General features: G+C 44.8%; 1 long non-coding RNA gene across 1 annotated transcript; it reads left to right on the forward strand.

Moving 5' to 3' along the window:
- The first annotated feature begins 12,779 nt into the window (after positions 1-12,779).
- Positions 12,780-106,003, forward strand: LOC134911321 (uncharacterized). The gene is made up of 4 exons (XR_010176478.1): positions 12,780-12,905; positions 100,380-100,409; positions 104,690-104,909; positions 105,456-106,003. It is a non-coding gene; the product is annotated as an uncharacterized LOC134911321 (long non-coding RNA).
- The last annotated feature ends 38,176 nt before the right edge of the window (positions 106,004-144,179 follow it).

Here is a 144,179-nt window from a genome sequence, read left to right on the forward strand (position 1 = left end):
AGAGGGATTACTTTAAACAGGGACCTTCTATATTAACCAAACTTTCAGAAACTATCAAAGGGATCATGATCTATAAACTACATTAATTGTGAAAATATGTAACGACTGAGTCGCACGCTACGACTACATAAACTCTACTGTAAATACGCATACCGCGCCTGCGAGTGCACGCTATTGCGGGTATGCGCCTTCACGGGAGAGCGTACGCATGCGCAGCACGGACCAGTGTGCGGTGCAAATATGGCAACGTGTATGGGGATATTTTTCTGACTTTGACAGTCCACCCTTTGGCAGTCAATAATAACTGCCACCTTCTAAAACATTTCAAAAGGAGAAAAATATATGTCAGGGGTTAATTCATTTCCATGGTTGGGTGAGGGAGGAGAGAGGAGTAGGTGTGAAGAGGGTATGACCTAGTGTGATAGCAGAAGCATGTGTGTATGAGTCCATGTTTGGAGGGTCATGTATCATCGTGCCGTACGTGTTGTAAATCAAGCTTCGAGGTATTGCGAAGTATACATTTGAATTCCTTCTTATCCTGTGGTACAGGTCTGTGGATGGGCTGTCAAACTTTACCGAGCTCTTTTCGGATTTTGAACAAAATGGGGAGCACATTTTAGTTGATGATACATGAATGGGGGAGGTATGTGGTTGCTGATATCTGTGCCTGTATTCCCTATCGTCTATGTGTGTCATTACCTGAGGGTTGTAGAGATGAAGATAAAGAACACTTATGGAAAATGCAATGATATTCTATGTCAGGGAAATGTACATCTGTCGTCGAAGTTGTGTTCGGTATCTGTTGAGAGTCGTCTTCTTTGCGCTGTATTGCTCCTTGGGCATGAGCAAATAGCTTTGTCAGAGCCATCGGATTTACAAAAAAATGTTGGGCTAGCGTGAGTTTAAATGTACTAGGGAAACTGGGGATCCATGGCAAAGTTCATCAAGTGTCCATTTCTCAAGTGGTCAAAACTTCATCTTTGGTGCTTGTCTGTTGTCTGTATAGCGTCTCGTCAACTTCCTCGTCCAAGGGGGTCTTTGTATCTTGGAGAAAAGCAGAAAAACAGGTGAAAGAAACGGACCGTATAATCGCATTTTCATCACATTCTGGTTTCTATTATTGGGTCATAAATCAAATCCAGGTTAATTACAGTTTCCTCACTCCTCAAACTCATCACTTTTGTACTTTGTTTGCACCTCATTAAAGCCTGCCCGCATCTAAATATCAATCCAATCGATATAACGACACCCAAGATACATAGTAGAAACTTTCCAACATCCATTATGACTCCTTGAGCCCAGTCTCCTAAACCGGAGAACCAATTTCGCGGGTTCAACCATGACACCCAACCAGTCAGCTCATTACCTACAGCAGCAAGGGTGAGATTGTGTTTTCGACGAAATTCCCACTTTAATTGCAGAATATCGTCCATCTTTTGGTCTATGACCTCTACCGGATCCTCGGTGCTATTCGTGATATAAGTGCAACACTTTATGCCGTACTGTGTTGCCAATGTAACACAATATCCGCCTGTTACTGCTGTAAGATAATTAAGAACCATCCTATGCTGAACTAATTCCGTTTTGTAAGCTTGAAGTTCTCTTCCAGTGTATCTAAACGTGTCATCATACATTTCAGTGATATTATCTAACAAATTGGCGAGTGCGGAAATGTATCTATAATTCATCACTCCTCGAGCGGTGCGAGTGAAATCTAACGCTACCAGGACCTGAATCCCGGTGGATTCATGGATAAGATCAGAGGCCGGATGCTCTAACCTTTCTGACAGTTGTCTTTTAACTCGGTGCTCGTAATGAGTGTGAGTATAAGGAGCTTGGGCACCACGGTGTATGTCTTTCATTTTGTCATGTGTTACAGTCATCACTTCAGGCAATACTTTTCCAATATAACACAATCCTTCAGAGTTTGGGGCAAGCCACTTGTACGCCTTTCTCCCGCATATGAAATATGCGTCATCGGGGAGAACATATGGGACGGAGAAGGACATTACCATGTTACAAACCTTCCAGGTGAAATCTCCTGACCCTAATTCTTCCATCTGCTTAATGCACGTATCAGTTTGTACGATATGTGCACAGTATCCTGGTGATACCTCTCCAACTCTAGTAATCCTATTTCCTAAGGTATATCGATACCGGAAAGATTTTCCTCTACTGGCTATGTGGCGTACAAGCTCTGTATCTGTAGGCATTCTATCTGCCCTGTGTGAAAAGGTCATGGTAAGGTTGCTCCATGACACTTCCCAATTTCCCGGCTTACGGGGGTTGGAGATATTAAAACATAAGAGGGACCTATCCACATGGTATTGGTGGAGCTTCAAACTAGGAGGGCTGGAGATGTTAAATCTCCGGTCCACCGGTCTCCCACCACTTAGCTCAAGTACCTCCCCTAACGTTAAAGGAAATGGTACTAGCCCTGATTTGCTATGACCCTGAGGTACTTGAGAGCATACCCAACAATCTGTTTGGTTTAACACGTTACCCACTAAAGAGTGATAGTCACTCAATGGATGCCGGTCCATATGGATATTAAAACTGGATTGGCATTTCTTTATGCATCCATCTTCAACCAGATTATCACAGAGCCTACAGATACAATTTTCTTCAGCTAACAATCCATCACAATTTCTTCTATCGGATCGTTTTCTGATACTCGCCTTTGCTTGTTGGTTTGGTTGATCTTGGAAAACTACGCCTCCATCATCATAATCGGAACCCATTCCAGATCCTCTCTCGACCTCTATGGTACTCTCGCCGGAACAGACTGCTCTGGTCAACATCACGGTTAACATCAAAATCCGGATCACAGTCTCTTGGGGCAAGTCCATCTTTGAGGAGGAAATAGAGAAGAATGAGAAGGGGGAAAAAAGAAATTTCAAGGAAGAGGGGATGGGGAGTGGAGAAAAACAATAAAAGGGAGAGGGGAGTCGACAACTGCTTTCGGTCTTCAAGGCTCAGGTGCCGCCTCAGTCCTCCTGGAACAGACACTCCAGTGATACAACCTCTACCGTCTGTTCCTTATCACGGGACTTCTCTGGATCAGCAACCTTTTTGCAGTGGGATGAATGGACCCAAGTCTCTCTCTCAGCCACCTTCAATGCTGTGGTGCTAGTCAATAAGACCTGGTATGGTCCTTCCCATCTATCAATAAGACAACCTGAGCGTAGAAAATTTCGTATCATTACATAATCCCCAGGTTCAATGTCATGACAATTACTATCTGGTAAATCAGGAATCACCAACTTCAGATTATCATTTTGATTCCTCAACTGCTTACTCATGTTAATCAAGTACTTCACAGTTACTTCATTGTTACATTTCAAATCATCCTGAGGGTTAATCATGACATGCGGTTGTCGACCAAACAAGATTTCAAAAGGAGACAGATTAAGAGGGGACCTGGGAGTGGTTCTGATGCTATACAAAACAATGGGTAAAGCTTCTGGCCACGTCAATCCTGTCTCTGCCATTACTTTACTCAATTTATTTTTAATAGTGCTGTTCACTCTTTCGACCTTCGCGCTCGCCTGTGGACGGTACGGAGTGTGCAGCTTGCTATCAATTCCCATCAACTTACACATTCCTTGAAAGACATCACCTGTAAAATGGGTACCCCTATCACTTTCAATGATTCTAGGGATACCATATCTACATACAAATTCCTGCACAATTTTCTTAGCTGTAAACATAGCGGTATTTGTAGCTGCTGGGAAAGCTTCGACCCAATTCGAGAAAACATCTATACAAACAAGTACATATTTCAAATTTCGACATGGGGGTAATTGAATGAAGTCGATTTGTATTACCTGGAAAGGGCCGCCGGCAGGTGGGATATGGGATGGTTCTGTAGGTATTGCCTTTCCAATATTCTTTCTCAGACAGGTAAGGCATGACATTGCTCTTTTACTCGCATGAGAGGAGAATCCTGGGGCGCACCAGTATGCTCTTACCAATTTGCACATCCCCTCCTTGCCTAGATGAGTCAGCCCGTGAGCTGCTTCAGCCAGACATGGAAGGTATGCCCTGGGGGCCACTGGTTTACCATGTCCATCCGTCCAGAGCCCTGAGGACTCCTGGCCATATCCCTTTGCCTTCCAGGCTGCTCTTTCCTGTGTGGAACACAAATTCTGCATCTCACACAACTTTTGTGTGTTGATGGTATTAAATACCATCAGTTGTGTGGTGTCTGTCTGTATGGGGGTAGCAGCTGCAAGCTTTGCGGCTTCGTCTGCTCGGCTGTTACCAAGGGATACTGGGTCTTGGCTATATGTATGTGCTTTACATTTGATAACAGCCACTCTGTCGGGTTCCTGTATCGCTGTTAGAAGCCTTTTTATATATGCTGCATGCGCTATCGGTGTACCAGCTGCCGTCATGAAATTTCTGAGGCGCCATAGGGCTCCGAAATCATGTACTACCCCGAAGGCGTATCTAGAGTCGGTGTAGATATTGGCTGACTTACCCTTAGCCAATTCACATGCTCTGGTTAGGGCGACCAGTTCAGCAACCTGGGCTGAGTGAGGTGGGCCTAGCGGTTCCGCTTCTATGGTGTCTTGGTCATCTACGACTGCGTATCCAGTACACAAGTCTCCCGAGTCTGACTGTCTATGACAACTACCGTCCGTGTAGAACGTGAGTTCTGCATCTTCCAGTGGATTGTCACTGATGTCAGGCCTTGCGGTGAAATTTTGGGTCAAATATTCCATACAATCATGTGTATCTTCCTTTGCATTAAATCCTCCTTCCCCATCACTCTCACCTTCCACCCTTTGTGTCTGACCAGGCACACCTGGGAGAAAAGTTGCAGGATTTAATGCGCTGCATCTCCTTATGGTGATGTTTACTGGGGCCATTAATGCCAATTCCCATCTTGTAAACCTTGCAGATGAGACGTGTCTGGTTTGGGCAGAATTCAATAAGGCAGATACCGCATGCGGTGTATGGATTGTGAGGTTGTGGCCTAGCACGACATCTTCGCTTTTTGTCACTAGCAATGCTATCGCCGCAACGCTACGCAAGCATGTGGGGAGGGATCGCGCTACCGTGTCTAGCTGGGCGCTGTAGTATGCTACTGGCCTGCTGGCGTCACCGTGTTTTTGTGTTAGTACACCTGCTGCGCACCCAGCACTTTCTGTTCCGTATAGTTCAAAGGGTTTCCCATAGTCTGGCATACCTAGTGCTGGTGCCTGCGTTAGGCACTGTTTGAGTCTCTCAAATGCTGTTTCGGATTCGTCTGTATGCGAAATCCGATCAGGTTTGTTTGAAGAGACCATTTCCTGCAAAGGTAACGCCAATATGGAAAACCCTGGGATCCAATTACGGCAATACCTACACATTCCTAAAAACGTCCTGATCTGTTGCTGGGTTTGTGGCAGTGTCATGTCTCTAATGGCTTGGATTCTATCAGCGGTCAGGTGTCTCAGTCCTTGTGTTAGACAGTGTCCCAAATATTTTACTTTAGTTTGGCATAATTGTAACTTGTCTTTGGAAACCTTGTGACCTGTGTCTGAAAGATGAAACAGGAGCTGTTTCGTATCCTTCAGAGATGCTTCCAGTGAATCTGAACACAGTAATAAATCGTCCACATACTGTATCAATATTGATCCACTGTCTGGTTGGAAAGACTGTAAACAATCATGCAAAGCCTGAGAAAATATACTTGGACTATCTATGAAACCTTGGGGTAACCGAGTCCACGTGTATTGGACTCCTCTGTATGTGAATGCAAACAAATATTGGCTGTCAGGGTGCAGAGGTACCGAAAAGAAAGCGGAGCAGAGGTCAATAACAGTGAAAAATTTGGCAGTGGGAGGAATTTGCATTAGGATGACAGCTGGATTAGGCACTACGGGGAACTGACTCTCAACTATTTTGTTAATCCCCCTTAGATCCTGCACTAGCCTGTAACCCCTCCCCCCACTCTTTTTAACAGGGAAGATGGGACTATTGGCTGTGCTGGACGTTCTTACCAGAATGCCCTGTTGCAGCAAGCGTTCTATTACTGGGAAAACTCCTAACTCCACCTCTGGCTTCAGAGGATACTGTGGGATTTTTGGAGCTATCCTACCATCTTTTACTTGTACAACTACTGGAGCTACGTTTGCCATTAATCCAGTGTCCTGTCCATCTTTTGTCCAAAGTGACTCTGGTATCTGAGATGTCATCTCTTCTACTTGGGATGGATTCCTATTTGTCATAATGGAATGTGACATTAATTTTGATGGGGAGTCTAACATGTCTCGTACCTCCTGAGCGTGATTCTCAGGTATGTCCAAGAATACACCTTCAGGAGTACAATAAATGACGCAACCCATTTTACATAGTAAGTCTCTACCCAGGAGATTAGTTGGTGCCGATGCAGCCAGCAAAAAGGAATGCTTGGTATGCAAAGGCCCTATTGTAATCTCGGCTGGTTTGCTAACAGGGTAGTGCTGGACTACTCCTGTTACTCCCATGGCTGGAACTGTCCTACCAGTGGTTCTCATGCCCACTGTCGAATTTATCACTGACTTGGCCGCCCCTGTGTCTACAAGAAAGTTTAAAGTTTTACCAGCTACATTGATTGCAATCTCTGGTTCACTTCCAAGACTGGCAATCAACTTAACTGGCTGCAGATTACAGGTATGGCCACACCCCTAGTGGGTATGCTGACCTCCCTGAATCCCGCTGGCAGCGACTACTTGTGAGGGGGTTAGCTGGGAACTACCAGAGGCATGCCAATCTCTGTTCGGGGGATATCTTTTTGTTTCCCCTGTATGTGGCTCGAAACTCCGCCTCTGTGGACCCTGCTCCCAATGTCGTGTGTCGTGTCGTTGTCTAGGGGGTTGAAAAGATCTTTGTACACTCTTTGTTCTACATTCTCGTGCATAGTGTCCCGGTCTGTTACAAGAAAAACATGTTATTACACTTGCCTTACCCACAGGATTCGGTGGTACATACGCAGGCTGCCTTGTGGTCAGCGCCTGTATACTTACGGACATCAACTTATCACTTTGCGACTCCCTGTGCCTAGTGATGTTTCTGTCGTGATCAATAGCAGCCTCTCTCAATGTGGACACTGACAGACCTCGCCAACATGGTTGTGTGGTCTGTACCCTAGCTTTTAATGTTTCTTTCAAACCATCCATCAGTACAGATACTGCTACTTCTCGATGGTTTGGGTTGGTCTTAATGTCTTCTATACCAGTGTACTTTGCCATTTCTAATAGTGCCCGGTGAAAATATTCTGTTGCCGTTTCGGACTCCTTTTGCTTAATGGAAAATATTTTATTCCATTTAACAACGGCTGGGAAATACTCCTTTAGCTGTAAATTTATCCTTTTTACATTATCCTTGTTGTACACGTCTGTAAGCGGTACATCTTTATCCAAGGCGCAGTCAACTAAGAATTGAGTTGCGTCGACATTGGAAGGTAAACAAGCTCTTAGCAGTATCTGCCAATCCTTGTTGTTGGGTTCTACAGTGTTACCTAGATCCCTGATGTATTTTTGGCTAGCAACTAAGTCTTTCCTGGGGTCAGGAAATTCGGACACTATTGTTCTTAATTCCATTCGGGAAAATGGAGTGTACATGGCAATGTTCCTTATGGGAGTGGCTCCAGACACATCTGTTTTTCCATTGGGAACTGCTATTACCCTTACAGGAGCAATTCTAACAGCCTCATTCTGCGTAGATTCTACAACTTGTGGTACAATTGTTTCAGTGTAGTGCATGGTGCCGTACTTACCCGTTGACACGACCTCACCTATCCCTCCGCTAGGGGCTTTCACTAATCTCGTGGGTGTCGCTGTGCCTACTGTGGTCTCTGCTATGGTGGCCGCAAGAGAGAGAGCTGAAATTGTTGCCGAATCTTCTTCTTGATCACACTCCTGAGGAAGGTTCAAAACAGGGTACAACTTGCACGGGTTAATAATAGCATGAGTTACTTGGTTAACATCATTTACATTTACAGGGTTACTAAGTGTTTGTGTTTTACAACCCAGTGCGTTTCTCTCCGCAATCAACCTCTCTCCTGCAATGTATGGTGGAGGAGGGGCTGTGGCTATCAGCTTACTGACTGCCCCAGATCCTGCCGCCAGAGCCAAACCTCTCTGTATCTCACCTTCCTGGTGCCATAACTGTAAATAATCATGATGCTGAATTCGTCTCTTTGTTGATTTTACGAGACATATCCTCCTCCTTAAATTTTGTAACACGTCTGGACTGAAGCTACCTATTCTTGGGAATTTGTCCCTGTCTTGTACAGTCATTCTCTCCCATTCATCACATAAAGATTCTGTGTGACTTCCGTATTTTTCACACATGATGTACCTTGCCGACCCAACGGGTCGGTTCTCTGAATCAACCCGAACCGAGGTTGATCGCCCCCTACCTGAACAAATGGCCCCCATAATTCTGCAGGTGTTGCTTATTCCTCCTTGGATCTTTATCTCAAGGTTTTCAGCGAACCCTTACAAACAAACCAAGATGTCCTGGGCAGGCCGGCGGTGGCGGTTTACCAAGTACCCCACTTACTTCTCGCCCACGTTGGCCAGTACTGCAATAACTGTAACCAGAGCTGCTGTACCCAACCCAGGGCCCCTGTGAACCTTCTGTTTACTGGAACATATGAGGGTTACCCGAAGGACACTTACTCTTTCCAGTAAAGTTGGGGTTGTTAGATAGTTCCTGAGTGACCAGCGAACTTCCCTTTAAAAATAAAAAATTACACAAATCACGTCAGAATGTACAGATAGCGTTTGTGACCACTTTACTCTAATGGTATTAGGTCAGATTACTAACTACTGCACACAATTACGTGCGGTCCAATCGTTCAGTACATAAGCACTACTTGTCATGTACTGAAAGATCAATGGAATCGATGTTTCCGGCCGCGATTCCTTCAGCAAGAGCTTATGGCCTATATGGGTTCTGCACCAACGCCCCCAGGGGTTGTGCCACTGGACTTTTATAGCGGACCTCTTTGTCTATTTTACCTGTTACCTTATGACCTCCTGGTCTGTTACCGTCTGTTAATGACCTCCTGGTCTGTTACCTTATGACCTCCTGGTCTGTTACCTTATGGTCCGCTATACTCTAATGCTCAAATATTATTTAACCAAGGATGCCTCCCTAGCCACCGTATATGTCACTTACACGTGTGTCCCTTGACGAGTACCCGACTTTCCTTTTGGTTCAACCTCTTAAGTTATATAAACTTATGTAATAAAAACACACTCACTCAACACATGTACACTTTGTTTCTATATCTATTTCTGCGCAGAAATTGTCTTCAGTCCAACAGTGTTACCAATTAGGAGCAGGATCTGTTAAACTAAATTTCAGATTTTTCCAAAAATAGATTTGCGTTATTTACCGCGTCGCGTTATTTATCGCCTTTGCGCTAATTATCGCTTTGCGCTAATTCAACTTTTCGTGACTTGAGCTACGTGGGCGTAACCAGACGCTACGTTGCGTAATGTACGCTGCGTGCGTCTGCCGTTTGGATTGCGTACGCAAGTCTTTTGTTAGGGACACGTGTACGCAAAACAAAGATCCACCGTAACACAATTTCTACCTTTATCAATGTAGGTGATCCCTGATCATCTACCGCACACCACACTGACTGTCTTATCTCCCAGACAAGCCGTGTGTTGGTCTATATTTTAACTATTACCTCTACTATGAAATAACAGCAAATCTCTTTTTGCACTTTCTATCAACTATAAAACTTGGCAAACAGGAATAGTGATATACGAAATTTGAAAAAGAAATGCAGATAAATGTATGCGTGCGTGTATACGCAAGACAGAAGAGAAATAAAACAGTTTTAAAAGACACAAGCGTTTTGTTCTTACTTCCGGTTCCCGGATTCCTTCAGCACTCTTTATCTAAGCGAAGCAGACGCTTATCCCGTCAGCACTGCGAGACAACCTCCCACCCTTTGCTGGGGGGATAATGTCTGCTGATCTACCTAGTGCAGATATGAGAAGGATAGGACGAGTCCCCAATTGACAATGCTAAATTCCCTTGTCGTATAAACAACCCTTTATGAAGTCTAAGAACACTGTACGCTGTTTGCTTAAGAAGTACCGTAATGGTACGCTAGTTGCGTAACGATCGCTCAGCCGTAGGCGAGACGCTCAAGCGTCACGTTCGCTCACGGCCCAGTGATCACAGGACACGTTATTGGCTATGACTAGAGTAATGATTCGCTATGGCGTAGCGGACGCTCGAGACCACGAGGAGATCACCAGCGGCGCAGACGCTCACAACGCTATACCTTTATGTCTAAACCTTATACCAATGAAATACACAGAATACCTTAATGTGAATACAGGGTGTAAGTGCAACCTTGTGTAACCTGACTAACTACAAAGCTGCTTGAGCGTCACCGACGCTCAAGAGAACACTTAACACTATAGGAAATACACAGAATACTGGTTTAGGGTCCAAAGCCTATTAACTGTATTATATCTAGTATACTTGTAAAAAAAGGGGATAACAGTACAAATGATACACTACAATATAACAAAGACTTCCTAACCAAAATACAATACTATCTAATACAATACAATACTAGTCTAGGGGAGATACGAGAGAAAGAGAAGGGAAAGAGAGAGAGAGAGACGGAGAGAGATGAGAGAAATTGGCTCACAGAAAGACAATGATTACGGAGAGAAACTTACGCACAAGGGTAAACGATCGCATGCGCCTGGACATCCAGCACCCGATTTTCAGCAATGAGAACCGTTGAAGAGTGAGAGCTGGATGTGGTCGGCCTGCCTATTTATGCCCCACACACAATGCAATCTCATAGTCCCTACAATCCCATTGTCCATTGGATGAAGGAATTCGACCCTGTATCACAACAAAAGGTCATAGGTTGATTCATACAGGTGGGCTGTGACGATTTCAAACAGCTCAGGTGGGTGGGGAACTAGGTTTCCCGCCGCATACCTGAGTATGAGTAAATAGTAGAAATGGACATAAACTTCTTATGTCCATAACTATTCGCACGAGCGATTAATACGCTCCAAACCAACACCGGAATATTGCTAATTAAATACTCTTCCGATGGGTACCAAACACTGCTGTATGATTCCTGTTAGACCCTTCGTACAATACAAAGAGGGATTACTTTAAACAGGGACCTTCTATATTAACCAAACTTTCAGAAACTATCAAAGGGATCATGATCTATAAACTACATTAATTGTGAAAATATGTAACGACTGAGTCGCACGCTACGACTACATAAACTCTACCGTAAATACGCATACCGCGCCTGCGAGTGCACGCTATTGCGGGTATGCGCCTTCACGGGAGAGCGTACGCATGCGCAGCACGGACCAGTGTGCGGTGCAAATATGGCAACGTGTATGGGGATATTTTTCTGACTTTGACAGGCCATACATGCACAACAAATTTATTTTCTTGATGTCCACATCTATATGGAGGAGGGTAAGATCAACACATCCCTGTATACCAAAAAAACGGACCGTAACACTTTGTTGAGGTTCGATAGCTTCCACCCCAGAGCAACCATTAATGGTTTGCCGTATTCGCAAATGCTCAGGGTATGCAGGATTGACAGTGATCTAAAGGTCAGGGATCAACAGCTAGATGAGATGGTTAATAAATTTAAGGAGAGAGGATACCCTGATAGTCTGTTAAGAGGGGCACGTACCAAAGCCATTTCAAAGTCCAGACACGAGCTGCTGGCAGAAACAGATCCCAGGAGTAAAGGGAAAAAGTTCCCCTGGGTGAATCAGTTCAATACATCCAGCAGACATACCAGCAGAAGGGCCAAAGAACTATGGCCCATTATTTGTACTGACCCTGATATGACAACTTTGAGAGACACTAAACTGATGCCCAGCTACACCAGGAGCCGTAATATCAAAAGCCTAGTGGTGAAGACCAATATTGTTAAAAATTCGTTATCTACAGGCAATTTCCTGAAATCACGGAAAGGCTGCTATAGATGTGGATGCACCACGTGTAATTTTTTGGTCCCAGGGGATTCCTTTAAACATCCTTATTCGGGCAAAACCATTAAGTTAAGGGCAGCATATACATGTAACTCCAGATTTGTGGTGTATCTTTTGTCTTGCCCATGTGGGTTACACTACGTGGGCAAGACAGAGTGCACGTTTAAAGTGAGGATGACCCAGCATAGATCTGCCATAAGGGCAGCATTGGTGTCTGGTACAAGTGAACAGCCAGTAGCCCGGCATTTCGCCGGTGCCAGACACTCACTGGCGTCATTGAGATATCGCATAGTCGATCAGGTACCCCCTTCTATTAGGGGGGGTGACAGATCCACACGCCTTTTACAGCTGGAAACTCGGTGGATAATAAAACTAGAAACACTGAGCCCACGGGGTCTCAATGAATCCTTGGGGATGAGTTGCTTTGCATAGTCATGTGAACAAAATGTATGAGGTAGGCAGATAATAGTTAGAAGATATGATGCATATACAGAATGTAGGCTACTATACGAGGGGTGTAATATTTAATCTTTCTTAATAAAGGAGATGGTAATAAATAGATAAATAAGATATTACTGGTTCCGGATTTGCAGAGACACTACTAGTCGTGATGTTGTAATTAAGTATATTGATCACTGCACGAGTCATCTAAAGTTGTTCACGGTATTAGAAATTATGGAGTTTTAACATTTTATGTATGATATCTATGTGTGTCAGTGGGGTTTTTTATGACCTACACTGTCTTATTGATTGCACTATTGTTTATGTTTACAGAGCGCACCTTGGCAACGACCTCCCCCGCCCCCTGCATGACGGCACTGGCAGCTCGCGTCACGGGGCAGGGTCACCTGACCGGAAGCGCTGAGTCCGGAAGCCGGGCAGCGGCGAGGAGGAGACGGCTGGAGGCGTCTGGTAAGTGTATTTAAATGTTTGTATTACACTTGTTAAGTTCACTGTGTGTCCTGAAGACGGGGGCTTGTACCCCGAAACGTCGATAAAGTTTTCCAAACAGAGTTCACCTGTTTATCACAAGACTCCTGAGTGCCGCCTCGTTCTTTGCCATTTATATATATATATATGGCAGTATCACTGGACTGAACTTATACGCCAGTACCACTGTAATTATATGGCAGGATCACTGGACTTATACGGCAGGATCACTGGATTTATAAGGCAGGATCACTGTAATTATACAGCAGGATTAATGGATTTATATGGCAGTACCACTGGACATATATGGCAGCATCAATGGACATATACGGCAGTATCACTGGACATATCTGGCAGTATCACTGTAATTATATGGCAGGATACTGGAATTATACGGCAGGATCATTGGATTTATACGGCAGGATCACTGGAATTATACGGCAGGATCACTGGATTTATACGGCAGTAATGCTGGACATATACGGCAGTATCAATGGACATATATGGCAGGATCACTGGACATATACGGCAGTATCACTGGACTGGATTTATACGCCAGTACCACTGTAATTATATGACAGGATCACTGGAGTTATACAGCAGTACCGCTGGATATATACGGCAGTATCATTGGACATATATGGCAGTATCACTGGACATATATGGCATTATCACTGGACTGGATTTATACGCCAGTATCACTGTAATTATACAGCAGGATCACTGGATTTATACGGCAAGATCACTGGAATTATACGGCAGGATCAATGGATTCATACAGCAGTACCGCTAGACATATATGGCAGTATCAATGGACATATACGGCAGTATCAATGGACATATACGGCAGTATCAATGGACATATACCGCAGGATCACTGGATTTTTACGGTAGGATCACTGTAATTATATGGCAGGATCACAGGAATTATATGGCAGGATTACTGGATTTAAACGGCAGGATCACTGGAATTATACGTCAGGATCACTGGATTTATACGGCAGTACCGCTGTACATATATGGTAGTATCAATGGACATATACGGCAGGATCACTGGACATATACGGCAGTATCACTGGACTGGACATATACTCCAGTACCACTGGAATTATATGACAGGATCACAGTAATTATATGGCAGGATCACTGGAATTATATGGCAGGATCGCTGGATTTATACGGCAATACCGCTGGACATATACGGCAGTATCAATGGACATATACGGCAGTATCACTGGACATATACGGCAGTATCACTGGACTGGACTTATATGCCAGTACCACTGTAATTATATGGCAGGATCACAGTAATTATATGGCAGGATCACTGGAATTATATGGCAGGATCACTGGATTTATACGGTGTCAAAGTCAGAAAAATATCACGCTGCACATTGCCATATATGCACCTCATGCGTGTGCCCGCTGCACGAGCATGAGCTCTCCCGTACGTGCGTATATTCGCGGTCGCGTGCACTCGCAGGCGCGCGGTATGCGCATTTACGGTAGAGTTTGTGTGCGTCTAGCGGGCGACTCAATCGTAACATAATTTAGTCATATAATGTATTTTGTAGATTATGGTCCCTTTGATAGAATCTGAAAGTTTAGTTAATATAGCATGTTCGGGGACAAAGAGATTCCTCTTTGTTTGATACGAAGGGTCAGACAGGGGTTACACAGTGGTGTTTAGTATCCATCGGAAGAGAATATAATTAGCAATATTCCGGTGTTGGTTTGAAGCGGATTACTCGCTCGTGCGTATAGTCATGGACATAAGAAGTTTATGGACATTTACTATATTTGCACTTTATTACCCATGCGGCGGGAAACCCAGTTTCCCTCCCACCTGAGCAGTTTGAAATAGTCACAGCCCACCTGTATGAACCAACCTATGACCTTTTGTTATAATGCGGAGACGGATTCCTGTGTCCAATGAACAATAAGAATGTAGGGACCATTGTACTGTACTGTGTGTAAGTGTATATAAAGACAAGCCGACCTGGGCCAGCTCTCTACTCTTTTCAACGGTTCTCATCACTGATAATCGGGAGCTGGATATCCAGAAAGGCACTTGCGATTGTTCCCCTTGTGCGTAAGTTCTCTGCAACCATATTTATCTCCTATTTTGTTGTAAGCCATTCTCTCTCTCCTTTCCCCCTTTTAAATGTAATTATGTCTTTGTTGTATTTTAACGTGTAGTAACTCGGTTAGGTATTTTATGTTAGTTTGGTAGTGTATAATGTTATGATTCCCGTACTCCAGACCAGAGGAGATCTTTATGGCAGAGGTCTGAGTACTGGAAGGATATGCTGGTACGGGAGCAGGAAAGCCTAGTAACCCCTGGCGCCCTAACTCCGTTGTCTCGCCCGTGTTATCAGAAATCCCCTGCGAGACTATGGTTGCTTGAGCCCATGGCAGCCGCGTTCGAAGGGCGGATTATGTCTGCCCAACCCCGATGCCCCCTCAGGTCTTAATGGGAGACAAAGGGAAATCCGAGACAGGGTGATAACAAGGGGCCCTCTGACTAAGCAACCAGGCCAGGGGTTACAAGCTATCTAACTTAAACCAAAAGTATGTGCGGACAAACCGCCAGGGAAAAGGACAACCAAAGATCCACTGATCCGTTACTCCTATCCAGCACCGCTGGATACCAGAGTGGATTTGTGGGAGCGGAATCCTCCGCAAAAGCTCCAGAACACAATAAACTAAATAATAAATAGTAGCGGTCAAGCCGCAACACACGGCTACGCCGCGACTCACGAACACCACAGGATGTTAAAGGTGCTCGGTCGGACTCCAGGAATAGATGACAAATTCCGAGTACTGGATCACTGAGGACAGGAACAACCGGGTTGAGCAGGACTGGAAACTCTCTGTAACTGACACAGCAAACAGGAAGCTATCACCGGCGTCTGTGAGAAGTCCTGAGAGTGCTTAAATTTGGGAGCCCTCCAATCATGATCCAGACAGGGTAATCACATAATGATGCCGTGCAGCTGCATGCTGCACGGCCAGAATACACAAGCACTGATTAATTAAGACCCAGCAACGGGGAACGCGGTCTGATCGTGGCGTCCGCGTTGCTAGGGTCTGAGCGGCTCCGTGCGCCCGGCGTCTAGCGTTGCTAGGGAGCCGGCGGCTGTCTGCCTGCGGCGTCCCTAGTTGCTAGGCGCCGGGCCGCACTGACGGGCGGACCCTCGGCGCCTAACAGTACCCCCCCCTTGAGGAGGGGTCAAGGAACCCCTAAGGCCAGGTTTCTGAGGAAATTCTCGAAAAAATGCCCTTTTGAGCCTCGGGGCATGGAGATCCTCATCCAGGACCCAAGACCTTTCTTCTGGACCATAACCTCTCCAATGTACCAAAAAATAAAGCCGACCCCGGGACAACTTGGAATCGAGAACCTTCTCCACTAAGAACTCCTGCTGACCCTGTACATCTATTGGTGATTTCCCCTGAGAGATCTTGCGAGGAAATCTACTGGACGAAACATATGGTTTTAACAAGGAGCAATGGAAGGTATTTCCGATCCGTAAAGTTTTTGGTAAACGTAACCGGAAAGCCACTGGATTGACTTTTTTGATAATATGAAATGGTCCAATAAATTTAGGACCCAATCTGGCTGAGGTTTGTCGAAGTTTAATGTTGCGAGTCGACAACCATACCCTATCTCCAACTTTAAAAGTGCATGGCCGCCGGAGCCTGTCAGAAATTTTTTTCTCCCGAAATGCCGCTTTTCTGAGAGCCAGGTGCACTTTTCTCCAAATGAGTTTGAGATGAGAGGTCAAGGTCAGTGAGGAGACAGAGGAATGTTGAAAAAAGGAATTAGCTCTGGGGTGAAAACCAAAAACTGTAAAAAATGGAGATACATTGGTGGAGGAATGACAGGCATTGTTGTAAGCAAACTCTGCAAACGGAAGAAACTCAGACCAGTCATTTTGGAGTTTGGCCGAGTACAAACGCAAATATTGTTTTAATGATTGATTAACTCGCTCAGTCTGCCCGTTGGATTGGGGATGGTAGCCAGACGTTAAAGATAATTTCATCTTTAATGAGGCACAAAAAGACTTCCAAAATTGTGCAATGAATTGTGGACCCCGATCAGAAACAATATCAGTGGGTAACCCATGGAGTCTGAAAACATGGCGGAGGAACAAGACTGCCAATCCCTGGGCAGATGGCAATCGGGGAAGAGCAATGAAATGGGCCATTTTGCTAAAACGGTCCACTACCACCCATATGACTCGGCATCCGGCTGACAGAGGGAGGTCCACCACAAAATCCATGGAAATATGAGACCATGACCTAAGAGGAACATTCAAGGGCATAAGTTGACCGATAGGCAAGGAACGGGGAACCTTATGCTGTGCACAGACATGACAAGAAAAAACAAACTCCTTAATGTCCTTGGAAAGACCAGGCCACCATACCGAGCGGGAAACTAATTCAAAAGTTTTAGCGATCCCCGGATGCCCGGCAACCTTGCTATCATGGAACTCCGTCAAAACCGTTGCTCTCAAAAACTCGGGGACAAAAAGACGACCAGCAGGAGTATTTCCAGGAGCTTGATGTTGAAGCTGCTTTAACTGGGTAAATAAATCTTGTGTGAGACCTGCCCGAATGACTGAAGACGGAAGTATGGGAGTAACAGGACTGTTGTCTTGAACTGGAAGAAAACTGCGTGACAGGGCATCCGCCTTGGTATTCTTGGAACCTGGCCTGAAGGTGATAATGAACTTGAAACGAGTAAAAAATAAAGCCCAACGAGCTTGCCGGGCATTCAGCCGTTTAGCTGATTCAATGTATTGAAGATTTTTGTGATCAGTCAAAACTGAAATGGTATGAGTGGCTCCTTCAAGCCAATGCCTCCACTCCTCAAAAGCCCATTTAATAGCCAGTAATTCCCGGTTACCAACATCGTAGTTGGATTCAGCAGATGAGAATTTCCTGGACATAAAGGCACAAGGATGTAATTCCAGGGAATCCGGATCCTTCTGAGATAGGATAGCCCCTACTCCAACCTCCGAGGCATCAACCTCAACAATGAAAGGCAATTCTGGGTTGGGATGTCTGAGGACCGGGGCTGAGACAAAGGCTTGTTTCAAGGCCTGAAAAGATAACTCCGCTTCACGTGACCAGTTGGTAGGATCTGCTCCCTTTTTAGTCAGTGCCACAATGGGAGCAACTAGGTCAGAGAAAGAGTGAATAAATCTTCTATAGTAATTCGCAAACCCTAAAAAGCGCTGAATTGCTTTTAAATTGGTGGGTTGCGCCCAACTAAGGATGGCTTGGAGCTTCTTTGGTTCCATACAGAATCCCAGAGGGGAAATAATGTACCCTAAAAAGGATACCTCCGTGACATGAAATTCACACTTCTCCAGCTTGGCATATAGGTGATTTTCACGTAATTTTTTTAGAACCTGACGCACCTGGGTAACATGTTGTTCAATAGAGTCAGAATATATCAAAATATCGTCTAAGTAGACTACAACGAATCTTCCAAGAAATTCACGGAGCACATCGTTAATGAGATCCTGGAAAACTGCCGGAGCGTTGGACAGGCCGAATGGCATAACCAGATACTCATAGTGGCCTGATTGAGTACTGAATGCCGTTTTCCACTCATCCCCTGACTTGATTCTGATGAGGTTATATGCTCCTCTCAGGTCAATCTTAGAAAAAATCACAGCCGAACGTAGCTGATCAAAGAGGACAGAAATCAGCGGCAAAGGGTAAGTATTCTTTACTGAGATTTTATTCAAGGCTCTAAAGTCAATGCAAGGTCTGAGTGATCCATCCTTCTTCTCCACGAAGAAGAAGCCTGCACTTAAAGGGGATTTAGATGGCCTGATAAATCCTTTCCCTAGGCTTTCTTTAACATACTCATTCATGGCCACAGTTTCAGGTCCGGACAATGCATATAACCTTCCCTTAGGCAAAGTGGCACCAGGAATTAACTCGATAGCACAATCATAAGGCCTATGGGGAGGCAGAATATCCGCATTGCCCTTGGAAAATACATCAACAAAATCCTGGTATTCCACAGGAATGGGTGCGGGAATGACAGCAGCTATTCTGATGGGAAGCGTAATACATTCCTTATTACAGATGGTACCCCATTGTAAGATCTCCCCCGACTGCCAATCAATGATGGGATTATGAAAGGCCAGCCAAGGGTGACCCAGAACCACAGGAACTGCTGGGCAATGGGTAAGGAAAAACTCAATCTTTTCAGAATGCAGAGCTCCTACCGAAAGTAGAACAGGAGGTGTACAGAGAGAAATAACCCCATTGGACAAGGGACTCCCATCTAAACCATGCATGGTGATACACCTACCCAAGGCTAACTGAGGAATACCTAAGGCCTTAGCCCATGTTAAATCCATAAAGTTCCCTGCAGCTCCACTGTCCACAAAAGCCGAGACCGAGGAACAGAGGCTGCCAAAGGAAACTTTAGCTGGAACCAACAGTGAATTATTTGAGGAGATAAGCTGCAGACCAAAGTGAACCCCCTCACAACTCACTTGGTCGAGGCGTTTCCCGACTTGTTCGGACAACTACGGGCAAAATGTCCCTTACCCCCACAGTATAAACAAAGACCAGAATTTTGCCTTCTGGTTCTTTCTTCAGGAGACAGTTTGGAGAGGCCTATCTGCATGGGCTCCTCTATGTCCACAGGAATGGAAAAAACACAAGGAGAAGACCCGACAGATGCTCCTTTTTCAGCCCTCCGCTCTCTGAGACGACGATCAATCTTAATAGAGAGCTCCATGAGTTTATCGAGAGTCTCAGGAGCGGGATACTGAAGGAGACTGTCTTTTATAGACTCGGATAAGCCGAGGCGAAACTGACTGCGCAGGGCTGGGTCATTCCATCCACAGTCGTTCGACCAACGGCGAAACTCCGTACAATAAATCTCTGCGGGATTCCTACCCTGTCTGAGAGCACGCAACTGACTCTCGGCGGATGCCTCTCTATCAGGGTCGTCATACAATAGCCCTAAAGACCCCAGAAAGGCGTCTACAGACAATAAAGCCGGATCGTCTGTCTTTAAGCCAAAAGCCCAGGTCTGAGGATCCCCCTGTAGCAAAGAAATAATAATTCCTACCCGCTGAGATTCCGTACCTGAGGAGACTGGTCTTAAACGAAAATACAGTTTACAAGACTCTTTAAAATTAAAAAACTGCTTTCTATCCCCAGAAAAAACGGTCAGGCAGATGCATTTTTGGTTCAGGAATGACCCTCGGGGAAGTCCGTAACAGATCTTCCTGTGACCTCACCCGAAGGGACAGATCTTGAACCATCTGAGTAAGCTCTTGAATCTGGCTAACTAAAAGCTGGCCAGGATTTGGCCCAACACCGGAGGGATTCATGAGGCTGACAAATCTCCCAACAGAATAAGGGGAAAAAATTAACTCCAGTTTAATTTTAAATTTTAGTTTGGCCGGTGATAATGTTATGATTCCCGTACTCCAGACCAGAGGAGATCTTTATGGCAGAGGTCTGAGTACTGGAAGGATATGCTGGTACGGGAGCAGGAAAGCCTAGTAACCCCTGGCGCCCTAACTCCGTTGTCTCGCCCGTGTTATCAGAAATCCCCTGCGAGACTATGGTTGCTTGAGCCCATGGCAGCCGCGTTCGAAGGGCGGATTATGTCTGCCCAACCCCGATGCCCCCTCAGGTCTTAATGGGAGACAAAGGGAAATCCGAGACAGGGTGATAACAAGGGGCCCTCTGACTAAGCAACCAGGCCAGGGGTTACAAGCTATCTAACTTAAACCAAAAGTATGTGCGGACAAACCGCCAGGGAAAAGGACAACCAAAGATCCACTGATCCGTTACTCCTATCCAGCACCGCTGGATACCAGAGTGGATTTGTGGGAGCGGAATCCTCCGCAAAAGCTCCAGAACACAATAAACTAAATAATAAATAGTAGCGGTCAAGCCGCAACACACGGCTACGCCGCGACTCACGAACACCACAGGATGTTAAAGGTGCTCGGTCGGACTCCAGGAATAGATGACAAATTCCGAGTACTGGATCACTGAGGACAGGAACAACCGGGTTGAGCAGGACTGGAAACTCTCTGTAACTGACACAGCAAACAGGAAGCTATCACCGGCGTCTGTGAGAAGTCCTGAGAGTGCTTAAATTTGGGAGCCCTCCAATCATGATCCAGACAGGGTAATCACATAATGATGCCGTGCAGCTGCATGCTGCACGGCCAGAATACACAAGCACTGATTAATTAAGACCCAGCAACGGGGAACGCGGTCTGACCGTGGCGTCCCCGTTGCTAGGGTCTGAGCGGCTCCGTGCGCCCGGCGTCTAGCGTTGCTAGGGAGCCGGCGGCTGTCTGCCTGCGGCGTCCCTAGTTGCTAGGCGCCGGGCCGCACTGACGGGCGGACCCTCGGCGCCTAACATATAACTTGTATTGTGTATTCTTTTGCAATTGAACGTTCATTCATTCCCTTAAAAGGTGTTAGACCCTTAGACCGGTATTTGAGTGTTTATTATATTGCAAAAGGGTTCTCAGAGCGTAAGAGTCGCTCATACAGCTTTTTAACTAACAAGGTTACACTGTGTTGCATTTACACCTTATCACTGCACAAAGGTTTACAATTTAAGTACATTGTTTATGGTATTGTTACAAAGGTTTAACTCTGTGAGCGTCAGCGCCGCTCGTGATCTCCTCGTGGTCTCGAGCGTCCGCTACGCTTATAGCGTATCATTACGGTAACCGGCAGCCTATAGCGTGCTTGCCTTTACGTTTTAAGCCGTGAGCGAACGTGCCGCTCGTGCGTCTCGTCCACGGCTAAGCGTTTGTTATGCTACGTGCGTACTCTTATGGTATTCCATACGCCAATTGCGTTCAGTGTTCATTAACCTTTTAGAGTGTTTAATATAGGATATATATTAGGCTTTGTCAATTGGGGACTCGCCCGCTCTTCACATATCTGCACTAGGTAATTTCAGCAGACATTATCGGTCAGCAAAAGGCGGGAGGTAATATTCCTCGTAGTGCTGACCAGATAAGCGTCTGCTTCGCTTAGTAAGGAGTGCTGAAGGAATCCGGAACCGGAAGGTAGGAACAGTACGTTATTGTCTTTTAAAACCTGTTTAGTTTCTGTTTTGCGTACGTACGCATAAGCACACACACACCTGTATTTCTTGCTTAGTAGTATTTGTCCATATCTCATTCTCCTGGTTGCCATTTCATAATTGATAACGTGCTGAGAAAGATTTGTTGCTATTGGTAGTTAAAGAGTAAAAATAATACATTAAGGGGTAATTTGTAAAACACACACACAGCTTTGCCTAAAATACAAGGAGAGACCTGTGTGGTGCTCGGTAGATGATTACAGTTAAAGATCATCTACATTGATAAACGTGCTAATTGTATTTCTGTGAACATATCTGGCCAGCGCACACGTGTCTCTAACAAAAGGGTGAGACTAGCGTACGCGACGCAAGGGTCGACGCACGGAGCGTATATTACGCAACGGAGCGTCTGGGTACGCCCACCGAAACTCAAATCGCACAATAGCATTGTTTTAGTGGGGGCGGTATAGTATAGCCACGCGATAATAGCACAAATTGATTTCAGTTTCCAAAACTTAGTTTAAATACCTTACTTTACTGTAATGTCTCTGGGGAGAGCTATCAGATTACGGGAAATTATTTTTCTGATCAGAAAACTATAGAATGATAGTGGGTTGAAAACGGTATGAGTGTATTGAACTCCTCTTGGTGAAGTCTTGGGGAAATCTTGGTGAAGTAAATCTTGGTGAAGTAAGTCTTGGTGAATCACGGTCTAGGTGAAAACGTGCGACGGAGTGTGATAAAGTTTTCGTTGTATTACGCTCTGGCTGTTTTGGAGCACAGTAGGGAGACTCCAATGATCCTACAATTTATAGGCAACAAGTGTCTATAAGTGGTACGATTGGACCGCACGGTTGTATGTGTGACCAATAACGCAACGTGATATGAGGTCATATATTAAATTGCCCCCTTGCGTGTTGTAGGGAGCACATGCAAGTGTAATTTGTGTAAATTTTCGCTGGTAGGGCCTGCAACGATTACGTGGGTCTGCTAAAAGGGGCGTATTCGTTGTACTCGGAGCAGAAGAACTGGTGGTAGAGCTTGGAGAACTTCCACCGTAGACTTCTGTGTTTGGTGCATTTTAGGAAGTTTTTCTGTGTTAAAAAGGTCCACAATGGCAGCCAAGTGCACAACACAGGGACGTTTAGCAGTCAGGGTTCAGACTGAAGAGGCTTGCAGACCCCGAGGGTCTGCTCGATTAGTAATGTGGGGGAGGTATGGTCCCCACACTGAGACCTTTTGTGACGAATGGACACGAATGACTGTGGGGGATAAAGCACCATTTCCTGGGATAGGTAGTTTTGACTCAGAGGTATTGCATAATTTAAGGCGAAGGATCTGTCTCATAAAATCCGGGAAACAACGAGTTAGACATTATGATTTTTTACAGTTATGGCAACAGGAAAGTGAAATTTAACTTACATATCTGACTCTCATCTTGGGAGGAGAGACATGGCAATGGAGAGGATTATGGCTGCAGAGAATGGCACGATGGTGTACGATAAAAATGCACTTAGTAACTGTATTAAGACTGAAAGTAACAGTTGTAATAAATGTAACAAGAATAATAGTGATGAGCGAGTTCGGTTTCTCGGAAACCGAACCCCCCCGAACTTCACGCTTTTTACACGGGTCTGAGGCAGACTCGGATCTTCCCGCCTTGCTCGGCTAACCCGAGCGCGCCCGAACGTCATCATCCCGCTGTCGGATTCTCGCGAGGCTCGTATTCTATCGCGAGACTCGGATTCTATATAAGGAGCCGCGCGTTGCCGCCATTTTCACACGTGCATTGAGATTGATAGGGAGAGGACGTGGCTGGCGTCCTCTCCGTTTAGAATAGAAATAGATAGTGAGAGTGAGACACTTGATTTACTGGAACTTAGGAGTACTCAGAGAGTGCAGAGTTTACTAGTGACTGACCAGTGACCACCAGTGCAGTTTTATTATTATTTAATATAATCCGTTCTCTGCCTGAAAAAAAACGATACACAGTGACACAGTATACCATATCTGTGCTCAGCCTCAGTGTGCTGCATCATCTATGTATATCTGACTGTGCTGAGTGCTCACTGCTCACACAGCTTAATTGTGTGGGAGACTGGGGAGCAGTTATAGCAGGAGTACATATATTTAACAGTGCACACTTTTGCTGCCAGAGTGCCACTGCCAGTGTGACTGACCAGTGACCAGTGACCACCAGTATATTGTGATTGTCTGCCTGAAAAAGTTAAACACTCGTCGTGTGGTGTTTTTATTCTATAAACGCATTCTGCTGACAGTGTCCAGCAGGTCCGTCATTATATAATATATACCTGTCCTGCAGTAGTGATAAATATATATTTTTTATATCATTATCATCCAGTCTATACTAGCAGCAGACGCAGTACGGTAGTCCACGGCTGTAGCTACCTCTGTGTCGGCAGTCGCTCGTCCATAATTGTATACCTACCTGTGGTGTTTTTTTTTTTTCTATCTTCTTCATACTAGTAGTTAACTTTAGGAATCTGCAGTGCTGACAGTGTCCAGCAGGTCCGTCATTATATAATATATACCTGTCCGGCTGCAGTAGTGATATATATATATTTTTTATATCATTATCATCCAGTCTATATTAGCAGCAGATGCAGTACGGTAGTCCACGGCTGTAGCTACCTCTGTGTCGGCAGTCGCTCGTCCATCCATAATTGTATACCACCTACCTGTGGTGTTTTTTTTTCTCTCTTCTTGATACTAGTAGCTTACTTTAGGAGTCTGCAGTGCTGACAGTGTCCAGCAGGTCCGTCATTATATAATATATACCTGTCCGGCTGCAGTAGTGATATATATATATATATATATTTTATATCATTATCATCCAGTCTATATTAGCAGCAGACGCAGTACGGTAGTCCACGGCTGTAGCTACCTCTGTGTCGGCAGTCGCTCGTCCATCCATAATTGTATACCACCTACCTGTGGTGTTTTTTTTTTCCTATCTTCTTGATACTAGTAGCTTACTTTAGGAGTTTGCAGTGCTGACAGTGTCCAGCAGGTCCGTCATTATATAATATATACCTGTCCGGCTGCAGTAGTGATATATATATATTTTTTATATCATTATCATCCAGTCTATACTAGCAGCAGACACAGTACGGTAGTCCACGGCTGTAGCTACCTCTGTGTCGGCAGTCGCTCGTCCATCCATAATTGTATACCACCTACCTGTGGTGTTTTTTTTTTTCTATCTTCTTGATACTAGTAGCTTACTTTAGGAGTCTGCAGTGCTGACAGTGTCCAGCAGGTCCGTCATTATATAATATATACCTGTCCGGCTGCAGTAGTGATATATATATATTTTTTATATCATTATCATCCAGTCTATATTAGCAGCAGACACAGTACGGTAGTCCACGGCTGTAGCTACCTCTGTGTCGGCAGTCGCTCGTCCATCCATAATTGTATACCACCTACCTGTGGTGGTTTTTTTTTTCTATCTTCTTGATACTAGTAGCTTACTTTAGGAGTCTGCAGTGCTGACAGTGTCCAGCAGGTCCGTCATTATATAATATATACCTGTCCGGCTGCAGTAGTGATATATATATATTTTTTATATAATTATCATCCAGTCTATATTAGCAGCAGACGCAGTACGGTAGTCCACGGCTGTAGCTACCTCTGTGTCGGCAGTCGCTCGTCCATCCATAAGTATACTATTATCCATCCATCTCCATTGTTTACCTGAGGTGCCTTTTAGTTGTGCCTATTAAAATATGGAGAACAAAAATGTTGAGGTTCCAAAAATAGGGAAAGATCAAGATCGACTTCCACCTCGTGCTGAAGCTGCTGCCACTAGTCATGGCCGAGACGATGAAATGCCATCAAAGTCGTCTGCCAAGGCCGATGCCCAATGTCATAGTACAGAGCATGTAAAATCCAAAACACCAAATATCAGTAAAAAAAGGACTCAAAAATCTAAAATAAAATTGTCGGAGGAGAAGCGTAAACTTGCCAATATGCCATTTACCACACGGAGTGGCAAGGAACGGCTGAGGCCCTGGCCTATGTTCATGGCTAGTGGTTCAGCTTCACATGAGGATGGAAGCACTCAGCCTCTCGCTAGAATAATGAAAAGACTCAAGCTGGCAAATGCACAGCAAAGAACTGTGCGTTTTTCGAAATCACAAATCCACAAGGAGAGTCCTATTGTGTCGTTTGCGATGCCTGACCTTCCCAACACTGGACGTGAAGAGCATGCGCCTTCCACCATTTGCACGCCCCCTGCAAGTGCTGGAAGGAGCACCCGCAGTCCAGTTCCTGATAGTCAGATTGAAGATGTCAGTGTTGAAGTACACCAGGATGAGGAGGATATGGGTGTTGCTGGCGCTGGGGAGGAAATTGACCAGGAGGATTCTGATGGTGAGGTGGTTTGTTTAAGTCAGGCACCCGGGGAGACACCTGTTGTCCGTGGGAGGAATAGGGCCATTGACATGCCTGGTGAAAATACCAAAAAAATCAGCTCTTCGGCGTGGAAGTATTTCAACAGAAATGCGGACAACATTTGTCAAGCCGTGTGTTGCCTTTGTCAAGCTGTAATAAGTAGGGGTAAGGACGTTAACCACCTCGGAACATCCTCCCTTATACGTCACCTGCAGAGCATTCATCATAAGTCAGTGACAAGTTCAAAAACTTTGGGCGACAGCGGAAGCAGTCCACTGACCAGTAAATCCCTTCCTCTTGTAACCAAGCTCACGCAAACCACCCCACCAACTCCCTCAGTGTCAATTTCCTCCTTCCCCAGGAATGCCAATAGTCCTGCAGGCCATGTCACTGGCAATTCTGACGAGTCCTCTCCTGCCTGGGATTCCTCCGATGCATCCTTGCGTGTAACGCCTACTGCTGCTGGCGCTGCTGTTGTTGCTGCTGGGAGTCGATGGTCATCCCAGAGGGGAAGTCGTACTCGTAAGACCACTTTTACTACTTCCACCAAGCAATTGACTGTCCAACAGTCCTTTGCGAGGAAGATGAAATATCACAGCAGTCATCCTGCTGCAAAGCGGATAACTGAGGCTTTGGCATCCTGGGCGGTGAGAAACGTGGTTCCGAGATCCATCATTACTGCAGAGCCAACTAGAGACTTGTTGGAGGTACTGTGTCCCCGGTACCAAATACCATCTAGGTTCCATTTCTCTAGGCAGGCAATACCGAAAATGTACACAGACCTCAGAAAAAGACTCACCAGTGTCCTAAAAAATGCAGTTGTACCCAATGTCCACTTAACCACGGACATGTGGACAAGTGGAGCAGGGCAGGCTCAGGACTATATGACTGTGACAGCCCACTGGGTAGATGTATGGACACCCGCCGCAAGAACAGCAGCGGCGGCACCAGTAGCAGCATCTCGCAAACGCCAACTCTTTCCTAGGCAGGCTACGCTTTGTATCACCGGTTTCCAGAATACGCACACAGCTAAAAACCTCTTACGGCAACTGAGGAAGATCATCGCAGAATGGCTTACCCCAATTGGGCTCTCCTGTGGATTTGTGGCATCGGACAACGCCAGCAATATTGTGTGTGCATTAAATATGGGCAAATTCCAGCACGTCCCATGTTTTGCACATACCTTGAATTTGGTGGTGCAGAATTATTTAAAAAACGAGAGGGGCGTGCAAGAGATGCTGTCGGTGGCCAGAAGAATTGCGGGACACTTTCGGCGTACAGGCACCACGTACAGAAGACTGGAGCACCACCAAAAACGCCTGAACCTGCCCTGCCATCATCTGAAGCAAGAAGTGGTAACGAGGTGGAATTCAACCCTCTATATGCTTCAGAGGCTGGAGGAGCAGCAAAAGGCTAGTCAAGCCTATACAACTGAGCACGATATAGGAGGTGGAATGCACCTGTCTCAAGCGCAGTGGAGAATGATTTCAACGTTGTGCAAGGTTCTGCAACCTTTTGAACTTGCCACACGTGAAGTCAGTTCAGACACTGCCAGCCTGAGTCAGGTCATTCCCCTCATCAGGCTTTTGCAGAAGAAGCTGGAGACATTGAAGGAGGAGCTAACACAGAGCGATTCCGCTAGGCATGTGGGACTTGTGGATGGAGCCCTTAATTCGCTTAACAAGGATTCACGGGTGGTCAATCTGTTGAAATCAGAGCACTACATTTTGTCCACCGTGCTCGATCCTAGATTTAAAACCTACCTTGGATCTCTCTTTCCGGCAGACACAAGTCTGCTGGGGTTCAAAGAACTGCTGGTGACAAAATTGTCAAGTCAAGCGGAACGCGACCTGTCAACATCTCCTCCTTCACATTCTCCCGCAACTGGGGGTGCGAGGAAAAGGCTCAGAATTCCGAGCCCACCCGCTGGCGGTGATGCAGGGCAGTCTGGAGCGACTGCTGATGCTGACATCTGGTCCGGACTGAAGGACCTGACAACGATTACGGACATGTCGTCTACTGTCACTGCATATGATTCTCTCCCCATTGAAAGAATGGTGGAGGATTATATGAGTGACCGCATCCAAGTAGGCACGTCAGACAGTCCGTACTTATACTGGTAGGAAAAAGAGGCAATTTGGAGGCCCTTGCACAAACTGGCTTTATTCTACCTAAGTTGCCCTCCCACAAGTGTGTACTCCGAAAGAGTGTTTAGTGCCGCCGCTCACCTTGTCAGCAATCGGCGTACGAGGTTACATCCAGAAAATGTGGAGAAGATGATGTTCATTAAAATGAATTATAATCAATTCCTCCGTGGAGACATTGACCAGCAGCAATTGCCTCCACAAAGTACACAGGGAGCTGAGATGGTGGATTCCAGTGGGGACGAATTGATAATCTGTGAGGAGGGGGATGTACACGGTGATATATCGGAGGATGATGATGAGGTGGACATCTTGCCTCTGTAGAGCCAGTTTGTGCAAGGAGAGATTAATTGCTTCTTTTTTGGTGGGGGTCAAAACCAACCCGTCATTTCAGTCACAGTCGTGTGGCAGACCCTGTCACTGAAATGATGGGTTGGTTAAAGTGTGCATGTCCTGTTTATACAACATAAGGGTGGGTGGGAGGGCCCAAGGACAATTCTATCTTGCACCTCTTTTTTCTTTCATTTTTCTTTGCGTCATGTGCTGTTTGGGGAGTAGTTTTTGGAAGGGCCATCCTGCGTGACACTGCAGTGCCACTCCTAGATGGGCCAGGTGTTTGTGTCGGCCACTTGGGTCACTTATCTTAGTCACACAGCTACCTCATTGCGCCTCTTTTTTTCTTTGCGTCATGTGCTGTTTGGGGGGTGTTTTTTGGAAGGGCCATCCTGCGTGACACTGCAGTGCCACTCCTAGATGGGCCAGGTATTTGTGTCGGCCACTTGGGTCGCTTTTCTTAGTCACACAGCTACCTCAATGCGCCTCTTTTTTTCTTTGCGTCATGTGCTGTTTGGGGGGTGTTTTTTGGAAGGGCCATCCTGCGTGACACTGCAGTGCCACTCCTAGATGGGCCAGGTGTTTGTGTCGGCCACTTGGGTCGCTTATCTTAGTCACACAGCTACCTCATTGCGCCTCTTTTTTTCTTTGCGTCATGTGCTGTTTGGGGGGTGTTTTTTGGAAGGGCCATCCTGCGTGACACTGCAGTGCCACTCCTAGATGGGCCAGGTGTTTGTGTCGGCCACTAGGGTCGCTTATCTTAGTCACACAGCTACCTCATTGCGCCTCTTTTTTTTCTTCTTTGCGTCATGTGCTGTTTGGGGAGTAGTTTTTTGAAGGGCCATCCTGCGTGACACTGCAGTGCCACTCCTAGATGGGCCAGGTGTTTGTGTCGGCCACTTGGGTCGCTGAGCTTAGTCATCCAGCGACCTCGGTGCAAATTTTAGGACTAAAAATAATATTGTGAGGTGTGAGGTGTTCAGAATAGACTGAAAATGAGTGGAAATTATGGTTATTGAGGTTAATAATACTTTGGGATCAAAATGACCCCCAAATTCTATGATTTAAGCTGTTTTTTAGGGTTTTTTGAAAAAAACACCCGAATCCAAAACACACCCGAATCCGACAAAAAAAATTCGGTGAGGTTTTGCCAAAACGCATTCGAACCCAAAACACGGCCGCGGAACCGAACCCAAAACCAAAACACAAAACCCGAAAAATTTCCGGTGCTCATCACTAAAGAATAATCGTAATACTGTTAAATGTACAACTATTAACCCATGCAAGTTGCACCCCATGTTAAACTTCCCTCAGGATCACCAGCAAGAAAGTGGGCCCAGCACGATGTCGGCACCTTTTCCAGCAGCCATCACACAAGACATCCAGGTGGACGCGACCAAATCGGTAAAGGCAGTAATCAAACCCCCTAACGGAGGGTCAGGTGAGGTCGTGTCCACAGGTACGTATGGTGTTATACATCACGCACAAACAAATGTACCTCATATTGTAGAACCAACTCAGAATGACGTTATTGGACTAAATCCTGTCAGGGTAATTGCAGTACCAAATGGGAAAACTGACACTTCAGGAGTCACTCCTGTCAGGAACATCGCCATGCACTGCCCCTTTTCCCGAACAGAATTAAGAACAATTTTGTCTGAATTTCCTGACCCTAGGAAAGACTTAGTTGCATGTCAAAAGTATATTTGAGAGCTAGGAAATTCTACAGAGCCAAATAACAAAGATTGGAGGACAGTTTTGAGGGCATGTTTACCCCCCGATGTCGACTCAGTGAAATTTATCGCTGACTGTAAACTAGATGAAGAAATACCACTAACAGACGAGTATAATCAGGATAATGTAAAGAGAATCAACTTACATGTATATTTCCCTGCAGTGGTAAAGTGGAATAAAATCTTTACAATAAAACAAAAAGAAGGTGAATCCACACCAGAGTATTTTCACCGGGCTCTGCAGGATATGGCTAGGTACACTGGTATAGATGACATTAAAACTAATGTACACCACAGAGAAGTAGCTGTGTCAGTATTAATGGACGGCTTAAAAGACACACTAAGAATCAGGGTACAAACCTCTCTACCTCACTGGAGAGGTATCTCGGTGGCTGCATTAAGAGAGTCCGCTATCGAGCATGACCGTAATATCCAAAGAACCAGGGAAGCACAGGGAGAGCGGTTGATGGTGATGAGCATCCAAGCATTAGAGGAGGCATCAAATCGACCGAAACCCCAGGCCACTGGCACATGGAGGAAGCCAAGGGTTTGTTATCTTTGTAAAAGAGAAGGGCATTATGCCAGCAACTGTAACAGCCCACATAAAGTCAGACCCCCTAGACATGAATATGAGCAAAGATATGACACACCAAATTATAATCAGGGATCACATAGGAAGAATTTCGGGCCACACCCATGATATGTAGTCAGGAAAGGTAATCATTAGGACTGATGATGAGCCTGAGGTAACGGTTAATAAATTGGGAGGTCATTCCCTGAAGACACAGGAATGACCGGGGTAAAATTTGTAAAGTATCTGTAAAATGTTTTTTTTTCTCCCCATCTCTGACGGTCATCGGCAGGACTCAAACATTACATAGCTACTTGGTCTTTGCAGAAGTCTACCAAACCCCAGCATGACCTACCCGCATCAATGTATCCTGGCCAGATACAAAGGGAGGAGTTTGGAAATGCTGGTGGGAGGGACTGCGCAAAGATACCATTGGACATGCAGGTGTGACAGCCTGATGATGAACGGAAGAACTGACAATGTTTTTTTTTTTTCTTCTCTCTTGAAAAAAAAATGTTTGAAAAATGTTTTTTTCTGTTGTTGTTTATTGTTGATTTATGTGATGCATATATATATGAACGGTTCTCTCTCTCTTGTTGTTTTTTTCTCTCTCTCTCTTCTTTCTCATGTTCTCATAACGTTACAGATGGTATGTCACACATTAGTTGGACAAATGGTAATGCAAGATTTATTCTCCTTACAGAAAGAGCGCTGAGCTAGAAGAAATATTGTATCACCAGAATGTTTAGAAGACTGAGAGACAGCACCTTTGAGATGACAGCAGAACAAGAAGAACAACAAGACTAGAGAACTAATTATCGTAACAAGTTTCTCTCCACCTCAAACTGTTTTTCTGTACCCCCATTACAAATTTCTCCCTTCTCCTCTTGTAAGATGGACTTGCCCCAAGAGACTGTGATACGGATTTTCCTGTTGACCATGATGATTGACCAGAGCAGTCTGTTTCGGTGAGAGTACCAGTGAGGTCGAGAAAGGATCCAGAAAGGTTCTGATGACAGAGAAGGAGGCGTAGATTTCCAAGAATAACATAATCACCAAGCAAAGGCGAGTATCAGAAAACGATCTGGTAGCATTGACCATAGAAGGAATTGTGAAGGATTGTTAGCTGAAGAGAACTGTATCTGTAGACTCTGTGACAGTGTAGTTGAGGATGGGTGCATCAAGAAATGTCAGTCCAGTTTTAATATCCACATGGACCGGCATCCATTGAGTGACTATCACTCCTTAGTGGGTAAAGTGTTAAATCAGACAGATTGTTGGGTATGCTCTCAAGTACCTCAAGGCCATAGCAAATCAGGGTTAGTACCATTCCCTCTAACTATAGGGGAGGGACTTGAGCTAAGTGGTGGGAGGCCGGTGGACAGGAGGTTTAATATCTCCAGTCCTCCTAGTTTGAAGCTCCACCAATATCATGTGGATAGATCCCTAGTGTGTTTTAACATTTCCAATCCCCGAAAGCCGGGAAATTGGGAAGTGTCATGGAACAACCAAACCATGACCTTTTCATACAGAGCCGATAGAATGCCTACAGAAACAGAACTTATACGCCACATAGCCGGTAGTGGAAAATATTTCCGATATAGGTATACCCTAGGAAGTATGATCATGAGAGTTGGAGAAGTATCACCAGGATACTGTGCACATATCGTACAAACAGATACGTGTACTAAACAGATGGGAGAATTAGGGTTAGGAGATTTCATATGGAAAATTTGTAATATGGTAATGTCCTATTCCATCCCATATGTTCTCCCCGATGATGCATACTTCATATGCGGGAGGAAGGCGTATAAGTGGCTTGCCCCAAACTCAGAAGGGTTATGTTATATTGGAAAAGTACTGCCTGAGGTAATGACCGTATCCCACACTAAAATGAAGGATATTCACCGCAGTGCCCAAGCTCCTTATACTCACACTCATTATGAGCACATCGTTAAACGGCACCTGATAGAAAGAACAGAGCATCCGGCCTCTGACCTGATCCATGAATCCACCGGGATTCAATTCCTAATCGCGTTAGATATCACTCGTACCGCCAGAGGAGTGATTAATTATAAATATATATCTGCGCTTGCAAATTTATTAGACAATATCACTGAAATGTATGATGACACATTCAGGTATACCGGAAGGGAGCTCCAAGCTTATAAAACAGAACTGGTTCAGCATAGGATGATTCTCAATTATCTTACAGCTGTGACAGGCGGGTATTGTGTTACCCTAGCGACTCAGTATGGAATAAAGTGCTGCACGTATATTACAAACAGCACAGAGGACCCGGCCGAGGTCATAGACCAAAAGATGGATGACATTTTGCAATTAAAATGGGAGTTCCGAAGGAAACACAATCTCACCCTTGCCGCTGTGGGTAATGAGCTGACCGGTTGGGTGTCATGGTTGAACCCGCGAAATTGGTTCTCTGGTTTAGGAGAATGGGCTCAAGGAATTATCATGGATGTAGGGAAATTTCTTTTGGGTATTCTGGGTGTCATCATATTGGTCGGCCTGATATTTAGATGCGTTCGGGTTTTAACAAAGTGTAAACGTAGCGCCCGAGTGATGAGTCTAAGAAGTGAAGATACTGTAATAACAACGACTGATTTGATTTACGACCCAACTATTGAGACAATGTTGTGATGAAAATGTGATTCCACGGTCCGTTTCTTTCACCCGTTTCTCCTTTGTTTTTCTCCAAGGTACAAAGACATCCGCTTGGAAGAAGAATTTGACAACCTTTTACATAGACAACTGATGGACTATGCCATAGACCCCCCATATCCTTAGTAACTTTAACTTTACGCTAGCCCAACATTTTTTGTAAGTCTATGGACATTGAAAAAGCTTTTTGCACACCGTTTATAGCAAAAGCATCGGGAGACTACAGTCAACATGTACATCGAGACAAGACAAGACAAGACACAAGACAAGACCTCAATCGGCAAATGTATATTAAACTCACATAGTTTATGACTGCATTTACCATAATTGCTCTTTATCTTCATTTCTACAACCTTCAGGTAATGACACACATAGTCGATAGGGAATACAGGCACAGATATCAGCACTCACATATCCCCCCATTCATGTATCATCAACTAAAATGTGCTCCCCCATTTTGTTGCAACCAAAAGCCGAAAAGAGCTCGGTAAAGTTTGACAGCCCATCCACAGACCCGTACCACGGGATAAGAAGGAATTCAAATGTATACTTCGCAATACCTTGAAGCTTGATTTAAAACACGTACGGCACGATGATACATGACCCCCCAAACATGGATTCATACACACATGCTTCTACTATCTCACTAGGTCATACCGTTTTCCAACCTTCTTCTCTTCTCCCCTACCCAATCATAGAAATGTATTATACATGACATATATTTTTCTCTTTTTGAACTGTTTTAGGAAGTGGCAGTTATTGGTGACTGCCAAAGGGTGGACTGTCAAAGTCAGAAAAATATCACGCTGCACATTGCCATATATGCACCTCATGCGTGTGCCCGCTGCACGAGCATGAGCTCTCCCGTACGTGCATATATTCGCGGTCGCGTGCACTCGCAGGCACGCGGTATGCGCATTTACGGTAGAGTTTGTGTGCGTCTAGCGGGCGACTCAATTGTAACATAATTTAGTCATATAATGTATTTTGTAGATTATGGTCCCTTTGATAGAATCTGAAAGTTTAGTTAATATAGCATGTTCGGGGACAAAGAGATTCCTCTTTGTTTGATACGAAGGGTCAGACAGGGGTTACACAGTGGTGTTTAGTATCCATCGGAAGAGAATATAATTAGCAATATTCCGGTGTTGGTTTGAAGCGGATTACTCGCTCATGCGTATAGTTATGGACATAAGAAGTTTATGGACATTTACTATATTTGCACTTTATTACCCATGCGGCGGGAAACCCAGTTTCCCTCCCACCTGAGCAGTTTGAAATAGTCACAGCCCACCTGTATGAACCAACCTATGACCTTTTGTTATAATGCGGAGACGGATTCCTGTGTCCAATGAACAATAAGAATGTAGGGACCATTGTACTGTACTGTGTGTAAGTGTATATAAAGACAAGCCGACCTGGGCCAGCTCTCTACTCTTTTCAACGGTTCTCATCACTGATAATCGGGAGCTGGATATCCAGAAAGGCACTTGCGATTGTTCCCCTTGTGCGTAAGTTCTCTGCAACCATATTTATCTCCTATTTTGTTGTAAGCCATTCTCTCTCTCCTTTCCCCCTTTTAAATGTAATTATGTCTTTGTTGTATTTTAACGTGTAGTAACTCGGTTAGGTATTTTATGTTAGTTTGGTAGTGTATAACTTGTATTGTGTATTCTTTTGCAATTGAACGTTCATTCATTCCCTTAAAAGGTGTTAGACCCTTAGACCAGTATTTGAGTATTTATTATATTGCAAAAGGGTTCTCAGAGCGTAAGAGTCGCTCATACAGCTTTTTAACTAACAAGGTTACACTGTGTTGCATTTACACCTTATCACTGCACAAAGGTTTACAATTTAAGTACATTGTTTATGGTATTGTTACAAAGGTTTAACTCTGTGAGCGTCAGCGCCGCTCGTGATCTCCTCGTGGTCTCGAGCGTCCGCTACGCTGATAGCGTATCATTACGGTAACCGGCAGCCTATAGCGTGCTTGCCTTTACGTTTTAAGCCGTGAGCGAACGTGCCGCTCGTGCGTCTCGTCCACGGCTAAGCGTTTGTTACGCTATGTGCGTACTCTTACGGTATTCCATACGCCAATTGCGTACCGTGTTCATTAACCTTTTAGAGTGTTTAATATAGGATATATATTAGGCTTTGTCAACGGCAGTACCGCTGGACATATACGGCAGTATCAATGGACATATACGGCAGTATCACTGGACATATACGGCAGTATCACTGGACTGGATTTATATGCCAGTACCGCTGTAATTATACGGCAGGATCACAGTAATTATATGGCAGGATTACTGGCATTATATGGCAGGATCACTGGATTTATACGGCGGTACTGCTGGACATATACGGCAGTATCAATGGACATATACGGCAAGATCACTGGACATATACGGCAGTATCACTGGACTGGACTTATAAGCCAGTACCACTGTAATTATACGGCAGGATCACTGGATTTATATGGCAGGATCACTGGAATTATACGTCAGGATCACTGGATTTATACGTCAGGATCACTGGATTTATACGGCAGTATCAATGGACATATACGGCAGGATCACTGGACATATACGGCAGTATCACTGTACTGGATATATACGCCAGTACCACTGTAATTATATGGCAGGATCACTGGATTTTTATACGGCAGGATCACTGGAGTTATACGGCAGGATCACTGGAATTATATGGCAGGATCAATGGATTTATACAGCAGTATCAATGGACATATATGGCATAATCACTGTATTTATATGGTAGGACCACTGTAATTATATGGCAGGATCCCAGGGATTATATGGCAGGATCACTGGATTTATACGGCAGGATCACTGGAATTATACGGCAGGATCACTGGATTTATACAGCAGTACCACTGGACATATATGGCAGTATCAATGGAAATATATGTCAGGATCACTGGACATATATGGCAGTATCACTGGACTGGATTTATACGCCAGTACCACTGTAATTATATGGCAGGATCACTGGATTTATAAGGCAGGATCACTGGATTTATACGGCAGTACCGCTGGACATATATGGCAGTATCAATGGAAATATACCGCAGGATCACTGGACATATATGGCAGTATCACTGGACTGGACTTATACACCAGTACCACTGTAATTATATGGCAGGATCACTGGATTTATATGGCAGGATCACTGGAGTTATACGGCAGGATCACTGGAATTATATGGCAGGATCAGTGGATTTATACGACAGTATCAATGGATATACAGGGCAGGATCACTGGATTTATATGGTAGGATCACTGTATTTATATGGCAGGATCACAGGAATTATATGGCAGGATCACTGGATTTATATGGCAGTACAGCTGGACATATACGGCAGTATCAATGGACATATACGGCAGTATCAATCGACATATACGGCAGTATCACTGGACATATACGGCAGTATCACTGAACTGGATTTATACGCCAGTACCACTGTAATTATATGACAGGATCACTGGACTTATACGGCAGGATCACTGGACCTATACGGCAGGATCACTGGAATTATATGGCAGGATCACTGGATTTATACAGCAGTACCGCTGGACATATACGGCAGTATCAATGGACATATACGGCAGCATCACTGGACATATACGGCAGTATCACTGGACTGGACTTATATGCCAGTACCACTATAATTATATGGCAGGATCACTGGACTTATACGGCAGGATCACTGCAGTTATACAGCAGGATTACTGGAATGATACAGCAGGATCACTGGACTTATACGGCAGGATCACTGGAATTATACAGCAGTATCACTGGACTTATACGTCAGGATCACTGGATTTATACGGCATTACCGCTGGGCATATACGGCAGTATCAATGGACATATTCGGCAGGATCACTGGACATATACGGTAGTACCACTGGACATATACAGCAGCACAGGGACACCACCACTGGACTGATGCAGCACAACACAGCACCACTGGACTGGACTTATACAGCAGCACTGGACATATGGCAGCAGAGGACACAACCACTGTGACTGGGCTGATGCAACACAACACACGGACACTGAGGACGGAGACATGTCTTCTCTCTACACTCTCCTATGCCGTAGTCGTGCGGCTGTTTATATGGAATCCAAACCCCGCGAGAATCCGACAGCGGGATGATGACATTTTGCCTTGTTCTGCTTTCCGAGGCAGGCAGAAAAACCCGAGCCTAACTCGGATCCGGGCTCGTGACGTGAAGTCTTGTAGGGTTCGGTTCTCTGAGAACCGAACCCGCTCATCTCTAGTGTGTGTATATATATATACACACACACACACACACACACATATTGAGAGGAGGGACATTGAGGTGGCTGAAAGTACAGTATGTGGTAGCTATGACCATCATGGTGCTTGCTACACCCCCTGTACAGATCATTCCCCAAAGCACCGGTCATGCCCTTTGCATCATAAACCAAACCAACATGAAGCTGGTCACACCCTTATGACGGCATGCAATAGGCCATTCATAAATTTCAGTGCCAGGCCCATGTGGACCTTAATCTGGCACTGACCATGCCCCTTCCCCATGAAGCCACTCCCCTATTTTTTTACGCACACCTACAGCGCGCACTAACCCTGTTTTGCCTGTCGGGGGGGGGGGGGGGCTCTGGGCGCCAAAGGATACTTTCGCCCTGACTGCCACAGGGTCTAGAACCGGCCCTGCTCAATGTAATTCCACAAACAATAGAGGGCCACATTTAATTAGGTGCACAGTAAATAAAGGGTGAAAACTTGACAAATTATGTTACAATATAAGATGCACATATATATATATATATATATATATATACACTGCTCAAAAAAATAAAGGGAACCCCTTGATGAAGTCCTGCTAGGACGAAACGCGTTGGTCTGCCCAGAATCTACCTCCACTGTGCTTTGAGATAAGTCCCTTTATCCTTCAGACGCAGTCATTATTGTTTTTATGCATTGTTTTTATGCATTTTTTACCCCCATTTTTTGTACTACATATACATATTTTTTGTACTACACATATAGATTTTTTTAATTATATTTGTAATGTTGCTCAGCTCTTTTATAGCACGTTATTAAATGTATGTATTTTTTATTGATACTGGCTTTTAGCTTCCTATTTTAAATGGTCATATAGAGCATTAACTTCTTAATTTTTTTAATTTTTATACACTGGGTTGCCGTACCCCTTTCTCTCTATATCCAAATTTGACATTTACAGCTCTTTACCAGTGCTGTTATTTACTTTACGGGCTGGCTGACACCCATATACTAGGGGTGTGTGTATATGTATTGTCATTTAATTAACCTTGTCACTATGGTGACTTTATGTTGGTAATTCTGTATCACAAGTGGCGCCGTATTCCCTCCTTTCTCTCTCTCTCTCTCTCTCTCTCTCTCTCTCTCTCTCTCTCTCTCTCTCTATATATATATATATATATATATATATATATCAAACGTTTGGTCCACACTCACGTTTTCAAATTTTCTGCTGGGGTGCCTTCCAAAACCGGGGATCTTAAACAGAGTCACCAGTAAATTGTATAGACGAAGAGAAATGGGAGCACTCACCAGTCTTCATTATAGTGGTAATTTATTTGAATATCATGTCAGACAGAGCATCGACGTTTCGGTCCTCACTTGGACCTTTGTCAGGATAATTATACAGTGGAACGGACAGACTTATAAACCCAGTATGTGCCCACCCACCACTTCAATAAAAACCAATCAGAGTGAGATACATATTAACCATTAAAAGATACACATGTGTGGGTGATCAAGTTATAACACTTAGCATATCCCCATTACACCTGTATACACACCTTTAGCCACGGATGTCCTCCCTGTGTCCAGCACTTCCTCATGCTGACTGGCGTGCGTTCCACCGCCGCCATCAGCTGTTTCTTTGAGACCTAGAACGCCGGGGACTCAGCTCACGGCCGCGTCTCCCTCCGGCAACATCACTTCCTGTCTGTGGAACGCATATCCGCTGCCGATCCCGGAAGCGTATGCGTTCCACTGCGTACTCACACATCTATGAGTATTGTATGTGTGCTGATTTGGCAGCATCGCGGCAGTTCTCATATCAGCGCTGATAGATGGGTAATAGATATTAAATCCATATCATTGGTGATTCTCAGAGGATTTATTAATATGTGAGGACACAGGGAATATCTCCATAGTGTCCGGGCGTGTATACTCATGAAAAAATAGAAATACACATAGGAAAACCTGTTCCATATATATCAAATGTGCATATAGATAGATTATGCATAGGTCCATATTACAATAACATGGATCCATGCATAAGTCTCATACACATATCTTGACCTAATAGTGGACAACAATCCATAAGGAAAATAGATGAAAAATAAATGAAAAAAAGTAATTAAAAAGGCTATAAACCCTCACGGAGCGAACCTTATTGCACTACCCCAAAAAAAAGAGAAAAAGGGGGAAGGGAGAAAAAAGAAAAAAATTTCAAAAAAACACGTCAAATGTGAGAAAATAAAAATAATGAAAACAATATATATGAATTGAAGTTTAAAAATTCCTTATCAATTCAAGAACACACTGTATTGGATGCCATCATTTAGGCCTTTAGGTCGTATGGTGTCCAGTCGATAAATCCAACCCGCTTCACATTTTAGAAGCATTTTACCACGGTCACCGCCCCTCCTCGGTTGGTCCACTCGATCAATAATCATGCTCCTTAATGATGCCAATGAGTGACGAGCTTCCACAAAGTGTCTAGCAACTGGCTTATCGGAGCTCCCATTTTCCAGTGCAGACCTGATAGATAAACGGTGGTTCGCCATCCTCTCTCGGAATGGGCGTATTGTTTTTCCCACGTATATCAGGGAACAGGGGCATATAAGAATATATATCACAAAATCGGTGGTACATGTCACCCTGTGTCGTATGTGTATCTTCTTTCCAGTATGGGGATGGTGGAAGAATTCACCAGTCATCATGCTCCTGCATGTTGTGCAATTAATGCACCTATAGCAACCCATCTTTCTTGGTTGAAGCCACATCACTGGAGGTTTTGGAGATGCTCTGTCTGGTTGCATAAGGATGTCTTTCAGGTTTAGTGCTCGTCGAAAGCTCATCAATGGCTTATCTGGTAATTTTTTAGTCAGCATCGGATCAGTCTTGACTACGGGCCAGACCTCCCTTAGGGCCTTCCGTATACTAGGACCAGCTGTATCAAATGTGGCGGTGACCACAAAAGGATTTATGACCTTACGCTTCTTGTTATTTCCTGTATGGAAAATTCTTTTTGCTTTCTTTAGACATCTATTGATGATTTGTAGACTGTAGCCACGCACCAAAAACCGATTCTTCATTTCCACGAGTTGAGTTTCAGCCATCTCTTCATTAGAGTTGTTGCGTAAGACTCTCAAAAATTGAGAGATCGGTAAGTTTTGTTTTAAGGGGCCAGGGTGATGGCTCCCAAAGTGCAATAAGGTGTTTCGGTCCGTCGTTTTCCTGAATAGTTTATAGCCATAACCCAGTTCAGTGGCGTAGACACTTACATCTAAAAAATTGATAGTTTCTCTGTGATACTGCATGGTAAAGCGAATAGGGGAGTCTAGGTGATTCAGATGTTCTACCATAGCTAGTAGGGACTCTTCTGAAGAAGTCCAAATCAAAAATATATCGTCGATAAAACGACGATAAAAGGCGATACTATCTCCAAACGGCGGGATGATGTTTTCATTTTCATAGGCATCCATGAACAGATTTGCGTAAGACGGTGCTATATTACTCCCCATCGCGGTCCCGGCCGTTTGGAGATAGTACCGCCCCTGAAAAGAAAAATAATTATTAACCAGAGTCAGTCTGAGTAACTCAATGAGGAAGTCAATGGGAGGCATCCCTCTGTGTTTATCCATCAAGGCCCGTTTGGTTGTCTCTATACCCGCTCCATGTGGGATTACGGTATAGAGTGAGGTGACGTCCATGGTGACCAGGATATCCTGTGACTCATGAGGCATGGGTTTCAATAATCTTAGGAAATCTTCCGTATCTCGTACATAGCTTTTAGTCTGTTTAACACAAGTCTGTAGAAAACTATCCACAAACTGTGCTATTGGTGAAAATAATGAATTGCGTGCCGAGATTATAGGCCGGCCCGGAGGTCTGTCTAACGTTTTATGGATTTTGGGTAGTAGATAAAGAATTGGACAGATTGGAAAATCCGTCTCAAGGAATGCCAAAATGTCCTCATCTATCCAATTGTTATTCAAAGCACTTTGTAGCAGTGAATCCAATTGGTTTTTGAAGGATATAGTGGGATCACATGTAAGAAGTCTATATGTTTCCTGGTCGGCTAATTGTCTATACGCTTCTGCCTCATAGTCACATTCCCTGTGTCCTCACATATTAATAAATCCTCTGAGAATCACCAATGATATGGATTTAATATCTATTACCCATCTATCAGCGCTGATATGAGAACTGCCGCGATGCTGCCAAATCAGCACACATACAATACTCATAGATGTGTGAGTACGCAGTGGAACGCATACGCTTCCGGGATCGGGAGCGGATATGCGTTCCACAGACAGGAAGTGATGTTGCCGGAGGGAGACGCGGCCGTGAGCTGAGTCCCCGGCGTTCTAGGTCTCAAAGAAACAGCTGATGGCGGCGGTGGAACGCACGCCAGTCAGCATGAGGAAGTGCTGGACACAGGGAGGACATCCGTGGCTAAAGGTGTGTATACAGGTGTAATGGGGATATGCTAAGTGTTATAACTTGATCACCCACACATGTGTATCTTTTAATGGTTAATATGTATCTCACTCTGATTGGTTTTTATTGAAGTGGTGGGTGGGCACATACTGGGTTTATAAGTCTGTCCGTTCCACTGTATAATTATCCTGACAAAGGTCCAAGTGAGGACCGAAACGTCGATGCTCTGTCTGACATGATATTCAAATAAATTACCACTATAATGAAGACTGGTGAGTGCTCCCATTTCTCTTCGTCTATACAATTTACTGGTGACTCTGTTTAAGATCCCCAGTTACGGAAGATTTCCTAAGATTATTGAAACCCATGCCTCATGAGTCACAGGATATCCTGGTCACCATGGACGTCACCTCACTCTATACCGTAATCCCACATGGAGCGGGTATAGAGACAACCAAACGGGCCTTGATGGATAAACACAGAGGGATGCCTCCCATTGACTTCCTCATTGAGTTACTCAGACTGACTCTGGTTAATAATTATTTTTCTTTTCAGGGGCGGTACTATCTCCAAACGGCCGGGACCGCGATGGGGAGTAATATAGCGCCGTCTTACGCAAATCTGTTCATGGATGCCTATGAAAATGAAAACATCATCCCGCCGTTTGGAGATAGTATCGCCTTTTATCGTCGTTTTATCGACGATATATTTTTGATTTGGACTTCTTCAGAAGAGTCCCTACTAGCTATGGTAGAACATCTGAATCACCTAGACTCCCCTATTCGCTTTACCATGCAGTATCACAGAGAAACTATCAATTTTTTAGATGTAAGTGTCTACGCCACTGAACTGGGTTATGGCTATAAACTATTCAGGAAAACGACGGACCGAAACACCTTATTGCACTTTGGGAGCCATCACCCTGGCCCCTTAAAACAAAACTTACCGATCTCTCAATTTTTGAGAGTCTTACGCAACAACTCTAATGAAGAGATGGCTGAAACTCAACTCGTGGAAATGAAGAATCGGTTTTTGGTGCGTGGCTACAGTCTACAAATCATCAATAGATGTCTAAAGAAAGCAAAAAGAATTTTCCATACAGGAAATAACAAGAAGCGTAAGGTCATAAATCCTTTTGTGGTCACCGCCACATTTGATACAGCTGGTCCTAGTATACGGAAGGCCCTAAGGGAGGTCTGGCCCGTAGTCAAGACTGATCCGATGCTGACTAAAAAATTACCAGATAAGCCATTGATGAGCTTTCGACGAGCACTAAACCTGAAAGACATCCTTATGCAACCAGACAGAGCATCTCCAAAACCTCCAGTGATGTGGCTTCAACCAAGAAAGATGGGTTGCTATAGGTGCATTAATTGCACAACATGCAGGAGCATGATGACTGGTGAATTCTTCCACCATCCCCATACTGGAAAGAAGATACACATACGACACAGGGTGACATGTACCACCGATTTTGTGATATATATTCTTATATGCCCCTGTTCCCTGATATACGTGGGAAAAACAATACGCCCATTCCGAGAGAGGATGGCGAACCACCGTTTATCTATCAGGTCTGCACTGGAAAATGGGAGCTCCGATAAGCCAGTTGCTAGACACTTTGTGGAAGCTCGTCACTCATTGGCATCATTAAGGAGCATGATTATTGATCGAGTGGACCAACCGAGGAGGGGCGGTGACCGTGGTAAAATGCTTCTAAAATGTGAAGCGGGTTGGATTTATCGACTGGACACCATACGACCTAAAGGCCTAAATGATGGCATCCAATACAGTGTGTTCTTGAATTGATAAGGAATTTTTAAACTTCAATTCATATATATTGTTTTCATTATTTTTATTTTCTCACATTTGACATGTGTTTTTTTGAAATTTTTTTCTTTTTTCTCCCTTCCCCCTTTTTCTCTTTTTTTTGGGGTAGTGCAATAAGGTTCGCTCCGTGAGGGTTTATAGCCTTTTTAATTACTTTTTTTCATTTATTTTTCATCTATTTTCCTTATGGATTGTTGTCCACTATTAGGTCAAGATATGTGTATGAGACTTATGCATGGATCCATGTTATTGTAATATGGACCTATGCATAATCTATCTATATGCACATTTGATATATATGGAACAGGTTTTCCTATGTGTATTTCTATTTTTTCATGAGTATACACGCCCGGACACTATGGAGATATTCCCTGTGTCCTCACATATTAATAAATCCTCTGAGAATCACCAATGATATGGATTTAATATCTATTACCCATCTATCAGCGCTGATATGAGAACTGCCGCGATGCTGCCAAATCAGCACACATACAATACTCATAGATGTGTGAGTACGCAGTGGAACGCATACGCTTCCGGGATCGGGAGCGGATATGCGTTCCACAGACAGGAAGTGATGTTGCCGGAGGGAGACGCGGCCGTGAGCTGAGTCCCCGGCGTTCTAGGTCTCAAAGAAACAGCTGATGGCGGCGGTGGAACGCACGCCAGTCAGCATGAGGAAGTGCTGGACACAGGGAGGACATCCGTGGCTAAAGGTGTGTATACAGGTGTAATGGGGATATGCTAAGTGTTATAACTTGATCACCCACACATGTGTATCTTTTAATGGTTAATATGTATCTCACTCTGATTGGTTTTTATTGAAGTGGTGGGTGGGCACATACTGGGTTTATAAGTCTGTCCGTTCCACTGTATAATTATCCTGACAAAGGTCCAAGTGAGGACCGAAACGTCGATGCTCTGTCTGACATGATATTCAAATAAATTACCACTATAATGAAGACTGGTGAGTGCTCCCATTTCTCTTCGTCTATATATATATATATATATATAATATCCCATATCCGGAATGTTCGGGACAAGGAGCATTCCGGATGTGGGATATTTCCAGATAACAGAATACCTGCTATCCGGATGATTCCCTGGGGTCCGCAGTTGGTCCGGATTGTCGGTAGGCAGGTTCTGGGGGTCCGCGGCAGGTCCGGCATATCAGCTGGAGGATCCGGGATGTCTGCAGTGGGTCCTAGCTGCACCAATGGTAAGGGAATGGCTGCAAAGCCACTTCCCTTCCTGTCTGTAATTGGCACCGGACTTCAGTGACATTATGATGCCGGCCACGTCATGATGTCACTTCAAGGCCGATATATTCAGTTTTTTTGAATATTTCGGTTTTCGGGTATTCGGATAATGGATACCCAACCTGTATATATATCAGGTGACATGCGATACGGTGAGCAGGTTTTAACTGTATAAAGTATATGAAAAATATAAGGAAAATGTTAGAAATATCTTCTTTGTATTATTCTAATAATTTTTATAGTCAAATCTCTGGAGTAAAAAGTATATGGTAGGTGAGGCAGTGCCTATCTTTTCCACATATCTCTGATCAAAATTCATCAGATTTCCAGGAGTTCATACTGCTGCATCGAAGTCCCCGTGCATCGGTGCAATCTTCACTCCGGCTGTGGAGAGTGTACTGGACGGACGTGTCCATTTCAGTACTGTGTTGTCTGATGTGGGCCAGGTGCTCTGTCTGCTGTATCTGAAAGGGGTGCTCTCTCTGTCTGCTGTATCCGAAAGGGGTGCCCTGTCTGCTGTATCCGAAAGGGGTGCCCTGTCTGCTGTATCTGAAAAGGGTGCTCTCTCTGTCAGCTGTATCTTAAAGGGGTGCTCTCTCTGTCTGCTGAATCTGAAAAAGGGGTGCTCTCTCTGTCTGCTGTATGTGAAAGGGGTGCTCTCTCTCTGTCTGCTGTATATGAAAGGGGTGCTCTCTCTGTCTGCTGTATCTGAAAAAGGGGAGCTCTCTCTGTCTGTTGTAACTGAAAGGGGTGCTCTCTCTGCCTGCTGTACCTGAAAGGGGTGATCTGTCCGTCCATCCAGTGTAAAATTAAAATAATAAAAGCTAAATACCAAAATCCTAAAATTCTAATTATAAAATATATATATTTTGTTTGTTTGTGCTTTACCCCAGTGTATTATACATTTTTTTATTTTTTTTAACTGCCGGTCAGACCTCAGTATATTATTTCCTACTCATACACGTATTGTGCGATGCTGTTGGTGAAGCTTAACCGCAGTGTGTAATAATATATATTTCTGACTCTTTTGTGCAATACTGTAACCGCCGGTGTGTGATATAAAAACTAATACATATTTTTGACTCATTTGTGCGACACTGTAACCGCAGTGTGTGATATAAAAAATAATATATATATTTTGATTTAAATTAATATTTTGTGCTATGTCATCTTAGTATACATCCAGGGACTGCAGCTGCTCTGTCCATCCAGGGGAGTTCTGTCAGGCCACCCAATATAAAAAATATCTTTTTAAAAATATTTTGTGCTGTATCCCCCAGTATATATCCAAGCGTGCTCTGTCCATTTCAGGGTGTTGTGTCCGTAGCTCATATTCTTATGTTATTACTTATTGTTCTATTTTCATAATTCTTCTTATCATTACACTGTGATTAATTCAAATTAATATTATTATTAATGATCATTATAAATTAACTAAATTTAAATTAAATTAATACAACTAAACTCTCCACACGTGTATAGCAAACCTTCTGCATATCAAAGATATCTTTGAGGAATAGAAGAACTTGATCCTAAGTAAATGAAAATAATGATTACAGCATCTAAAATATTGTCTTTTTTATTCTTTGCCCAATTTATCTTTTTGTGAACTGAAATCTTGAGCCTTGCCTAATGCGTCATTTTTTTTAAATACACTCTTTTTTAAAATATTTTGTGCTGTGTCATCCCAGTATATATCCAGGGACTGCAGCTGCTCTGTCCATCTAGGGGTGTTCTGTCAGTCCACCCAAAATAAAATACATATTTTTTATATTTTGTGCTGAATCCTCCCAGTATACATCCAGGCGTGCTCCATTTCAGGGTGCTGTGTCCGTAGCTCATATTCTTATGTTGTAATGTATTGTCCTATTTTCATAATTCTTCTTATCACCACATTGTTATTAATTCAAATTAATATTAATAATAATAATAATAATAATAATAAATTAATTAAATTTAAATTAAATTAATATAACTAACCTTCTGCATGTAAAGATATCTTTGAGGAACTAAAGAACTTGATCCTAATTTTAAAATAATTTTAACAGATGATTACTGCATTTAAAAATATATTGATAACTGCTACGTGTTTGTTGCCCACTGCTGTCGCTTAGCTTAGTCATCCAGTTACCTTGGTGCAACATTTTGGCCTAAACTGGATAAAAAACAATATTATGAGCTGTGAGGTGTTCAGAATAGACTGTAAATGAGTGGAAATTAATTTTATTGAGGTTAGTAATAATGTAGGAACAAATACACCCCCAAATTCTGTTATTTTAGCTGATTTTATGATTTGTAAAAAAAAAAATCCAGATCCAAAATCAAAACCCACAAGGGCAGTTTTAGCAACACCAATACAGATCCAAAACACAAAGGAGATCCAGATCCAAAACCAAAACACAAAACCTGAAAACTGGCCCGCCAGTCTGAGTAAATTCAGGCTTGGGCCTGGTCACACAGGTACAAACAGAAAAATAAAAACAAACAGAAAATGTCCTAGCACTTCTTGTGCTCCATCATCAGTCCTCTGTAGTGGCTTGCAGCCACACACATGCTATGCTCTCTGGCACGGCCCTGGCACATCAAACTAATCCCTGCTCACTGGCCCCTAAAAGGCACCAGCTCAATGCTCTGTGGGTGTTTGGGAGTTTTAAACCCCTCCCCTGCACCTGACTACCTGCTGGCTCTGGGTGAGCTGGAAACCTGGACCTTTGTTACTCCAGTTGCATCTGTGCTGAATGGAGGGAGCCAATTCCACCAGAATGTGGACAATTGTGGTGAGACATAAGCCCTCCTACCACTATATATATATATATATATATATATAAAGGGTTAGGTAGGAGTTACCGGTACGGGAGATCCCGACGCGGGATCCAGACAGAAGAATGCCACCAAGGGGGGGGGGGGGGGGGGTGAGCGCAACGAGGTTCTATTCCCACTCTATGGGTGTCATGAACAACCACGAGTGGAATGGTCCCTGCTAGTCGGCATGCCGACTGTCAGGATTTATATATGTATATATATTTTTATTTCTATAAGCTGGAGAAATACCCCCGATTTGTATGTAGACCAGAGATACCTACAGCTTTTTCTTGATCTTGCAATACAGATTTAATTGAGGACATGACCGCGTCCAAACTTCACAATCTGTCTACACATTTTAAATCCTCCTGTAAGCAAGACATAGTTTTAACAAGGTGCAACATTACACCTTCCAGTTAAATTAAGTTAACTCCTAATTGTAAATACAGATGGGTCCATGTTTATCTTGACCTTTAATAGGATTAACTGAGACTGGGCAGTCGGACTTCATCCCCCTGCTGTAATGACTTAATCCCCTGCTGTATTGTTCTCTGTATTGTATTGCAGCTGAGAACAATAGATGAAGGGTTTATGTTAATAAACCATGTTGTGCCTAGGCGCAGAAAACTAGCCAAGATAACTGTGGACCCATCTGTGCCATGTATACTGTAAGTAAAACTCACTTCAACCTACTGTCTGCTGCATGGCTGCCACCAGAAATTGTGGAGCCCTGGACTGACATAATAGGCAGAGTCCCCTACTGCCAAAATGTGTATATATTGTGGCAGGAGAGGTACTTTGCCACCTGTAAGCTACACACAGGGTCCTGGGGGTGGATGGGAAGTGTGGATGGACTGGGTTCCCATCCATTTGGCCCAGACAAGGTCTTATAGGCTTCTTAGCCAAAGAAGCTGCTTCATCAGCCAGCATCTGGCTGCTGTGTTTAAAGCAGAGTCTCTCCCATTAGTCAGGGCTCCTGGTGGCAGTTAGTGCCCAGGTGATAGGTCTGCTAGGGACAGTGGGATCCGGAAGACTGGGGCACTAGTGTCAGGATGCCGGGACCTGAAGGGTTCCTTATTAAGTAAGATGGAGTGAGGCAGGGCCTAACCTCCCCGGTTGTTTATACTAGAGACAGTGATCTTTGTTTTATGTGTATATTTGTTTTTGAGCAACCTGAATAAAAGGTATTTGTTGTTTTTGCACAAGCCTGGAGTTGGTCGCTGGTGGAATTTTTGTAGCAGAGCACATTCTAGCAAGACTCCTGTTACAAATGGCGCCTGAACTGGGACCCTACTGCTAGTCGTGTCACACGTGGCAGAGGACCCAACAGCCGCAAGGTAGCGGCACACATACCAGCGAACTCCAGACCAAGCTGAACTCATGGGCATCAGTACCAGACCAAGGGTGTTGTGAGTAATGGTTAAAACCAACCCCACGGGGTAAAAATAATGATATGTTTTGTTTAAGTTGAATGTGTTTGATTTTGGTGCAAAGGTTTGCATTGGCAGCAAATAGGTTAAACAGTTTGCCTGGACTGTTCTGTTTTTCCTGCGTTGCATCATTCATTGAAAGTAGCTGTGTTGATTTGCTCTAAGGGGTTGCAAGCATCTGATAATTTATGACTGACTTTCTTTTCCAAACTTATTTTTACCTGTGCCTGCAAAATCTTGTAGTGGGAGTCTGGTGTCCCTGTTAATTAGCTCATTAAGACCAATCAAGCAAAGTTGAAACCTTTTATAAATGTGGTTCTATTTAAATAGAGACATTTTGTGGCACTATGGTCCTCATTCCGAGTTGATCGCTCGCTAGCTACTTTTAGCAGCAGTGCAAACGCTAAGCCACCACCCTCTGGGAATGTATCTTAGCTTAGCAGTAGTGCAAACGAAAGGATCGCAGAACTGCTACAAAAAAAGATTGTGCAGTTTCAGAGTAGCTCGAGACTTACTCCTAGCTAGCGATCACTTCAGTCTGTTTAGTTCCTGTTTTGACGTCACAAACATGCCCTGCATTTGGCCAGCCACTCCCCCATTTCCCCAGCCACTCCTGCGTTTTAATTTGGCACGCCTGCGTTTTTACACACACTCCCTGAAAACGGTCAGTTACCACCCAGAAACACCCACTTCCTGTCAATCACTCAACGATCAGCAGTGCAACTGAAAAGCGTTGTTAGACCTTGTGTGAAACTACATAGTTTTTTGTAAAAGTACGTCGCGCATGCGCACTGCGGCCCATACGCATGTGCAGAAATGCCGATTTTTAGCCTGATCGCTGCACTGCGAACAACGGCAGCTAGCGATCAACTCGGAATGACCCCCTATGTGTCCCAGCAATCCCTGAGTTCTAGTTTTAAGAGCCTGAAGGGAGAAGTTGTTTATTTGCACTACCAGTGTAAGGTATTTGGTACATGCTACATTTCAGTGCTTTGCTAAAGGCTTAATCTGTGCTAAAAAAAAAAAAGAAAAGAAAAAGGAATTTTTTCCCCCCCTTTCACTTACAGTTTTCAAAGGTAATAGGGTGAATAGAGATTTTCAGATATACGTACAGCATATTCTCAAGTGTCTCTTCAAATGGGTAACAAAAAAAGAATTAATGCTAAAAAAACCAAAAGGGGTGACAGCTCTAACACCACAGGTCAGGAACTTATGTGACCCTATTAAAGCCCCACAGTTGGAGGGTTAAGTGGAGAGCTTATTGGGGAGTAATCCAGATCTTGGGGAAGATTTTAGCATGGAACCTTTTTTTGGTGTCACATGATAAGTGACCTTGAAAGGAATGTCCAATTAAAGGACCAGGAGCTAGAAGAGCTTAAGGGAAAATGTGATTTTCTTCAAAAGCAGGTGAACACCTTAACGCAAAAGCTGGAGGAGAAGGAATCTCTTTTGTCTGACTCTCTGACCAAATTGGGAAGGAGTAGAGAAGAGATTGCCAAACTCTCAGGCCAGGTGTCAGAGTTGCAGAAAACCTTGGCAAAGGCTAAACCCAGATCTGAAAACTTTGTAGTACATAGCCAAGGACTAGTAGAGGAAATCTCCTGTGACCAGACATGATATGGGAGTCTGGTGCTGGCCAGTAAGGCTTGGTCGCAAGACTTGGCAGAGCTTCAGGAGGAGGTTTCTAAGCCTAAACCGTTGGCTATGCCTAGTTTCAGTTCAGAGACAAATGTAGCTACACCAACTGCTGAAGACGTTATGCCGAATGTTGGGTCAGAGATATTATCAGCCAAAATAGAGATGCCATCTTGGGGGGAAATGGTGCCAACAGTGGTGCATGCTTAGGAAGAATGGTACCATACTGTAGTGGAACCTGGCTATAATGGATTCCCTGTTCCTGCCAGAAGGAACAGGAAAGTTGAGCCAGAACTGCCAGTACCTAAGGCCCGGAAGGCTCCCTGCTATGCCACTAGTAAGGCCATCTGCCTGGAAAGTGGAAATGAGGGCCCTTCCTCAGAGGTAGAACATTTACGGGCATTAATGTCCATTCAGTTGGTATTGCCATTCCAGAGAATGGAGGAAGCTGCAGCCATTATTGAGCAGCGCACAGAAAATCCACAGGAATTTTTCAAGCAGCAAGAGAGAGCCACATCAGATGGCAGTGTTTTGTTGTTAACCCCTAGGACGGCGATGAGAAGTTCCTCCGAAGCAGGACCACCTCATTCTCTGGAAAAAGAATATCGTAGCTTGGGTGAAGAGTGGAACAAAGCCCTGAGTTCAGTGGAACCTGTTCAAGATGGAGCATGGCAGTCACAGGGGCTCACAGAAGATGTGTTTATGGAGACACGAGATGAGGATGTGGGATTCCCGGCTGCTCCTCCATTGTCAGGGAGTGAGGAGGAAGCGGTAATGGAGCTGGGAGAGGCTGACTTGATGTCAAGTGATCATCCACCTCCAAAACAAGAATCCTCTAATCTGCTGGATCTGTGGCAGAATGATGATGCCCTTGAATCTACCTGGATAGATGGCAATTTGATGACTACTCAAGAGCCCATCCTAGAACAGGAAGTCTTATCAGAGCTGGAGATAGCTTCTGTTAAGGTCTTGGAAACCCAGGTTCCTTCTCCTGTTGACGCGATGTACGTTCAGAAGTCAATCCCAGAAGGGACATCACAGGTTCAGAAGCCCCTGGTTCTGGATATCCAGTACACATGTGAGACTTTCTCAGACAAATCACAGACAAAGACCGCCCATGTGAGCTAGTCATGGATGAGCTAGTGGCAATACAGGAGTCTACTTCCGATGTCATCCAGGAACCTGCTTCTGAATGTATGAGGAGGATAAGGTGCAAGATTTGATCTTGGGGTTGTTGCACCCCGGCATGATCCACGAGAGGTTCAAGATCCAATTGCTGAACTGGGAAAGTTCATAAAGGACACACTAAGTAAGGAGCAAGAACCTGTCTCAGGGGAATCGGTGCAAAGTCCCATTTCTGAGGTTGCTCTACCCAGGGAGAGTTCTCTATATGACACACAAGAGCTGGAAAACTTGAGGGGAGAGTTCCAAAAGCTGGCCCTAAGTAACAGCCAGCTAAAAGAAACAGTGAAGGAGATTCCTAAACTATGGAGTCGAATAAAAGACCTGGACAAGAGAATCAAAATGGGGTTTGTGGGGGTCATAGAACAGCAGGAGACAGTGACTAGGGACAAAGATGGGAGGAGATCGGAGGATGAAGTGGTCACATTAATGAAGAAAATTTTATCAAAGCTGGAAAGACTGAAGGAAACCCTAAAAGTTCAACAAATGAAAGGACTTTCTGAGACTCGGGACCAATGCCCCACTCCGAGGGAAAGGGTGGGGGCAAAGTTGGATCATGACCTCAGAACAATTAAAGTCAGGGCAGAGACTAGGTGTTACTGGTGCCAAGAGCTTGGCCATAAAAGGTGGAATTGTCCATATACAGTAGGCCAAGACCAGTGAGGGCCGGGGTGACTACTAGGCCCAGATTGAACTTAAAAACCTTCCCCAGTCCAGAGTTTAAGGACAGATGTCACATACACCCAGACAAGAATGAAGCGACTTCCTCAGTAGCCAGTAAATCCGAGCCCAATAAGGGAAACATCCCTAAAGGTGGAAAGGTGAAGAGGAGGGGAAGTTTAGTGGGCAACGGGTAGTTGTCCATTAAAATGACCACTTTGGCCACTATGCCAAAGTGGAGGGAAAGGGAAGGTGGCACAGTGGAGTCGGTGCCACCAACCTTTAATGGAAATAGATTCCAAGGCCAGTTAAAAGGGCCTCAGATGTGTACTTGAGATAGGAACTTGGGACCCAGGTGTATGGGCCCAAGTTATGTCCCAAAGATTTGTCAGCCCAAAATAATTGGCGAAGGTGAAACCATGCCAATGTCACATGCCACTTTTCTGAGCCACGAAAAGCTGAGTGAAAGGGTATGTGGCAGGTGAGGTACTTTGCCACCTGTAAGCCACACACAGGGTCCTGGGGGTGGATGGGAAGTGTGGATGGACTGGGTTCCTATCCATTTGGCCCAGACCAGGTCGTATAGGCTTCTTAGCCAAAGAAGCTACTTCATCAGCCAGCATCTGGCTGCTGTGTTTAAAGCAGAGTCTCTCCCATTAGTCAGGGCTCCTGGTGGCAGTTAGTGCCCAGGTCAGTGCTTAAAGTGGGCCGGAACGGGGCGGAACTGCGTTCCGTCACTTCAAATTGAAGGCGGAACCAGTTCCGCCTCCGTCCGGCCACTAGCGTCTGCTCAGTGTACTTGGAAACTTGCAGCAGCCGCCAGCCAATCCTGGCTCATGGGCGGACCGGCTGCCAATAAAAAGAAAGCAAGGCTTTTTTTTAAAAAAAAGTGGGTGAGCATGTGAGCCAATCATGGCTCGCGCACCGCCAGCCAATGAGAAGCTGCCTAGTGGCACCTTCTCATTGGCTGGCGGTCCGCTAGCCGTGATTGGTGCACAATCGGCGCCATAATCAGATTCAAAGAGCGGCCTCTTCTTTTGATCAGCAGCCGGTCCGCAGGAATGGCTGACGGCTGCAGACAACGTCAAACCTCACTACAGCTGGGACCCACTGACGCACACTGCTACTCCTCTGTCCCACTGACAGAGGTGTACTCCGTCCTCTCTCCCGCGTCTAGCAGTCCCCGGATAGCCGCCTCCCTCCAGTGCAGTGCCTCCGGCTGTCCCCATCCCTATGATGCCGGTGGACAGCACATTTCACAGTTCAAGCTTGAGGCTTCTCTCACAAATAAATAAACAATAATCATTGCACTGCGATGCAGGAGGACTGCCAGGCAGACCCATCGCAGTGCACCGATTATTGTTTATTTATTTGTGAGAGAAGCCTCAAGCTTGAACTGTGATCTGTGCTGCCGCGGCACAGCTCCGTGCAGCCCTTTCATTTCCCAAGCAGTGCAGGGGACACTCACTGCACTACTCCTCGGCAGGAACTCCCGTCTTCCTCGGCTCCAGTCCACAGCTGCCAGTGCCTCCCATAATTACACTTACACAGGTCAGATGTGAGCTGCTGCTGTCCCTGGGGAAGGAGGGAGAATGGGAGTGTGTGTGTACTATCTGCAGTCCCAGCATATGTGTGTGTGTGTCATTTGCAGTCCTATTGTGTATGTGTGTGGGAGAGGGGGGAATGAGCATGTGTGTAATGTATTCTGCAGTTTAAGTGTCTGTGAGTGTGTGGGGGGGACAGTCTGCGGTCCCAGTGTGTGTTTGTAATTTGCAGTCATGGTGTGGTGGGGCAGACTGCAGTCCCAGTGTGTGTGTGTATGTACAGTCTGCAGTCCCAGTGTGTGTGCGGGGGCATTTATTTATATATGACACACACACACGCCCCCCACCCTACCAAATCCTGTGTTTGCCCCTGCAGTGGACGATGAGGGTGCAGCTACAGGAGCTCGGAGTTGTTGCACTGCTGTTCGGGATCTTTCTGTGAGTACCGGGGCTGAGACCCCCTTGCTGTGTTTATATAGTGATACTGCTCTGTATGTATCCAGCTGGGGTCCCCTACCCCCATCTTGGCTGTGTATTGGGTTAACTTATATGCTTCCCAGGTTGCAGGTGTAGTTTTAGGCTGGCTCAGTTTTTTCATTAATGTTAAAGTAACAGTGATGTAATTAGGTGTAATGGAGCTGATTTTTAATTGGGGGTACTATTGTGTGACCACGCCCCTTCTTAGTGAGGCCACACCCCTTTCTGCGGCGCGCGCCTACGGCGCGCAGGTGATAGTGGAGATGAGTTCCCCCACCTCTCCAGGACCACTTTAAGCCCTGGCCCAGGTGATAGGTCTGCTAGGGACAGTGAGATCTGGAAGACTGGGGCACTAGTGTCAGGATGCCGGGACCTGAAGGGTTCCTTATTAAGTCTGATGGAGTGAGGCAGGGCCTAACCTCCCAGGTTGTTTATACTAGAGACAGTGATCTTTGTTTTATGTGCATCTTTGTTTTTGAGCTACCTGAATAAAAGATATTTGTTGTTTTTGCACAAGCCTGGAGTTGGTCGCTGGTGGAATTTTTGTAGCAGAGCACATTCTAGCAAGACTCCTGTTACAATATATATAATAAATTCCTGTGTACCTACTCTCAGCAACACCATATTAAGTTCCCCACAGTAATTCCCCTGACACCATGGGTGTCATTCCGAGTTGATCGCACGTAGCAACTTTTTGCTGCCCGTGCGATCAACTAGACGCCACCTATGGAGGAGTGTATTTCTGCATAGCAGGGCTGCGGACACTTGTGCAGCCCTGCTATGCAAAAAAAGTTTCCCGTAAAAGAAGACCAGGATAAGAGTTCCTTACCCTGTGCGATCGTTCCAGCGATGCAGGACCCGGAATTGATGTCAGTCATCCACCCTCCAAACGCCTGTACCTGCCTGCATTGTTTTATTTATCCAATAATTAAAACAACTATATATATTTACAATCGCTCCTTAGCGGGGCTATTAAGCCTTTATTGGTAGAGGGGCGTGACAGCCTTTATTAAAAAAGTTTCTCTCTACCACAGTGTATTATAGTAGCTTTGAATATTTAATTCCATTTTAATATACCTTTTATTATAATTTCACCCTTTATTATTTTTTTGTTTTGTAAATTTCACCTTATTTCACAATATGTAAAAAAATTTTAATGTATACCAATAAAGATTTGTGTCGATGAACAGTTTGTGCAGTCTCTGCACAGCCCAGGACTTACTCAGCCGCTGCGATGATCGGGGTCGGAGCTGACATCAGAAACCCTCCTTCCAAACGCCTGGATCCTCCTGCGTTTTTCCGGACACTCCTCTAAAACGGTCAGTTGCCACCCAAAAATGGCCTCTTCCTGTCAGTCACCTTGCGATCGCCCGTGCAATCGCTTTGTTCGCACCATCGCGTCACTGCTCTGTCACTGTGGACTGACGCGCCTGCACTAAAATGCACAGCAGCAATCGGGTCTAAATTACCCCCTTTATTCTGAGCCACATTACAGTTAAGGTAGCCAAATTCATGGCTGCCATATTCTCCTGCAAATATGGTTTCACAGCAATAGTCCCAAACATACAGTATTCTGCTGCATCAATCAACACAATGCACATACAGTAATGTTGACTCCAAAAAGTTTGTAAAAGAGCCACATTGAAATGTGAAGTCATCATAAATAAAGTTTACAAAATGTTAAATCATGTTCTCATACCCATCTGTCTTGCTTTAGGAACAAGCCAAAACCTTTGACAATGAAATTTGTGTTTCTCAAAATTGAAAAGGTTATAGAACTGGACAGTATGTTTACACTGGAAAGGTTACACAAAGTATATTCCCCTGGGGCATCAGTATAACAATGTTTTCAGAAATAGCCGAGAGACAACAATGAGAGTTAAGAGGTTAATAGACAGTGCAGAAAGTGTTTTTATTTAACCACCTTGAGCTTATATTTTCTTGTCTTTTGTTAACTTGATAATATATTCAGTGCAACATATTTCTTGTTAAAATGTGGTAAACATTCCGTGTACAATTTTCTGATTTTCAACTTTTTATTCAACTAGGTTAACATAGAAATATTTGGTAAAAGGGCAGAACAGTTGTCCTCTTTGTGGTACACCTGTCTTTCAGATGGAAGAGTCAAGTTATGACTATCATAGGCCTTCGGTAATAAGCAAAGCATAAGCCACTACATACATTTTTGACTCCTGACCACCAACATAAATAATTATTAACATTTATTTATGTGGTAACAGAATTTTATTTATATAGCACTTTTCTCCCAATAGGACTCAAAGTGCTTCACATTTGCATTTAAAAAAATGTACAAGATACAAAATAAACTAAACATAAAAGAGAACTAAGCACAGGATTTGTATTGTTTTAGGAACTAAGTGAACATTAGTGAAGTGCTTATGTAAACAGGTAAGTCTAGAGTCTGTTTTTGATGGATTCTAGAGTGGAGGCCCCTCAAACTGTGCAGGGAGCGAGTTTCATAGAATCAGAGCTGCAAAGCTAAAAGCTCGACCCCCAGATGAATTCAGGGAGACCCTAGGTACTGCTAATAGTCTTTCATCCAAAGTTATGTGAGTGGGGCAGTTAAGAAGCAGAAGCATGATTACAGGCAGCCAGTGAAGGGAGTAGAGTATGTCTGCCAGCAACATTTTGTATCAGCTGCAAGTAGTGCAGTTCTTCTGCTGGGAAATCAAAGAGGGCATTGCAGTAGTCTAAGCAGAGCCGGCCATAGGCATAGGCAAACTAGGCAATTGCCTAGGGCATTTGATATGCCTAGGGGCATCAGCAGCTTCTGCTGATTAAAATGATATGCAGCATGCCTATATTCTGTGTGTAGCATTTCGTATGCAGATACAGCCACAGACTCACACAGTATATAGACATGCTGCATATCATTTTAATCAGCAGAAGCTGCTTGTTCTACCTAGCCACATAGCAATGCAAATAAGATGCATTTTCATAAAAAAAAAGTGCCCGACGTTAGCATTGAGGCAAGATTTATGAGGACACATCTGTTTCCAAGCAGAGACAGAGGTCACAGTGTTAGTGGCAGTGTGAGTGCTGTGTGCATGTGAGTGGGTTGGTTGTGCAGTAGCGTTCGGAGTATGTGTAAGGAGCATTATGTGTGTCATGTAAAAATGCATTGATAATGTGCAACATATGTGTAAGGGGCACTATGTGTGTCATTATGTGTATAAGGGCATTAATAATGTGCGGCATATGTGTAAGGGACATTGGGGGTAATTCCAAGTTGATCGCAGCAGGATTTTTGATAGCAATTGGGCAAAACCATGTGCACTGCAGGGGAGGCAGATATAACATGTGCAGAGAGAGTTAGATTTGGGTGGGGTGTGTTCAATCTGCAATCTAATTTGCAGTGTAAAAATAAAGCAGCCAGTATTTACCCTGCACAGAAACAATATAACCCACCCAAATCTAACTCTCTCTGCAAATGTTATATCTGCCTCCCCTGCAGTGCACATGGTTTTGCCCAATTGCTATCAAAAATCCTGCTGCGATCAACTTAGAATTACCCCCATTATGTGTAAAAGGACATTAATAAAGGTTGTCATAATGTTTATAAGGACATTAATAATGTATCTCATATGTGTAAGGGGCATTACTGTGTGGAATTATGTGTATAAATGCATTACCAATGAGTGGCATTATGTGTATAAGGTGCTCTACTATGTGGCGTTGCGTATAGAAAGGGCACTACTGTGTCGCCTAATGTGAATAAAGAGCAATATGGTGTGGTGTAATGTGAATAAGAAGCAATTCAGTGTGATGTAATGTGAATAAGGGGCTCTACTGTGAGGACTGGGAGTAACGTTTATAAGGTAAAGTGGTACTACAGTGTGATGTAACGTGAATTATGGACACTATCGCATGATAAAATGTGAATAAAGTTGCAGTACTGTGAGGCGTAATTGGAATTGGGGTTACTATTGTTTGGCCATGCCCTTTGCCAGCAAAAACATACTCCTTTTTGGGATGTGCGCCAAATGTGCGAACTGTTCCTATTTAAAATATAGGGGGTACAAACCCCAAAATAAGGACTTCTATGGGTGAGGGGTGATGGTGCTGGGAAAGAGGTGCAAGGTCAGAGGTGGATCCAGCGGTGGTGCTAGGGGGCACCAGCCAAAATCTTGCCTAGGGCATCATATTCGCTAGGGCCGGCTCTGAGTCTAAGCATGATTATACAAATGCATGTATGACTTTAGGCAGATCTTCTAAGGCATAGGTTCTCAAACTCGGTCCTCAGGACCCCACACAGTGCATGTTTTGCTGGTCTCCTCACAGAATCGCAAGTGAAATAATTAGCTCCACCTGTGGACCTTTTAAAATGTTTCAGTGAGTAATTAATAAACCTGTGCACTTGCTGGGTTACCTGCAAAACATGCACTGTGTGGGGTCCTGAGGACCGAGTTTGAGAACCCCTGTTCTAAGGTAATTGAGTGCTTGATTCTATGTACCTCGGATGAAAGAATGAGGATTTGATTGTGGATGATACCTGATGTTTAAGTGTTAAGCACAACTCAGCAAAACACCTGAGATTCCACATATGTTCAGTGTTTTTTAATTCTGAACGCACAAGCGTTAGTCCAGTTGGTTGTCTATGCTGCAGACTTTTCATGCATGGTGAGCTCCTGTCATAAAGAACCTCTGTTTTATCAGGATTCAGTCACAGCCAACTAGTACTCATGGACTCCTGAGTTCAGCTAGAAGGCCATTTAGGATTGCTATTGGGTTCTTAGTACACAGAGCAAAAGACAGGTACAGATATGTGTGTGGATTAAAAGATCAGTACAGATGTGTCCAGTTACATCTTGGTACATACAACTATGCATGCTCCCACTACCCATACAGCAAATGGGGGGGGGGGGGGGGGGGGGGCAGCGGAGGTACAGCAGCACGGAGCTATGCTCCCTTTACCCATAACTAATAAGGGGAGGCAGCGGAAGTCTTTTAGATGGGTTAGTGGGAAGCTCTGCTCCAGCTACCCACAGCTTTATTGCTGCTCTTTAGTTAGCTCTACTACTGACAAAAGAATGGAGCTTTATTTGGTGCTGTCATTACTGAACTAATTAGTGTACGGTATGGTTACAATTTCTGGTATGTATTTGTTATCCTGTGCAATTTATATATTACATATAACATGTGGGTTTCACGCCACCACCCGAGTGGGAATATAACCTGTGGCGAGGTGACTCGCTGCCGGGATGCCGCTGTCGGTATAGTGACAGCTGGCATCCCGTCTGCCGGTCTCCAGTATGTATTACCTTAACAAAGCTGTATGTAAACAACATTGTGATTCATGTTAAAAAAGTAGTTACTTAGAGTCAATAATTTTGCTCTACAGTATATGAGAATATTATTACCATAGTGCATAAAATCTAGAGATGAGCGGGTTCGGTTCCTCGGAATCCGAACCCGCCCGAACTTCAGCTTTTTTTACACGGATCCGAGCGACTCGGATCTTCCCGCCTTGCTCGGTTAACCCGAGCGCGCCCGAACGTCATCATGACGCTGTCGGATTCTCGCGAGGCTCGGATTCTATCGCGAGACTCGGATTCTATATAAGGAGCCGCGCGTCGCCGCCATTTTCACACGTGCATTGAGATTGATAGGGAGAGGACGTGGCTGGCGTCCTCTCCATTTAGATTATAAGAGAGAGAGATTTACTGGAGCTTAGGACTAGGAGGAGTACTGTAGAAGTGTAGAGAGTGCAGAGAGTTTACTAGTGAGTGACCACCAGACAGTGCAGTTTATTTAATATATCCGTTCTCTGCCTGAAAAAAGCGATACACACAGTGACTCAGTCACATACCATATCTGTGTGCACTGCTCAGGCTCAGCCCAGTGTGCTGCATCATCTATATATATTATATATCTGTCTGACTGCTCAGCTCACACAGCTTATAATTGTGGGGGAGACTGGGGAGCACTGCAGTGCCAGTTATAGGTTATAGCAGGAGCCAGGAGTACATAATATTATATAGTGAGTGACCACCAGACAGTGCAGTTTATTTAATATATCCGTTCTCTGCCTGAAAAAAGCGATACACACAGTGACTCAGTCACATACCATATCTGTGTGCACTGCTCAGGCTCAGCCCAGTGTGCTGCATCATCTATATATATTATATATCTGTCTGACTGCTCAGCTCACACAGCTTATAATTGTGGGGGAGACTGGGGAGCACTGCAGTGCCAGTTATAGGTTATAGCAGGAGCCAGGAGTACATAATATTATATTAAAATTAAACAGTGCACACTTTTGCTGCAGGAGTGCCACTGCCAGTGTGACTGACCAGTGACCTGACCACACTGACCACCAGTATAGTTAGTAGTATACTTATATTGTGATTGCCTGAAAAAGTTAAACACTCGTCGTGTGACTTCACTTGTGTGTTGTTGTTTTTTTTATTCTATAAAAATAAAACTCATTCTGCTGACAGACAGTGTCCAGCAGGTCCGTCATTATATAATATATAATATATACCTGTCCGGCTGCAGTAGTGATATATATATATTTTTTATATCATTTATCATCCAGTCGCAGCAGACACAGTATGGTAGTTCACGGCTGTGGCTACCTCTGTGTCTGCACTCGGCAGGCAGTCCGTCCATAATTGTATACCACCTAACCGTGGTTTTTTTTTCTTCTTTATACATACATACTACTACGACATCTCTTTATCAACCAGTCTATATTAGCAGCAGACACAGTACAGTACGGTAGTTCACGGCTGTGGCTACCTCTGTGTCTGCACTCGGCAGGCAGTCCGTCCATAATTGTATACCACCTAACCGTGGGTTTTTTTTCTTTCTTCTTTATACATACATAGTTACATAGACATCTCTTTATCAACCAGTCTATATTAGCAGCAGACACAGTACAGTACGGTAGTTCACGGCTGTGGCTACCTCTGTGTCTGCACTCGGCAGGCAGTCCGTCCATAATTGTATACCACCTAACCGTGGTTTTTTTTTCTTTCTTCTTTATACATACATAGTTACATAGACATCTCTTTATCAACCAGTCTATATTAGCAGCAGACACAGTACAGTACGGTAGTTCACGGCTGTGGCTACCTCTGTGTCTGCACTCGGCAGGCAGTCCGTCCATAATTGTATACCACCTAACCGTGGTTTTTTTTTCTTTCTTCTTTATACATACATAGTTACATAGACATCTCTTTATCAACCAGTCTATATTAGCAGCAGACACAGTACAGTACGGTAGTTCACGGCTGTGGCTACCTCTGTGTCTGCACTCGGCAGGCAGTCCGTCCATAATTGTATACCACCTAACCGTGGTTTTTTTTTCTTTCTTCTTTATACATACATACTACTACGACATCTCTTTATCAACCAGTCTATATTATTAGCAGCAGACACAGTACAGTACGGTAGTTCACGGCTGTGGCTACCTCTGTGTCTGCACTCGGCAGGCAGTCCGTCCATAATTGTATACCACCTAACCGTGGTTTTTTTTTCTTTCTTCTTTATACATACATACTACTACGACATCTCTTTATCAACCAGTCTATATTATTAGCAGCAGACACAGTACAGTACGGTAGTTCACGGCTGTGGCTACCTCTGTGTCTGCACTCGGCAGGCAGTCCGTCCATAATTGTATACCACCTAACCGTGGTTTTTTTTTCTTTCTTCTTTATACATACATAGTTACATAGACATCTCTTTGTCAACCAGTCTATATTAGCAGCAGACACAGTACAGTACGGTAGTTCACGGCTGTGGCTACCTCTGTGTCTGCACTCGGCAGGCAGTCCATAATTGTATACTAGTATCCATCTCCATTGTTTACCTGAGGTGCCTTTTAGTTGTGCCTATTAAAATATGGAGAACAAAAATGTTGAGGTTCCAAAATTAGGGAAAGATCAAGATCCACTTCCACCTCGTGCTGAAGCTGCTGCCACTAGTCATGGCCGAGACGATGAAATGCCAGCAACGTCGTCTGCCAAGGCCGATGCCCAATGTCATAGTACAGAGCATGTCAAATCCAAAACACCAAATATCAGAAAAAAAAGGACTCCAAAACCTAAAATAAAATTGTCGGAGGAGAAGCGTAAACTTGCCAATATGCCATTTACGACACGGAGTGGCAAGGAACGGCTGAGGCCCTGGCCTATGTTCATGGCTAGTGGTTCAGCTTCACATGAGGATGGAAGCACTCAGCCTCTCGCTAGAAAAATGAAAAGACTCAAGCTGGCAAAAGCAGCACAGCAAAGAACTGTGCATTCTTCGAAATCCCAAATCCACAAGGAGAGTCCAATTGTGTCGGTTGCGATGCCTGACCTTCCCAACACTGGACGTGAAGAGCATGCGCCTTCCACCATTTGCACGCCCCCTGCAAGTGCTGGAAGGAGCACCCGCAGTCCAGTTCCTGATAGTCAGATTGAAGATGTCAGTGTTGAAGTACACCAGGATGAGGAGGATATGGGTGTTGCTGGCGCTGGGGAGGAAATTGACCAGGAGGATTCTGATGGTGAGGTGGTTTGTTTAAGTCAGGCACCCGGGGAGACACCTGTTGTCCGTGGGAGGAATATGGCCGTTGACATGCCAGGTGAAAATACCAAAAAAATCAGCTCTTCGGTGTGGAGGTATTTCACCAGAAATGCGGACAACAGGTGTCAAGCCGTGTGTTCCCTTTGTCAAGCTGTAATAAGTAGGGGTAAGGACGTTAACCACCTCAGAACATCCTCCCTTATACGTCACCTGCAGCGCATTCATAATAAGTCAGTGACAAGTTCAAAAACTTTGGGTGACAGCGGAAGCAGTCCACTGACCAGTAAATCCCTTCCTCTTGTAACCAAGCTCAAGCAAACCACCCCACCAACTCCCTCTGTGTCAATTTCCTCCTTCCCCAGGAATGCCAATAGTCCTGCAGGCCATGTCACTGGCAATTCTGACGATTCCTCTCCTGCCTGGGATTCCTCCGATGCATCCTTGCGTGTAACGCCTACTGCTGCTGGCGCTGCTGTTGTTGCTGCTGGGAGTCGATGGTCATCCCAGAGGGGAAGTCGTAAGCCCACTTGTACTACTTCCAGTAAGCAATTGACTGTTCAACAGTCCTTTGCGAGGAAGATGAAATATCACAGCAGTCATCCTGCTGCAAAGCGGATAACTGAGGCCTTGACAACTATGTTGGTGTTAGACGTGCGTCCGGTATCCGCCGTTAGTTCACAGGGAACTAGACAATTTATTGAGGCAGTGTGCCCCCGTTACCAAATACCATCTAGGTTCCACTTCTCTAGGCAGGCGATACCGAGAATGTACACGGAAGTCAGAAAAAGACTCACCAGTGTCCTAAAAAATGCAGTTGTACCCAATGTCCACTTAACCACGGACATGTGGACAAGTGGAGCAGGGCAGGGTCAGGACTATATGACTGTGACAGCCCACTGGGTAGATGTATGGACTCCCGCCGCAAGAACAGCAGCGGCGGCACCAGTAGCAGCATCTCGCAAACACCAACTCTTTCCTAGGCAGGCTACGCTTTGTATCACCGCTTTCCAGAATACGCACACAGCTGAAAACCTCTTACGGCAACTGAGGAAGATCATCGCGGAATGGCTTACCCCAATTGGACTCTCCTGTGGATTTGTGGCATCGGACAACGCCAGCAATATTGTGTGTGCATTAAATATGGGCAAATTCCAGCACGTCCCATGTTTTGCACATACCTTGAATTTGGTGGTGCAGAATTTTTAAAAAAACGACAGGGGCGTGCAAGAGATGCTGTCGGTGGCCAGAAGAATTGCGGGACACTTTCGGCGTACAGGCACCACGTACAGAAGACTGGAGCACCACCAAAAACTACTGAACCTGCCCTGCCATCATCTGAAGCAAGAAGTGGTAACGAGGTGGAATTCAACCCTCTATATGCTTCAGAGGTTGGAGGAGCAGCAAAAGGCCATTCAAGCCTATACAATTGAGCACGATATAGTAGGTGGAATGCACCTGTCTCAAGCGCAGTGGAGAATGATTTCAACGTTGTGCAAGGTTCTGATGCCCTTTGAACTTGCCACACGTGAAGTCAGTTCAGACACTGCCAGCCTGAGTCAGGTCATTCCCCTCATCAGGCTTTTGCAGAAGAAGCTGGAGACATTGAAGGAGGAGCTAACACGGAGCGATTCCGCTAGGCATGTGGGACTTGTGGATGGAGCCCTTAATTCGCTTAACAAGGATTCACGGGTGGTCAATCTGTTGAAATCAGAGCACTACATTTTGGCCACCGTGCTCGATCCTAGATTTAAAGCCTACCTTGGATCTCTCTTTCCGGCAGACACAAGTCTGCTGGGGTTGAAAGACCTGCTGGTGACAAAATTGTCAAGTCAAGCGGAACGCGACCTGTCAACATCTCCTCCTTCACATTCTCCCGCAACTGGGGGTGCGAGGAAAAGGCTCAGAATTCCGAGCCCACCCGCTGGCGGTGATGCAGGGCAGTCTGGAGCGACTGCTGATGCTGACATCTGGTCCGGACTGAAGGACCTGACAACGATTACGGACATGTCGTCTACTGTCACTGCATATGATTCTCTCAACATTGATAGAATGGTGGAGGATTATATGAGTGACCGCATCCAAGTAGGCACGTCACACAGTCCGTACTTATACTGGCAGGAAAAAGAGGCAATTTGGAGGCCCTTGCACAAACTGGCTTTATTCTACCTAAGTTGCCCTCCCACAAGTGTGTACTCCGAAAGAGTGTTTAGTGCCGCCGCTCACCTTGTCAGCAATCGGCGTACGAGGTTACATCCAGAAAATGTGGAGAAGATGATGTTCATTAAAATGAATTATAATCAATTCCTCCGCGGAGACATTGACCAGCAGCAATTGCCTCCACAAAGTACACAGGGAGCTGAGATGGTGGATTCCAGTGGGGACGAATTGATAATCTGTGAGGAGGGGGATGTACACGGTGATATATCGGAGGGTGATGATGAGGTGGACATCTTGCCTCTGTAGAGCCAGTTTGTGCAAGGAGAGATTAATTGCTTCTTTTTTGGGGGGGGTCCAAACCAACCCGTCATATCAGTCACAGTCGTGTGGCAGACCCTGTCACTGAAATGATGGGTTGGTTAAAGTGTGCATGTCCTGTTTTGTTTATACAACATAAGGGTGGGTGGGAGGGCCCAAGGACAATTCCATCTTGCACCTCTTTTTTCTTTTCTTTTTCTTTGCATCATGTGCTGATTGGGGAGGGTTTTTTGGAAGGGACATCCTGCGTGACACTGCAGTGCCACTCCTAAATGGGCCCGGTGTTTGTGTCGGCCACTAGGGTCGCTAATCTTACTCACACAGTCAGCTACCTCATTGCGCCTCTTTTTTTCTTTGCGTCATGTGCTGTTTGGGGAGGGTTTTTTGGAAGGGACATCCTGCGTGACACTGCAGTGCCACTCCTAGATGGGCCCGGTGTTTGTGTCGGCCACTAGGGTCGCTAATCTTACTCACACAGCTACCTCATTGCGCCTCTTTTTTTCTTTGCGTCATGTGCTGTTTGGGGAGGGTTTTTTTGGAAGGGACATCCTGCGTGACACTGCAGTGCCACTCCTAGATGGGCCCGGTGTTTGTGTCGGCCACTAGGGTCGCTAATCTTACTCACACAGCTACCTCATTGCGCCTCTTTTTTTCTTTGCGCCATGTGCTGTTTGGGGAGGGTTTTTTGGAAGGGCCATCCTGCGTGACACTGCAGTGCCACTCCTAGATGGGCCCGGTGTTTGTGTCGGCCACTAGGGTCGCTAATCTTACTCACACAGCTACCTCATTGCGCCTCTTTTTTTCTTTGCGTCATGTGCTGTTTGGGGAGGGTTTTTTGGAAGGGACATCCTGCGTGACACTGCAGTGCCACTCCTAGATGGGCCCGGTGTTTGTGTCGGCCACTAGGGTCGCTTATCTTACTCACACAGCGACCTCGGTGCAAATTTTAGGACTAAAAATAATATTGTGAGGTGTGAGGTATTCAGAATAGACTGAAAATGAGTGTAAATTATGGTTTTTGAGGTTAATAATACTTTGGGATCAAAATGACCCCCAAATTCTATGATTTAAGCTGTTTTTTAGTGTTTTTTGAAAAAAACACCCGAATCCAAAACACACCCGAATCCGACAAAAAAAATTCGGTGAGGTTTTGCCAAAACGCGTTCGAACCCAAAACACGGCCGCGGAACCGAACCCAAAACCAAAACACAAAACCCGAAAAATTTCAGGCGCTCATCTCTAATAAAATCAAGTGTGTAACATTCAAACTACTACAAACAAACAATACAGTACAGTACCTGCTCTTATTGTTTATTTTTTTTACAATTATCAATTATAAGTATAAGTGTATAAGTGATTTAGGATGACTGAGTAAGATTAATCTATCACTTTGCTATTTATTTTATGGTAATTACTGCACTATGGGGGTCATTCCGAGTTGATTGCTAGCTGCCGTTGTTCGCTGCGTAGCGATCAGTGAAAAAAATGGCTAATCTGCGCATGCGTATGAACCGCAATGCGCACATGCGTCGTACGGGTACGAAGTCCATTGTGTTTTTGCACTGGTTCTAGCGAGATTGGCAGAAAGAGGGTGTTTATGGGTGTCAACTGACCATTTTCTGTGAGTGTTTGGAAAAACGCAGGCGTGGCCGGGCGTTTGCTGGGCGGGTATCTGATGTCATTACCGTGTCACTCGTCGCAGCAATCATCACACAGGATAAGTAACTACAGGGCTAGTCTTGTTTTGCATAAAATGTGTTTGCAGGCGTTCTGCCGCACAGGCGTTCACACTTCTGCAAAGTGAAAATACACCCCGTGGGCGGTGACTATGCGTTTGCATGGCTGCTAAAATCTGCTAGCGAGCGATCAACTCGGAATGACCCCCTATATTTTGTTGTTTTTGTGTGTGTATGTTGCCTGGCTTTCTACAGTATTTACATTATTTTGTCTTTGTAAAGTTTAAATTATATAGGCTTAAATGAATGAAAAGAATGCTACTGTATGTAATGGTTAAATGTCAATATACAATTTGCTAGAGTTAACATTTCATTATTGTTGTTAGTAATGATGTTCTGACTCATACTGTGTAATCTCTATAAAATGAACATATTACATTTTCTTAAATTTAGCCACGGTCTCAAATAATTGATATCAAAATAATAGTCTTTCACCTGTATTGAAAGACCACAATTGCTGCTTCTATTTTTGTCTGTTTCATAAGAGGCAGCGGAACAAAATGTGAAATTGATAAGCAAATCATTTTGCAAAAGTGTACCATTTCTAAAATAAAAAAATTTAAAAATCAGAACAATTTGACTAATTATCCTTTTCTACGCCTCAAAGAATGTGTTTTGAGATCCTGGAAACTTGAATTTCCTTGTTAACTAACTTCACCCGCCTACTGTTACTGCAAACAGTCTAATTAAATTAATTCCATGGAATTACAGTATGTCCACACATTCAAAGCAATTAATGTTAATGCAATGTGTAATCATCAGTTGAGAGCAGGATTTTAGAGTTTCATCCACAATTACCAAATGTAAGATACAGACTACATACTGTAGATCTCTTTATAATGAAATCAACTGAGCTGTAACTTCACATAAAATAATAAAATTAGATTATATTTTTTTATTAGATTGTTTATTTTCTGCAGATTACGTGTAGCATAATTTAATCATAGTCAAAATTCATTCTAGTTGAAAAATCATACTGAACTGCGGGCCTAATGTAGGTTGGATCACAATCGCGACACAACCCGCAGTTTCCGATGGTCGGGAAAGTGCACATGTGCAGAACGGGTCCTGTGATCGCATCACAGGGATGCGGACGCCTCTGCCTGATTGACAGGCACAGGTGGTGAAAGCAGGGAAGATTTCATCCAGTGTGCGTTCGAACAGTACAGGGGCCCCTCAAGGATGTGTTCTCTCCCCTCTGCTCTTTTCTCTATACACCAGTTGGTAGAAATTATAACATTTGCAGATGACACCAACATCATCGGTTTAATCAAAGACAGGGATGAGGCTGCTTATAGATGTGAGGTGAACCGGATAACACAGTGGTGCGGCAGGAACAACCTCGACCTAAATCCTCTTAAAACGGTCGAGATGCTGGTAGATTTTAGAAAGAAACCTGCTGCCATGCACCCACTTGTGATAGCCGATAGCGTGGTGCCGTGGGTTGACTCCTTCAAATTCCTGGGGTCCACAATTTCCCATAACCTTAAATGGGGGTCCAACGTAGGCTCCATTGTCAAGAAGGCGCAACAGCATTTATTCTTTCTGAGGCAATTCAGGAAATTCAATATTTCACAGAAACTGATGATTATCTTCTACACAGCCATTGTGGAGTCTGTTTAATGCTCTTCAATCACAGTCTGGTATGGAGCTGCCAATGAGTGTGACAGACGGAGGCTACAGAGGGTTGTGAGGACCGCAGAAAAGATCGTTGGTGCCATTCTCCCCTCTGTTCAGAACTGTCCAGAGTCAAGAAGCGTGCAGGGAAAATCGTAGCAGACAAGCTGCACCCTGGTCACGTCCTGTTTGAAACACTTCATCAGGCAAGCGTTATATACTATTCTCGTCAAGTTGACCAGAACAAAAAACAGCTTCTTTCTGTTAGCTGTCCACTTACTAAATTATGCCTAACAAGTCTGGCACAACAAACTGCTATGTAATTGTAAACAGTGTTTTATAAACAATATATGTTATGCTATGTACTATGTAATGTTTATTCTTTTTATGTTGTTATTTGGTGAAGCATTGTAAACCGCAAACAATTCCTAGTATACGTGAGTATACATGGCCAATAAAGTCGATTCTGATTCTGAAAGGGGTGCTCTCTCTGGGTGTGGTATGGTATGCCGGCGGCCCGGCTCCCGGCGACCAGCAAACCGGCGCCGGAAGCCCGACCGCCGGCATACCGACAGCATGGCGAGCGCAAATGAGCCCCTTGTGGGCTCGCTGCACTCGCCACACTGTGGGCACGGTGGCGCGCTACGTGCGCCACGCTATTTATTCTCCCTCCAGGGGGGTCATGGACCCCCACGAGGGAGAAAAACTGTTGGTATGCCGGCTGTTGGGATTCCGGCAACGGTATACTGTGCGCCGGGATCCCGACAGTCGTCAACCTGAAGACCACCCCTCTCTCTGTCTGCTGTATCTGAAAGGGGTGTGCTGTCTGCTGTATATGAAAGGGGTGCTCGCTTTGTCTGATGTATCTGAAAAAGGGTGCTCTCTCTGCTGTATCTGAAAAAAAGGGTGCTCTCTCTGTCTGCTGTATCTGAAAAGGGGATGCTCTCTCTCTGTCTGCTGTATCTGAAAAATATGTATGTATATATATATATATATATATTAATTAAAATTAATATTTTTGGCTCATCCCAGTATACCACCAGGGACTTATAGTTACTCTGTCCATCTAGGGGTGTTATGTCAGGTCACCCAAAATAAAAGACATATTTTTTAAAAATATTTTGTGCTGTTTCCTCTTAGTATACATCCAGACGAGCTCCGTCCATTTCAGGGTGCTGTGCCCGTAGCTCATATTCTTATTACTTATTGTCTTATTTTCATAATTCTTCTTATCACTACATTGTGATTAATTCAAATTAATGTTATTAATAATAATTATAAATGAACTGAATTTAATTTAAATGAATATAACTAACCTTCTGCATGTCAAAGATATCTTTGAGGAACAGAAGAATATGATTTCTGTCTGCTCAGCTGTATCTGAAAAAAGGGTGCTCTCAGAGCCGTAACTAGGTGTGTGCCGATGGTGCCTTGCCCACAGCGCAAATGCACTGAGGGCGCACCATTGGTCAGCACACCTGCACGGCCGCTATCTCCGAGTCCAGACTCACTGCTGAAGGTGGCGCAGCCTGCGTCCCGCTGAAGGCGGCGCCGCATGCATCCCGCTGAAGGTGGTACTGTCTGCGTCCCACTGAAGGCGGCGCCTCCTGCGTCCTTTGGAAGCCGCTGCCACCCCCACTGCTGCTGTAAGGTCCCGGCAGCGCTGTGGCTGAGGTGTGTGTCAGGCTGCTCTTCTAATTGGCCCAGCGGCAGCCCTGGCCTGAACACCGGCTTGGCCCCCCTCCCCTGCAATTCGGGAAAGATGTCACGTGATGATGTCAGACGTCTCTCACACTGCGCTGCGCCCTGCCCCTACTGCTGCACAGCGAGGAGCTGTAGAGCTTGTGGTTGAGGGAGAAGAAGAGATCCAGAGCCTCTGGAAGAGCCTGTGCTGTGAACCTCCTGGTTAGTAAATGACAGTGCCATAACTACGTGTGTGCCAGGTGTTCCTGGCACACAGCGCAGTCGCACTGAGGGCACAACGGCCCCCATTCCCTAAAGTCAGTGGCTTGTAATGAGTCAAATTGACTCATTACAAGCCGCCTGTGCCAGAGGAGGAGAGGGAGCAGCGGAGAAGGAGAAGGAGGGAGGGGGACTCGGGAGCCGCAGCAGCGCTATGTAATTGGTGGCGGCACTGCTGCAGCAGTCCCTGTCCTTCCGCATTGGCTGGCTGGCACTGCTGTGAATGCTGGGATGCGGCAGCCAGCCAATGCGGAAGGACAATTACACTGCACTGCTGCGGCTCCCTCCTCCCCTTCCCTCCTCCTCCTTCTCCGCTGCCCCTGGAGCTGCCAGCACTGAGGAGCCTGACTGCCTGAGCCAGCAGAGAGATGGTAAGTATCATCTGTCTATCTATCTATCTAGGATCTGCTCAGAATATACATGCTGCAGTGATATTGTTATAATAGGTAACCTACACTTAATTGCAGTTTGGATCTGCTCAGAATATACATGCTGCTGTAATATTGTTATTATTAGAGATGAGCGGATTCGGTTTTACTCGGTTTTACTCGGTTCTCAAAACCGAATCTTATTGGCTATCCAAAACACGTGACATCCGTGAGCCAATAAGATTCGGTTTTGAGAACCGAGTAAAACCGAGTAAAACCGAATCCGCTCATCTCTAATTATAATAGGTAACCTACACTCATTTGCAGTTTGTATCTGCTCAGAATATACATGCTGCTTATTAAAATGTTATTATAATAGGTACTCTACACTGTCAATTTGTATATTATAAGCTATATTGTATTCTTTTTTTTTTTTTTTTGAAATTCTTTATTTATACGTGGTCAGGTACATTGAAAAGGCATTCTAGAAATACATGGGACAGGCGGCCAACATAGCCAGCGTCCAAGATAGACCACAAATTTCAGATACATAACAGGGTTAATCAGTGTGGGAAAACAGTCGAGTTCAAACATGGGGATCAGGGGGGGGGGGGAGAGGAACGGGGGGACGACGACCACATTTATATTCATACATAGTATATATCTCAAGAACAACAAGATCATAATAGAGGGGAGACAGGAAAGAGACGAAGAGAGAGAGGGTAATAGGAAGAAGAGGTAGTTGAGAAAGATAGGAGTGGGGTTAAAGAAGAATGTCGGAGAGAGAAGGTGGTAGGTGCCCATGGGTCTGCGGGGGGAGCGGGGGCAGACGGAGGGGAACGGCTAGCCACGTTCAGCGGCGAGCCAGGGGGCCCAGACTTGCTCGAAGACGTGGCCCCGGTCGTGGAGGTAATAGGTGATTTTTTCCATTGAGGCGATGTGCCAGATTTTGGTTTTAAGGGATAGTAGGGAAGGTGGTGAGGGGCTCTTCCAGTTGAGGGCGATCAGTGATTTTGCTGCCGCTAGAATGTGTGAGGTCAGCTTTTGGGAGAATTTATTGAGAAGTGGGGGGGGATAACACAGTAGGGAGATCCAGGGGTCTTTCGGCAAAGGAGATTCTAGAAGTGAGTTGAGGAGGGAGTGGACCAAATCCCAGAAGGACATGATAACCGGGCAAGTCCACCATATGTGGAGCATAGTACCTCTAGCTCCGCAGTTCCTCCAGCAGGCCGGGGAGGCGGACGGGAAGAATTTGTTGAGACGGTCGGGAGTGTAGTACCAGCGATAATAAACTTTGTAGGCCGTTTCCTTATAGGCGGTGGCAATAGAGGATTTGGCAATCCCTAGTCTCATGTCCTCCCAGTCTTCGGTTTCGGGTGGAGGCCCGAGGTCCCGTTCCCATGCGAGTTCATGGGGCCGGGATAAAGGTAGGGAGGATTCCAGTAGGAGAGAATAAAGTTGGGAAATTATGCCTTTGGATGAGTGGGAGTTGACACATAGGGATTCAAAGGGAGTAAGGGCACGAAGTAAGGCGGTGGGGGGGAGGGAGGTTAGAAAGTGGCGTATTTGTAGGAATTGGAAGGGATTGAGTGGTTGTGAGGGGATTTTCTGCTGGAGGTCAGGTAGGGACAGCCATTGGCCCCGATCGGCAAAGTCGATTGGGAATTTAAGGCCCAGTGTTATCCACGCCCGGGATCTCGTACCCGAGAGTCCGGAGGGGAACATGGGATTCTGCCAGATGGGGGTCAAGGGTGAGGGTGTAGTAGTGAGACCCCACTTCAGAGAGAGGGTGTCCCAGGTTTTAAGGTTGAATTTGATGGTGGGAAGAAGTTTAGAGGTTGGGGGTCGAGAGGTGGAGGAGAGTCCCCATAAGGGGGTCAGGTCTGGGATGCCAATGAAGGCTGCCTCAATGTCCAACCAGGATAATGACCCTGGAGGAGCGTATGAAGTGACAATGTGGGATAAGTGGGAGGCGAGGTAGTATAACTTAACGTCGGGAAGGCCTCTGCCTCCCGTGGAAGTTGATCTTTTCAGAGTGTTGGCTGCAATGCGGGGAGGCCTGTGGTTCCAAATAAAGCGTATAAGGGCTCGTTGGATATTGCGGAGAAAGGGGGCCGGGACCGCCACAGGAAGAGTCTGGAAAAGGTAGAGCCATTTGGGGATTATGGTCATTTTAACTGCTATGATCCTGCCCAGCCACGAGATGAAGAGACTGTTCCAAGAGGTCAGGTCGGCTAGTGTGTTGGTGAGGAGGGGCGGGAAGTTTTCTCGGAACAGGGAGTCATAGTGCGGGGTTAGGTAGATCCCTAAGTATTTAATCCTCGTGGGCTGCCATTTAAATTTAAAGTTGGCGCGAAGGGATTCAGCCTCATGTTGGGGGATATGTAGCATCATGGCCTCAGATTTGGAGTAGTTGATCTTATAGCCTGAAATAAGGCTATAGGCTTGTAGAACTGAGAATAAGTTTGGGAGTGAAATAAGGGGCTGGGTCAGGGAGAGTAGGATGTCATCTGCGAAGAGGGAAATTTTGGGATCTATCGGGCCTACCTGTACTCCGTGTATGTCCGGATGTATTCTAATTTGAGAGGCAAGGGGTTCTATGATGAGGGCAAATATTAAGGGGGAGAGGGGGCAGCCCTGACGTGTGCCATTGGAGATACTAAGTGGGGCGGATGGGGTACCATTGATAAGGACGGTGGCAGAGGGGGTGGAGTATAATGCCAGGATGCTAGTGAGGAAGCCCCCGGACAGGCCATAAGCCTCCAAGGCGGGTTTCAGGAATTCCCAGGAGATCCGGTCAAATGCTTTTTCGGCATCTAAGGAGAGCATGATAGTAGGGGATCTCCTGGAATTCGAGATATGTATAAGGTCAATAGCTCGTCTGGTGTTATCTCTTGCCTGGCGGCCCGGTATAAACCCTACTTGGTCGTAGTGAACAAGGGAAGGGAGGTATGGATTAAGGCGATTGGCCAGAATTTTAGCAAAGATTTTCAGGTCTAAGTTCAGGAGAGATATGGGGCGATAGCTAGCGCAGTTAAGGGGATCTTTGCCTTCTTTGGGGATCACCACAATTCTAGCCTCTAGCATCTCAGGGGGAAAAGGGTCGCCTTGGACAATCCCATTGAACAGAGAGTGTAGGTGGGGGGAGAGAAGGGCAGAGAATTTTTTGTAATAGAGAGCCGTGAACCCGTCCGGACCCGGGGATTTGCCGATTTTTTGCATGAGTATAGTCTGGGTGATTTCATCCACCGTAATCTCTCCGTTAAGAAGGTCCAAGGCGTCCTGGGGAAGTCTGGGTAGATTAGAAGCAGAGAGAAAGTGGGAGATAAGGTCGGATCGAGGTCGGGGGGAGGATCCCGGTGGAGGGGGCGGGAGGTTGTATAGATCGGTGTAGTAAGATTGGAAAGCGGCTCTAATGGCAATGGGATCCTGAACAAGTTGATTGAGAGAGTTTCTGATAGTGACAATGTTGGTTTTGGCTCTCGTGGAGCGGAGTCGAGCCGCCAGGATCTTGTCCGCCTTGTCACCCTTCTCATAAAAGGACTGGCGAAGCCACTTAAGACGCTTGGCCACTCGTGTAGTAAGGAGGAGATCAAGTTCCGCCTTAATGGTGCGAAGTTCGGACAAGACCGTTGGGTCGGAGGACGCCTTGTGTTGGGTCTCAAGTGCGTGGAGTTTAATGGAGAGCCTGTTGTATTGGGAAAGGGATTGCTTTTTGGCTTTTGAGGCTAGACTGATGAGGTGTCCACGAAGAACAGCCTTATGCGCCAGCCAGAGGGTGGATCTGGAGATATCGGGGGAGTCATTTAAGGTGAAATAGTCAGAGATTTTGTCATGAAGATGGGACCTAATCTCAGGGTTATGTAGGAGGGAGTCGTTTAGGCGCCATGTCATAGGGCGAGGACGGGAAACCAAACCTGCCAGGTCGCAGGAGATGGGAGCGTGGTCGGACCATACTAATGGGTGAATATGGGCATCGCGGAGATTCAGAGCAAGATCATGACTGAGCAGGACCATATCAATGCGGGAGTAGGAGTTATGAGGGGCAGAGTAGAAGGTATAATCGCGGGCAGAGGGATCTTTTATCCTCCAGGAATCGTAGAGGAGTTGAGAACGCATAAGTCGGAGGAGGGATCTAGAGCGGAGGGAGTCCGATGGGGAAGGAGTAGGGGGAGAGGAAGAGCGATCTAGCTGTGGGTTGAGGACGGAGTTGAAGTCCCCTGCAAGTATAAGGTCGCCCTGGCGGACTCGGGTGAGGAGATTATCTAGCCTCGTAAAGAACCGTTCCTGTCGCTGGTTAGGGGCGTAAACGTTAACCAGGGTGCATAGATTATTATTAAGTCTCCCCACCAGGACAAGGAACCGGCCGTCTTTGTCAGTATGAGAGTCTAGGAGTTCAAAAGAGAGGTGGCGGGCTATTAAAATCGCTACTCCACGTTTTTTGGCCAGGTGATCGCAGGCGTGAAAGGAGACAGGGAATGGTTTACATTGGAGGGTGGGGTGAGAGTCGTGTACGAAGTGAGTTTCCTGTAGGAAGATCAGGTCGCCTCCATGGTGTTTAAGGGAAGCAAAGAGCTTACCCCTCTTTTGAGGGCTATTCAGGCCCTTCACGTTATGAGAGAGTACACGGAGACCCATGGGCAGGCAACAGAGAGGTCGGCGGATTTGAAAGGGCGGAGGTGGTTAAAAATGGAGAGGGGGGAGACAGATCGGAGATATATGATGTGAGAGAGAGTGTGGTCAGAGGAGGGGGGGGGGGAAAGACCGGAGGGGGTGGGAGGGTGGGTGGTCGTCTGGCGGAGGAGGCCAGGACCGGTAGAGCTGACAAGGGGAAGGAATACTAGGTGTCGGGGGAGCACCTAGGTCAGCAGTAGGGCCTGGGGCCCTGTGGGGGCGCGGGATGGGGTCCAGATCGCGGATCACGAGCCGCTCGGGAAAGGACAGGAGGAAAGCCTCCCCTGGGGGTACCTGAGGGAGAGAGCTGGAGAGAAGACAGGAGGAGAAGACAGCGGGAGCGCCAGCCCCAAAGGGCGAGGAATAGGAAGGGGGGGGGGGATGGAAGAGAGTAAGTCAAGTGTCAGCATGGGAACATATCAGAAGGGAGAGCTTCGAGTTTTTAGGCAGTTAGGCATTTAAGCTTTTAAACACAGTAACAATTCAACCAGGGATAACAACAAAACATTTGTGAGGCAACTAGGGGATCAAGAGGTAAGGTTACGGGGAACCCAAAGTAAAGTAGCGCCTCTGATGGGGGGATACGACCAGGAGTGATCGTCCCAATTCAATGTGGGGAGCGGTAGCTCAGAGAGGTAAAAGTTCTCAGGGAACTGGAGGTGGAGCCTGGGAGGCCGCGGAGGATGGCACCGTGAACCACTCGGAGCGAGGAGATTGAAGTGAGACCTGCTGTGCCCGTGGTGGGAGGCGTGGAGAATGGACATCTTGGTCAGGAGCGGAGATGCCCAGTCTGGAGAGGAGCGTTTGGGCCTCAGGTTGGTCTCTGGCTGTAATGAGCTTCCCTTGGTGCCACACTAGGATCCGGAAAGGGAAACCCCAGCGGTACTTCACGCTGTGGCGGGAGAGCAGGGAGGTGATGGGTTTAAAGTCCCTGCGTTTAGCTAGGGTTAGGGGGGATAAATCCTGAAAAATTTGGAGCGGAGTATTTTGGAAAGTCACAGAGCCCAGTCGTCGGGCCTCCCTCATGATGGCCTCCTTTGCTGTAAAGTAGTGCATTCGGAGGATGACATCTCTGGGCTGGGAGGAGTCCTGGGAGCGAGGCCGTAAGGCCCGATGGGCTCGGTCCAGTAGGAGATGCTCCTCGGGGGTGTCAGGCGACAGGTGTGCGAAGAGACGTTTGAGGTAAAGGTCAAGATGGGTCGCCTCGATCTCTTCTGGGATGCCCCGGATCCTCATATTATTTCTCCTTGCTCTATTGTCTTGGTCCTCGTTCTCCTCCCGGAGGTGGGCAACGTCCTGACGGAGTTGATGAAGATCGGTCTCTGCTGCTTGCTGGAATGTTACCACTTCTTCCACTCTCCTTTCAAGTTGGTCGGTTCTGGAGCCGATATCGGCTATATCGGATTTCAAGGAGTGTAGAGCTTGGACTGAGGACTTAATGTCCCGCATCTCCTTAAGGAGGGAGAGGAAGTCTTTGCGGGTGAGGGGGGTGAGATCGTCATCTTCGGCCTCCGATTCGGAGGGACCTTGGGATGGGCCGGGATTGTCAGGCCTGTTTGTGGCTGGAGTGTTTTTTTTGGTTAGAAATGGTGTGAGGTCGGACCCCTGGGATTTTTTATTACCTCTGGTCATCTTGGGAGCGCAGGGGGGTAGGTGGAGGACAGGGTGGGAAATGGAGGCGGCGCTCCTGCAGTAAGGCTCAGGACCAGGGAAGGTGAATCTGGGGGTTTAGGGAGGCATCATGGTGTGGAGCTCAGCCGAGCCCGGCAGATGGAACCCGCCCAGGGAGGCTCAAGCGAGCAGAGGGAGGGCACCCAGCCCCGGATTGGAGGCTGATAATCTGAAGCCGCAGGAGGAGGGGCCTCGGAGACGAACTCCACCGCTCGGGGACCACGGGGGCGGGTCCTGGGCACGGACCAGCCAGTGACCGGGGTAGTCCCGCGGTTGGGTCCCGGCGGGGGGAGAGGACCGGTATGGAAACGGCCCACGGTGAGCTCCAATGTAGGCCCCAGCGGGCTTTAGGTGGTTGGAGGGGAACTGCGGTCCCAGAGACCCACAAAATGGCCGCCGCTGGAGTAGGCTGCAGGGAGCTGGAAGCTTGGGGGGATCCGGGCCGGCACTCCCCAAGAGGCAGTGTAGGCAAAGGGAGTGGAGCAGGTTCTCTCAGGCCCAGGAGGGGGACAGAGTCAGTCCCAGATTGAGGTCACAGGAGGGGGGGGGACGGGGCTGCAGCCAGCCCCTCCAGCGTGTGAGCGGTGGCCGTCCGCGGGTGGTGTGCGCTGGGGCCCAGAAGGAGGGAGCACCGCAGGGAGGCAAGAGCAGGGGAAGCGGCTTACCACTTCGCCGGGGGGATCCCCGGGCTGCACGTCCTCCGTCCCCCCGTCCGGGTCCCGAGATCCAAGATGGCCGCCGCCGCGGGGATTCCGGGCCTCTCGCAGCAGTCGGGTTCTTCTCCCTCTTGCAGCACCGACCCCAGATGTCAGGTAAGGGGAGGGGGGGTCCGGCTGCACAGATCTGAGCTGGGAGTCTCGAGCGGGCACTGCGGGGTCCCCAGAGGCGGACGGCCTCCGTGACGAGTGGCGCCGGACTGAACTCGAGGCCCCGGCTTCAGGTGGGTGGACAGGCCGCAGTCCGCAGAAGCCAGTATACCGGCTTCCCGACTCCGCGGCACGGGTCCACCAGCGTGAGGGGGTCTTAGTGGTGCAGTTGAAGGTGTAATGGAGCAGTCTGGGGGTGAGGGGAGGGAAACAAGGGGATATTTTCCACAGGGAATTGAGAGCTCCCTGTATGTGCAGCCGCCCTGGTCAGACTCCAGGCCACGCCCCCCTCACTATATTGTATTCTAGGATGATACTTTATTGTAACTTTGAAATAGTTGGTAACTGCTATCTCAGTGTTTGTTGTAGTTGAGTTTTACGGCATGCTCTGTAACTGGGGGTGGGGTGTTAGGCCTTGATTGCAATTACCAGACACACATGGATACTTACCATTCATAAGGAAAGATGCCATGCTGAACAGCAGCCTGGCTGAACTGGGTTGTCTTAGAAGGGTTAAGAGAATATTACAATATAGACTTACCCAGGACTTACCAGGACGAAAACAGATGGAAACATCCCACCAATGTTGCAGAAAAACAACCACCCTTCCTTTCATTCCCAATCAAAATCATCTGTGCATTTCAGCGTATGTATATTTCTTTCCAACTATAATCCTCATGACCTCTAACAGAATGCAACCAATTCTGTGTAAAACCCATTACACTGTGATTTGCATGTGATTGTACATACCTGTTTGTCACTTTGCTCTATCATGCACAGCTAACATACAGCGGAACAACACCAGTAAATAGGCACCTGAACTTTTAACTCGAAAAAGTGAAACCTTACACTCTCAGCCTAGATAATTCTGGTTTAATCTCAAACAAACTATGTACCACAAATTGATTATCTGCATTGCTCTTCATGGAGTATTCATAAAGACCATTGCATCATTCAGTCTCTCAGCAACTCAGCCCTCTGTACATGTTGCCCCCTCAATTATACACTCCCCTCTTATTAGCAATCATGAGCTTTTTACTTCCCTATACTCATTGACAATAACATCTACAACCTCTCACCATAAAAAACGTTCACAATCCTCTGACACCCACATTTATCTCTCTTTTCTGCTTCTGATAGCTGGTGACATTTCACCAAATCCAGGACCCAGCCACTTGCATCGCTCACATTCACCTGATTCACAGCAACATAGAAATCCAGCTAAACTCATAAACATCACATGTCTTCCATCACCCTCCAGATCACTAAAATGTGCCTTATTGAATGCACGCTCTGTTTGTAACAAATTAACATCCATCCATGACCTTTTCATATCTAACAGCTTCAATCTGCTGGCTATAACAGAAACCTGGCTCACACAATCAAACACAGCCTCCCCTGCAGCACTGGCACATGGTGGTCTCCACTTTACACACACCTCCAGGCCTGGTAACTATAAAGGAGGAGGAGTTGGACTTTTACTTTCCCAATCCTTTGCATATACTGTTCTACCACAGGTTCCATCACTCACATTTACATCATTTGAAGTACATTCCATTAGGGTTTACTCTCCTTTCTCTCTGCATGTTGCAGCTATCTACCTGGGCATCCCAAACAATTTCTGGAAGATTTTTCTGCCTGGCTCCCTCACTTCCTATCCTCTGACATCTCCACCATTATTACTGTTGATTGTCCAAAATCTGCTGCTCACGCCTCCAAACTACTCTCTCTAACCTCCTCTCTTGGCCTCTCCCAATGGACTAACTCCTCTACTCATCAGAAGGGCCACTGCCTTGATCTAGTATTCACCAGACTATGCTCCGTCTCTGAACTCACTAACACTCCTTTCTCCCTCTCAGATCACAACCTTATCACCTGTATGCTCTCCTCTGTTAATTCAAACTCTGTGTTGCTGAAGTCTCCAAGCCTCCTCAAACCCGCAGACATATTAACACAATTAATCTTCAAGAACTTTCCACTTCACTCCAACAACTGCTTTCACCTATTTCTGCATTCACTTCTCCTGAGACGGCTGTATCACACCTGAACAACACTCTAGAACTAGCCCTTGATGAAGTGGCTCCAGCTACCCATCACACTCCACGTAGGCCTAGATGTCAACCATGGCACTCCAAATTAACAAGACAACTATAAAAACTCACGTGAAAACTTGAACGTCAGTGGCGTAAATCACGTATTTCAAGTGACTTCCTCACATATTAGACTGTCTACCACTTTTATAGAAATGCCTTGGACACTGCCAAACAAACATATTTCCAAACTCTTATCTCTGCTCAAGCCTCTAACCCCAAATGACTCTTTAACACATTTAAATAATTTCTGAATCCTCCCTCACCTACCCCACCAGCCACTATCAAGGCACAGGATCTTGCTTCCTACTTCACTGAGAAGATTGATAAGATACAAGATGAAATGGTATGCTCTTCGGTAGCCAGTGACCTGCTCCGTTCTTTACCTGAACCCTCTGGCACTCTCTCTTCATTTGATCCCACAAATGAAGATGAAGTATCATCACTCTTTTTATCCTGCTTCTCTACTACCTCTCCTCTTTATCCTTTACCCTCACAAATAAGTAAAGCTCTATCTCTGGTGCTCATACCTACCTTAACTAACATCTGCAGTCTCTCTCTCTCTACTGGTATATTTCCTTCACTGTTCAAGCATGCAGTGATTACTTCCATTTAAAAAAAACAAAATTCTGACCCTAACGCTCTCTCAAACTACCACCCTATCTCTCAGCTCCCTTGTCTCTCTAAGCTACTTGAGAGACTTGCCTACACTCGACTCACACACTTTCGTAACTCACACACTTTATTGGACCCACTTCAGTCAGGCTTCCGTTCCCAACACTCCACAGAGACAGCACTGACTAAAGTGATTAATGATTTGGTCCTTACGAAGTCTAAAGGCCATTACTCACTACTTATTCTTCTAGATCTATCTGCGGCATTTGACACTGTTGATCACTCCCTACTCATACAAACACTACAATCCCTAGGTCTTAAAGACACAGCCCTTTCTTGGTTTTTATCCTACCTATCTAATTGCTCCTTCAGTGTTGGCTTCTCTGAATTTACCTCCTCTTCGTTACCTCTTTCAGTTGGAGTACTGCAAGGCTCAGTCTTGGGTCCTCTGCTTTTCTATATCTGTACCTCATCTCTTGGTAAACTAATCAGCTCTTTTGGATTTCAGTATGATACTCAAATCTACCTATCCTCCCCTGACTTGTCCCTATCTGTACTGGACCGTGTCACTTAATGCCTTTCTGCCATCTCATCCTGGATGACATCTCGCCACCTCAAACTTAATATTTCAAAGACAGAGTTAATTATATTTCTACCGGCCAATAGTAGGTACCAGCCAAAGGAAAAAGAGAGTTTTTCCGCACCAGGGTATAGATAATTCTTTCTAGGGAACTTTGGACTCAATAATTGGGACGATTATGTCTCCATATTTTATCAAATAATCCGTGTTGGGTGCAACCCACCAATTATCAGAATATGATAAATTACAAACAAGAAGAAAGAATTGGGTTCAAATGGGTGCACTTAAATTTGATTACTGTTAAAATACATTTTATTATTTTAAAAACAGGTATCAACAAAAAATACTCAGTATAAAACCTGTGTGGCCTATCAATTATGTTCTATATTTATTATGTACTTAGACTAAAATAGGCTGATTGAGCGAAGTAAAGAAACTAGAAAAAAAGTCGTGAGAGAAATATATAGAAATGTGAATAAAGATTTAAAATTATACTCTGTGTCATTATACTCTGTGTCACGTCTATTATTTGACCTTCTATATTCAGAATTCCCATATGTATGCTACCAATAAATTGTATACAAGGATTAATATATATAGTACATTATATATTGGGATTTATAGTGTATAATCCACAAACAGGAGAATACGTGTCTAATTTGTAATATTATGTAACCCTAAATGGTTACGCTCTGGATAATATTTGTTACTTTGTATCCATAATGATCACTTTAGTTTCCTGGATTGTGGCTCATTCATCTAATACCTAATGGATGTGGTGTTTTTATATATATTAGATATTAGCCTGCAACCATACAACATTCAAATAAATGGTTCTAATAATTACACTTGGGATTATAGTTCCCAGCACATGAAGTTATGGTAATATTGCACGTTAGAATCCTGCAGCCATATAATAATAGTAAAGATATTATTACATATCTAAAAATATTTATATTGCCCTGAGGATGCCCGACACCAGAGCGAAATGTGCATTGGTGGACAGTGTGTCACGTCCTAGATGCAATATATATCTATATAATCCCAGCACGATAAATGGTTTACTGATTCTGCATGTGCATGTGCCTCACCGTGGTCTTTATCAAGATAGCGGTGTAGACAGCCTTGTGGGATCGGAGAGGTGTGTAGGAGGTCCGATCATAACGGTCCCATACAGCGGGGACGCCCGTCGAACGAAGTGCACCAAACACACATTTATATGCATGTTTGCACAACAACAAAAATTTGTTCACATCAATATAAGAAACTATAAGTATTCTGGAGCATAGTGTCATTTATTGATGCGGATTGTGGCAATCTATAATAAAGCCTGTACAGTACCAAAAACAAATGGTTAGAAATATTGAATTAGATTTGGAGTAATACTACCTGCAATAACAGGAATTTATATATAATAATATCATTACTATCATTATATGGCTGCAGGATTCTAAAGTGCAATATTACCATCACTTCATGTGCTGGGAACTATAATCCCAAGTGTAATTATTAGAAACCATTTATTTGAATGTTGTATGGTTGCAGGCTAATATCTAATATATATAAAAACACCACATCCATTAGATGTTAGATGAATGAGCCACAATCCAGGAAACTAAAGTGATCATTATGGATACAAAGTAACAAATATTATCCAGAATGTAACTATTTAGGGTTACATAATATTACAAATTAGACACTTATTCTCCTGTTTGTGGATTATACACTATAAATCCCAATATATAATGTACTATATATATTAATCCTTGTATACAATTTATTGGTAGCATACATATGGGAATTCTGAATATAGAAGGTCAAATAATAGATGTGACAGAGTATAATTTTAAATCTTTATTCACATTTCTATATTTCTCTCACCACTTTTTTTCTAGTTTCTTTACTTTGCTCAATCAGCCTATTTTAGTTTAAGTACATAATAAATATAGAACATAATTGATAGGCCATACAGGCTTTATACTGAGTATTTTTTGTTGATACCTGTTTTTAAAATAATAAAATGTATTTTAACAGTAATCAAATTTAAGGGGACGGAGTGCACCCATTTGAACCCAATTTTTTCTTCTTGTTTGTAATTTACAATAGTAGGTACCAACCTGATATCTCTATCACTGTTGAAAACTCGACTATCTACCCTACCCCACAAGCTCGCTGCCTAGGTGTCATCCTTGACTTTGATCTGTCCTTTGTTCTCCACATTCAATATGTCTCAAGATCATGTTACATGCACCTAAAAAACATATCCAAAATAAGACCATACCTTACACAAGACACAGCTAAAACTCGAATCCATGCTCTCATTATCTCCCGCATTGATTATTGCAATAGTCTCCTAACTGGTCTTCCCAAAACAAGACTCTCACCACTACAATCCATTCTGAATGCAGCGGTGAGACTAATCTTCCTCACTAGACGTTCATCGTCTGCAGATCCACTCTGTCAGTCCCTCCAATGGTTACCTGTATTCTACCGTATTCAAAATAAAATAATTTTACTCACACACAAGGCCATTAACCAAACTACACCAACGTACATCACTTTGCTTATCTCAAAATATCTCCCAACCCGATCTCTTCGCTCTTCACAAGACCTGCGTCTCTCATCCACACTCATTACTCGATCCCACTCAAGATCGCAGGACTTTCATCGGGCTGCATCCACTCTATGGAATTCCCTACCATGCATAATAAGACTCTCTTCTAGTCTCCAAACCTGCCAGCATATCAAATTCCAGAACCGCCCACATAACTTTCATAAACCTTCCTATCAAATTGCATCCACTCTGCACAGTCCACACATATCCTCACATGTCTTCTCATTCTTCACTTTCCCTTGCTCTCGAACACGGTTCATCATTGCTGTCTGACCATATCATACAGCCCACCAAGAACCTTTGCAATCTGGTGGACAACTATGCAATAGATAGCACCTTTCCTTGTATATACATGCCTATTTCCCTATAGATTGTAAGCTGGCGAGCAGGGCCTTCCTACCTCTATGACTGTTTATTATTACCCAGTTTTGTTATATCATTGTTATTTCCAATTGTAAAGGGCAACGGACTTTGCTGCATTATATAAGAAACTGTTAATCTATCTATCTATCTATCTATCTATCTATCTATCTATCTATCTATCTATCTATCTATCGGTCTGTCTACCTAATGTGTAAAAGGAAAATTCTGTCTTCTGTAATGTGTAAAAAAGGGGACTCTGACTGCCGTGATGTGTAAAAAGGGCACGCTGTCTGCCGTAATGTGTAAAAAGGGCATGCTGTCTGCCGTAATGTGTAAAAAGGGCATGCTGTCTGCCGTAATGTGTAAAAAGGGGGACGCTGTCTGCCGTAATGTGTAAAAAGGGCATGCTGTCTGCCGTAATGTGTAAAAAGGGGGACGCTGTCTGCCGTAATGTGTAAAAAGGGGGACGCTGTCTGCCGTAATGTGTAAAAAGGGGGATGCTGTCTGACGTAATGTGTAAAAAGGGGACACTGTCTGCCGTAATGTGTAAAAAGGGGACGCTGTCTGACGTAATGTGTAAAAGGGAAATCTGTCCACCGTAATGTGTAAGAGGGGCTGTACCTAGTGTAGTGGCGCTACTGTGCGGTGTAATTTGAATAATGGAGACTACTATAATATGTAATATAAATTGGTATTATTTTGTTGCCACACCCGTTCCCCATGAAGCCACTGCATGCGCCTACGACGTGCACTGCCCCTCTTTTATGTAGAGGGGGGGGGGTGCCGATGCCCTATCTTGCACACAGCTCTAAAATGTCTAGTTACGGCACTGCTCTCTCTGCTGTATCTGAAAAAAAGGGTGCTCTCTCTGCTATAGCTGAAAAAGGGGTGCTCTCTCTGTCTGCTGTATCTGAAAAGGGGTGCTATCTCTGTCTGCTGTATCTGAAAAGGGTGCTCACTCTGTCTGCTGTATGTGAAAGGGGTGCTTTCTGTGTCTGCTGTATCTGAAAAAGGGGTGCTCTCTCTGCTGTATCTGAAAAAAGATAGCTCTCTCTGTTTGCTGTATCTGAAAAAGGGGTGCTCTCTATGTCTGCTGTATCTGAAAGGGGCGCTCTCTATGGGGTAAATTTACTAAGGTGGGAGTTTTTTAGAACTGGTGATGTTGCCCATAGCAACCAATCAGATTGTATCTATTATCTTCTAGAAGCAGCTAGACAAATGTTAAGTATAATCTGATTGGTTGCTATGGGCAACATCATCAGTTCTAAAAAAACTCCCACCTTAGTAAATTTACCCCTATGTATGCTGTATCTGAAAGGAGTGCTCTCTCTGTCGGCTGTATCTGAAAGGAGTGCTCTGTCTGCTGTATCTGAAAAAGAGGTGCTCTCTCTGTTGTATCTGAAAAAGGGGTGCTCTCTCTGTGTGCTGTATTTGAAAAAGGGGTGCTCTCTCTGTCTGCTCAGCTGTATCTAAAAAGGGTGCTCTCTTTGTCTGCTGTATTTGAAAAAGGGATGCTCTGTCTGCTGTATCTGAAAGGGATGATATGTCCATCCATCCAGGCATTTTGTCCCAGTGTAAAATTAAAATAATAAAAGCTAAAAACAAAAAGCCTCAAATTATAATTATATATATAAGGAGGAGGAGGAGGAGGGAGGGGGACTCAGTAGCCGCAGCAGCACTATGTAATTGGTGGCGGCACTGCTGCAGCAGTCCCTTTCCTTTCGCATTGGCTGGCCGGCGCTGCTGTGAATGCTGGGATGCGCTTCCCTCATCCCAGCATTCACAGCGGCAGTGGCCAGCCAATGCGGAAGGAGAGGGACAGCTGCATGCGGTGCCGCCAGCAATTACACTGCGCTGCTGCGGCTCCCTCCTAACCCTCCTTCTCCCCTGCCCCAGGAGCTGCCATCACTGAGGAGCCTGACTGCCTGAGCCAGTGGAGAGATGGTATCTATCATCTATTCTATTCTATCTATCTGTCTGTCTATCTATCTATCTATCTATCTATCTATCTACCTAACGTGTAAAAGGGGGACTCTGCCGTAATGTGTAAAAAGGGGGACGCAGTCTTCCGTAATGTGTAAAAATGGGACGCTGTCTGCCGTAGTGTGTAAAAAGGGGACGCTGTCTGCCGTAATGTGTAAAAAGGGGACGCTGTCTGCCGTAATTTGTAAAAATGGGATGATGTCTGCCGTAATGTGTAAAAAGTAAATCTGTCGACCGTAATGTGTAAAAGGGGATGCTGTCTGCCATAATGTGTAAAAAGGGGAATCTGTCCGCAGTAATGTGTAAGAGGGGCTGTAACTGGTGTAGTGGCGCTACTGTGCGGCGTAATTTGAATAATGGAGACTACTATAATATGTAATATGAATTGGTATTATTTTGTGGCCACACCCATTCCCCATGAAGCCACAACCCTATATTTTTTGTGTGCGTCTAAGGCGCTCACTGCCCCTCTTTTACGTAGAGGGGGGTGCCGATGCCCTATCTTGCACACAGTGCTAAAATGTCTAGTTACGGCACTGCTCTCTCTGCTGTATCTAAAAAAAGGGTGCTCTCTCTGCTATTTCTGAAAAAGGGTCTGCTGTATCTGAAAGGGGTGCTCCTTGTCTACTGTATCTGAAAAGGGGTGCTGTCTCTGTCTGCTGTATCTGAAAAAAGAGAGCTCTCTCTGTATGCTGTATCTAAAAAAGGGGTGCTCTCTGTCTGCTGTATCTGAAAGGGGTACTCTCTCTGCTGTATCTGAAAAGGGGTGCTCTCTCTGCTGTATCTGAAAAAGGGGTGCTCTCTCTGTCTGCTGTATCTGAAAAAAGGGTGCTCTCTCTGTTTGCTCAGCTGTATCTAAAAAAGGGTGCTCTCTTTGTCTGCTGTATCTGAAAAAGGATGCTCTGTCTGCTGTATCTGAAAGGGATGATATGTCCATCCATCCAGGCACTTTGCCCCAGTGTAAAATGAAAATAATTAAAGCTAAAAACAAGAAGCCTCAAATTATAATTATATATATTTTTTTGTTGGTGCTTTACCCCAGTGTACTATACAATTTTTATTTTATTTTCATAAGTATTGAGACACTGCCAGTCAGATCACAGTATTTTATTTCCTACTTATACACGTGTTGTGCAACGCTCTCTGTGAAGGTCAACCGCAGTGTGTAATTATAAATATTTCAGACTCATTTTTGCAACACTGTAACCGCCGGTGTGTGATATAAAAATACTTTAACATATTTCTGACTCATTTGTGCAATGCTGTTGGTGAAGGTCAACCGCAGTGTGTAATTATATATATTTCTGCCTCATTTGTGTGACACTGTAACCGCCGTGTGTGATATAAAAATACATCTACATATTTCTGACTCATTTGTGCGATACTGTTGGTAACGTTAAACCACAGTGTTTATTAACTATTTCTAGTGGGTGGGAGGGCCCAAGAACTTGCACCTCTTTTCTTTACCTTATGTGCTGTTTGGAGCATTGCTGACTGTCTACTTGTATAGGCGACAAAATTTGTATAGTTTATTAAACTACCATCTTGTCTGCCACTGCAGTGCCATTTTATTTCCTAGATGTGCCATGTTGGAAGTTTAAGTGCCACATGTTTGGGCCACCTACTGATGTTGCTTAGCTTAGTCATCCAGCTACCTCGGTGCAACCTTTTGGCCTAAACTGGATGAAAACATCCAGTTTAGCCACCCCCCCAGAGGATTAGCCCTAGCCACCACCCCCGGATGGAATGGGGGGAGGGGGAGATTATTTTACCCTCAGATGTCAGGTTCTACAATGATGCCGGTGTAAGTCATGTGTATGTCGGCATACCAATGACTACTATTTCATACCGAATCCAATAGCATGTCTAAATTTATAGGGACATACAGTATGAGGTTCCATTTTTAATCTCTCACGAGCAGGGCCTTCTTCCCTCAATTGCTTTTCCTTCCTTACCTCACCAAACCTTTGGGTTCAGCCTCCCACTTCTATTTGAGCATTATGACTGCTAACCAAGAAATGTTTATAAACCCTGTCCATGTCCTGCCATGTTTTGTACTGTAAGTCACTTGTTTCTGTTTATGTACTTTGTAAGGGGCATGGAATATTAGATCTACACTAAAAAGGTCTACAGTCAATAGGTCTACCACTAATGGTAGACATGCATAAGGTCAGCAGGGTCCGGAGTCCAGATACTCTTTGTAAGGCACTGCGGACCCCTTGTGGTGCCATATAAATAAAGGATGTTGATAATAATAATAATGATATAAGCCAATGTTTACCCAATATCTGGGCAAACATTGGCATCTCTAGGATATAATCGCCTCCTGTTTTCATTTGTGAGACCTGGGTGCAAAGTCTGAAGACTCAGTCTTGGATCATCATCACGACCATCAGTTGTGATTCATGATGATTTTAGGCAGCGGTCAACCTGCCTACTCAGTCTTGCTGTCGGATCTGGACATCTGAGTTCAGTAAGTCTGAGTCTGCCCCTGTTTTGAAGAATGGTGCAAAGTGCAGCCTCCGCTCCGCCCCCAAATGCTGCTTACAGGGGGGCGGTGAGCGATTTCGCAACACCTTTTCTGCACATGCATAAACCCCAAACATCATATTTGTAGACACATCGGGTTGCATACAAATTTTAAATCAGCCCTCTGTTTTTAGCTATACTACTGTATGATCTTAAACAGGTTTTGGGTATTTGTATATAATGCATTTCTATGTAAAAACAGCTGAATATAGTTCACACAAATCTATCTTTGGACAATGTTTCCTGATGCTAGAGAGTTTTGAGACCTGGCACAAGTTGCCGAGCATTCATCTCTGCCTAGAGCAGTGTTTTCTTATCCTTGTTCAGTCTGCACGAAGCAATGGTAGCTGTTGATTTACACAATGTTTTTATCTGGTATGATTTTTTGATCAATATAAGGTCTGGCAGAGGAGACTTTTCAAGGTTCAATGAACTTTGTAGCTTACAATCAAAATAAAAATTTTCTTCAACAGAGTACAGACGTGTCCTTATATGATGTGGCCATTCGCGCCAAACAGCCCCTCTGAATGCGCCAGGTCCTGGGCAAATCAGCTGCGGACAGTGTATACTTTGCACAAAATGCCTGCCACCTTTGCATAAATAAAACAACTGGGGGTAACAAAACTACTTTTTACATTCCACTGATCAATTTGATGTTCGACTGAGTCTGAATCTGTATACAAAGTGCTACAATGCAGCAGCCGCCTCTTTTTCTCGCGCCAAGTTCCGTTGTGCTGCATCTGCAACTTTGTATGTGTTTAAAACTAATTCCTGTGCAGATAAAGTCATAGCCTAGTGTCTCAAGTGCACTTTGAATTTGGTAGATTTGATGGCGTCCCCAGTCAATTTGATGGCAAATGTATTGTTATTACTTAACTACAATGCAACACAGTGGGGATAACAAAATATTAGAAATGTGCGCTGGCCCTCATGTTTTGGTTACCACCCTCAGTGGGTTTTTTTTTTTATTTTGGCAATACCAACCTTAAGTGTTTTGCTTTAGATTCTGATTTGATTTTGGATTTGTTGAAAATTGCTAAAACAGCTAAAATCATGTCATTTGGACCTATTTTTGTTCCTAAAATATTATTAACCGTAATAATGCTCAATTTTAACTACCTCACAGCTCACAACATTTGTCACCAATATTGGCCAAAGGCCGGCTAGCTAAACTAAGCGAAAGAGCAGTGGCACGAACATATGGCAGTTACTTTAAAAGAATATAGCACATCTATGGAACGTTGTGGCACAGTAGTGACAGACAGGATGGCAGTTTAATAAACTACAGTATACAACCCCATAGAAAGAATGTTTTTAAAAGATGAGGCTTCATGGCAGTACAGGGAAATGGAGGTGGAGTTTTTAGTGTCATGCAGGTAAAGCATTGATTGATTGAAATTGAATAATTTAATTAATTTTGAAAATTTAAATCAAAGTGACATTCTGTTTTACAGCAGCTGAGAAGAGAAAATGCCACAATAGAATATAATGTTAATAGCCAAGGATTCCTGGCAAGGGTTGAAAGAAAATGAATAGTTGCACTGCAGTGCTGCAAACCCAATCCGGCTATCTTACACAGTAACAAATATTAGGATGCTGACTTGCTTTCCATGCTACCCCACTTCTTAATTGGGTAACACACCCCTGTAGTACATTTATAAGGTGCACCAGATAGTCTTAGTATGAGGGATAATATTGTGTTTTTTCTCCTAAATCTAGTCCAAAAGCAGAGATATGTTTTGCTTATCCATGATCTACAAGCTTGCAAGCATTTCTGTTGAATGCTGTGAATAAGTTATCTTGTACATATTACTGAATGATCCTAAATATGCTCCATAATTCTGTTATTTTTCTTATTTTTTTTTTGTGAGGTGCCACATTATTTCTGGTTAAAAATGTGTTGCAAATTAGTACTGTATTAGAGCAACATAACCAATAAAATTGTTTGTCGATGTAAAAAAGACCATCAACAATGCCCACCGCCCACCCAAAAAAAACAGCATTATAGAATTAGTATTTTATGCAATTAATTTATTATTCACTGCCAGTCAAGCACACACAAGACAGCATGATAAGAACAAAACATGAGCTGGTAAAGGATCGACTTGTCAGCGTTCAAAGTCTTACCGGTACGCTGGGGCCGCGGGGCAGGCTTCTCTGGCAGTGTGCGGGCAGCAGCGGAGGTGGGCTGCTGCGCTGGGTCCGTGGGCAGCAGTGGCGGCGGTGAGGGGGTCCGCTCGTGGCGGCGGGTCGCTCTTGCTGAGCCGTTGCTAGGAGACCAGAGGCAGTGAGCAATGTGGCCTTGCAGAAAGGTCTGTATTACTGGGCGCCGCCATGTTGGAGACCAAGTTTTAAGCATAGTTCCTGTTTCCTGTTTCTTCCAGGCAATCCAGGGGAAGCTCCCCTTATAAAAGGGGGCTGTTTTAGGACAGGGACGCCAGTGCTTCAAGTTACAACCCTGTTGTAGGTGCTTTAGCCTGTGCTCCCAGGATCCTTGTCGAATTCTGGTTACTCCTGCTCCTGCTTGGTTGGTTCCCTATTGCTGCTGCAGTCCTGCCAATCCTAACCTGCTACTGCCTGTGGAAGCGCTCCTGGAAAACCCGGTCCAGCAAGACTCTTTGGGCACAGTCAGCCCCGGGTCTTCTGCCTCGTCTTTCAAGCCACACTTCACAGTTCTACTTCACCAGCTACGTCTTTGTACCACCGACCACAACCTGCAGATTGTTATCTTCAGCCTCATCCTCCAAACCACAGTCCACAGTCCTTGTCTCCAGCCACGTCTTCAACTACCATCCACAGTTCCACAGTTCATTATTCACAACCTCGTCTTTCAAGCCACAACCTGCAGTTCTTTATCCGCAACTACGTTCTTTAACCATTGTGCTCCAGCCACAGTTCTCTACCTCAGCCCTGTACATAATAAATACTATTTATTGACTTTCAACCCCACCTACGTTCTTCATTGCTCCGTGTCCCATGCGAAGGAACTATATCCAACCCCCTCATCTTGTTCACCCACAGCCATCTACCTTCTCGGGCAAGTCTCAGCTGTCGGATCCTCAAACTTTGCTAGACGTGACACGACTTGTGAGAGATACTGTAGAAGACCATCACCAATGCCCCAGAAAAATACAGCCCACAATAAAAAGAAAAAGGGCATGCATAGTATAACAAAACAAGCAGTTCAGCAACTTTGATATTGAAGTGCTTGGTTTGTTTGGCCCCCACAAACAAAGCTACCCATGGGCTTAAGATGGCTAACAGTGTTGTTATTCATTGTCACATTTGCAACGTCAGACTGAAGTTAGCTAACGCGGACACCCCTAGACTCTCCGCAGGGATTTGCAAAGTTTCTGACCACACAGGTTGCTGTGTGTTCTTTTTTGATTTGGACATGGAGTTGTCTGTTTTAAAGGTGACACATCTACAGTAGGTATGGAATACAAGGTTATAGAAGATGCCTGACTGTGTTTAGCCCTGGCTTTTGCAATAAGCCTTTTATTGCATGAAACAGCAGTAGCAGGACCACTACTCACAAAGACAGGCCATGGTCTGAGCCTTTCCTTGCCACTGCTTGTGGTGTATCGTACAGTATGTTGTCAATTTTTTATTTTTTGTTGGTAAATTTTCTTCTCATATTTAGAGTTAATGTTTTCTTGATCATTGTGAAATACTGTTTAGATTTAAAGTTCCCTTTCATACACCTTCTTTCCACTTGACCACCTTTAGCAGATGTTGAAGAAGTACTACACTATGACTGGCAGCAGCCGGGGCACTAGGACTGTGTTGCTCCTGCTCTTCTATAGACCGATCCATGATTGTTTTTATTTTATAAACCAGGACACGCAACTGTTCTGATATTCTGTATGAATTGTGCAGACAAAGCTAATGCCAGTATTGGCCTGTATTTTGAATAACACGGATCTTTCTGACTGCACTACCCCCAGCTTTCTATCTACTAGACAAGCTGCCATCACTATTATTGCCACTTTTACCTACCCAAAGCTCAGAATAAGGGGTAACTCTGGTTTTATATATATATATATATATATATATATATATATTAGAGATGAGCGGGTTCGGTTCGTCGAGATCCGCACCCCCCCGAACTTCACCTATTTTACACCGGTCCGAGGCAGCCTCGGACCTTCCCGCCTTGCTCGGTTAACCTGAATGAGGCCGAACATCATCATCCCGCTGTCGGATTCTCGCAAGATTCGTATTCCATATAAAGAGCCGCGCGTCGTCGCCATTTTCACTCGTGCATTGGAGATTGAACGGAGAGGACATGGCTACGTTCTCTCCCTGAAAAGCTCCATATCTGTGCTCAGTGTGCTGCAAATATCTGTGCTCAGTGTGCTGCAAATATCTGTGCTCCGTGTGCTGCAAATATCTACGTTCTCTGCCTGAAGAGCTCCATATCTGTGCTCATTCTGCTGCAAATATCTACGTTCTCTGCCTGAAAAGCTCCATATCTATGCTCAGTGTGCTGCAAATATCTGTACTCAGTGTGCTGCATTGTGGGGACCACCAGTATAAAATTATAGTTGTACAGTACAGTTGGCCATTGCTGTATCTTGCAGCTCTGTGTCAGACTCAGTTCTAGACAGTATCCTAATCATCAGTGCTCAATATCTAGTGCATTGTTATGTGACCAATATATACTATATATATATATATATATATATATATATATATATATTATATATAGTAGTACAGTGCAGCATTTTGGTGACCACCAGTATAGTAGTACAGAACAGTAGTCCATTGCTGTATCTTGCAGCTCCGTGTCATTTCAAGTATCCATATCTGTGATGCATTGTTGTGAGCAGTATATATAGTAGTACAGTGCAGCATTTTGGTGACCAACAGTATATAGTTGTACAGTACAGTAGGCCATTGCTGTATCTTGCAGCTCCATGTCACTGCAAGTATCCATATATGTGCTGCATTGTTGTGAGCAGTATACATAGTAGTACAGTGCAGCATTTTGGTGACCAACAGTCTATAGTTGTACAGTACAGTAGGCCATTGCTGTATCTTGCAGCTCCATGTCACTGCAAGTATCCATATCTGTGCTGCATTTTTGTGAGCAGTATATATAGTAGTACAGTGCAGCATTTTGGTGACCAACAGTATATAGTTGTACAGTACAGTAGGCCATTGCTGTATCTTGCAGCTCCGTGTCACTGAAAGTATCCATATCTGTGCTGCATTGTTGTGAGCAGTATATATAGTAGTACAGTGCAGCATTTTGGTGACCAACAGTATATAGTTGTACAGTACAGTAGGCCATTGCTGTATCTTAAACAAATAAACAGAGAAAAATTCAGCACCTCTGGCTAGTCAGGGCCAGTACTTCAAATCAATATAAATTAATATAAATTATAACTAATTCCACATATACATTCAGCAGCTGTTTAAGGGATTACTCAACCCTTTAGGAAAACACAAGACAAACCATTACAACAGCGCTAATGTACATGTGTAAAAAATGTATTACCACAATTTAAAAATGGATTTATCAATTAAAACCGGACCGAATAAAAACATGCAAATTAGCAAAACATGGAAACTTATGCAAAAAATCCAATTACACTTCGACTGCAGTAATATATGCAATTAGAAACAAGCCATTAATTCATTAGTCCCATATTAATTAAAGACTCCGTATGGTTGAAATAGGCATATTCAAATAGCATTACATGCCCAGTCCGTGGCGAATGGATTAGTCCAACTTGATGTTAATATGTTAGTAAGATTCACAAGCTTGATAATTAGAAAGTTATGTAGCAAGCAGACACAGTGAGCATTTATATCACCTGTGAATTTAACCCCGCTTCCACCAACACATCGTCTCTGAGGAAGCCGCCGAGTTGCTAGAAGGCAGAGAAACGCGTAAGACATCCTTTTAAATATCCGGTACCGGTATTTGGGACTCTGCAAATTGTTCTACAAAAAGCCCCCCCTTTGGATACTCCGGATATGGCACCTCGAGTGTGCTGAAGGCACCAGGAGCCCTCCCTTCCTATGCATTGGTGGAAGCGGGGTTAAATTCACAGGTGATATAAATGCTCACTGTGTCTGCTTGCTGCATAACTTTCTAATTATCAAGCTTGTGAATCTTACTAACATATTTACATCAAGTTGGACTAATCCATTCGCCACCGACTGGGCATGTAATGCTATTTGAATATGCCTATTTCAACCATACGGAGTCTTTAATTAATATGGGACTAATGAATTAATAGCTTGTTTCTAATTGCATATATTACTGCAGTCGAAGTGTAATTGGATTTTTTGCATAAGTTTCCATGTTTTGCTAATTTGCATGTTTTTATCCGGTCCGGTTTTAATTGATAAATCCATTTTTAAATTGTGGTAATACATTTTTTACACATGCACATCATTGCTGTACCTTGCTGCTCTGTGTCACTTCTAGTATCCATATCTGTGCTGCATTGTTGTGACCAGTATATAGTAGTACAGTGCAGCATTATGGTGACCACCAGTATATAGTAGTACCTTACAGTAGGCCATTGCTGTATCTTGCAGCTCCGTGTCAGACTCAGTTCTATTCTCCGGATCAGTGCTCAATATCTTTGCTGCATTGTGGGGACCAGTATACTACAGTACAATAGTCCAGTGCTGTTCTCGCTGCTCAGTGTCAGTTCTCCGTAGTATCATCAGTGATCAGTATAATCCGTTCTCAGTATAATCAGTGCGCTGTTAGAGGTGCGCCCGTTTTCCGCCATTAGTTCATTGGAATTTAGACAATTGATGAAGTTATTGTGTCCCCGGTACAAAATCCCATCTAGATTCCACTTCATTAGGCAGGTGATAGCGAGATTTTACCAATTAATATTAGTGATTTATAATTATTAATTACAGTGATCTTGCCAAATATTTCCAGTGATTTTGTCATTTTCTTCCAGTGATTTGGACAAATAATACCATTGATTAGAACGAATAATTCCTGTGATTTCGTCATTTTCTTCAAGTGATTTGGACCAATAATACCTTTGTTTATAATGAATAATTCATGTGCTTTTGTCATTTTTCTTCCAGTGATTTGGACCAATAATACCATTGATAAGAATGAATAATTCCTGTGATATTGAGGTGTTTGTGCCGCTTAGCTTAGCCATCCAGTGACCACAGTGCACCTCTTTTTCTCTTTCCTTTGCATCATGTGCTGTTTGGGGACTATTTTTTTAAGTGCCATCCTGTCTGACACTTCCGTATATGTCCAGTGGTACTGCCATTTGATATAATTCCCGACATTACTGCCATTTAATTCCAGTGATTTTGTCATTTTCTTCCAGTGATTTGGACCAATAATACCACTGATTACAACGAATAATTCCTGTGATTTTGTCATTTTCTTCCAGTGATTTGGACCAATAATACCATTGATTAGAACGAATAATTCCTGTGATTTTGTCATTTTCTCCCAGTGATTTGGATCAATAATACCATTGATTAGAACGAATAATTCCTGTGATTTTGTCATTTTCTTCCAATGATTTGGACCAATAATACCATTGATTAGAATGAATAATTCCTGTGGTATTGAGGTGTTTGTGTCACTTAGCTTAGCCCTCCAGCGACCACACTGCACCTCTTTTTCTCTTTTCTTTGCATCATGTGCTGTTTGGGGTCAATTTTTTTAAGTGCCATCCTGTCTGACACTGCAGTGCCAATCCTAGATGGGCCAGGTGTTTGTACCGGCCACTTGGGTCGCTTAGCTTAGTCATCCAGAGACCTTGGTGCAAATTTTAGGACTAAAAATAATATTGTGAGGTGTGAGGTGTTCAGAATAGAGTGGAAATGAGTGTAAATTATGGTTATTGAGGTTAATAATACTATAGGATCAAAATTACCCCCAAATTCTATAATTTAAGCTGTTTTTGAGGGGGTTTTGAAAAAAAAACACCCGAATCCGACAACATTTTTTAAGGGAGGTTTTGCCAAAACTCATCCAAATTCAAAATGCGGCCACGGAACCGAATCAAAAACTAAAACACAAAACCCGAAAAATTTCCGTTGCACATCTCTCATATATATATATATATATATATATATACATACAGGTTGAGTATCCCTTATCCAAAATGCTTGTGACCAGAGGTATTTTGGATATCGAATTTTTCCGTATTTTGGAATAACTGCATACCATAATGAGATATCATGGTGATAGGACCTGAGCACAGAATGCATTTATGTTTCATATACACCTTATACACACAGCCTGAAGGTCATTTAATACAACATTTTTAATAACTTGTGTTTTAAAATAAGTTGTGTACATTGAGTCATCAAAAAACAAAGGTTTCACTACCTCACTCTCACTCAAAAAAGTCCATATTTCGGAATATTCCGTATTTCGGAATATTTGGATATGGGATACTCAACCTGTATATATATATATATATATGTATATATATATATACACACTGCACACAGATCTGAGCCCTCTGTAGGATTTCTCAGTTATGTTTGATTGAAAATTAAGTCTGTATTACCAAGACTTTTCTCTACAACCCAATCCTACTATGTGATTATCTAGGGTGACACAGAGGAGAGACAGCTTAATTACAGAGCACTAATTATTTTAAAATATTTGAGTACTAGTAACCTCCCTCTATTTTTAATGTGGTCAGCACTTCTGATCTATCTAAAAAAAACCTCTTACCAGTATACAACAAGAGTTGGAGATTTGTACTCCAATTCTAGATCTCTTTCACATTTAGGTTTATAAGCCAGTTTTAATTTTCCACACTGATCTGTTGGCCTCACTTGATGTGTGAAGCACATGGAAGCTATGTTATTTTAGAAGATACCTACCCCCGAAGAAGTCCTATTTGGACGAAACGCATAGGGTTTATCAAAATTCTCGTTCACCACCCGACTGTAAGAGTTTCCACCCTAGAGCTCACACCTTTTAAGGTGTGGGTGGCTAAATTTGTCAACTACACTAACGTTGAATTATGTGCATGTGTTTTTATTGTTAATTTTATAATTGTTCTATAGGAATTGTGCATTGTTAACTACCTCTGAACCTGTATAATAAATTGTCTGGTATCTTATACTAATTGATTCTCTCAAAAATTCTTTGGGTGACTTTTTGGTGAGAGGGTATAGCCATAGGACCCCATTGGGGTTATCTGAAAAGGTTGAAAAATTAAGAAGACCTCTGAATAAAAGCCCCGAACTGGGCATACTTCATACATTCAGACAAATCCATATATCAGCGCACTCTGGAATTTATTGTTTGTATGTATGTGTGTATGATATATATACATATATATGTATATATATATATATATATATATATATATATATAATAGAGATGAGCGGGTTCGGTTCTCTGAACCGAACCCTCCAAATTTCACGCTCCGAGTCCGGATCCGATTCTTAATTCAAATATGTGATTAGAATTTTTCCATCAGTCATAGTCTGTTTGTTACAGTTACTTCTCTCTTTTCATATATTAGTGCTCTTTATGGCCTGTCATACACACACAGGCAGACAGACAGGGGCATACCAGCAATATGTATTCAACTGGTTGCTATTTCCGCTTTACTATCATTAGAGGAATTACATCTAAAACAAAATATGCAGTCAACTATCCTAACTTGCCATCTATAATGAGACCTGATTTTGCGACCATAAGTGATAACTCTGATCTAGCTCATACTCAGTGGTGAATTTCCCATTAAGCATGTGAGGTACGTACCTAGGGGCAGCACTTGTATGCTTATGTTAGTACTGTCAGCCCGAAATGTACCAGCAACTGCAAAATATTTCCACTGTACTGTACCATATGCAGTCTTGATTGGAGTGTAAATGGGTAGGGTATGCATGACTGGATACTTCCACCGGGGGAAGAAGCCCACTGTAGGCTCGCTGCGCTTGACACGCTGCAGGCTTGGTGGACACCCAGGAGTGGGAATAGTCCCTTTTGGTCGGCATGCCAACCATCGGGATTCTCAGGGGGTGGGATGTAGGGGTCACATAACTGCATCCTATGCAACTGGGTAGGACATGCACATACTGCCCCTGTAAGCTGTCCTACTTAGTAAATATGTATACTCACAATAATTAAAAATAAAAAAATGTCATAGTCTCTTTTTTATTCTATTAAATTGGCTATCATTAAATGAGAGCGTATAACCTCTCAAGGATATCTTAATGATCTTATTCAGGATTTAAACTTGTTTAATCAACAATTTGAACTTTTATGTTACAGGCTCAAGGATGGAATCTATTCCTCAAAGATGTAAGAATATGCAGTTATTGTACCCACCATAGAGATTTCAAAGACTAATTCTCTGAAGAAAAAAGTGCATTTTTTTTTGTAAGAATGTTTGTTTTCATATGAAGGTTATTGGACATTGACCAGATGAGTGGCGATTGTTCATAGACTCATCCAAAGTTTGTTGGCTGTGCTTCTGCATAATGGCAATAAATTCCCATCAATACCTGTAGCGCATGCCGCTTAAATGAAAGAGATGTATGAAAATATGAATTTGTTAGAAAAAATCCAGTCTGAAAAATATAAGTGGAATATCTTTGGTGATTTGAAGATCATTGCTTTATTGCTTGATTTGCAACTGTGGTACACTAAGGGGCAAATTCAGACCTGATCGCTGCTGTGTGCTTTCGCACAGTGGGCGATCAGGTCTGAACTGCGCATGCGTATGCACCACAATGAGCAGGAGCGATGATCTGCAGTGCTGGGGAGCGATGGGAAGCGATGGGATGGTGCGAAAAATCTGATCGCACTGGTGATCGCAAGAAGATTGACAGGAAGAGGGTGGGTGGCAACTGACCATTTTCAGGGAGTGTCCGGAAAAACGCAGGAGGGACCCAGCGTTTTGTGGGAGGAATCATGACATCAGCTCTGGCCCCGATCATCGCAGCGGCTGAGTAAGTCTTGGGCTGTGCAGAGACTGCACAAACTTCTGTTTGTGCAGCGCTCCTGCACATGTGATCGCACACCAGCACAGCGAATTCCCCCTCCCCCTGTAGGCGGCAATGTAAAAAATGCACCCTAGCGATCAGGTCTAAAGTAAGTGATACAAAACTGAAAGAAGGAATTTTTATAGGGCCACAAATAATATCAGTAATGGATGATAAAAAATTTTAAGAAGCGTTAAATCCGCTGGAAAAGCAGCCTCATTGTTTTTCAAAAATATCTGTCCTTGTTTTCTTGGAAATCATGAAGCAAAAAATGATTGTGACATAGTGAGTGATCTAGTGAATTCATACATAGCTGTAGGATGCAACATGCAGGGCCGCCATCAAGTGGGTACTATGTGTACACTTGTCCCGGGCTTGGCCACTCTGACAGAGAGTGGAGGGCCCGGGCCGCTCGTACTGCCCGCCCGCCGCTGCTGCTAATCCTGGCGCCAGCGTATCTGCCCACGGCCACCGCTGCTGCTATTCCCAGGCCACTGCCCACCGGCCGCTGGCCGCGCTGCAGTTACTTTTAAGCAAGCTGCAGGAGAAAGATCCCTGTCAGCTTGCTGTAGAAGTTTATTCTTGTACGGCGTGGCGTGACGTTATGACGTCACACCGCACTAATGCAGAGAAGAGGAGCCACAGAGCCGGACTGTGAGAGGAGCAGAAAGGAGCAAAAGAGGAGGACGGATTTCCACCGCACGTATGTAGTGTGTAATATTGAGGAAGTCAGAAGGGGGCCTGGGGCTTGCTGTGAATAAAAGTCTAGGAGGACACAGGGCATACTGTATGTACACTGTGAGTCCAGGACTCGTCCATAGGGGGTCGGAGGGCTGCCTGGCTGTGTTTTCCACTGATTAAATGAAAGCCTATGAAAGGATACAGACAGGTTTCAGATCATCAGCTATGCATCTGCAAACTTCTCAAAGGTCTATTTACTTTTTAAGAGAGATTACATTTATCAAGTGACAAATATGTTAAAACTGTGCTTAAAATGCTATATGTCATCCCCTCAAAGTACCCTAGCCTCCCTGCCCCTACCCTAACCCTATACCTCCCTTGTTGGTGCCTAACCCTTCCTTCCCCACTGCCTAAACCCCTAACCCTCCCCGCTTGGTGCCTATCCTCCCCTTGAAAGTGCCTAGCTCTAACCCCCACTCCCTGGTACCAAACCATAACCTTCCCGTGCCTGCATCCTAAACCTAACCCCCTACCCCCACCCCACCCCCTGTAGGCAGTGGTGAATTTCCCATTAGGCACGTGCACTTGTATGATTGTGTTGGTAATATAAGCACATAATATACCAGTTACTGCAGAATATTTCCACTTTACTGTACCATATGCCATCTTGAACAGAGTGTAAATGGGTAGGACAGGGGCAGTGTGCGCATGTTAATATATATATACATTATTTAAAAAAAAAGTCAGTTACTGTCAGGCCCAGCGCTACCCGCTCAGCAAGGTCTGCAAAGCAGGGAGGAGCTCTTCCTTCTCTGCTACCTTGCTGATGTACAGTGCTGCCGCATGCAGCAGCCTGCACCTGTCACACTGTATGACAGGCTGAGGTGCTGGCAGTATGATGAACAGAAGCTCTTCGGTTACTGTGATTTCCTTCTGTGTCAGGACCCTCCCCCAACCCCTTGCTTGCTCCTCCCTGCTGTGCTTGTCAAGCTGGAAGATAGGCAGCAGTGTGCCCCCCCCCCCTCTTCCCTCCCCTCTGTGACTGAAGAAATAGCAGTCTTCAGCACTGCCCCCCCTCCCCTCTCTCTCCTCCATCAGTAGTGGATTCAAGTATGGGGCAGTGCACGGGTAGTCATGTGATGTACACCTGACTGTGTACTGCAAGAGGGGGGCCCCTGCCTATTTTGTCAGTCCCAGGCCCCACAATTCCTGATGGCAGCCCTGGCAACATGTCTTTAAAACTTCACTTCTTGGACTCCCACCTAGACTTCTTCCCAGAATATCTTGGGACTATCAATGATGAGTATGGCGAGCATTTCCATCAGCAGATTTCTTTGATGGAAAATATGAACCAAGGCAAAAATCACCTCCAAAATGGCCACCACACATGTGCAGTAATAACATCTCTGGAACATGGTGGACGCCATGTTTCTGGAGACCTGCACATGAGAAGTACACTCTGGCACATAGCTGGAGCCTACTGTAGTAAATATGAAAGAACCACCTGGCTATTCTATTCTATGTGTTGCTGGATACAGGATGCAAATAGGACACAGCCACCAAACCAACACGTTTCTATGGTCAAGTCTTGATCATCGAAATGCTTTGTGTGGTGGCGTGGGTCCTATTTGCATCCTGTATCCAGCAGCACATAGCATGTGGTGTGTGGAAATAACATCTACTCCATCTGTGAGAGAATTCCCATGGAAATATTTACATCAGAAAAAACAAAGAAACCATCATGTTCATAGAAATTCTTTGACTCATATAAGGACACATGTAAGCATTTGACTTTTAGACGCACATGGTGTCTGTGGGCCCTATAAGGCGGTTTCCCGGCAATACAGGGGATTAAGGCTTACAACTACACCTTTATAAGCTTTTCATCCATTTGTTCATGTGAGCCTCATGGTCTACAACTACCATTGTACAGGGTGAATCCCATATTCTTAAAGGAAAAGAACAACCCCATTTCTGGGTGTCAATCCTTTTGTCTTGGAATTTATGTACTTTCTCCATTGGTATTAGACCAACTGGTTGGAAGGCAATCACGTTTCCGGTTGCTGGGATCCCATTTGTCAGGATACCAATGCCGAAATCCCGACACCCGCTGAAATACCGGCAGACAGAATCCCGACTGCCACCAAGAATCCTCACTCAGGTGATGGTCCACACCACTACCCAAGGGGTAATATAACCCTGTGGTGACCTAAGGTCACCACTGGGCCCGAAGCATTGCGAGCAGACACACTGCACTCACCACCGGTATTCTGGCTGTCGAGATCTCGCTGTCGGTCTCCTGACCACCGGGCTCCTGACAGCCAGAATATCATACTGAATCCAACTGGTTAATTCATTTTTTGTTCCTTTCCCTCATATAAAGAATGACTTTTACTGTATGTAAGAAAATAATTTTGGACTTCCTGTTTAAATGTATTTTGAACTGTGTTTGAATTGTGGCAATAGATCCTACAATGGAGCGCAAATAACTTTTTGTAGTATGTTCTTACATGCCTACCAGTTGACACCCAGTAATGCCTATTTGATGGATTGAGAGAAGCAGCAGAGATGCATTCAGAACCGCTCAGAGATACGCAAAAATGTGTATGTTTGCTGCGGCACATGCAGACTCTGCACAAAATCTCTAGATGCGGCCGCATTCAGGCTTTTGTGTGACTCAGAATGAGGTCCTTAGTATTCAATCTTTAGAATGTAGGCTCTCATGAGCAGGGCCCTCAACCCTCATGTGCTTATCCTTCTCTTACTTAAACATCCTCAACAGCACCTAATCCCACTGTTTTCTGCCTCTCTAATATGTATGTCAGTGTTATTTACACTAGACTTGTCCTATATTGTCTTCAACTGTAAGTCACTATTGTCCTGTTTTGATTTTTCATTTAAATTCTCTGTCATTAGGTGCTGCGGATCCCTTGTGGCGTGATATAAATAAAGGATAATAATAAAATTCAATAGCAGAGACGTTTTTATCAGTGGAATAAAACAAGCCAAAGCACCTTTAAACAATGAAACATTTACTGAATATTGAATGCAAATGGCTTCATGTTTCAACCAGCCAAAGAATCCACATTTTTCAGTCCCTGAAGTCTAAATTACAACAAACTTTCCAACATCTAAGGTAACCTGCAGTGTCCACTAGGGTAAGGCACATTTTTAAATAAGGGAAAGTTGAGTACATACAGTACATCGAATGCCATAGCAAATTGAAAATATGAGTTCCTGCTGCTTCTTTAGGTAATATAACCTCTTTAGGTAATATAGCAGAAGAAACTCTGACATCTCATTAATGATCTACTGAGAGGTTAATTTCACATAATAAGCAATTGCTTTCATCTGAACTGTTTTGTATCATGGGGTTTATGGAAACATATCTTTTGTAAAGGTTCAGTTGTCTAATCAATACAACATGTCAACCAAAAGCAGTCAAGCAACTGCCAGTTTGCTCATCTACCACAGGACAATTGTTCGAATGAATATTCACAAGTTGTAGAGGATATTCAAAAATGTATGAGCTACTTATTTAGTAATCAGAAGGGCTATTACAGCATGAAAGCCTTTTAGTTGATCTCCTTGTATGTAGGTAACATATAATTATATTTGCCACCGTAAAGATACAGTATGCTTTCAGATTGTACTACTACTAACTACACATTTTTTTTTGTAGCCAATGTACCATGTGCTCCCAAACTCACAGCAAGACATGGATCCGAATTTGCCATCTGTCTACTCATGTGATGTGTGAGGACAATGATGCATATGGCACAAGCAGTGTCATGTTGCAAATAGAGAAGCAAGAAGAAAGCCACAGACTGAGAGCTATATAGTAAAGCTATATAGTAATGTAGGGTGGGGTGAGGCAGAGCCTTTACTGTCATACTAACATTTGTGCCAGAGTTTCTACTGTATAAAGTATATGAAATATCTACTTTGTATTATTCTAATAATTTTTATAGCCAAAACTCTGGAGTAAAAAGTCTATGGCCGGTGAGGCAGTGCCCCCCCTGCTTATCTTTTCATCACATCTCTGATCAAAACTCACCAAATTTCCAGGAGTTTATACTGCTGCTTCTGTGTATAATGCCGACATGTACCCTTTGGCTTATATATTGCGGGTAAATCTGGCTCTGGTACTAGCCAGTGCCTCCTGAGCCATTTACCTCACTGCACGTCCTTGGTAGAAGGTGCATGGTCCCCAACATGTTATGCTTCTTTCACAATCCTGCAGAAAAGCTGATGTGTCAAATGTACAGTTTTTACATCCAATTTGTTTGTAGTGCTCTTTTATTTTCTCCTAGCTCTAAGTGAAAACAGGCATTATATAATTGGTGATGGTAACAGGGAAACCAATTTAATGAGACAAAACATTTATATTTTACACAGATCTTAAATATGTTGTTTTTCTGATTTGTCTGGCTGTGTCTTGCCTTCAGTGATAGAGGGAAATAAAGAGGGGACAACCAGAGACATAAAGCAATTGGGCAAGACTTACAGAGAGATGAGTTTTAGAAACCAATGGGATCTGCTGCAGATTGCTGGTGGGTTCATGGTCAAAACCACTATATTTCTATTCAAAACTAAACCCAGTGTTGTTCCCCACTCTTTTCTAAACCCTGATCCCACAGCAAACTTATCACAATCCAGCAAAAATGCTGCCTTTTTATATTGCTTCAAGGATCATTGGATCCATGCAGACTCCTATATATTGTTTTGTTGTAGAAAAGAAAATGAAAAACAACAACTTTGCTTGCCTCACAAAATGATAACCAGCAATAGGCTTTTAAGCCCAGGTTTATAGTTGACAATTAGGCAGCCAAAGAGCATGGGGTCTACTTTGATCTTTCACTAGCCAGCACTAGGTTTTACCAGTCAGGGCTGGCCACTATAGCAGTGGTACAAACAGTGTGGGCTTCCCCTGCAATAGTGCCAGCTAGCCCTAGGCCAGTCAGTATGTGGCTAGGTTTGTACCGGCAAAAAAGAAATTGAACCACAACCTAGAAGAAACCATCTTTGTGTTAACAGCACTTGGCTTAATCCCTGGGCTGTGGGTGTTGTTTTTGTATTATTATTATATTATTATTATTATTATTATTTTTAATAATAATAATAATACTAATAATAATAATAATAGTAGTAGTAATAATAATAACAAATATTGCATTTTACTGTTGTAGTAAAGGTTCCAACAAGCCTTACCATGCTAAGTTTTAATGGCTGCCCAGGGCATGCTGGCACTTGGAGAGCGAATACCTGGGATTCAGGTGTACAAATAATTACTATTAAAAATAAGGTGGCACAAATAATTATTAGTACAGAAGTATAAGGGTGGCCCTTATTATTATTACATGCATAATGGTGGCCCTTATTTATTTCGCTAATAACCACTGTCAGGCATATTAGGACAGGCCGGATAGTGCCTTTTATTGGATTGGCCACGTCTAGTTGTTTGATGTATTGTTTGTTCTGAACCTTCTTAGTGGTTTAGGTCTAATATTCATAGCAGGGTTTGCTACAGACAGGGAATTAGGGTTATTTTAATTTAATTTTTTTTGTATTGTTTATTTTTGAAGGCCAAGTAGACGTTATGTGACCTATCTCACCTCTCACAATCACATAATTTCTTCTGTGGGAATTTTGTTAATTTTTACAGTGGGTTGTCACAGTGCACCTTCATACATTTATTGTGTAAAAAATAAAACTAAATCGAGACAACAATATGTAATGGGGCACTTTGTAAAAAATAGATTTTTTTGTGATTTCAAAACAAACCCCCCCCCCAAAAAAAAACAAACAAACAAACAAACAAACAGCATTTCTGTAATTTTCACCCATTGAGTTTATTTCACACCAGGATGGTAAAGATTTTTTTTATTATTATGCAGTGACTGATTTTTCCATTTGGTGTTTTTATACAGATTATTGCTGCTTGGGTTTGTGTATAAGTAATCTGCATTAACAATTGGATTTTCCTTCTGCATCTCAAAGTTCGAGGATAGGAAGCTCATCTTAGAAATCTTAAGTGACCAGGCGTGAGTCCCTTAGGTACTCAAATCTGATCAAATGGACAAGCCTGAAGGGGGTGGGATAACATTTATGGGAACTCATAGGGCCTAATACAGACCTGATTGCAGCATCAAATTTGTTATCTAATGGTCAAAACCATGTGCACTGCAGGTAGAGCAGCTTTAATATGTGCAAAGAGAGTTAGATTTAGGTGGGGTGTGTTCAAACTGAAATTTAAATTGAAGTAAAAATAAAACAGCCAGTATTTACCCTGCACAGAAACAATATAACCCACCCAAATCTAACTCTCTTTGCACATGTTACACCTGCCCCACCTGCACAGCTCATGGTTTTGCGCAACTGCTAACAAATTTGCTGCTGCGATCAGGTCTAAATTAGGCCCATACCAGTGGTGTGCGGTGAGGTCAGTGGCTGGTGAGGCACTACAGCCATAATGTCCGCTGGATCCTGCCGATGACCCCTACCGCCGCCAAGCCAATGCCCGCTACTGCCTCTGAGCCGATGCCTGCTGCCACCACCAATGGCTTACAAACTTGCCCACCATCAACTGACCCAGCCCTCCGCCACTAATTTGCATCTCAGTCCGATGCCGCCAATGCCTGCTGCCTGCCTGCTCATCATACTTGTGATATATTGTACATTTTTATAGAAAAAAAAAGAAAAATTAGTGTTTGGGACTGGGAAGGGAGTGGGAGGAGGACATGAATGCAATTTTGTTGTCCAGGGCTTCCATGAACTTAATGGAGAGGGGTCTGAATGGGTTATAAAAATGTAAAAAAAAATGCGTGAGGTCCCCCCATCTAAGTATAACCAGCCTTGGGCTCTTTGAGCCGGTCCTGGTTGTTTAAATACTGGGAAAAAATTGGACAGGGGTTCCCCGTATTTAGACAACCAGCACCGGGCTCTTAGACTGGTCCTGGTTCCAAAAATATGGGGGACAAAAGATGTAGGGGTCCCCTGTATTTTTAAAACCAGCACCGGGCTCCACTAGCCAGGGACATAATGCCACAGCTGGGGGACACATTTGTGTAGGTCCCTATGGCCATGGCATTACCCCCCCAACTAGTCACCCCTGGCCGGGGTTCCCAGGAGGAGTGAGGACCCCTTGATTTAGGATAATTTGCATCTCAGTCCGATGCCGCCAATGCCTGCTGACTGCCTGCTCATCATACTTGTGATATATTGTACATTTTTATAGAAAACAAAATAAAAATTTGTGTTTGGGACTGGGAAGGGAGTGGGAGGAGGACATGAATGCAATTTTGTTGTCCAGGGCTTCCATTAACTTAATGGAGAAGGGTCTGAATGGGTTATAAAAATGTAAAAAAAAATGCGTGAGGTCCCCCCTCCTAAGTATAACCAGCCTCGGGCTCTTTGAGCCGGTCCTGGTTGTTTAAATACTGGGAAAAAATTGGACAGGGGTTCCCCGTATTTAGGCAATCAGCGCCGGGCTCTTAGACCGGTCCTGGTTCCAAAAATACGGGGGACAAAAGATGTAGGGGTCCCCTGTATTTTTAAAACCAGCACCGGGCTCCACTAGCCAGGGACATAATGCCACAGCTGGGGGACACATTTGTGTAGGTCCCTATGGCCATGGCATTACCCCCCCAACTAGTCACCCCTGGCCGGGGTTCCCTGGAGGAGTGGGGACCCCTTGATTTAGGATAATTTGCATCTCAGTCCGATGCCGCCAATGCCTGCTGACTGCCTGCTCATCATACTTGTGATATATTGTACATTTTTATAGAAAACAAAATAAAAATTTGTGTTTGGGACTGGGAAGGGAGTGGGAGGAGGACATGAATGCAATTTTGTTGTCCAGGGCTTCCATTAACTTAATGGAGAAGGGTCTGAATGGGTTATAAAAATGTAAAAAAAAATGCGTGAGGTCCCCCCTCCTAAGTATAACCAGCCTCGGGCTCTTTGAGCCGGTCCTGGTTGTTTAAATACTGGGAAAAAATTGGACAGGGGTTCCCCGTATTTAGGCAATCAGCGCCGGGCTCTTAGACCGGTCCTGGTTCCAAAAATACGGGGGACAAAAGATGTAGGGGTCCCCTGTATTTTTAAAACCAGCACCGGGCTCCACTAGCCAGGGACATAATGCCACAGCTGGGGGACACATTTGTGTAGGTCCCTATGGCCATGGCATTACCCCCCCAACTAGTCACCCCTGGCCGGGGTTCCCTGGAGGAGTGGGGACCCCTTGATTTAGGATAATTTGCATCTCAGTCCGATGCCGCCAATGCCTGCTGCCTGCCTGCTCATCATACTTGTGATATATTGTACATTTTTATAGAAAACAAAATAAAAATTTGTGTTTGGGACTGGGAAGGGAGTGGGAGGAGGACATGAATGCAATTTTGTTGTCCAGGGCTTCCATTAGCTTAATGGAGAAGGGTCTGAATGGGTTATAAAAATGTTTTAAAAAAATGCGTGAGGTCCCCCCTCCTAAGTATAACCAGCCTCGGGCTCTTTGAGCCAGTCTTGGTTGTTTAAGTACTGGGAAAAAATTGGACAGGGGTTCCCCGTATTTAGACAACCAGCACCGGGCTCTTAGACCGGTCCTGGTTCCAAAAATATGGGGGACAAAAGATGTAGGGGTCCCCCGTATTTTTAAAACCAGCACCGGGCTCCACTAGCCAGGGACATAATGCCACAGCCGGGGGACACATTTGTGTAGGTCCCTATTGCCATGGCATTACCCCCCCCCCCAAACTAGTCACCCCTGGCCGGGGTTCCCTGGAGGAGTGGGGACCCCCTAAATCAAGGGGTCTCCCTCCTCCAGGCACCCAAGGGCAAGGGGTGAAACCCGAGGCTGTCCCCAGCACCCCATAAGTGTGTAAAAAAAAGAATATTGTGTTTTGTTGTGGAACTATAAGGCCCAGGAAGCCTCCCCCGCTTGCTGGTACTTGGAGAACCTCAAGTACCAGCATGCGGGGAAATAACGGACCCGCTGGTACCTGTAGTTCTACAGCAACAAAAATACCAAAATAAAAACACAACACACACACACACCGTGAAAGTAAAAATTTATTAAAATACACTTACACACTCACACATACTTACCTACATCCCACGCCGGTCACGTCCACTTGTCCATGTAAAATCTAATAGGTGGTTCCTGTAAAAATAAGAGAGAGATTACTTACCTACATCCCACGCCGATCACGTCCATTTGTCCAGTAGAATCCAATAGGGTACCTGTAAAAATGAAAATTATACTTACAAATGAAGTAATCCACAGGAGGAGAGAGAGAGAGAGATAGAGAGAAATGAATGAACATTATGCACTCGCTGACACGGGAAGACGTTAGCACAGACAGAGGAGAGTGCTGCTGCTGGCTGGGAGGATGGAGCAGGCGCCCCCAATAGTTGTGAGCCCAGTAGCTGTGCCCCCAGTAGTTGTGACCCCTCTAGCTGTGCCCCCAGTAGCTTTGCCCCCTGTATCAGTGCCCCCAGTAGCAGTGCCCCGAGTAGTTGTGACCCCTGTAGTTGTGCCCCCAGTCGCTGTGCCCCTTGTAGCTGTGCCCCCAGTAGCTGTGCCCCTCATGGCTGTGCCCCCAGTAGTTGTGACCCCTGTAGCTTTGCCTCTTGTAGCTGTGCCCCTTGTAGCAGTGCCCCGAGTAGTTGTGTCCCCAGTCGCTGTGGCTCCTGTAGCTTTGCCCCCAGTCGCTATGCCCCAGTAGTTGTGACCCCTATAGATGTGCCCTCAATCGCTCTGCCCCTTGTAGCTGTGCCCCCTGTAGCTTTGCCCCCAATAGCTGTGCCCCCTAGCTGTGCCTTGTAGCAGTGCCCCGAGTAGATGTGACCCCTGTAGTTGTGCCCCCTGTCGCTGTGCCCCCAGTACCAGTGCCCCCAGTAGCAGTGCCCCCAGTCGCTTTGCCCCCAGTCGCTGTGCCCCCTGTAGCTTTACCCCCAGTAGCTGTGCCCCTTGTAGCTGTGCCCCTGTAGCTTTGCCCCAGTAGCTGTGCCCCTTGTGGCTGTGGCCCCAGTAGTTGTGTCCCCTGTAATTGTGCCCACAGTTGCTGTGCCCCTTGTAGTAGTGCCCCAAGTAGTTGTGACCCCTGTTGTTGTTCCCCCTGTCACTGTGCCCCTTGTCGCTGTGCCCCCTAGTAGCAGTGCCCCCAGTCGCTGTGCCCCCAGTCACTGTGCCCCCTGTAGCTTTCCCCAGTAGCTGTGCCCCCTGTAGCTTTACCCCCAGTAGCTGTGCCCCTTGTGGCTGTGCACCCAGTAGTTGTGACCCCTGTAGTTGTGCCCCCTGTAGCTTTGCCCCCTGTAGCTGTGCCCCCAGTAGTTGTGACCCCTGTAGTTGTGCCCCCAGTAGCTGTGCCCCCTGTAGCTGTGCCCCCAGTATCTGTGCCCCTTGTGGCTGTGTCCCCAGTAGTTGTGACCCCTGTAATTATGCCCCCAATCGCTGTGCCCCTTGTGGCTGTGCCCCCAGTTGTGTGACCCCTGTAATTGTGCCCCTTGTAGCTGTGCCCCCAGTTGCTGTGCCTCCTGTAGCTGTGCCCCCAGTCACTGTGCCCCCAGTAGCTGTGCCCCTTGTAGTTGTGCCCCTGTAGCTGTGCCCCTTGTAGTTGTGCCCCCTGTAGCTGTGCCCCTTGTAGCTGTGCCCCCTGTAGCTGTGCCTCCTAGCTGTGCCAGTGCCCCAAACACAAACACATAAAAAAAAAAATTACACACACATACTTACCGTTCCTGCTGTGCTGTCCTCCATCTCTGTCCACCGGCTCTTCTCTACTATGGGAGAGATGTTATGAGTCACAGTAGTTGATAATAGTAGCGCCGCTCAGACACTGGGGGTCAATTATGACCTCTAGTGTCAGTCAGTGGCGCCGGCTGCAGCAGGCGTCCACACAGCCCAGGGCGCCTGCTGCAGCCGGGAAGGGGGCTCGCTACTGATTGGACAGCGAATCCAGCACTGGATCCACTGGGCCAATCACATCTGGGGGACTGACAGGGGCGTGCATTCATCGGGGCTGAATGCACAACCCTGTCATTGAGGCACCAGTATAGGTGCCGCTTCCCCATTCTTTTTCAATGGGCTTTCACAGCCCATCGCTGCGCCCCGCCCCCTGCCCGCCCCCCGCTGCCCGGACTTTAATGTTAGAAGTGGGAGGCACTTCTCTCGCTGTCTCCCAGCCCAACATTTTCACGGGGGGGGGGGGGGGGGGGGCATTATTAAAATAATAAATGAAGATATTTATCACAGACTCTGTTATAAATATCTTCTTTTTATTATTTCAATCATTATGACAGGGGAGGCCCTGCCTCCCCTGACTGCACGTCCCTGGCCCATACTGTATTTACAGAGAATTTTTAATCAATTACATCAGTCCCCAACCCACTGAAGCTTGCAATCTATATTCCCTACTACTTGTACACACATAAACACTACGGTTTATTTTTGTTAGACACCATTTAACCTACCAGTTTTTGGATTACGGAAGGAAACTGGAGCACCCAGAGGAAACCCATACAATCATGGGAAGAGCATATAAACTCCACACTAACAGAGTCCTGGTTGGAATTGTACTCATGACCCTTCAGCTGTGATGCAGTAAAGGAGGATTGAAAATGTGTGTCTTCATTGCTTGCTTGAATTCAGTGCATTTGTCCCTGCAGTCTTGAGCAGCTGATAGCATATGACTGATCAAACAGATCAGCTGTGAGGAACTCCCTTAAGAAGACAAGATGGGGGTGTCATTTGTCTGTCAGTCTAGGAGAGGGAGGAGGAGTTTAAGGTATTAAAGACTGTCTGAGGGCATTTATGTGGATGACTTACGGCAGAAAATATGTTGTTTGGGAAGTGTTTTGCGTGAAGCTGGGAGCATTTGTCAGTCGTTCGTATGAACACCAACTGTATGATGGTTACTGGTCTGTGGTAATCCTAATGAAATAAACCATTGTGTACATGTCCACAGTTAGTGTGTGCTTCCACTACACAGCTGTGTTTCCGCTATATATATATATATATATATATATATATATATAAATCCATATACTGCCGGCACTCTTAAAATATCACAGCCTGCTCCGGTGCCATATCCAAAAAATCCATATGTCCATATAAGAACGCACTCAGGAGACATCAATATAGCAAACACATGTAAAGTGTATTCTGGTCAAGTACTTTCGGGGACTGCGCCCCGGCCTCAGGACCACACCAATATAAATAAAAACAATTAAACATCATCATGTGAACTTACCCACTTGTACCCCACATAGTGCTGTCAATTCCCCTTCCACCACCACTCAGCTCCCAGGACCCGCCAGTCAGAGGACGCACACAATGACGCACTTCTGGTAGTCACCCCCGCCGTCACCATGGAAACACCAGCTTGCACTACAACAGCCGTGCGGTTGCATGCCACCTTTGCTGATCCCAGGCACCCTCCTGCATAGCGAGCCTGTAAAGATAGGAGCAGGGTAGGATTTAGAGGACACAGCAACACAATAATCACAAAAATCATAAAAACATATACAATAGAGAAAACATATACAGTAGAAAAAACAAAAATAGGAAGTATCATACTAATTACCTATAAAGATATATGATACATGATAAATGTAACATAGTGTCATATTGATTAATTCATATCGGATACAACAGAGCAACATACTCCTCCCACAAGATAACACAGTGATACCAGTATTGGCCTTACACCAAAGTATTCCAATTGATTTTATCATTAAGACCACCCGGTTTGGTTGTCCCCAGTCTCAAAATCCAACGGGATTCCTTAATCAGCAAAGTTTTAGCTCTGTCCCCACCTCACAAGGATTCCGGGACATGATCAATTATAATGTATCTAATGAAATCTAAAGGACGTTTACAGTCCCTAAAATGACGTGGAACTGGTTGATCAATGTCTTTGCCATTGAGAGAGAGTCGGATGGCCGATCTATGAGCGTTCATGCGTTCTTTAAATTTGCGTGTGGTCTGCCCGACATAGTATAAACCACACGGACAGACCACCACATACACCACATGAGTAGTATTGCATGTAAGAACAAACCTAATATCATATCTTTTCTCTGTATGTGGATGTTTGAATTTTTTACAGGGAATTATAAATTTACATGTTGTACAATCATTACATGAGTAACACCCAGCAGGTTTAGTATATACATTGGGGACCTAGGGCTATTACGACCCAAAATATCATTATGTACTAAACAGTCCCTCAAGTTACTACCACGCCTAAAAGCAGCAATAGCTCTCATATTTTTAATTGTAGGGAGATCTTTATTCATGCCTATTATAGGCCATAGAGCCTTAGTGGCTCTCTTCACAATAGGACTTGCCACAGTATAGTCATTACTCCATGGTAGAATATGTTCCTGATCTCGTACCTTAGGATTTAACAGGTCAGCTCGAGACATATCTAAAACCCTCGCCTTCTGTTCTTCCAAGAGTTTAGTATCATAACCTCTGAGTGCAAACTTTGCTACTATTTTATCAACCTCACCTGGTACTTTATCTACATTGCTAGAGATGCGAGCAACATGCATAATCTGGGAAAGGGTAACCCCGTTTTAAAGGCGACTAGGTGATGGCTCGTAGCTACCAAAAGTGTGTTCCTATCGGTGGGTTTACTATAAACCTCCGTCTCAAACCTGTTATCCACTATATTCACACGTACGTCTAAGAAATTAATTTCTGTCTTGCTGTAAGCATAGGTAAATTTAATAGGGGTCTGCAAGTTATTAATCTCACCCATCATGTCAAGAAACATTTGTTCACCACCTGACCAAAGCAGGAACACATCATCGATGTACCTTTTGTACAACATGATGTGCCAGCTATGGCCAGGATCTGCAAAAAACATCCTTGATTCAAACTCAAACATATAAATATTTGCATAAGAGGGGGCGACGGAAGGCCCCATCGCACACCCTCTTAACTGCAAATAATAATTGCTGTCAAACAAAAAATAGTTACGGTGTAAGGTAAGTTCAAGTAAATGCAAAAACAACCCATGATCAAACATCTCTACTGGAACATTGGCCTCAATAAAGTGTTTCATAGCCATCATTCCTCCATCATGGGGAATGCTTGTATATAAGCTGCTTATGTCTAAGCAACACATCAACGTCCCAGGTGGAAGTTCCTGAAATTCACTAAGGATGTTAAGAAACAAAGTTGTATCCTTTAAAAAGGAACTCTGATGCAACAAACAGGGCTTAAGAATACATTCCAAAAGTTGTGAGACAGGGGAATACAGAAAGTCCCTAGCCGATATTATCGGCCTCCCTGGCGGTTTTTCACAGTTCTTATTTAATTTTGGGATCTTCAACCTCTCAGACAGGATCCTCTCCAAAGAGGAACTTCAAGTATTAAATCGTGGTCTTAGTTTTGTCCATACGAACTTTTATATGAATTTAATTGCTGTGTTGCTTAGACATAAGCAGCTTATATTCATGCATTCCCCATGATGGAGGAATGATGGCTATGAAACACTTTATTGAGGCCAATGTTCAAGTAGAGATGTTTTATCATGGGTTGTTTTTGCATTTACTTGAACTTACCTTACACCATAACTATTTTTTGTTTGACAGCAATTATTATTTGCAGTTAAGAGGGTGTGCGATGGGGTCTTCCATCGCCCCCTCTTATGCAAATATTTATATGTTTGAGTTTGAATCAAGGATGTTTTTTGCAGATCCTGGCCATAGCCGGCACATCATGTTGTACAAAAGGTACATCGATGATGTGTTCCTGCTTTGGTCAGGTGGTGAACAAATGTTTCTTGACATGATGGGTGAGATTAATAACTTGCAGACCCCTATTAAATTTACCTATGCTTACAGCAAGACAGAAATTAATTTCTTAGACGTACGTGTGAATATAGCGGATAACAGGTTCAAGACGGAGGTTTATAGTAAACCAACTGATAGGAACATACTATTGGTAGCTACAATCCATCACCCAGTCTCCCTTAAAAAGGGTTTACCTCTGTCCCAGATGATGCGTGTTGCTTGCATCTCTAGCAATGTAGATAAAGTACCAGGTGAGGTTGATAAAATAGTAGCAACGTTTGCACTCAGAGGTTATGATATTAAACTCTTGGAAGAACAGAAGACGAGGGTTTTAGATATGTCTCGAGCTGACCTGTTAAATCCTAAGGTACGAGATCAGGAACATATTCTACCATGGAGTAGTGACTATACTGTGGCAAGTCCTATTGTGAAGAGAGCCACTAAGGCTCTATGGCCTATAATAGGCACGGATAAAGATCTCCCTACATTTAAAAATATGAGAGCTATTGCTGCTTTTAGGCGTGGCAGTAATTTGAGGGACCGTTTAGTACATACTGATATTTCGGGTCATAATATCCCTAGGGTCCCCAATGTATATACTAAACCTGCTGGGTGTTACTCATGTAATGATTGTACAACATGTAAATTTATAATTCCCTGTAAAAATTCAAACATCCACATGCAGAGAAAAGATGTCCCGGAATCCTTGCGAGGTGGGGACAGAGCTAAAACTTTGCTGATTAAGGAATCCCGTTGGATTTTGAGACTGGGGACAACCAAACTGGGTGGCTTTAATGGTAAAATCAATTGGAATACTTTGGTGTAAGGCCAATACTGGTATCACTGTGTTATCTTGTGGGAGGAGTATGTTGCTCTGTTGTATCCGATATGAATTAATCAATATGACACTATGTTACATTTATCACGTATCATATATCTTTATAGGTAATTAGTATGATACTTCCTATTTTTGTGTTTTTTCTACTGTATATGTTTTCTCTATTGTATAAGTTTTTATGGTTTTTGTGATTATTGTGTTGCTGTGTCCTCTAAATCCTACCCTGCTCCTATCTTCACAGGCTCGCTATGCAGGAGGGTGCTTGGGATCAGCACAGGTGGAACGCAACCGCACGGCTGTTGGAGTGCACGCCTGTGTATCCATGGTGATGGCGGGGGCGACTACTGGAGGTGCATCATTGCGTGCGTCCTCTGACTGGCGGGTCCTGGGAGCTGAGCGGTGGTGGAAGGGGAGGTGACAGCACTATGTGGGGTATAAGTGGGTAAGTTCACATGATAATAATTAATAAAAACACATCGCTTATCACACCACCAAAAAACCTATATCCATTAACCACTACAATAAATATCAATTTTCTGCAGCTCCTATTGGTGGTACTGTTCCACCCACAATACAAGAGAAATACAATAAATACAAAAGAGCGCTGGAACAGAGATATACTGTTAAATTATTAATATATGTTTAATTTCATAACATTCCACATAAAAACAATTAAAAATATTTAATACCATGCAATTAATTAATTAATTAATTAATTAATTAGGCCCTTGCCCCTCTCTCTATATCACCATTTCTCCTGATTTTATAATGTTGCAGTCCATAGTACCACTTGTAGCCAATTTATTAAGATCTCAATTGAGTATAGTTGTCCCTTTAAACAGATAATGAAAGTCTCTGTAGTACCACTTATTTCATCCAAAACGGGGGAGATCGCTGTGATTATGTGTGTGTCCACAGCGGTATGCTACGACCCCTAGTTGTACATCCGTGATGAGAATTGCCGGGTACTCACGGATCTTAAGCTTCCGTTAATAGAAGACGGGGAGCGGACCTCCTTAGCCAGGTGCTGCTTCAGCTGTATCCCAGATAAGATGGCTTGTCAGCCCTCCGTGCAGTCAGGACAATCACTGCTTCTGCTCCTATTGAACGGGGAGCGGACCTCAGCCAAATACCGCTTCAGTTTTACCTCTGGTCAGACGGCTCGTCAGCCCGCCATACAGTCGCTGGAAAGATGGTAGAGGCTACGGGCAACTGGATACAATCAAAGGTGCCCTTCTTACGCGTTTCTCCACCAACAGGGCAAGTGGTTTCGTCACCTGGCTGAGGAGGTCCGCTCCCCGTCTTCTATTAACGGAAGCTTAAGATCCATGAGTACCCGGCAATTCTGATCACGGCTGTACAACTAGGGGTCATAGCATACCGCTGTGGACACACACATAATCACAGCGATCTCCCCCGTTTTGGATGAAATAAGTGGTACCACAGAGACTTTTAGTATCTGTTTAAAGGGACAACTATACTCAATTGAGAACGTAATAAATTGGCTACAAGCCGTACTATGGACTGCAACATTATAAAATCAGGAGAGATGGTGATATAGAGAGAGGGGCAGGGGCCTAATTAATTCATTAATTAATTAGTATTAAATATTTTTAATTGTTTTTTATGTGGAATGTTATGAAATTAAACATATATTAATAATTTATCAGTATATCTCTGTTCCAGCGCTCTTTTGTATTTATTGACGTTCACATGATGATGTTTAATTGTCTTTTTTTGTATTGGTGTGGTCCTGAGGACGGGGCGCAGTCCCCGAAAGTACTTGAACCAGAATACACTTTGCATGTGTTTGCTATATTGATGTCTCCTGAGTGCCTTCTTATATGGACATAGGATATATATATATATATATATATATATATATATATATATATATATATATATATAAAGATCTCTGGAACCATGTTGCCACCTTTCAAGGATATGAACACAGGTACCAGAATGCCACTTGTTTTTAGATCTATGTATTGTGGAGGAGATAAAGTAGACAGAACAGAGTTGGAGGCAGGCAGATGGAAAAGTGAACACTGGGTTCTAAAATATACTAGCGGCTGATTACAGTCATTATACTGGATCCAAGAGTGATGCAGGGCAATTCTAGTACCAAGCTGGTATGCTGATATCAGGAGCAGGCAGTAGGCAAAGCAAGGTTTAATAAACAATCTGAAGTCAGGGAACGCAGGGAATAAGAGCAAGTCCAGTAATAGGCAAATGCCAAGGCAAGGCAGGAGACAATATGTGTGTTTTTATAGCACAATCATTACAAAAAATAAGCTTGTTGACTTCCAATTAAAGGCTTTAAATTACATTTCAATTTATATTTTTTTATATTTTTCAATATTAAAATAAAAAGATATAGAATTAACTCCAGTTAAACTAAACTCGGTGCTAAAAACCCCTCCAACCCCTGTATCTCTAAGACAGATTTTCCCAAACTCCACCATTTTAGGATATCCTTGCTTGAGTCCACATTAGGGGCAAACGCAGGATTTGCAAGGGGGGGTTTCCGGATATGTAAAAAACAACAACAATTTTATATATATATATATATATATATATATATATATATATATATATATATATATAGCGTGATGGCAGCAGTCTGGGACTGTGGTAACTTGAAAATGTATTTGTTCTATTAATGTTTCGGGAGTGCAGTCCTAAAAGTTGAAAGTATGAAGCACTTAAGCTTTACTTTTACACATCTGGAAAGCCCTAACACCCTGCAAATAGACTGTGTACATACATACATACATACATACATACATACATACATGCATGCATGCACGCACACAAAAAAATACATACAGTACATGCACAAGATCTTCTGCACATGAATCTTCTGGACGCACTCCTGTTACTGATTCACAGTACAGCTGCACAGTTTAGTGCAGCTGAGTGCCCGCCGATCCGGAGTTCAGTTCAGCCAACTGGCCGTTGCACCCCGCAAGCCTGCCTGCATCTACAGGTGGCCATATCAGTTACAGCCGCAGCAGGGGCGGATTGGGATGGAAAACCAGCCCAGGAAACCTCTGCAAGCAGCCCTAATGGGAGTGGGTCTGTTGAGGGGTGGAGCCTAAGGGGGTGGACTAAATTACTGATTTCTAGTGTAAATAATAGGTGTCCCAGATTCAAGGGATTTTATGGCAAGCCGAAGCTATAGAGAGAGAGAGAGAGAGAGAGAGGAGTCTGTGTTTACAGGAGGATGCAGAGAGGCACTGGAACCAATGTCTGTGGACCAATCACTCTGCCCCATACCTTACACTATGTGTCATAGGTGACAGTGGGACACATGTACACGGGGAGACAGTGGGACACACGTAGGTGGGGTGACAGTGGGACACACTTCCCCGTGAGACAGTGGGACTCATGTATGCGGGGAGACAGTGGGACACACGTACGCGGGAGAGAGAGAGGGGCACCGTACGTGGGGAGTCAATGGGGCACACAAGCGGGAAGACAGTGGGACACACATACATGAGGAGACAGTGGGGCACACGTACGCGGGGAGACAGTGGGACATTTGTATGTGGGGAGAAAGTGGTACATATGTACGCAGGTTGGCAGTGGGTCATGCACAGAGTGGGACAAATGTACGTGGGGTGGCAGTGGGTCATCTATGTGGGGCGGCAGTGGGTCATGTACGCAGTGGGACATATGTATGCGTGGTGGCAGTGGGTCATGTACATGGGGTGGCAGTGGGTCATCTATGTGGGGCGGCAGTGGGTCATACACACAGTGGGACATATGTACGCGGGGTGGCAGTGGATCATGTATGCAGGGTGGCAGTGGGTCATGCACTGAGTGGGACGAATGTACGTGGGGTGGCAGTGGGTCATACACACAGTAGGACATATGTACGCGGGGTGGCAGTGGGTCATGCACAGGGTCTGCCAGTTCTGCCAGTCACCATAGTACTGTGCCCCAACCCATGCTTAGGCACTAACCTGAAAGTCCTTTTGAAAGTGGAAGCGGCTGTCTCCCCACAGCATCCAATCCTGCGGCTCACAAGGCTATGTGTAGGAGTGAGTCGGCTCTCTAGGAGGCTGCCAGTGACTGCTGGTTTGCTATTCAGAGTCAGGCACACCGCTAGCTTATCCTGTACAGCAGCGGGTGTCCAGCACAACTTGCGGTAACTGGCGGCATCTGCAGTGCTCACAGTGGGTGGTCTGGGGAACCAGCCATACTGCTCTGAACTCCGGATGGCTCCACCCCCATTTTTACTACTGCCGGAGCGGCCAGTGTGATACACTGAGCCAGCGCTGGCTTTCATGCAGCCCGGCGGCCTGCCCAGGACACCGAGAGGGGAGGGAAGGTTGGCACATCAGAGCCGGCCAAGGGGGAAGTGATCCGGCGTACTAAGCCGCCCATGCCTGAGCCGCTTGACGCCGCTGCGGAGTCTCTGCATCCAGCTCCCCTCACCCATCTCACTCATGCCGCTGTCAACCCCTGCCTGCAGCTCTACCGCGGAGAGCTGTCTCGGTCTCAAAGGGGAAAAAAAGACGTGGCACCTCAAGAGGGGTTTCCAGGTACTCGGAAACCCCCCCTGCGTGCGCCACTGCACATAGTTTAATCAAATTGTCTGAGGTACTAATTAAGTTGCCTGTGCTCAAGCACGCATATCCTTAAAACCTGCACTGAAATGGCTGAGTTTAGGAAACTCTGCCCTAAGCATTAAGTATCAATTTAATATGCGATTTATACAAAAATTTCCATTGCAACAAAATACTAATCTCAAATACCCAGGACATTGTAAGATACATTGGATGTTGCTTACAGTGACAGACAGTAAATTCAAAAATGAATATGAATATCCAAAAATCATTAACCACAGTGAAGAATCTAAGTTACGTCATGCGTTTTGCAGCATATGTTGCAAAAAGGCATATTAGGACACATCTGTGCCATGTCACTTAATCTCTTAGCTCCAGAGAATGAATGGGACATATCCTCTGCATATTATTATTATCACTATTAACACTTTCTTATATAGCACAGAAAATTCTGTTGCACTTTACAATTGGAAACAACAGTAATACAACAAAACTGGATAATAACAGAGAGTCATAGAGGTAGGAAGGCCCTGCTCACAAGCTATAGGGAAATAGGCATTGATACACAAGGATAGATGTTATCCATTACATAAAGGTCCACTAGATTGAAAAAATGGGCTGTGTGATATGGTCACACAGGGATGTGCATGGCGCCAGGAAGATTGGAAAGTGAAGAAAGAGAAAATATGTGAAGACTGTATAGTGGGAATGTAATTGGATAGGAAAGTTTATGAAGGTAATGTGGGCAGATTCGGAATTTTATAAGCTTGTCTGAAGAAGTGTATTTTCAGGGAACACTTGAAGGTTAGGAAACTAGAGGAGAGCAATCCACAGAGAGGGTGCAGCCTGAGGAAAGTCCTGCAATTGTTAATGGAAGCGAAAAATGAATGTGGATGAGAGACGCAGATCTTGTGAAAAATGAAGAGGTTGAGTTGGGAGATATTTTGAGATAAGTGAAAGATGTACATTGGTGTGGTTTGGTTAATGGCCTTGTGTGTGAGTAAAAGTATTTTATATTGAATATAATAGAATACAGTGTCGAAGTCAAAAAAATATTACATAAAGAGAACATACAAACTACACACATATAAGTCGCTATACTTGCAAATACGCGCAGCGAGCACAGCAATATATGGTAACACATGCATTTACACAGACATGCCACAGAGATGGATTCGACACTTTTTTCATGCAGTACATAATTGTGGTGGTATCAAGCGTCAGACATCATGATGATTTAGAATTGTATATGATGGAGTGGTGTCATGTATGTGTATTATTTGAATGAAACAAGATAGACCGGTCATGTTTACAATTAAAACAACCAGATTAATGTGTAGATTCATTTGATACGGTCATGTTTACAATTAAAACAACCAGATTAATGTGTAGATTCATTTGATACTTGTTATTAAGTTGTAGGACATTGCAACACGGAATTATGATTAAATGTATAAAAGCTAAAATCACTTTTATTAGAACAATAGATATTCCAAACAGGTAATGAACAGGAAACTCAGGCCAGCCCTTTGGACGTCCCCAAGGCTGAACCTGTTCAGCATATACAAAGGAACTGGTGACTCATCGTGAATCCCTCCCCCAGAAACTAGATAACACATAGCTGATCACACAGGAAGGTAGTTCCTGTTTTGGTCTCATAATTGCTGTAAGGTCTGAGACGATGATGGAGTTATTGCCAGCTCAGGTCCTGTTTTTGGTCTCAGAGGAAGATGGAGTCCCAGCATTACTTTACAGAGAGAGAGAGTGATATGGAAAGACGAATTTATATAACTTAAGGATATTGGTATTGTATGCTGTCATGTAACTGAAACTGTATGTAACTGTATGTAACTTTATGTATTAAATGCTTACTGTGTGAGTTGTAATCATGTAACTATAGGTATACTTTGTAAAATATATTGAATCCATATCCTTTTAATAACAAATATATACATCAATGAGCTTTGGAACTCAGATAATATGTGGGCGTATTGTTTTCTCTTATGGGATACAGTGTTTTGCGATGTACAGCGCACTTTTATCGTATATGGTAATAAGATGCACCTGGCGTCTGTAATATATACTAGAGCGGGCATTTTAAATATTTGTGAGAAATCAATTTGGCATTCTTAACAGGTAACCAATGGAGGGACTGACAGATGACGAACATCTAGCGAGGAAGATTAGCCTCACAGTTGCATTCAAAATGGATTGTAGTGGTGAGAGTCTCTTTTTGGTAAGACCAGTAAGAATACTTTTGCAAATAAACAATAGGGGAAATAATGATAGCAAGGACTAGAGTTTTTGTAGTGTCTTTTATAAGGTATGGTCATATTTTGGAAATGTTTTTAAGATGCATGTAACATGATTTTGAGACAAACTGAATGTAGGTAACAAAGGACAGTTCAGACTCAAGGATGACACCTAGGCAGAGAGCTTATGGGGTAATGTTGATTGTTGAGTTCTCAACAGTGATAGAGATATCAGGCTCGTAACTACTACTGGTCAGTAGAAATATAATTAATTCTGTTTTGGAAAATTAAGTTTGCGGTGGCAAGATGACATGCAAGATGAAATGGCAGAGAGGCATTCAGTAACACGGACAAATGCAGATGGGGACAAATCTGGGTAGGATAGGTAGATTAGAATATCAGCTGCGTACAGATAATACTGAAATACGAAAGAGTTGATTAGTTTGCTAAGAAATGTGGTATATACTGAGATAAGCAGAGGACCTGAGACTGAGCCTTATGGTACTCCAGCTGATAGAGTTATCTAAAACAAGGTGGATTCAAGGAAATGGATACTGAAAGAGCGATTAGATAGGTAGGATGAGAACCAAGAAAATACTGTGTCCTGAAGACCTAGTGATTGTAGTGTTTGTATGAGAAGTGAATGATCAACAGTGGCAAAAACAGCAGAGGGATCTAGAAGAATAAGAAGTGAGTAATGGCCTTTAGACTTAGAAGTGACCAGATAATTCACTAGAGTGCTGTCTCTGTGGAATGGTGGTAATGAAAGCCTAACTGAAGTGGGTCAGTTTGTTTGTGTGAGTTAAGAAAGTGTGTGAGGCAAGTATGACAAATCTCCTTAGTAGCTAGGAAGGGGCATGGGAGCTGAGAGATAGAACAGTAGTTTGAGAACAAGTTAGGGTCAGAACTTTGTTTTTTTAGAATGGGAGTAATCACTGCATGGTTGAACAGTGAAGAAAAGATACTAGTAGAGAGAGAGAGAGGGTAAGATGAGAGTTTGAAAAAATGTTTGTTTGGCAGTGTCAAGGGAATTATGATAGGTACTTGAGGAAGTTACTTGGAGTAAGAGATTTGCGCCACTGATGTTCAATTTTACGTGAGAGTTTTTGTAGGTGTCTTGTTATTTTAGAGTGCCATGATTGACATCTAGGCCAATGTGGATTGTGATGGATAGCTAAAGCCACTTCATCAAGGGCTATTTCTAGAGTTTGGTTCAGGAATGCAGAAATAGGCATAAGAAGTTGTTGCAGAGAGGTGGAAAGTTCATGAAAAGTAATTGTGTTAATATTGCTGTGTGTTTGACGAGGACTGGAGGACTTCAGTGACATTGAGTTTGAAGTAATGGAGGAGAGTATGCCGGTAATAAGGTTGTGATCTGAGAAATGGAAAGGAGTGTTTGTTAATTCAATAACTGATCATTGTCAGGTTCGGTTTTGCTTGTGTCCCCGGAGGGGGCGCTAGTGGGTCAGTGGAGGTAGGATAGAAGAAGTGAGGAGGCTGGATTGGGTTTCTGCGCATCAGCGCAATGGTGTTTTATTAACATAAAAGTTCACACAATAAGGCAGCAGAATAACGTGCAGGAATAAACAATAAAAAGTATGCAATGGAAATGGTGCAGCTTGGAAGCTGAGAGTCTATGGAGGAAATGGTAATGATGGATAAGTTCACTGGTGTGAGAACCAGAATGGTTAAAAACGTGGAGCCAGCAGAGATGGTAATAAATGTGTAGCAAACCTGGTAGCAGATGCAGGAGACTCTGGTGGAAGTTCACAGAGCAGTTCGTTAAGCACAGGCAGCTAGCAAGCTGCTTCACAGGTGAGGTGATGGAATGCACCTGGAGAGAGTCTCTACTGCAGAGGCTGAAGCACACTGCGGTTGTAGTTAGGTGTGGAGCCAAATACAGATGCAGGGGTTGCTGATGCTTGTAGTTCCACGGAGATGTAGGAAGGTAACCAGGAACACGGAGGAACAGGTAGGTAACCAGGAACACGGAGAATCCAGGCACATGGGTCGCAGGAGTGACACAAAGTTCAGGACAACCACAGGCTCACCCTGCAGCTCCTGATATACCCCCTGGTGTGCAAACATTGGTTGGAGTGGGAAAAGGAGGTGCGGCCAAGCTCCGGATTGGCCGCCGTACTCTGACCGATGGAGACTGTCATGGCGGCGCCCATGCCGCGGCCCGGCGGGAACGCGGCGTGCTCACACGCCCGCTGTTACAGGAGCGTTCCTAGGCCCAGGATGACGTCTGGCGACAGAGGAGCGGACGACAGCAGAACGTAGGGACCCCGGACGGAGTCCGCACTGACGGACAGATGTGGCTGTGGTGAGTCGATTCCTGACAGTACCCCCTCCTTTATGGGTGGGCACTGAACACCCACGTGGCTTGGAAGGATGAGTTCTGTGGAAGACACGGACCAACCTTGGAGCATGGACATCTGACGAATTCACCCAACTTCTCTCCTCAGGACCATAACCGGACCAGTCGATAAGGTATTGTAGACGACCGTACCGGCAACGGGAATCCAGAATCTTCTCTATCTCGAACTCCACGCCCCGCTGAGTTCGCACTTTGGGGCCGACTGGAAGAGCTCTTTGGAAGCGATTCAGGACTAACGGTCTGAGGAGAGAGACATGAAAGGCATTAGGTATTCGTAGAGAAGGTGGTAACTTGAGCTTGTAGGCCACAGGACTGATGACTCTTTCGATGGAAAAGGGACCGATGAAACGTGGTGCAAATTTCATCGACGGGACTCTAAGACGGAGGTTCCGGGTGGAAAGCCAAACCTTGTCACCAGGTTTCAGGCTAGGAACTGCACGTCTTTTGCGGTCAGCAAAGAACTTATACCGGCTAGAAGCCTTCTTGAGAGAAGCATGAATCTTCCTCCAGGTTGAAGAGAACTGACTCAAGACAGCAGTGGCAGCAGGAACATCAATGTGAGGAAGTTCTTGAAAATCTGGAACACGGGGATGTTGTCCATATACAGCAAAGAACGGAGTTGTTTCTGTAGCAGTATGGTAGCGGAAATTGTGGGCAAATTCAGCCCATGGGAGCAGGTCCAACCAGTCATCTTGAGAAGACGAAACATAAAGTCTTAAAAAGGTTTCTAACTCTTGGTTTACCCTCTCCGTCTGCCCATTCGTCTGAGGGTGGTAGGCTGACGAAAACTTGAGGTTGACTTGCATGGCAGAACAAAGGGCTCTCCAAAATCTTGCCACAAACTGAACTCCACGGTCAGATATAATTTCAGTGGGTAGTCCATGTAAGCGGAAAATCTCCCGTAGGAAGATTTGGGCAAGCTTTGGTGCGGAAGGAAGACCCTGGAGTGGTACAAAATGGGCCATTTTGGTAAACATGTCAACCACAACCCAGATGGTATTGAATCCTTGAGAAGAGGGAAGGTCAGAGATGAAATCCATGGACAAGTGTGACCAGGGACGGCTGGGAACAGATAATGGTTGTAACTGACCTGCTGGAGATTGTCGAGGAGTCTTGTGCTGCGCACACTTCGGGCAGAATGCCACGAAATCTTTGATGTCAACTTTCATCTTCGGCCACCAGTATGTCTCAGAGAGGAACTTGAAAGTTTTCAGGACACCAGGATGTCCAGTGAATTTGGACTGATGAGCCCAAGACAGCAACTTGGAACGGAGTTCTGGGGAAACAAAAGTCTTACCAGGAGGTGGAGCAGGAGAAACTTGAGACGAAGCAAATACCACTGGACTCAGGATGGAATGCGGAACCGAGTCGGACGTCTCCTCTTCGGACTCCATAGATCGGGATAAAGCGTCTGCCTTGATATTCTGAGAACCTGGGCGGAAATGAAGCTTAAAGTTAAAACGAGAGAAGAACATAGCCCACCGGGACTGGCGAGGATTGAGGCACTGGGCTGCCTTCAAATAAAGCAGATTTTTATGATCCGTATAGATGTTGAACGGAAATTTGGCCCCTTCCAGGAGATACCTCCATTCCTCAAGGGCCAGCTTGATCGCTAGTAGTTCTTGATCTCCAATGGAATAGTTAGCTTCTGCAGGGAGGAATTTACGAGAATAAAATCCACAAGGGTGAATCTTCCCATCAGTTCCCTTCTGGGAGAGAACAGCTCCAACTCCTACTGTGGAAGCATCCACCTCCAACTCGAATGGCTTGTTTACATACGGTTGAGACAGAACTGGAGCAGACATAAAGGCCATCTTGATCTTTTGAAATGCCGCTAAAGCTTCTTCTGACCAGTTGGAATGATCTGCCCCTTTCCGAGTTAAGTTGGTAATAGGAGCGATGAGAGTTGAAAATCCTCGGATAAACTTCCTATAATAATTGGCGAATCCCAGGAATCGCTGAATAGACTTGAGACTACTTGGAATGGACCAATTGGCAATGGCTTCCAACTTTGTCGGGTCCATCTGGAGATCCGATCCAGAAATTATATACCCCAGGAAGGGTATGGAGGGAACTTCGAAGGTACACTTGGATAATTTGCCGTAGAGATGGTTCTCACGAAGACGTCGGAGGACCTCACGGACTTGCAGACGATGAGAAGAGAGATCTTGGGAGAAGATGAGGATATCATCCAGGTAAACTACGAGGTATTTGTACAGAACGTCACGGAAGATTTCGTTAACAAAGTGCTGGAACACTGCTGGGGCATTGCTCAACCCGAATGGCATTACCAGGTACTCGTAATGACCATCTCGAGTATTAAAAGCAGTCTTCCATTCGTCACCACTACGGATTCTGATGAGGTTGTAGGCACTGCAGAGATCTAACTTGGTGAAGATGCGGGCTCCCTTAACTCTATCAAACAATTCAGTGATGAGTGGTAATGGATAACTGTTTTTGATGGTAATATCATTGAGACCCCGGTAGTCAATGCATGGACGTAATCCTCCATCCTTTTTTTTAACAAAGAAGAAGCCCGCACCAGCGGGTGAAGATGAGGGACGGATAAATCCTTTCTGTAAGTTCTCCCTGATGTAGTCGCTCATCGCCTCAGTTTCAGGAACGGATAACGGATAGGTACGCCCCCTTGGTGGTTTCTTGCCGGGAATGAGGTCAATGGGGCAATCCCACTCTCTATGGGGCGGCAGAACATCAGCGGCCTTTTCACTGAAGACGTCAGAGAAATCTTGGTAAGCCGCAGGAAGATTTGACTGGGTTTTGACTTCAGAAGACTTGATAGGACAAACTTGGGCTAAGCAGGACTGGCGACAATGTGAGCCCCAGGAAGTGAGTTGTAACGTAGACCAATCAATCTGCGGATTATGTAGTTGGAGCCAGGGCATTCCCAACACGATCTCCTGGGTTGCCTGAGGAATAACTAAAAACTTTATTAATTCAGAATGCAGGAACCCGACTCCCAGAACCACTGGTCTGGTTTGGTGAGAGATATTCCCCTTGGAGATTCGGCTACCATCTACTGCAGTGATGTAGACTGGATATGAGAGTTCGCAGATAGGCAAATGAAACTTATCTACCGCAGCTTGAGTGATGAAGTTTCCTGCGGCTCCACAGTCCACTAACGCAGATGCAGACTGAAGACCATCTGTAGTCTCTAAAGTCACAGGAAGAATGAGGTCTTGGTTTGAAGGAGCTTGTCTAGAAGATCCCAACTTAACTCCTCCTTTACAAGTCAGGATCTGGCGTTTCCCGAACGCACTGTACAAGAATTGATCTGGTGACCTGCAGCCGCACAATAAAGACACAGTCTCTCACGAAGTCTTCTTGACCGCTCCTCAGGAGTTAAGCGGGACCTATTAACTTGCATAGGCTCATCAGAAGGTGGAGGCTGAAATTGTACTGAAGGTACCATTCTTGACTTGCGCGGCTCACTACGAGCACGCTCACTGTTGCGTTCGCGGATGCGAGAGTCCAACTTGATGCATAGAGAAATCAGTTCAGGCAATTGCTCAGGGACATCGCGGGTTGCCAGTTCATCCTTGATCCGATCTGAAAGTCCATGCCAGAAGGCTGCTACCAGGGCTTGATTATTCCACTGAATCTCTGCGACTAACGTCTGGAACTGGATGACATATTGTCCCATACTCCGGGTACCTTGACGAAGCTGAATAAGGTCTGCAGAGGCTGATGTTGCACGACCTGGCTCGTCAAAGATACGTCTGAAGGTTGACACGAATTCAGCGTAGTTGTTCATCAGAGGGTCAGCACGTTCCCACAGAGGAGACACCCAACTCAAGGCAGAACCAGAGAGCAGTGAGATAATGTAGGCAACCTTGGATCTTGACGTGGGGAAATTGTGTGATAATAATTCAAACTGGATTTCACATTGGTTAAGGAACCCGCGACATAGCTTCGGACTGCCATCATATTTGCTAGGCACAGGCAGGTGCAAGCGTGACACTGGAGCTGATGCAGCCGGCGTAGAAGAACTCACAGCACTTGCAGGTGCTGGGGTAACTGGAACTGGAGTAGCAAGTACACTAGGCAGGGTTTGCTGTAGTGTATCAATCCAGGAGGACATCCCTTGCAGAAACTGGAACATCTGCTGCTGCACAGCCTCTTGACCATCCAAGCGGGAGACCAGATTTTGTAAGGCCCCTGACCCCACACTCTGACCACCGTCCGAGTCCATCGGTCCTGAACTTACTGTCAGGTTTGGTTTTGCTTGTGTCCCCGGAGGGGGCGCTAGTGGGTCAGTGGAGGTAGGATAGAAGAAGTGAGGAGGCTGGATTGGGTTTCTGCGCATCAGCGCAATGGTGTTTTATTAACATAAAAGTTCACACAATAAGGCAGCAGAATAACGTGCAGGAATAAACAATAAAAAGTATGCAATGGAAATGGTGCAGCTTGGAAGCTGAGAGTCTATGGAGGAAATGGTAATGATGGATAAGTTCACTGGTGTGAGAACCAGAATGGTTAAAAACGTGGAGCCAGCAGAGATGGTAATAAATGTGTAGCAAACCTGGTAGCAGATGCAGGAGACTCAGGTGGAAGTTCACAGAGCAGTTCGTTAAGCACAGGCAGCTAGCAAGCTGCTTCACAGGTGAGGTGATGGAATGCACCTGGAGAGAGTCTCTACTGCAGAGGCTGAAGCACACTGCGGTTGTAGTTAGGTGTGGAGCCAAATACAGATGCAGGGGTTGCTGATGCTTGTAGTTCCACGGAGATGTAGGAAGGTAACCAGGAACACGGAGGAACAGGTAGGTAACCAGGAACACGGAGAATCCAGGCACATGGGTCGCAGGAGTGACACAAAGTTCAGGACAACCACAGGCTCACCCTGCAGCTCCTGATATACCCCCTGGTGTGCAAACATTGGTTGGAGTGGGAAAAGGAGGTGCGGCCAAGCTCCGGATTGGCCGCCGTACTCTGACCGATGGAGACTGTCATGGCGGCGCCCATGCCGCGGCCCGGCGGGAATGCGGCGTGCTCACACGCCCGCTGTTACAGGAGCGTTCCTAGGCCCAGGATGACGTCTGGCGACAGAGGAGCGGACGACAGCAGAACGTAGGGACCCCGTACGGAGTCCGCACCGACGGACAGATGTGGCTGTGGTGAGTCAATTCCTGACAATCATAGTTTGGTAAATACTAGATCAAGGCAGTGTCCCACCTGATGAGTAGAGAAGTCAGTCTATTGGGAGAGGCCAAGAGAGGGGTTAAGAGAAAGTAGTTTGGATGCCTGAGAAGCAGATTTTGGACTATAAATAGGGATACTGAAATCACCCATGATAATAGTGGAGATGTCAGAGGATAGGAAATAAGGGTGCAAGGCAGAAACATCTTCCAGAAATTGTATTGATTGCTCAGGTGGATGATATATAGCTGCAACACGCAGAGAGAAAGGAGTGTAAATCCTGATAAAATGTACTTCAAATGATGTGAATTTGAGTGGTGACATCTGTGGTAGAACTGCAGGCGAGAAAGATTGGGATAGTAATATTCCAACCCCACCTCCTTTACTGTTACCAGGCCTAGAGGTGTGTGTAAAGTGGAGACCACTGTGTGACAGTGCTGCAGGGGAGGCCATGTCTGATTGTGTGAGCCATGTTTCTGTTATAGTCAGCATGTTGAGGTTGACTTTAGTTTGTTATAAACCGAGAATGCATTACACAAGTCACATTTTAATGATTTGGATGGTGATGGGAGACATGTAATGTTTATGAGGTTAGTTGAATTTATATATTGCTGCAAATCAGGTGAATGTGAGTGGGGCAAGTTTTTGGGGCCTGGAATTGGTGAAATGTCACCAGGTTGTGGATGTTATTGTCAATGTATAAAGATAAGTAAAAAGCTCATGAGGTCAGAGCCAGGACTACCCAGTTTACAGTATAGGATTAATTGCCAAGATGCTCAAAACAATGCTTACTTCGAACTGTATACAGTATGTTATGCATTTAAAGGTATCTTTAATTATCTGATCCTACGTGGTACAATCTAGTATCCATAAGTGAGTTACCACGTGCTCTGTGTGGATCGATGTAAGCATTGATGTGAGCATCTTGGAAATAATTCTATACTGCACACAGGGTGGTCTCAGCTCTGATCTATTGACACATAGTGCATGTCCTGTTAGGATTTGGACTCTGGGTCTATCCTGACTTTTTGTCTCTAATATTCTGGAACGTATTACATTATCATTTTGTCTCTTATTCTGGAACGTATTACATTATCATTTTGTCTCTTTCCTTTATACAGTATATCTGGGAGATGCTCCATGGAACATTTAAAATTAGAAAATTTGGAAGGAATAGAAGACAAGGGAAATAGTGCAACCCTGCATGTGGACTATAAGTGTTTATACATTACTGTATTCCTTCAGTAGAGTATGAAATTTCATTGTTGTGTGTATTTGATATATATGTCCAGGTTGATAACATTGGAAGAGATTTCCAGATGCTCCTTTTCTGCACAAGGTTTACATCTGTTTTTTGTATAATATTATAAAAATAATTGCACATTACCTAAAGTATGCAGTTATGTTATTTCAAAGAAGTGCTTATGAGACAAATGCATTAGAGTCTGATCAGAGCAATAGCTTTACATTATCTGTAGATGAGAAGAAAAAGAAGCTAGGAGTTACATCACAGTCTTTGCAGGGGTTGGATATTGCAGATAAGAAGTCCAGGCTAGGTGCAGTCTATACAGTTGGAGCCTCCGTTATCTTGGCTGGCTGAGGCGTTAGTCGCGATTGGGCATATGCAGCGTTCCTGGGTGCAAGGAGGCGAGCCTAGTCGTAGGGAGGTGCACAGAGCATTTGGCGTTACCTTTGAGTGTAATACCTGCGATCATCCACCAGAATTCGCTTTTTAAAATCACGAATGCGCATGCGTGTGGTCTCCATTAAAATACAATACTGAACTGCAATGTAAGAACTACTTTACTGGTGCGTCTCATAACGCTACAATATGCTACAGTATGTCATACAGTATACCTGTTTAACAGTATATACAGTACAGATGCAAATAGTACAGCATATACAGATGCAAATGAACGTGTTACAGGCACAGTATGGTCTATTTATGTTAGGGATATGTGAGCGCTCAAATCCCGTAGTATTAAGTATAATGGGGAGAGATAAAAGCTCCTCCCTAAGTTCCTGGATGCCAAATTACCGTGCTTAGCATCTCTGTATGGTATTTTGTATTTGAGCACCAAATAGCATGAACAGCTTGTTATGTACAGTGGCAAGTGTTATCTTTCTACGTATAATGAAGAGAGATAAAAGCTCCTCCCTAAATTCCTGGATGCCAGATCACTGTGCTTAGCATCTCTGTACATTATTTTGTATTTGAGTACTAAATAGCATGAACAGTTTGTTACGTACAGCGGCAAGTGTTATCTTTCTACGTATAATGGGGAGAGATAAAAGCTCCTCCCTAAGTTTCAGGATGCCAAATCACCATGCTTAGCATCTCTGTACAGTATTTTGTATTTGAGTACTAAACAGCACGAACAGCTTGTAATGTACTCTACTGTAAAGGATACAGCATCAAGTGTTACCTTTGTACGTATAATGGGAAGAGATAAAAGCTCCTCACTAAGTTCCTGTATGCCAACTCACTGTGCTTAGCATCTCTGTAGAGTATTTTGTTTTTGAGTACTAAATAGCACGAACAGCTTATAACGTACAATGGCAAGTGTTATCTTTCTAAGTATAATGGAGAGAGATAAAAGCTCCTCCCAAAGTTCCCGGATGCCAAATCACTGTGCTTAGCATCTCTGTACAGTATTTTGCATTTGAGTACTGAATAGCACAAACAGCTTGTAACGTACAGCGGCAAGTGTTATCTTTCTAATGGCCCACAGACACGGTGAGATTTGGGCTATGCCCGATTCTCACTATGCGACAGGGGCTAGGTCGGCACATAGTATCGCAAGCACACTTATTATGTGCTTGTGATACTGACTATGTGCGATTTTGGCTAAGTGTCATTTTTGACTATCTCTTCTATAGAGATAGTCAAAATTGACTTGCCTGCACAGTCTATCTATTCATGCGATGCCGACCGTGCAGGACCGCGCATCGGCATCGAATCGGGATCTCAAGGTGACTTTCACCTTGGGATCTGCACTAACTTTTCTTACGATTTTGACTAGTGACGTGCACCGGACATTTTTCGTGTTTTGTGTCTTGGTTTTGGATTCGGTTCCACGGCCGTGTTTTCGATTCGGACGAGTTTTGGCAAAACCTCACCAAAAAATTGTTGTCGGATTCGGGTGTGTTTTGGATTCGGGTGTTTTTTAAAAAAAAACCTAAAAAACAGCTTAAATCATAGAATTTGGGGGTCATTTTGATCCCATAGTATTATTAACCTCAATAACCATAATTTCCACTCATTTCCAGTCTATTCTGAACACCTCACAATATTATTTCTCTGACGTCCTAGTGGATGCTGGGAACTCCGTAAGGACCATGGGGAATAGCGGGCTCCGAAGGAGGCTGGGCACTCTAGAAAGATCTTAGACTACCTGGTGTGCACTGGCCCCTCCCACTATGACCCTCCTCCAAGCCTCAGTTAGATTTCGTGCCCGGCCGAGGTTGGATGCACACTAGGGGCTCTCCTGAGCTCTTAGAAAGTAATAGTCTTAGATTTTTTTATTTTCAGTGAGACCTGCTGGCAACAGGCTCACTGCAGCGAGGGACTAAGGGGAGAAGAAGCGAACTCGCCTGCTTGCAGCCGGATTGGGCTTCTTAGGCTACTGGACACCATTAGCTCCAGAGGGATCGACCGCAGGCCCAGCCTTGATGTTCGGTCCCGGAGCCGCGCCGCCGTCCCCCTTACAGAGCCAGAAGCAAGAAGATGGTCCGGAAAATCGGCGGCATGAAGACTCTGTCTTCACCAAGGTAGCGCACAGCACTGCAGCTGTGCGCCATTGCTCCTCTCACACACTTCACACTCCGGTCACTGAGGGTGCAGGGCGCTGGGGGGGGCGCCCTGAGGCAGCAATAAAAACACCTTGGCTGGCTAAAATACCTCAATATATAGCCCCAGGGGCTATATATGAGGTAAATACCCCTGCCAGAATTCCATAAAAAACGGGAGAATAGGCCGCGAAAAAGGGGCGGAGCCTATCTCCTCAGCACACTGGCGCCATTTTCCCTCACAGCTCCGCTGGAAGGAAGCTCCCTAGCTCTCCCCTGCAGTCTACAAAGGGTTAATAAAGAGAGGGGGGGCACTAAATTTAGGCGCAGTATACATTATATATAAAAACAGCAGCTATAGGGGACATAACTCAGTTAGTCCCTGCATTATATAGCGCTCTGGTGTGTGCTGGCATACTCTCACTCTGTCCCCCCAAAGGGCTTTTGTGGGTCCTGTCCTCGTTTAGAGCATTCCCTGTGTGTCTGCGGTGTGTCGGTACGGCTGTGTCGACATGTTGAATGAGGAGGCTTATATGGTGACGGAACAGAGGCCGATATATGTGATGTCGCCCCCTGTGGGGCCGACACCAGAGTGGATGGATAGGTGAAAGGTATTAACCGACAGTGTCAACTCCTTACATAAAAGGGTGGATGACGTAACAGCTGTGGGACAGCCGGCTTCGCAGCCCGCGCCTGCCCAGGCGTCTCAAAGGCCATCAGGGGCTCAAAAACGCCCGCTCTCTCAGATGGCAGACACAGATGTCGACACGGAGTCTGACTCCAGTGTCGACAAGGTGGAGACATATACACAATCCACTAGGAACATCCGTGACTTGATCCCGGCAATAAAAAAAATGTGTTATACATTTCTGACTTTAACCCAAGCACCTCTAAAAATGGGTTTTAGGTTTGGGGAGAAAAAACAGGCAGTGTTTTGTTCCCCCATCAGATGAATAAATGAAGTGTGTGAAAAGCGTGGGTTCCCCCGTTAAGAAACTGGTAATTTATAAAAAGTTACTGATGGCGTACCCTTTCCCGCCAGGTGGATAAGTTACGCTGGGAGATATCCCCTAGGGTGGATAAGGCGCTCACACGTTTGTCAAAAAAGGTGGCACTGCCGTCTTCGGATACGGCCACTTTAATAGGTACTTGTTGATAAAAAACAGGAGGCTATCCTGAAGTCTGTATTACACACTCAGGTACTAGACTGAGACCTGCAGATAGTGCTGCTGCAGCGTGGTCGGTGACCCTGTCAAACAGGGATACTAGTTGGCAAACATAAAAACATATTAAAGACGTCGTCTTATATATGGGGGATGCACAGAGGGATATTTTGCCGGCTGGCATCCAAAATAAATGTAATGTCCATTCTGTCAGGAGGGTATTAGAGACCTGTCACTGGACAGGTGATGCTGACTTAAAAAGCGCATAGAGAGCCTTATAAGGGTGAGGAATTATTTGGGGATGGTCTCTGGGACCTCGTATCCACAGCAACTGCTGGGAAGAAATAATTTTACCTCAGGTTTCCTCACAGACAAAGGTACAGTCCTTTCGGCTTCAGAAAAGCAAGCGGGTCAAATAGCGCTTCCTTTCTGTACAGAGACAAGGGTAGAGGGAAAAAGCTGCACCAGTCAGCCTGTTCCCAGAATCAAGATCCTTCCCCCGCCTCCTGTGAGTCCACACCATGACGCGGGTGCTCCACAGGTGTAGCCAGGTACGGTGGGGGGCCGTCTCAAAAATTTCAGCAATTAGTGGGCTCGCTCACAGGTGGATCCCTGTTTCTTTCAAGTAGTATTTCAGGGGTACAAGCTGGAATTCGAGATGTCTCCCCCCAGCCGTTTCCTAAAATATGCCTTGCTGACAACTCCCTCAGGCAGGGAGGCTGTGCTAGAGGCAATTAATAAGCGGTATTCCCAGCAGGTAATACTCAAGGTGCCCCTACTTCAACAAGGACGGGGTTACTATTCCACACGGGTTGGGGTACCGAAACCGCATGGTTCGGTGTGACCCATTTTATATTTAAAATCCTTGAACACGTACATAAAAAAATTCAAGTTCAAGATGGAATCGCTCAGGGCGGTTATTGCAAGCCTGGACGAGGGGGATTACATGGTATCCTGGGACATCAAGGATGCTTACCTGCATGTCCCCATTTACCATCCTCGCCAGGAGTACCTCAGATTTGTGGTACAGGATTACCATTACCAAGTCCAGACACTGTCGTTTAGACTGTACATGGCACCGAGGGTGTTTTATCAAGGTAATGGCCGAAATGTTGATACTCCTTCGAAAAAAGGGAGTTGTAATTATCCCGTACTTGGACAATCTCGTTATAAGGGCGAGGTCCAAGGAGCAGTTGGTAGTCGGGGTAGCACTATTTTGGAAAGTGCTACAACAGCATAGTTGGATTCTAAACAGTTCAAAGTCACAGCTGGTTCCTATGACACGTCTACTGTTCCTGGGGATGGTTCTGGACATAAACCAGAAATAGTGTTTCTCCCGGAGGAGAAAGCCAAGGAGTTGTCATCTCTAGTCAGAGACCTCCTGAAGCCAAAATAGGTAGCGGTGCATCATTGCACGCGAGTCCTGGAAAAAATGGTAGCTTCCTACGAAGCAATCCCATTAGGCAGGTTCCATACAAGAACTTTTCAGAGGGACCTGTTGGACAAGTGGTCCGGATCGCATCTTCCGATGCATAGGCTGATAACCCTGTCTCCAAGGACCAGGGTATCTCTACTGTGGTGGCTGCAGAGTGCCCATCTTCAAGAGGGCCGCAGGTTCGGCATACAGGACTAGGTCCTAGTGACCATGGATTCCAGCCTTTGAGGCTGGGAGGCAGTCACACAGGAAAGAAATTTCCAGGGACTTTGGTCAAGTCAGGTTATTTCCCTACACATAAATATTCTGGACCTGAGGGCCATTTACAATGCCCTGAGGCCGGCAAGGCCTCTGCTTCAAAACCAGCCGGTACTGATCCAATCAGACAACATCACGGCAGTCGCCCATGTAAACCAACAGGGCGGCACAAGAAGCAGGATGGCGATGGCAGAAGCCACAAGGATTCTCCGATAGGCGGAAAATCATGTGTTAGCACTGTCAGCAGTGTTCATTCCCGGAGTGGACAACTGGGAAGCAGATCTTCTCAACAGACACGACCTCCACCCGGGAGAATGGGGACTTCCTCCAGAAGTCTTCCAATAGGATTGTACACCATTGGGAAAGGCCACAGGTGGACATGATGGCGTCCCGCCTCAACAAAAAGCTATAAAAGGTATTGCACCGGGTCAAGGGACCCTCAGGCGATAGCTATGGACGCTCTGGTAACACCGTGGGTGTACCAGTCGGTTTATGTGTTCTCCCCTCTGCCTCTCATACCAAAGGTACTGAGAATAATAAGAAGGCGAGGAGTAAGAACGATACTCGTGGATGGCCAAGAAGAGCTTGGTACCCAGAACTTCAAGAATTTATATCAGAGGACCCATGGCCTCTGCCACTCAGACAGGACCTGCGGCAGCAGGGGCCCTGTCTGTTCCAAGACTTACCGCGGCTGCGTTTGACGGCATGGCGGTTGAACGCCGGATCCTGAAGGAAAAGGGCATTCCGGAGGAAGTCATTCCTACGCTTACTAAAGCCAGGAAAGAGGTTACAGCAACTCATTATCACCGCATATGGCGAAAATATGTTGCATGGTGTGAGGCCGAAAGGGCCCCAACAGAGGAATTTCAACTAGGTCGATTTCTGCATTTCCTGCAAGCAGGAGTGACTATGGGCCTTAAATTGGGTTCCATTAAGGTACAGATCTTGGCTCTGTCGATTTTCTTTCAAAAAGAACTAGCTTCAGTACCTGAAGTTCAGACATTTATAAAAGGAGTGCTGCATAGTCAGCCCCCGTTTGTGCCTCCTGTGGCACCTTGGGATCTCAACGTGGTGTTGAGTTTCTTAAAATCACATTGGTTTGAACCACTAAAAACCGTGGATCTGAAATATCTCACGTGGAAGGTGGTTATGTTATTGGTCTTGGCTTCTGCCAGGCGAGTATCAAAATTGGCGGCTTTGTCTTGTAAAAGCCCTTATTTGATTTTCCATATGGATAGGGCAGAATTGAGGACTCGTCCCCAGTTTCTCCAAAAGGTGGTGTCAGCGTTTCACCTGAACCAGCCTATTGTGGTGCCTGCGGCTACTAGGGACTTGGAGGACTCCAAGTTGCTAGACATTGTCAGGGCACTGAAAATATATGTTTCCAGAACGGCTAGAGTCAGAAAATCTGACTCGCTGTTTATCCTATATGCACCTAACAAGCTGGGTGCTCCTGCTTCTAAGCAGACTATTGCTCGTTGGATTTGTAGTACAATTCAGCTTGCACATACTGTGGCAGGCCTGCCACAGCCAAAATCTGTCAATGCCCTTTCCACAAGGAAGGTGGGCTCATCTTGGGCGGCTGCCCGAGGGGTCTCGGCTTTACAACTTTGCCGAGCAGCTACTTGGTCAGGGGCAAACACGTTTGCAAAATTCTACAAATTTGATACCCTGGCTGAGGAGGACCTGGAGTTCTCTCATTCGGTGCTGCAGAGTCATCCGCACTCTCCCGCCCGTTTGGGAGCTTTGGTATAATCCCCATGGTCCTTACGGAGTTCCCAGCATCCACTAGGACGTCAGAGAAAATAAGAATTTACTCACCGGTAATTCTATTTCTCGTAGTCCGTAGTGGATGCTGGGCGCCCATCCCAAGTGCGGTTTATCTGCAATACTTGTACATAGTTATTGTTAACTAAATCGGGTTATTGTTGAGCCATCTGTTGAGAGGCTCTATTGTTTCATACTGTTAACTGTGTTTCATATCACGAGTTGTACGGTGTGATTGGTGTGGCTGGTATGAGTCTTACCCGGGATTCAAAATCCTTCCTTATTGTGTACGCTCGTCCGGGCACAGTACCTAACTGAGGCTTGGAGGAGGGTCATAGTGGGAGGGGCCAGTGCACACCAGGTAGTCTAAGATCTTTCTAGAGTGCCCAGCCTCCTTCGGAGCCCGCTATTCCCCATGGTCCTTACGGAGTTCCCAGCATCCACTACGGACTACGAGAAATAGAATTACCGGTGAGTAAATTCTTATTTTTTAGTCCTAAAATTTGCACCGAGGTCGCAGGATGGCTAAGCTAAGCAACACAAGTGGCCGACACAAACACCTGGCCCATCTAGGAGTGGCACTGCAGTGTCAGGCAGGATGGCACTTCAAAAAAATTGTCCCCAAACAGCACATGATGCAAAGAAAAAAAGAGGCGCACCAAGGTCGCTGTGTGACTAAGCTAAGCGACACAAGTGGCCGACACAAACACCTGGCCCATCTAGGTGTGGCACTGCAGTGTCAGACAGGATGGCACTTCCAAAAAATAGTCCCCAAACAGCACATGATGCAAAGAAAAAAAGAGGCACACCAAAGTCGCTGTGTGACTAAGCTAAGCGACACAAGTGGCCGACACAAAAACCTGGCCCATCTAGGAGTGGCACTGCAGTGTCAGGCAGGATGGCACTTCAAAAAAATAGTCCCCAAACAGCACATGATGCAAAGAAATAAAGAGGCGCAATGAGGTAGCTGTGTGACTAAGCTAAGCAACCCAAGTGGCCGACACAAACACCTGGCCCATCTAGGAGTGGCACTGCAGTGTCAGGCAGGATGGCACTTCAAAAAAATAGTCCCCAAACAGCACATGATGCAAAGAAAAAAAGAGGAGCAATGAGGTAGCTGTGTGACTAAGCTAAGCGACCCAAGTGGCCGACACAAACACCTGGCCCATCTAGGAGTGGCACTGCAGTGTCAGGCAGGATGGCACTTCAAAAAAATAGTCCCCAAACAGCACATGATGCAAAGAAAACAAGAGGCGCACCAAGGTCGCTGTGTGACTAAGCTAAGCGACACAAGTGGCCGACACAAACACCTGGCCCATCTAGGAGTGGCACTGCAGTGTCAGACAGGATGGCACTTCAAAAAAATAGTCCCCAAACAGCACATGATGCAAAGAAAAAAAGAGGCGCACCAAGGTCGCTGTGTGACTAAGCTAAGCGACACAAGTGGCCGACACAAACACCTGGCCCATCTAGGATTGGCACTGTAGCATCAGACAGGATAGCACTTCAAAAAAATTGTACCCAAACAGCACATGATGCAAGAAAAAATGAAAGAAAAAAGAGGTGCAAGATGGAATTGTCCTTGGGCCCTCCCACCCACCCTTATGTTGTATAAACAGGACATGCACACTTTAACGAACCCATCATTTCAGCGACAGGGTCTGCCACACGACTGTGACTGAAATGACTGGTTGGTTTGGGCCCCCACCAAAAAAAGAAGCAAGCAATCTCTCCTTGCACAAACTGGTTCTACAGAGGCAAGATGTCCACCTCATCATCATCCTCCGATTCCTCACCCCTTTCACTGTGTACATCCCCCTCCTCACAGATTATTAATTCGTCCCCACTGGAATCCACCATCTCAGGTCCCTGTGTACTTTCTGGAGGCAATTGCTGCTGGTGAATGTCTCCACGGAGGAATTGATTATAATTCATTTTGATGAACATCATCTTCTCCACATTTTCTGGAAGTAACCTCGTACGCCGATTGCTGACAAGGTGAGCGGCTGCACTAAACACTCTTTCGGAGTACACACTGGAGGGAGGGCAACTTAGGTAGAATAAAGCCAGTTTGTGCAAGGGCCTCCAAATTGCCTCTTTTTCCTGCCTGTATACGTACGGACTGTCTGACATGCCTACTTGGATGCAGTCACTCATATAATCCTCCACCATTCTTTCAATGGTGACAGAATCATATGCAGTGACAGTAGACGACATGTCAGTAATCGTTGGCAGGTCCTTCAGTCCAGACCAGATGTCAGCACTCGCTCCAGACTGCCCCGCATCACCGCCAGCGGGTGGGCTCGGAATTCTTAGCCTTTTCCTCGCACCCCCAGTTGCGGGAGAATGTGAAGGAGGAGATGTTGACGGGTCACGTTCCGCTTGACTTGACAATTTTCTCACCAGCAGGTCTTTGAACCTCTGCAGACTTGTGTCTGCTGGAAAGAGAGATACAACGTAGCTTTTAAATCTAGGATCGAGCACGGTGGCCAAAATGTAGTGCTCTGATTTCAACAGATTGACCACCCGTGAATCCTGGTTAAGCGAATTAAGGGCTCCATCCACAAGTCCCACATGCCTAGCGGAATCGCTCTGTTTTAGCCCCTCCTTCAATCTCTACAGCTTCTTCTGCAAAAGCCTGATGAGGGGAATGACCTGATTCAATCTGGCAGTGTCTGAACTGACTTCACGTGTGGCAAGTTCAAAGGGTTGCAGAACCTTGCACAACGTTGAAATCATTCTCCACTGTGCTTGAGTCAGGTGCATTCCCCCTCCTTTGCCTATATCGTAGGTAGCTGTATAGGCTTGAATGGCCTTTTGCTGCTCCTCCATCCTCTGAAGCATATAGAGGGTTGAATTCCACCTCATTACCACCTCTTGCTTCAGATGATGGCTGGGCGGGTTCAGGAGTGTTTGCTGGTGCTGCAGTCTTCGGCATGTGGTGGCTGACTGCCGAAAGTGGCCCGCAATTTTTTGGGCCACGACAGCATCTCTTGCACGCCCCTGTCGTTTTTTAAATAATTCTGCACCACCAAATTCAATGTATGTGCAAAACATGGGACGTGCTGGAATTTGCCCACATGTAATGCATGCACAATATTGGTGGCGTTGTCCGATGTCACATATCCCCAGGAGAGTCCAATTGGGGTAAGCCATTCTGCGATGATGTTCCTCAGTTTCCGTAAGAGGTTGTCAGCTGTGTGCCTCTTATGGAAAGCGGAGATACAAAGCGTAGCCTGCCTAGGAACGAGTTGGCGTTTGCGAGATGCTGCTACTGGTGCCGCCGCTGCTGTTCTTGCTGCGGGAGGCAATACATCTACCCAGTGGGCTGTCACAGTCATATAGTCCTGAGTCTGCCCTGCTCCACTTGTCCACATTTCCGTGGTTAAGTGGACATTGGCTACAACTGCATTTTTTAGGACACTGGTGACTCTTTTTCTGAGGTCTGTGTACATTCTCGGTATCGCCTGCCTAGAGAAGTGGAACCTAGATGGTATTTGGTACCGGGGACACACTAACTCAATAAATTCTCTAATTCCCTGTGAATTAACGGTGGAAACTGGACACACGTTTAACACCACCACAGCTGCCAAGGCCTGAGTTATCTGCTTTGCAGCAGGATGACTGCTGTGATATTTCATCTTCCTCGCAAAGGACTGTTGGACAGTCAATTGCTTACTGGAAGTAGTACAAATGGTCTTCCGACTTCCCCCCTGGGATGACCATCGACTCCCAGCAGCAACAACAGCAGCGCCAGCAGCAGTAGGCGTTACACTCAAGGATGCATCGGAGGAATCCCAGGCAGGAGAGGAATCGTCAGACTTGCCAGTGACATGGCCTGCAGGACTATTGGCTTTCCTGTCTAAGGAGGAAATTGACACTGAGGGAGTTGGTGGTGTGGTTTGCAGTAGCTTGGTTACAAGAGGAAGGGATTTAGTTGTTAGTGGACTGCTTCCACTGTCACCAAAAGTTTTTGAACTTGTCAATGACTTCT

Source organism: Pseudophryne corroboree, chromosome 4, assembly GCF_028390025.1.
Source record: "Pseudophryne corroboree isolate aPseCor3 chromosome 4, aPseCor3.hap2, whole genome shotgun sequence".
NCBI classification, from domain to species: Eukaryota; Metazoa; Chordata; class Amphibia; order Anura; family Myobatrachidae; genus Pseudophryne; species Pseudophryne corroboree.